A 118,025-nucleotide genomic window follows, 5' to 3' on the forward strand; every position below is an offset into this window, starting at 1 on the left:
AGCCTATTGCACATGTCCTAAATTTAATCTAGTGTGCTTAATATCCTTGCAAAATTGTTTATCCTTTTTGCCGAAAATCGTTGCCAATTTATCCACTCAAATAAAAGAAATGGATGGCAACATTCATTTTGACACATGAAAAAAACATACTGTTATCATCCTTGTGCTATGGTTGGATATCATTAGGTCATCAGCATCTGTGTTCTTATACTGCTTCAAAAATATCAATTTTTAACTGCCATTACTCTCAAATTAGCAGTCATTCATATTATGCTGTATTCAGAAACCAACAAAAGAGCTTAAATACGATTGAAATAACTTTCGGATTTATTGTTGGGTCTATAGTCCAGTCGAGTAAAACTCTGACAGAGTTGAGCTTTGTTTTTAAGAGTTGAGCTTTGTTGTTTTTTTGTGAGTTTAAATGATAACCTTTATGCCATAAATCCACTTCTACAGCTTGGCGACTATGAATAGGAAGAGCAGCAACATGCAGACAATGCAATCTTGTGTTTTTCCATCTGTGTTATTCAACCCTAACCTTGAGGAGGATTATGCACCATTATTACAGGAGCAGACAAGCAGTGTGTGTTTGCTCATGCACGCTCACAAACAGACACACACACACAAACACAAATGCAGGTGCAATATTGTTGACCTTGTCTGTTGCTTTGCAGTAATATTTCTCTTGGCTTACACAAGCAAAAAAGTCCAATTTCACTTCTAATATATTTACTGTCACCCAGCAAAATGTTTATGAATTTTTATTTATGACTGCACACATTTTTGTACACACTAAACAAACAAAAGACCTTTGGAGACTGGTGCTGAGGAGGACGTCCTTCTGATGTGCACAGCGCAGCAGTTCCACTGGCTGCAACACAAGACACGAGCGGGAGTGAGAGGCAGCTCCCATGTCCTGTGTTGCAGCCCCTGGCCCAGCCACAGGTCACCTTCAGCTTCTATGCTCCCTGAGAGAGAGAGAGAGAGAGAGAGAGAGAGAGAGAGAGAGAGAGAGAGAGAGAGAGAGAAACAGAGATGCTATGGACTCCACATTCATCACGTGAACTTAAAATAGCCCTTGTGTTTCACTTTACATCTGAGACGGGCAGCAAAACATCATGGCCCAAATTGCCTGAAAGTGAGGTTAATGACATTTTAAGTCACCTTCTAGCAAAAAGACAAAAAATCTCTTGAGAGCTTAATGCCTGAGAAATCGGTCAACGTTGGTTCAGAATAATTTCTATTTTTATCTCAAGTATTTAAATCCCAAAAGATTGTGGCAGACAAATGGCTATCTTTTAGAAAATCTGAATGACTTCAGAGATGTCCTTGTTTAGTGTTTTCTGATACATCTGAGCATTTTGTCCCTCTGTACAACAATGTGAAGTCTTCCCTACTGTATAATGTATAAGCTGTCTCTTGCACAGTAAGCTAAAAGACATCATCAGTGAGAACTCAAAGCTCCTTGAGTGTTAATGGGTTCAAACTACTTCCAAGGCTCCAGGACCAAGCACGATGCGACACCAGGCAGCCCAAGGACATTGAGGTGAACAGAAAGAGGAGTCGATGTTGATAACTTGCACGCTGACAAAACGGCGAAATCCGGCCTGGGCTCAATCAGATAGCAGGGAAATTAGAGAGCAGTGGATATGGATGTGCTGTTCTGTACAGCTTTGACATTGTCGGACAGAAGGGGGTACGTTTTACATCTGATTTTTGCATTTGTTGCCGATTTTTGCAAGTGACAATAAATCGCAAGTCAACAACACTATTCCAAAACTAGATAAGCTAATCTGTTTTAGGTTTAAACAATATGAGACCAAGAAGAATTCAAACGAGAAGGAAGAGGAACGTCTATAATAGAAGTCGTATTTCAGCTCACATTAGTTTTGTTTAAAAGAAAATTATGAAACCCTTTAATGCACTTATCCTGTTCCTTATCTGAAAAGCTTTTAATTATCAGTTTGACAGCAAAATAGATAAATGAGCTCTCATTGTGCCTTTCTGCTTGGGCTGCAGGCAATTAATGAGACTTGTAATTACAGTATTGATGCAAGGTAATACAGTAAGTAGCCGTTAGACAATCAGGATTACGGGAGGTACGTGACTGGGACTCTGCTTTCAGTAAAAACCTCACTCCTTGACTGACTGATTATAACAAATGCCCATTGTACATACTACAAAGACACAAGAGGCACCAATGCCAACAGAAGTAGCCACAATGAACACTTCCGTAAGTCTTTCCCACCTTAAAGCTGGGGCGGAACATGTGGGCTGTGATGTGGAGGTCGGTATGAGGCTGCTTTGTACTGTGTCCTCTTTGTTCTCCAGACCCACCACAAATAGAGACATAGCTCTGCCTGCCACCAGAACAATGCTGCACACTGTTCCATTAGCCTACTGGTACCCCACTGTCCACAATCCTCAGCCCAGACAACATCCTTCCTCTGTACCAGCAGCAGCCAATCCGCATATTTAGTGCCAGGAGTGGAATCAGACTGTAAGCGTAGGAGTTCTATGCACTTTATGTGCTTTATTCAGAAGGAAAATCTGAGTGCTCAGCATCTGCCATATTTGAGTAACTTTCCTGATTCCTGTTTGATCAGCACTAATCGGATGTAATTTCATAAGAGAAGCTCACTAAGCTGACACAAGCGGATGCACTATAAAATGGAAAATGTCAAGATTGTAAAAAAAAAGAGAGAAGAGAAAAAAAGCTTAAATAGGTTTAAATGAATGATTTAATGATTTAAACTTGGAATTCCTTATGACTTCCAGTCCATATGAAAAGCAAAGCTCTGACTGGGCCTAAATCTTGCATCTAAAGCATATTTTAATCATGAGGTATAAAACAGAAAATGGGGAGGACATAAGCCGTAGTGTCTGTAGAGGGATGTAGTTACACTAACTTCAGTGTAAGTGGCATAAATTTCTTCAGCTACAATTTAAGAAATGACATAAATTAATCTGCTCTTTAGAAATACTTCAAAGTGTACTTTTTTTTCCTCTCCAAAATCAGGTTTATTCACAACCAAAGTGTCCCTTTATTTCATAATTTCTCTATTTCTCATCAAGCCTTGCCTGTGCGTAACTACCAAAGACACTTGAATGTCATTGCGTGTCTCTGAAAGGTGATCTGAGAGGACAAGGATCTGAATCTGAGAGCACTATTTACACTGAATAAAAAAACAGCATATTTAATTTCAGTTTGTGTCTTCAGTTCTCTTTGTCAAGAATAAGTTGTAAGATGAGCTATATATACACTTCAAGGATTTTTCAAGGGCTATTTGTGTACGTTTTTAGCTTTACTATATTAAACCATTAAGGGTTTTACTTATCACAGGGGTTCTCAAATTCACTTCGTGAGAAACCTATAGTGCAGAATGTAAAGCCTTTTCAGATTGCTTACTTCATCTGCTAATTATTAGGTATTTAAAGTAGGTTACATGTGTTTAGGGAAGGGAACTCTGACCTATTTCGTCATACACTGAGGAAAATCAAGTGGACTAGATAAAGTCTGCACTGTTCGTCACGTTCTGTTTCATAAAGTGGTGAACTCCTTGACATTTACATGGATCACAGTAACATGACAGGACTGATTGGCTCATTTTTTACAAATTGGTTTAGAATTTCTGTTATATGTTTCTTATCAAGGACAGAAACACTGATTTTGGCTAATGCAAGGTAGGGACTCTAAAGGACTGTCAAAACACTAACACTTCAAATCAGAAAAAAATGAATGGAGCTGTGCAGAAAGCATTTTGAACTGAAACCCTGTGGGGAAAAGACACTACAGGGAATGAAATAAAAGCTCAGTCTGCAAACTATTAGATAGCAAAGCCCTATTTCACAGCATGCCATTTAAAAAAAGGAGGTTCCTTAGGGGTTCTTTGGATTGTTTCTGGTTCTAGCTGTTTAGAGAGGTTCTATCTGGAACACTTCATGCTGATTTATCTTATAATATAGGACTGTAGGTGGGTAAAGGATAAAGGAGACTAATATGAGAGAGCTTATATATATGGATTCATTTTTAAAGATAAAAGTAAGAGAAATAGCCTGTAGATGAGTACTTATCTTGCAACATGCTTCTATTACCATCGAGTTGGGACAAACAGTAGATTAAAAGTAAAATGTACTAATTAAACTGAATATACACAAAACAAGATATTAAACCATACTTTCTATTGTAGATGGGGTGAGGTGTGTTCACGGGTATACCTTTTCTATGTATATATCTTTTGATTACAAATATACATATATACATATACATATATATAAACAGTATATATGCAGTGGGTCACTTTAGAAAAGTTTTACTCTCAAAGCTGATTAGGGGTTTTAAATCAGGGTCATACTGTAGACCTCCCAAAGGACTGAGAAGCATAGCCAAGGGATCTGCAATTATTATTATTATTATTATTATTATTATTATTAGCAGTAGTAGTATTATACTACACTGATTAAAAATATACTATGAACAAATGTATTATATTAGCTCGGCTTTATTCAATAGAATAATTTATAATGAATAGGTTTAATCCAAACCTTTGAAACCTTGAATACAACACCTTTATAAATAAAGTTAAAATATACCTATTGTGTTCTGTGTGTGGAAAGTTTATTAATTGAAAGGTGTATAACTCCAATGACTAGTCAAAATATTACTGTACACATCTAAATAATACAAATGAAAAAAATCTGCACTGAGCTCAATGGAATTTATTTCACAGATAAAGGGCTCCCTGAATAGTGCAGAATGTTTGAGAGTTACTTAAATCATTTTAAAGGTAGACGATACTTAGTATAAGTATACTATAAGTATACAGTATAAATACATAAGTATGCAGCATATTTTACATTTTTAGGTGAAAGATACATACTGATGGTTATATCATCATTGCAGCAAGGAAATGTAGAGTTTAGTACTATATATCAATTATTATCATTAATAATAATAATAATAATAATAATAATAATAATAATAATAATAATAATAATAATAATAAATCAACATCAGTCGTCGTCATCATCATCATCATCATTATCACATTATCATTATAAGTATTAGAGAACAGGATTAGGGTTCAGAATTATTAGGAGTAATCCAGATGTTGGTTTTTAGTGCACTGCATTTACCTGAAGTGAAGTTGGAGTTGCTCCTCTTGAAGCGCGCTGTGTTTTCATGTCTCTGTGAACCGCAGGATGGTTTTACTAGATCTGATCTGATCTAATCTGAGATGCTGATGCTCTTTCAGCTTCAAGCCTTTCTTAAACAGCACTGATGCTGACCACATACCGTCTCTGCTTCATGATCTGCTCAGGCACGGAAACAACCGCGAATTGCTGCACGCGCCTTTTGCCTCCTCCGTAGAGAGAGAGAGAGTGTGTGTGAATGTGTGTGTGAATGTATGTGACGGTCCAAGCCTTTAAATATCCAGTTTCTCTCTCTCTCTCTCTCTCTCTCTCTCTCACACACACACACACACACACACACACACATATACAGAGGAAAAGTCCGTGCGTTCAGTCTCTTGCCCGTATGTGAGACATGACATAGAGAGAGAGATATAGGCTGTGTTCTCTGACGATGTTAACCGAAAAGGAAGTTATTTCCAGCCTCACAACCCATGTAATTGCGGACAAAACACAATTCTCCAAGCAATCAATCTTCATTGTCCCTGGGCGCATAAAACTTTAACCTTCACTCCATTTTACTGCGTGGAGTAAAATTCCCCACTCACCTCCATAGTCCTCATGCTGCATCTGCTACCTGCAATTTCTCATCCAAACAATATAGCTCTAGTCCTCTTGACCTTGGTGTGCCCTGAAATCACCAGTGTAGTGGGATACAGCCTACTGCAGCATTACATCACAAGGTCCAACTAGTAACTAGGTCTAAGAGGCAATCATGAAGGTCAATGTTTGATAAAATGGATGGATGATGTAGCCGTTTATTGCTGCAGCTACACAGCTTTACAAAAAAAAAAAAATCATTGCTTAATAATAGCATGGAGCTTTGGGCATGGAACACGGTGTGAGGTGGCAGTCAACTCTACATGGGATATAAATCCATTGCTGGCCATGAGAGCAACTGAAGGCAGCCAGTCCACATACAGGCATGTTTCTAAAGAAAACCCATGTAGAAAGGGGAAGAGAATGCAGAATTAACCTGAGCTCAAAATTGAACAAGGGTAATTATGTGTAATAATTATGTGTAATAATAATAATAATAATTATGTGTAATAATAATAATAATAATAATAATAAGAAGAAGAAGAAGAAGAAGAAGAAGAAGAAGAAGAAGAAGAAGGAGAAGAAGAAGGAGAAGATGAGGAAGGAGCTGATTATCCTACACAGGGCCACAGGGAATCTGGAGTCTATCAGGGATCAAGGTGTCCCCATCACAGGGAACAATCACACAATATCCACACACTCGTCCAGTTTAGAAATGCCAATCAGTCTATTTTGGACTTGGGGATGTCCATGTTACTCCATGCTAACAAACAGGGTTGAGGGAGGAATTCAACCCCCAACTTCAGAGGTGAAAAGCAAACGTCATAAGCACAGTCTATACATGAAGTGAACAAGGCATTTTGTGTTTGTTTTTAAATATAAATATACTGCTATACCCAAAGAAACTCCAAAACAAACCCAAAATTTCCAAAATTGAATCAAACTAGCAGCCTAATTTGAACCACCACAACACTGACCATGCAGTTACTCAGAATAAGTAAAGAATAACGTAAGCTTATATTAATAAACATGCTCTATTCATACCGTGAACTTCATATATATGACTGCTCAATCACATCCAGTGGAAAGTAAAAACCTAAACCTTGCACTTTTTGCAACTTTTCTATTGGCCAAAAAACTTAAATAATGTGCTTCTTATTCATATCTGATTATCTGATCAATCCAAAAATATTCATTTATATTCTATATTCTATAAAACCTGTGTTTTCGATAGTCACATATAATAAAGTATTGGTCTGGTACACATTTACAGAGGTTGTGAAAATAACCTTTATTTTATATAATTTTAACAATCTGTCATGTTTGTGTGTCCTATATTGTAACGTACAAAGTGTATGAATGAGCATCGATTTAACTTTACGAAATATACTTTTATTTTGAAGAATCTTCCGGAAATTAACCCGGAAGTAAAATTTGCTGCCTGACAGTAGAAAGCTACGATCCTGATTTTATGGTTTTGTTTCTTCGTTTTTTTATTTTGTGATAAAGTGTTTTTTTTTTTTGCTGTTAGTTTTAAGACGATGGAAAAAGTGGTCCTCAGTAAAGCCCAGGTGTTTTTATCTAAAGCGTCGTTTTTTTATAAGGACATTTGTCCAGAACAGGCGCGTTTCCTCATGTGAGTAGCTTATTATTTGTGTGTCGACATTCAGACCTTTTATGTGTTATTGCAGCGTTTACATTGTTTTTTATTGTTGTATTAAGATTATATTTCGTTAGATGTCAGAGTCAGGATTCCTTCGTGTCCATGTGTATATTCACCTGCACGCGTCCCAAATCGACTACTTATACAACACACTAACCGTTTATACTCTTTTTTTTGTGAATATAAAGTACGTACTTTTGGAGTGTGTAGCGTTAGTATGCGAGTACATGGACATACAATTACGTTTCGGTTTTTTTATTTAATTAATTTGTTTTTATTTGTTTGAAAATTAGGCATTTTGAACTCCTCGTGCAAGGAAAGTAGTAGAACATCCGGGTACCTTTGGGATGCCGAATTTAATTATTATAAAGCGGGTAGAAGTCGAATTGGGACGCAGAATGAGTGTCTTTAGGTAAACATACCGTTAGGGGGCGACAGAGAACAAACGTCAACTTTAACGTTCTCCATACATATTTAAGAAAGCACAATGTCATAAACAAGAGAAATATAGTCACGAACAATAAAATGTTATGTGTAAATAGCATTATAAAATTTGTGAACACAAAATTACTGAGCAGTTTCTAGTTGATAAAAAAATCCATTCACAATCAGTGAAAATCTGAAACTTAGCATTTTAATGACGACTTTAAAAGTGATTTGGGTAAAAAAATAAATAAATGAAATAAAATTCTGTCTGTAATGGTTAAGGACGTGGGTGTTATAGTGTTTTTAATGACAGAATTTGTGTGATCCATTCAGACTCATAGCAGCCATCACATTTCTCTGATAGACAACTATTGTGCCCTGGTGTGCAGGGTTGCCAGATTTTACTAAAAAGCGCCATCACAACTACAATTCAAACCCTCACAATAAAGCCCTATTCGGACGGGACTAGTTTTCCAAACGACGTTTGAGGTAGAATTTTTTTCAGCCGACGTCTGTCATTTCATGTATGGATTCGGACGGGACTAACATTCATTCATTCATTCATCTTCTACCGCTTATCCGAACTACCTCGGGTCACGGGGAGCCTGTGCCTATCTCAGGCGTCATCGGGCATCAAGGCAGGATACACCCTGGACGGAGTGCCAACCCATCGCAGGGCACACACACACACTCTCATTCACTCACGCAATCACACACTAGGGACAATTTTCCAGAGATGCCAATCAACCTACCATGCATGTCTTTGGACCGGGGGAGGAAACCGGAGTACCCGGAGGAAACCCCCGAGGCACGGGGAGAACATGCAAACTCCACACACACAAGGTGGAGGCGGGAATCGAACCCCGACCCTGGAGGTGTGAGGCGAACGTGCTAACCACTAAGCCACCGTGCCCCCCCCCACGGGACTAACATCTCTGTGTTTATTACGGAGGTACAGTAGGAGTGTCTGTGTTTTACATGTAGGCGTTTCCTAAGACCACATGTCCAGGATGCGTGGATTGCGTTTGGTCATATGACCGATCAGTAGTAAAATTGACTATAGAAATGAAAGTACTCTTACCTGAAACTGATATTATAGTAGCCAGTCTTAACAATTTACGTGATTTGGCTCTTCTTGTTGATTTATTTTTTATTTCTTCGCAGGGTAGCAAACACATTAACATCCATTATTGGTGTGCAGAAAGCAGAAACTTGTATACCGGTGCACTAGGGTTAATACGGTAGTTCACGTTGACCAAAACAGACAAGAAAACGCGTTTTGGAAAAAAAACATTTTCGGCAATCACAGACATTCGCATTCAGACGGGATTAGATTTCTCAGAGGAGCGCCGATTTTGCTGAAAAACAGTAGGTAATTTGCTCTGGAATTTTTACACAGGTCGTGTGAGAAAAAGACAGACATGGCAGATTCGGACGGGATTAAAATCACAAAGTACGTCTGTGAAACTGAAATTTCTCTAACGACCCCCTGTAAAACTAGTCCCGTCCGAATAGGGCTTAAGACTTATCTTAGGTGGAACTATTCAATAAAACCCAGGAACATGAAAAAGGGTAACATTCGTTTGGCCTTGAAATGGTGCACACACATCTCTGATTGATTGATTCAGAGCTAGTCCAACTCTGGCAACCCTACTGGCTAGATTTAAGGAGGTGTCTGATTCACACCTCTCATTGAATTAGTCTACTTTATTATGCAGTCTATTGAATATATTGTTCAATACCCAAATGCATTAAATTGAGAGAGTTGTATCGAATATCTTACACTGTATCATTGCATCCCTAACAACTGAGTAATAATTCAGAAATGAAATCAGCTGACTTGTCCATCCCCAGTTACAATACAGGCCTCGTGGCAGTATAAATAATCTAAAATACAGGATTCCTGATTTATTACTGTGGTGCACTTGCACCTCACTGTGCAGAGGAAAAGCAGGCAGCGTTTATCTCTCTGTCAGATGTCCTGAATACAAACTCTTCTCATTTTCAAGAATAATAAGCTTATGGAGCAATCAACACTTTAAACTTTTTTTTTTTTTTTTTAGATTATTTTAGTGCACGGGGGGCACGGTGGCTTAGTGGTCAGCACGTTCGCCTCACACCTCCAGGGTCGGGGTTTGATTCCCGCCTCCACCTTGTGTGTGTGGAGTTTGCATGTTCTCCCCGTGCCCCGGGGGTTTCCTCCGGGTACTCCGGTTTCCTCCCCCGGTCCAAAGACATGCATGGTAGGTTGATTGGCATCTCTGGAAAATTGTCCCTAGTGTGTGATTGCGTGAGTGAATGAGTGTGTGTGCCCTGCGATGGGTTGGCACTCCGTACAGGGTGTATCCTGCCTTGATGCCCAATGACGCCTGAGATAGGCACAGGCTCCCCGTGACCCAAGGTAGTTCAGATAAGCGGTAGAACATGAATGAATGAATGAATTTTAGTGCACCATTCAAAGGATTTCCTGTAATAAACAGCCACTTAGAGAGAGAGAGAGAGAGAGAGAGAGAGAGAGAGAGAGAATAGACTCGATTTTGTTTAGCTTAGTTCATGTGCTTCTTGTCTCATGTGAAATGTCACTGTGTGTCCTGTGACAATGCCATGCATGCTTCGAGTGTTTGTCTTGCTGTGCATATTACATGCGCTATGCGTGTATTCATGTTACTGAGCCGACTGGCATTGGCTTGACTCACACCGGCTGTACGTGTCTCACCGTACGCACCATTTCACAGGCATGTGAGACGACAGCTTTGATGAAATGCTTTACCACAGCTTTTGTTTTACTCCGTGCCTTTCTAATTTTAACCATTTAGCCAGTTTGTTTCTGTTTATCCACGCAGCGACGGCAGCAGTGTCACTGTGACGTGTGCGGAAAACATGTACGCACAGTTTGTGACCGTCGCTGAGCTCGATTCATCTTTTCCCTTTTGATTTTCCTTCATCTCATGTACGTGAAAGTTAGCTGTGAGGCTCGAGCGATCCGGACAAACTTTCTCATCCATAGATTGTATCTGTCGAGAGAGCGCTCGTCATTCCAAGTGCTTTGTTGATAACGTCTCTTACCACCTGGACAGTGCACTTATAAGGAGATGTAGGAGAGGAATTTTAAATAGGCTTTTAGTACAGCGTCCCGTGTCTAAAATTCAGCTTGAAATAGAGACGTAATAAACAGCTTAACAATGTTTTAAGACATCTGGTTTTAAAAGAGATTTCACATCTGTGGTGATCTTTAAAAATCAAATATTGTGTGTGTGTGTGTGTGTGTGTGTGTGTATGTGTGTGTATGTATATGTGTGTGTATGTATATGTGTGTGTGTGTGTGTATGTGTGTGTATGTATGTGTGTGTATGTATGTGTGTGTGTGTGTGTTACTAAACCCGTCTAAAAATCCCAAAACAAATCAATGCTATGGAATGTTTGAGAAGTTTTACACTAAACATCTCCACACACACGCACAGACACCCACATATGAATTCATTGACCACTATTGAGGTCATCTATGTAAAGAAGTGCATGTAAACGTTGTTTATGTTGGAGTTATTTATTATCGTCATTCAATTATTCACCTAAATATAAAGTGCCACAGCCGGATTGCTCAGAAATAACCCCCATCTTTTCCCGTCTTTTCTCTGTTTCAGGCAGAAACAGCAGATGAATGGTGAGTTGTAAACGCAGTGTATTGCGGTGTATTGTAATTCACTCTCACATCCGAAATCCGTGTCGAATAGTGACCTCAAAGCGGCTGTAAAAAATGTAAAGGTCACAGAGGGTCAATAAAAAATGGCAAGCTGACTAAAATGAATTCTGACAGCACTCCATACACACTGAGAGTAATCATCATGTTTACAGCATGTACAGTATGTATAAATGCCATGTGGGAACATTTTCTTTATCAATAAAATCCAGGGTGAAATTAGAGTCAAAAATCTGCCTTTTTATTTGTTAATTATAAAGCATATTTAATATGTTTCAATTTCTTAATTATTATAATAATATGAACTATATTAACAAAATGTATAAAACATTTTGATGCGTTCACATTGTGTACAAATGTCTGAGTAAATATCAAATGATGGGCTAATTACAGGAAAATGTACTTCTTTTTAATTAAAATTTATATATGTATTTGAAATGAAAATATATAAAGACCTGAATGCAGACAGGTTTAACAATCTAACAAGTGAACATCTGCCATTCAAATGAGTAAAATTAGTAAAACGGCAAAACCTTCATCCCATGTGTAAGAAATGTCCGTCTTACAGCATCCCATCATCCGAGTATTTCAGCCTCGGAGGACATTTATAAGCAAGCGCTCAGAAATGAAAGCAGACGAGAGAGAGAATAAAAGCTAATTGAAGATTATTACATTCAATTTAAGCTTGTGTTTAACGGTGTTACTTTAGTATACCTGAGTGTAATGAGAGGTTCCATTTGAAAGATTTCTCAGTTTTAGTTAACATATTAAAACACATTATGACTGTTTGCACGTGGTTGGTTTCAGGCCCTGCACTGCCAGACACGACGCTTTGCCCGTTCTGCTTTCAGTGGCGTCGGCCTGGAGAGTACCGCGTGCGATTACAGCCCAAACCCAGACCTTCGGTGCGGATCAAGAGGCTGCTCAGGAGGGAAAAGTCCCACAAGAGGCTCAGTTCACAGGAAATCAAACTGCTTCAGAGGTTCAGAAGGGCTTCCTCCATTTTGGTAAGGTTTCATGCACAAGATATATTAAATATTCAACTTGAATTCCTCCTGTATATGCAGTGGTCTAGATTTTTAGGAATTGTAAGATCAGGAAACTTTTTACTAGTCCATCTGGGAATTGTGTTCATGTTGTGTTTACTGTCAGTGGATAGCAGAAAGCGGCTGCTCTTCTACCTTGTGGTAATAGAAAAACCCTAGCATATTACAGCGCTTCTTTTTTTAGAGCAGGGAAAGGAAAATTGGCTCTGCACTCGTTACTATGCAACAACGATGTAAGTATGGAAGAGTATTTTGGTTTAATCCACAGTACTTTGCCGCCTGGCTGCACTTTCAGATATTTATATTTGAATACTTGAACTCTTAAGACTTGGTACAGTTTGCATTTAAATCTATTTCATTTAAATTCCTGCAAAAAAAAAAAATGAACAAACAAGAAAAACTTAGATTTTAGATATTGCTTCATCTGATTTAGAGTAAAAGCTTTGGGCTCCGTTGCATCCCAAGGCTATTAAGAGAAGTTATATTTCAAAGGGATCCTTTTCTTTCACTAGCACTCATTTGTGTGCTTGCTTACCCATAATCCCTTGTTGTTATTATTTTGCATGACTTCCTGATTTACTGAATGATTTGCTAAATGACCTGTTGGTTTAATTCCTGATTAATTTAATGACTTCAGGACAGATTTACTGATCAACTAGTTTAATTATTGACTGACTTACTGACATGTTCGCTAAACTATTGACTGACTTCTTTACTGACTGACTGTCTGACCTACTGACTGACTGACAAACTTGTTGCCAGCTGAAACATATTAATCACGGCAAAATGATTGTCACAAACTCTTGCGTTCGTTTGTTTAAATCCGAACAGCAGATTTTTTTTTGGCCAGGCAGTGTATTGTAGTGACTAAGACATGATAGATTTTGTAATCAGAAGAATTAATAATAACTCTTAGTGATGTAGAAGAGCTGCTGCAGTGCTGTGTGATTATACTGAGACACTGGGGTATCTGGGGAAGGTTTAGCTGGAGTATTTAGATGCTGCACATAGTCGTGTGTGTGTGTGCGTGTGTGTGTGCGTGTGTGTGTGTGTGTGTGTGCGTGTGTGCGTGTGTGCGTGTGTGTGTGCGTGTGTGTGTGCGTGTGTGTGTGCGTGTGTGTGTGCGTGTGCGTGTGCGTGTGCGTGTGCGTGTGCGTGTGCGTGTGCGTGTGCGTGTGCGTGCGTGTGCGTGTGCGTGTGCGTGTGCGTGTGCGTGTGCGTGCGTGTGCGTGTGCGTGTGCGTGTGCGTGTGCGTGTGCGTGTGCGTGTGTGTGTGCGTGTGTGTGTGCGTGTGTGTGTGCGTGTGTGTGTGCGTGTGTGTGTGCGTGTGTGTGTGCGTGTGTGTGTGCGTGTGTGTGTGCGTGTGTGTGTGCGTGTGTGTGTGCGTGTGTGTGTGCGTGTGCGTGTGTGTGTGCGTGTGTGTGTGTGTGTGCGTGTGTGTGTGCGTGTGTGTTAATAGCATGGAAGGAATAGCATGTGCCTTGAATATTGAAGTATTTTTTTTTAAATTTATACCATATAGCTGTTAATTGCTCAGAAGGTGTTGCTTCATTTTCCATGACAGCGGCTCTGACAGATGTGCCGTGCAGCTGCACGACGAATCACGGGTTTATTGTAACGCACATATATGCTTCCATATTGTTTTTATAATAGGGTAATTCTTTACACAGGGACCTGAAGGGTGGATAGTCCACATAAACCGGTTCAACATTGTGTTAATTGTGTTGTATACGGTGAAGTTTTCTCTAAGGAGACATTTATTTATTTAGTACTTTCTACTCAAGGGTTAAACATATAGCTGTACTAATTATATTGATCACTTATAAACTAGTACAAAATCTAAAGGTCACAGAGGTAATGCTCGATATTAACAGTGTACTGGTGTGACCATATCACATAATATACAGAATAGAATTTGTCATTATTCCTATAAGGTTGACACTGCATATAAATGTACTTGTTGTGTGCCATTAAAGTATATGTCTAAACCACATTTAGAATGCAGGCGTGCTGATATGTATTTACAGATATTGTTTTGCATGAGACTTTTATTATTTGCCTTGTAGGTCAATAGAGCATCAAATACTAAAAATATCTTGCACGATTGACTATATTTGGGGCAAAAAACTTTTCACGTACCTCTTATAATATCTTGCAAATGCCATACATAATGGGGGGGGACCTGCTCTCTGATTGGCCACCGTTACCCCAAACCATTTGTTTATTGCTTAAGTCTACTCAAAATAGTTGAATCTGGATAATGGGATGATTATGGTCACGACTTGCCCTTGAAAGGTTGAAGCTGATTTATAGGATGTCTGGGGCTGTATTTACTTTCCAGTCTGATTCCAGACCCTGATGTGGGTGACATGCTGTTTGTTTCCGCCAAAAGGCCGAGGGCGACTGGAATGTTTTGCACATGCTCGGACAAAAGGAATCGATCCACAGAGCCATAGAGAGCAGTCAGGTTTCAGTAATGGCTTGGGCACTTGTGTCAGTTTGCCTTTCTGCAGCTGAAACCATAGCACCAAGGTCGAGTGAGGGTATTTTAGGTCCAGGCCTATAATAGATTGATCTACCGGATTGATTTTTAGTGTGGTTTGTTTGTTTGTGTGGGGTGGGGGGTAGAGGTGGGGGGTGTTCAGGAAGTGTGCCAGTGGCTCGGGCTGGAGAGAAACTGGCACCTCATTTTGAAAAGCTCCTTCATGAAACCATTGCTATTCGATCCCATTCACAGTTTTCATGCAAACGTTTCCTCACAATTCGCCGAGCTGCTGAGGCTTGTCATCGTGTTGGAAGTGGTCCGAAATCCCGCCTGAAGAAATCTGTAACGCGTTGTTCAGGTTTCAGGCCAGACTTTGTAATCTGCCCAACGCTAAACTAAATACAGCTGGTCTCGCTTCACTTCCCTCTCTTCGTGTTCACAGCCGCTCACTGAGCTCAAGCAGCTGCTGTTGATTGATTGAATGAGACTCATTAGAGCTGTCAGGTTTTAACTGGTATATGCGTGCATCCTTTAGAGCGTCTACAAATTCCTCCTGACATAATAACAGCAGTGGCATGAATTTCATCCGTGCATGTTTAATAGCACTGGAGAAAATGTGATTATTCTGGTAATGATGAAAACAAGCTTATGGTATCATGACTACTTGTCTGATTCGGTCTGTTTGCATTCTGAGTGAAATGTGCAGCAAAATTGTCCTTGAGAGCTGTTTTTATTAGATCATGCCTTCTCTCACTAACCCACTGCAGAGGTTTCTGTTACAATTCTCCACCTCGCTCGTGCACCCGAGACGCCTCGTCCCCGGTGCTTCTCTGTCACCTGACCTCAAACCAGGTTTTTTTTTGTGCTGAGGTTTACTCATTCCGCAAAAGCTTTTATCCAAAGTGACGTAGGATTAATCTGAACAGATGAAAGTCTTGTTGAAGGACTCGACAGCGGCGGCTCAGCTGTGCCGGACTCTTGAATAGGAAGTAGGAATGTGCAGATAAGTGTTTACACAATGACCTCAAAAATCAGCATTTATATTTAGAACTGTATTCTCACAAGATTAACACTTTATATCCTTAAGTCATCATATAACATCTGTCATCTAAGGGGCAAATCTCCAAACAGTTGCCACAAGTTTATATCAATGTGCCGTTTTAAATGCTTTTTGGTTTCTATAGCAACATCTTATTAACATGTAAAACAGAAACATAACAAGGCTAATAATTAATTGATTAAAAATGTTATTTATGAAAGAAAATGCTTATAATATCTCTGACAGTCTTCAGGACAGGGAGTTTTGCACTTTTTTTCCCTCTGTAACATGACTGCTATTCATTTATTTCTTTTTTTATTTTCATCATAATGAAATCTTGCCTCATCGTGGATGGACGGATGGATGGATGGGTGGATGATGGATAGATAGAGGGATGGATGGATGGATAGATAGAGGGATAGATGAATAGATGGATGGATAGTTAGATGGATGGATAGATAGATGGATGGATAGATAGATGCATAAATTGGTTATAAGAAAGTATGCACAAATATTATATGTATATAAACATTAACATGTGATCCAATAAAATACTATTTAGTTGAAGTAAACGGCTGAGATATTGCACTTAACATATTGTACCTGTACACAGTTCAGTTTATTATAATGTTAACTACAATAAAAGTTAAGTTTGAATAATACCGACGTATTGCACATTCAATGTCTTCTGTAGAGAGTTCGGTTCATATTCCATAATTGTCCTTTGCTCCTACGTGATCTCTCGTCTCCAACACTCATTTTTAAGTTGAGACAAATAAAGGTGTAAATATATTTAAGTACTATATTGTTAGACAGTTAAGTCGTTGTAGACATGTGGTTTTTGTTACTTTACCCTTTTCCTGTGTCTTGCTGCTGGCTGGAGGTGTTTATTATGAGCTGGGACACGGTGTATTTGGAGTTGTTTTATCACTTGATTGTTATCGTGATGGTTAAAGTAGTCTGAGAGCATTTCTGTTTCTGCTATTTATTATAGTTAGAAGCTGAGGTTTGAGGAGCCATTTATAGCCTCATATGGATTCATGCTCATCTTTTTAGGAATAGTTTCCACTGGTAATGTGCTATTGTTGGCTAATGGGTGCTGACAGGATTGTCTTTGATAGCTCTAAGTTATTTATCCTTGCCTACAAACAATGAATAGTACTATTATTTAAAAAAAAGCATTTACTATTCAGTGATATATTATTATTATACAGTTCATACTCAATTTAATCCGGTCTAATCTTAAAAACTGGAAACTAAAACATGTTTTTTTAACAGTAGCTTTGTGTGTGTGTGTTACTTCATCCAGTTATACATTTCACCAAGGGACAGCAGATTACTTGGATTATTTGTTTCATATATAAAGTAAATCAGTCAAACAAGATTATATTATATAGAACAAGTCCTGATGGTAATGTTTAAGTATTCATTAAACATCAGAAGACAAACTGGACACACACACACACACACACACACACACACACACACACATTGAGTAGCTTTGGGGTCTTTTCACCAGAATTATTTTGCTTTTATATGATTCTTTGTAATTGCCACCAAATTGTTAAATAAATACATTTTCTTGCATTCAGACTCCATGAGCTTTTCAAACCTTTACACTCAACTAGACAAAATCATAGCTCGATTTTTTTTTGTACATAGATCACAGACATTTCTCATGCCTGAGAAGTGTTTTACATTGTAGAACATTTATATTTATAAGAAATAAGGTTGTAGTATTAACCAATAGACCCTGGATTAGTCGAACTGTCTCCGCCTAGCTCAGGGTGATTGGCTAGAGTTGTGTCTATATGTGTGTGTGTGTGTGTGTGTGTGTATGTGCACGTGCACACAACTGTGTTTAATAGTAATGTGCAGCGGTGTAAACTCTCAGACAATCCTGTATCACTCTTCAGCTCCACCACCTGTTCCCATCAGCAAACATGGCTAACTTTGTGTCGGTGAGTTTAAACTCTTGTAAAACAAAGCTTTGCTCTGCCAGGGATGAAAACTACTGTTGGATATACGTAAATGGTTCACGCTGCACAGAACAGCTTTCTTTGTCTCTGTAGATGTGAGTGGGTGAGAAAGTGGCAGGCTGTTAAGTCCGGGCTTTGGTGTGTGTTTGGTTTATGAGTTATGTGTGTTAGTAGGACAGCCGAACACATCAATTGTTATTGACGTTATATATGAATAATGCTGTCAAGGAAGTAAGCGCTTTGACAAAACACAATTCATTTGTCATGTTCTTTAAGCATTCTCACAAATCTGTGGGTTTTCTGTAGGTGTTGGAAATATTTTGTTGCATCAGTAATGTAATAAATCATGACACTATAGAAGTTCCTCTGTTCACGTTACTGTATTTCAAGCCATATTGTCACACTATCTAGAGAGAGATTTTTTTAAATCTACAGGAGTCTGAGCACAGAGCTGTTACAGGAGGTGATGGTGATTTTAAACTTTATTTCCAAAATTGTTCAGGAATAAGTGGTGAACCGATGGGATTTTTAGGGTTTTTTGTGATTAGGATCAACTGAGAGGATTTTATTTTTTGTTATCCGACACGACCGCATATCTCTATTATACGAAGCATCCTGTTGCACCTGGAAATTTGTGACTTTTTATATAAAACCCAATCACTGTAAACTATTCAGACATATTGTAGCTAGAGTGTTGTCTTTTTCTAATTGTACAAATGTAGTACACAGACTACAGCTTTGATTGCACCTGTTAAGTTTATTTATTTATTTTTTTATAAATATTAGACGTACCCTATGGAACATTTTACGTTGCATGTATTTTATGTAATAAAATGGCATAAGCATCACATTTAACAGCAAATCTAGCTTTGTTCCCCAGCAGGTCATCACACACAGTTCACGGTTGTTTACGCAGGAGGATTTTTTTTATGACGCACATGTTGAACCCGACTGTAATGACTCACACAATAATAATCAGCGATTTCAGTGTCGCCGTCACTCCACACATATGATTCATTAGTGCTGATCATCACAACCAGGACCGCACACACACTCCTACACTTTTCCCCCTTCTCTTCCTCAGCTTCAAACATACAACCAACGAAAAATTTCCTTTCAGCAAAGAATTCATGTTGTTGCAGTTAATCCTGCTGTGTATGTATTAATGCATGTGTATGTGTACGTTCTGCTGTACTCCAATTTTTCACTGTTATCTGATTATATGATTTGTCTTTGAGTTATTTTTATGTTTTTTTTTTTCTCCAAGATGGCAACCCGTCACATTTGTAATAAGACATCCAGGCAAGTTGGGATGAACAGGGAATTTCTGGGGACTTGTCCAAAGAACACCCCAGTGAGCATGTCAAAATGTAGGACTCCTCAGTCTGCTAACAAGTCGACACCTAAGCCCAACTTCCATGACAAAACGCCAAGCAGAACACCGGTGTAAGTTACTTCACATACTGGTTTCTTCTTCTTCTACCGTCTGCTCCGTGTTCGGGGTCGCCACATTTGGCACAGGCTTTACGCCCGGTGCCGTTCCTGACACAACCATCCCTTTTTATCCAGGCTTAGGACCAGGATCGATCCCTGCCCAGTAATCAAACCACTTCACATGCTGGTTTATTTGAATAAAATAAAATTCATATCTCCACTGAACATCCCCTTATTGCCATGGGAGCAGAAGTGACTATGCTTTCTGAATGGGAGGGGCATACGCTCTCTCCCCTGTCAATCACAGCGACACTAGCCAATCACGAGTATCTGTGAGCTCATGCAGGCAAAAGAGGACAGATACACACTTTGTTTTAAGTGTTCTAGCATGAGCAATAGGCTTCACATGCTTTAGAGGAAGCAAGTGGTAACCTTCACTTCCTCCCTTCACTTTTTGGCAAATGATAGGGGAGAACTGGCTGCTGGGTGGGAAATGGCAGTTTACCAATTTGGGGAAAATCCCAAAAGATATTTTTATTAATGTAATTCATATTAAGATTTTTATTTTAATATTAATATAACATTTGGAGATGAAGATACAAAGACGAAAATGTATTTGAATATCATATATGATATTATATATATATATTTATTATTAACATGGTAACATACACTATTTCACTGTTTTGTTGACAATTGAGGTAGAAGGAACGTTCAGGAAACCGAAAACACTAAATTTCTGCATGGTATAAATCATCCTGTAGGGCGTACAAACTTATGCATTCATCTATAGGTGCATTCTCCATACTGCCAGCTTCAGTCAAATATGTAAAACACAAAATGTATGATAAGTGCCTTAGGGAGCAGATTAATAATTTGATTTCTAATTTCTAATCTGCAGGGCTCGACCATCTGAAGCTTCCAGCTCCTCAAAGTCAGGCAGTGGGAAAAAATCTGCTTTCTCACGTCTTAAGAAACTTCTGATGCTCGACGACAGCCAGAAGAGTAAGAAAGGCGGCCTGAAAGACTTCCTCACGTCTCTTTAAGAACCGTGTGGGCCACAGAACCCAGAGACCCCACACCACCATGGTCTAGCCTGATTTCATTTAGAACAACAGGCTTAAGAGGGAAAAGGAGCTGATGTTTGGCTGTACTCACTTTAGTTCACACTATAGCGACACCTGCTGGATGACTCAGTGATGCCTGCTTTACAAAAGTGAAGTTCTTGTATCTTCCCTGTCTTCCATCACAGTCCCTGTCCTGATGGACGAGGACTAGAAGAGACCCGGCTGCCTTTTTATCAGTACAGTTTTTCCCCAGGCTGTAAATGCTTCATCTACAATAAATAAATGTTATTCATTCCTGTCACTGTTGTGATGACAGGTGTGTGTTTCCCCCATTTTTTTGTTTTGTATATTTCGTCTCAGAGAATTGAAAGATTAATCAGAAAGAGAAAGGGCGGATTGTCATGGTTTTTTTTTATTTTATATATATTATATGAGAGAGAGACATTTTGGAGTTTACACAATTCTCTTAAGTAGATCACTTTTTGTATCTTCTATTCTTTTGTAACAACACTGTTTTTGTATACTTGAGGTTCACATACTGGTCAGTTGTAATGTAGTGTTTAAGGGCTGTTAGTGGTTTCACACTAAAGGTTTACAATTGTTGGACTGACCAAATATGTGTTACTGTAGCCACTTTAAGATTCAATGACAAATGAATGCAACGTGTATGCAGACTTCACTTATTTTCAATAAATCACCTGTTAAACAATTCTCTTCTCCTCTCTTCTATCCTAATAATGTTATATTCCATACAATTTGAGAGATAGATAGATAGATAGATAGATATATAGATAGATAGATAGATAGATAGATAGATAGATAGATAGATAGATAGATATGTAAAATCTACGTTAAATAACTGTTTTATTTATTCTATTATATCCTGGTAATGCTATATTTTATTCATGGGGAAAATATCCTAGTAACATAAACCTATTCTTTTCATTCATTCATTCATTCATCTTCTACCGCTTATCCGAACTACCTCGGGTCACGGGGAGCCTGTGCCTATCTCAGGCGTCATTGGGCATCAAGGCAGGATACACCCTGGACGGAGTGCCAACCCATCACAGGGCACACACACACACACTCTCTCACACGCACTTGGGACAATTTTCCAGAGATGCCAATCAACCTACCATGCATGTCTTTGGACCGGGGGAGGAAACCGGAGTACCCGGAGGAAACCCCCGAGGCACGGGGAGAACATGCAAACTCCACACACACAAGGTGGAGGCGGGAATCGAACCCCCAACCCTGGAGGTGTGAGGCGAACGTGCTAAACACTAAGCCACCGTGCCCCCCTATTCTTTTCCATTTTGATATTTTATACTGTTGGTGGGGTGTGTGGGTGGGTGGTGGTGGTGGTGATGGGGGGGGGGGGGGTTGGTTCCATTCTAATAAATTTATATTATTTCTCTTCCAATACAATTATACTTTATATTATAATTCTCATTCTATATTATTTTATCCAAATAAAATTCTATTGTACACTATTGTGTACTAAAAATACATAGTCAATTAACTCTCTCTCTCTCTCTCGCTCTCTATATATATATATATATATATAGAGAGAGAGAGAGAGAGAGAGAGAGAGAGAGAGAGAGAGAGAGAGAGAGAGAATTGACTATGTATTTTTAGTACACAATAGTGTACAATAGAATTTTATTTGGATAAAATAATATAGAATGAGAATTATAATATAAAGTATAATTGTATATATAGACTGCACAGTCTTATTGTACTCTTATTGTGCTTGGACTTTTATTGTGACAAACAGGTCACCCGGAAGTCGATGAGCAGCCGTTCCGTTACAGTTGCCCTGCTTCTGCTAACATAATGTGACTCTTATGAAGTATTTTGTAACGAGTCGTATATTTAAAGCATTTTTGTAGTGCTACACCGTGTGTAGTGCACAAATATAATCGTCATGTCAGATAGAAAGCGACGGAAAGAAGAGCGAGAAGAAAGACGAAGCACAAAGAGGCTGAAAAACTCAGAAGACGATGAAGAGAAATACAACAAACACTCTGCAAAACTCAGTGAAGACGTGCAGAAACTTAAACATGTGGAGATTTTGTAAGTCCAGTGCACTTACATACTGTATAAAGGTGATAGATAGATAGATAGATAGATAGATAGATAGAGGGACGGATAGATAGATAGATGATAGATAGATAGATAGATAGATAGATAGATAGATAGATAGATAGAGGGGCGGATAGATAGAGGGATAGATAGATAGATAGATAGATAGATAGATAGATAGATAGATAGATAGAGGGACGGATAGATAGATAGATGATAGATAGATAGATAGATAGAGGGGCGGATAGATAGAGGGATAGATAGATAGATAGATAGATAGATAGATAGATAGATAGATAGATAGAGGGGCGGATAGATAGAGGGATAGATAGATAGATAGATAGATAGATAGATAGATAGATAGATAGAGGGGCGGATAGATAGAGGGATAGATAGATAGATAGATAGATAGATAGATAGATAGAGGGACAGACAGACAGACAGATAGATAGATAGATAGATAGATAGATAGATAGATAGAGGGGCGGATAGATAGAGGGATAGATAGATAGATAGATAGATAGATAGATAGATAGATAGATAGAGGGACGGATAGATAGATAGATGATAGATAGATAGATAGATAGATAGAGGGGCGGATAGATAGATAGATAGATAGAGGGACAGACAGACAGATAGATAGATAGATAGATAGATAGATAGATAGATAGATAGATAGAGGGATGGGTAAATAAATAGACAGACAGATAGATAGTTAGATAGATAGATAGACAGAGGGACAGATAGATAGATAGATAGATAGATAGATAGATAGATAGATAGATAGATAGAGGGACAGACAGACAGATATATAGACAGATAGATAGATAGACAGAGGGACAGACAGACAGATAGATAGATAGATAGATAGATAGATAGATTACATACATCTGCAAAACATTAATATAATCTGTTTTAAGTTAGTGTGCAGGTTTAAACAGCCATATTGTTTATTACCTGAAAAACTTTGTTTATGTATTTGTTTTTAAGCAAAGTAATGTAAAGGTCTCGTATTTCTTACTTTCCAGCTATGAGAAACCTCCCCCAGGACTTATAAAGGTTTGCAGAAATTAAAATTAATTTTATTTTTATAATTTTTTTTTTAATAATTATTGTACACTTAACATCATTAATTGCATTAATGATGTTAAGTGTACAATAATATGTGTTTAAGGTAACATGACTGTAAATAATTTGGGAAGTGAAGGTTTTGTATCTTCTATTTAGGAGGAAGAAGTGAAACCAGAGGACTGTATTCCTGATGCCCCTGGGAATGAGAACGCTAGGGACTTTCTGGCTCATGCACCCACTAGAGGCTTGTGGATGCCACTGGGCAGGGAGGTGAAAGTCATGCAATGTGAGTGATCTCTCCTCCTGTGTCTAATAAAGTTTGCTAATCCATATACCCAATGAACAGGAATGTGCAATTTGGGTAACCAGGAGCGTGTTGTTAAGTAACACCCCAGAACGAGAGAGTTTAATGAGTGCAGACGCTAAATAACAAAGTCACTGTTCCAGTGGAAGTAGCGCTGTGCTGCGGTTTGTGTAGAAATGAAAAGATACATGTGGCAGGTTTTCATTTCTGAAGGATTTAAATGTCAAAGATGTTTCTGAGATCCATGTTTCATGATAAATAGGTTAGTGTGACAGTTAAATATTTCAACAAAAATATTTAGGATTATGAATATCTAAAACTGCATTATAATTTCTAGATTTAACACTAAAAAACATTGCTAACAAAAATTGCTAAATCCTTTTTTGCTAAAAATTTTTTAGAATTAATAACTTTTTTTTAATAATAATTAAAGGATGTCACAATATCTCAGTAAATTATTCTGAAGGAATTGACACAGCCATAACTGAGATTAATACTAATTAGGACTTTTTTGTCCTTTTCTGACCCCTTCAGGCCAGTTAATGTCACTTTTGTCTTGTAGCTTTGTCCAGGTTTTTTCATTCCTATAACATTAAGGATGTCATAGATGTCTGAATTGCTCTCTTAATTATCATATAACATATACTCATATTGTGAACCAGACAGAAGCATGCATTAGAGATTCACCCAGAATCCAGCTAGAGGTGTCCTGTGTATATTTCAGGCTGGAGATGCAAGCGTTACGGCCACAGGACCGGGGACAAAGAATGTCCCTTCTTCATCAAAGGCAATCAGAAGCTGGAGCAGTTCAGAGTGGTGAGTTTATCAGAGGCATGACTTATCACTAGACGGTCTTCTAATTACATATCATACCAATCAGCAGCTAATGCTGAAGGATGTGTTTAGGAGCAGAGGTCTGAGTTAATGTTAATGATGCTATTGCAAGAAAACACGATCTCTGATAGGTCCACATTTGAGCTCGCTAATTCTTTTAACCTGGTTTGACTTATATATTTGAAAAAAAATCTTGGCAGATTATTTCGATAAAATAACTTTGAAACACAACCCAGTTGTTTTATATAGCACATATTATATAACTGTACAAATAAATCGATCATTTGCTTGCAGGCACACGAAGACCCGATGTATGACATCATAAGGGAAAACAAGCGCAACGAGAAGGAGACGAGGTACATTTTCCTGCACTGGCCACAAATTTGAGTACTTGAGAGCTATTGAGTACTTAAGCTATGTGTCTTCATCTAGACCTACAGTTGTAATGTGACACTCAGATGCATCACATAACAGAGATTTTATTCTCCTGAAGGTATTTCAACCTGTAATAATGTTTATGAGGAAGAAATGAAATTAGATGCCAGTTAATATAATATTAAATTATTTATCAGAAAAAGGAATCATTCCTGAGCAATAGATTTTAATGATACTGACCACATTGCTCATCAGGAAATGTGCAAAATGAGGAAAGACACGAACCCCATTTTTTCTGAATTGCGGTTAAATGAATCACAGAGTGAGACGGATAAATGTGGAGGCTAAATTTGATTGAGGTCTGTGCTTTGACTGCCTAGCATTGTTGTCCTGCCGGAAGCTGGATTTCCGCTCCAGTCTTATATCTTTTTCAGACTGGAGCAGATTTTCTTCTGTGTTTGACCTACATTGAGCCCCACCAAGCTTGACATCAACCCCTGGCTCGTGTCCCAGTCCTTGGTGAGAAAAAGCAGCTCAATGCTCCCACCACCATGCTTCACTGTGGGGATGTTGTTCACACGGTGATGAGCAGTTTGGGGTTTTTGCCAAATGTACAGCCATGTGAAAAGTTCCTTCCCCCCCCAAGACATTATTTGACTGTTTATTTTTTCTTCTTCACACTACTTTTCCATAAAGCTTTGTGGCGTATATGTCCTATGGTTGTTTTTTGAAGAACTTCTCTAACAAACTCTGTGTCTCTCTGGGAGCAGGTTTATTTATAAATACAATCCCATGGTACTTTAATTTCAGAGGAAACTAGGTTGTCACTGACTGAGAGAAAAAAACAGAGCTGATTAAAGCAGCACTACATGCAAATGAGTCCTACATGTCCTTATTTCATGTCTTTTCGGTTTCAACACATAAAACAGTGCAAACGGCTCACTGGCTGCTTGTTAGTCTTTTGTGTTTTGTCAGTCTGGAGTGACTAGTGGCATCATTGACATTTAACTTTAGAAGGTCACGCAATGTAATTACGATTGTGATACGTTTTTTACCACCGCGTCCAGAGAATAAATCATGCGGTGTAACGCCCAGCTTAAGCGTGACAGAAGTATAAAAGGGATTCGGTGAGTTGTGTACACTTAAATGTCCCTAAGTGGGAAATGTGTCTTTGTCTCTGTAACTAGTGACCAGTAAACAATGTAACCATACAAACATTAAATTACACATGAAATCATGCACACAATCCAGACACACACAAGAAAAACACAGAGAGAGAGAGAGAGAGATAGAGAGAGAGAGAATAATTACAGTTATCTCTGTCCCTGTCACTCAATCCTGATTTCCTAACAGTACATCACACAAATCTCTTACATATCACATACATCACATGCCACAGATAAATGATTGACAGGTCCTGTTTGTCTCATTACACAGTGCCATAACTTCTTAAATCCAACTCATAAAAAACTCATAAAACCCTCATTTATTTCTTGCAAATCTGGCTGAGGTTGGCCCAAATTAATCTTTTAAACCATTTAGCTGACACTGAGCAAGTCTTATTTTGTAACCGATGGAAAATCCGTATTGTGTGAGAAGGATCAGCTCTTATTTTCTGACCGATGGGAAGTTCTGAAATTGTGTATGAGAATGTGAGAAGGATCACCATAAAAAAGAAAATGCATGTGTTTAGTGAGAAGCGCTCTATTAATTGGAATAGCCATCATTTATTATGGTTCATACTTTATTGTCGTACTGTGCAGAGATTAATCAGGCGTTTTTATTACAGAAACTAGCAATGGGGTAAAAAGAAGTTTCCAAGACATTTTCACAATACATGTAAGCATGAGAGAGGGAGAGAGCGAGAGAGAGAGAGCGAGAGAGAGAGAAAGTGAGAGTGAGAAAGGGAGAGAGAGGGAGGGAGGGAGAGAGAAAGCAGGAGAGAAAAATGGAGAGAGAGGGAGGGAGAAAGCAAGAGAGAGAGAGAAAGCAAGAGAGAGGGAGGGAGAAAGCGACAAAAAGAGAGAGAGAGAATGAGTAGCAATGAGACGGTTGCACTTAAAAATACTGAGAAAAACCTTTTTTACATTTTGACTGACTTTTACATTTATATCATCTACTAAGATACATTTTCGACACCGAAATGAAGAAAAAGGAGACAAACCATCCAGTTCAGAAATGTCTATCTCTCAGTGGCACTGAACAGCAACGTGGTCAGAACTTGTGTTAATATAATGGTTAAGACCCTGGGTTGTTGATAGGAGGATTAAGGTTTAAGCCCCAGCACTGCCAAGCTGCCTCTGTTGGGCCCTTGAGCAAGGCCCTTAACCCTCACTGCTCCAGGGGGCGCTGTATTAGGCCGAAATTGGGATATGCGAAGAATGTGCTGTAACGTAGATGTGACAAAATAAGTTTTTTCTTCAGTATGAAGGCCGTGACAGAACCTGGCAGAGTTTAAATGTTTCGGTTCTGCAGTGTTTCTATCAGTGTAAATATCACCATGTACATGATGACGAGTGCTTTGCGATGTCACAATATGTCCTGTTTTTGTGTTTGTTTGTATTTGTTTTATTCCTCCATCAATGGCACAAGAATGCATTTCCCAGTGTGTACAGCCCAAAAACATGACAATTCCATTTTATTTTTAATATAAATGAGCCTTATTATTCTTATCACTTATGTAATTGTTCAGCTCACTGTAATTATCATTATGTACGCAATGGTTCCTGTTTCCACGGGAGCAATTAAACAGTTCGTAAAAAGCGCAGATAAGTTGTGAACAGGAATATCGTGACTGGGTGGAAAGGTTCTTTTGATGCTTTATCATGCGACGTAGGATTGTCATTGTGTGCATATCAAATCAATCAAAAAGGATCCGGGGATAAAACAAACGATTGAGGCCTGTCCTGATGTAAACGTACATGACAGCATGTGTGTGTGTTTTCAAATAATCCTATTCACAGCTATTATGTAACTGCATAGTAATTATCATGATGTATGTGATGACATTGTTTTTTTGTTTTTTTTTACAAAGGGAGTAATTACACTCTGCTGGGGGAGAAACCAAGTGTACACCATGGTGTCAGTTAGCGTCTAAATACTGGTACATAGAACTTTCTGAAGAATAAAGAAGAATTACTTTGCTGTCTTTCAGGATTGGCAGTTGGTTGTAGTAACTTTTTTTGAGAGTTGAGATCAGAAAAAAATTATATATATATATATATATATATAATCATTCAGAATTTTTGTGGTCAGAGCAGCATGAAACTTTATTCTTTCCTCTGTCTTGTTGAAATGTTTCAGTTCAGCAAGAAAAAGGTTTGGCTCGTTTTATTGAAGGTTTGCAGCCGCGTGTCAGAAAACAAAGCATGGATTATTAAAAGCCAGAATTGAAAAACAGTTTCAGCTTGGGGACTGATGCAAGAGTCTGAGCAGCAGGAGAAAAAAAATCAATAGAGAAAAGAGACAGGGGGTCGCCGCTGTGCGGTTCCTAGGGATACAGGCGTCTAGGAGATAATGTGGAAATTCTCAGAAAAAGCCTGAGAAGAAGTGAATTGACTTTCAGTACTGGCTGGAAAAGTTATAATGCCATGCAGTGTAGGAGAGCTACTATAAACCAGGACAGATTTAGTTAGTTCACAGAAATGTTTGTGCACGACCCGGTATACCGAGCCTCAAAGTGTGATGTATGTAAGGTGGTTTTTTTTTTTGTTTGTTTTTTCTTTCATTTTTTTTCAACCCAAGCTTGAACACTATCACACGTATTCTTAGTAGAAAATCGAAATCCTTATGACTTCCTCATTTCCAATGCACTAGATGATATATTGATTCTGTGCCATTTGCTCACCACAGGATTGAGCAGCTGAGGAAGCTACTACAGGATACAACATCCGATTCTGACTCCAGCTCCCCCTCGGACTCCTCGACCTCTCGCCACGGCCGTAAGAATAAGAAGAAAAAAAAGGAAAAGAAGAAGAAAAAGAAGAAGAAGAAACAAAAGAAGAATAAGAAGCACAAGTCAAAGAGTAGTAGTGACAGCTCAGACTGAGAGGAGAGAGTCGTTATTGGTGGCTCTGCTGCGAGATGACAGGGGCAGCTGTAGAGACCTTTAAACCACTGAGTTCTGCTTTCTCTATACCCCCCACCACCATCCCCTTCAAACCGCGGACTCTGCTCTTCCTCCCACCCTGCTGGTTCTGCTTAATAATACATGCAGGTATTTTATTTCCCCCTGTCATCAGAAACGGTTTGCACACGTGAAGTCTCTATCAGTTCTGTCTCTTATTAGACCGCTGTCACGTTTGTGCCTCAGGCCTCGGATGGTCCGTGCATGGAGATGATGTAATGTCAGCTCTGAATGGGTGTGGTGTAGAACATTGCTTGCTGATGTAATGTATTTATTGCTTCTTTCTCTCTTAAGGTGTTAAGTTGAGTGTTGAGTTTTATTTGGAAATGATGCCTCCTTTTTTTTTTTTTTGAAGTAAATAATTCAGAACATTTGTGCCCAAAATGTGAGATATTTCTGTAAACACATGGATGAAGTGAAAAAGATCTTGTTAAATCCTTTATCAGTGTTTTATTTGAATTTGTTTATTCTGCCTCTAAACTAAAATAATACTATAATCACACTGTAATATATGGAGCAAATCATCACAAAATACAAGATTCAATTTAATTTTATTTGTATAGCGCTTCTTGTCATTGACATTGTCTCAAAGCAGCTTTACAGAACATAAGAAACATAATACAAACATTTTAATAAATACAAAGATTAATAAATAAAGATGTTCTGTTATAGAAAAATACTCAAATATAGTATTTACCTTTTTTTTTTTTTTTGGGCATACTCCAGTTTATCAGGAAGCTGGGGTTAAAACAGGGTCAGCCCTGATTAAGGGTCATGTTCAAGAGTCTAAACAGTGTGAGTTTAGAGGTGTCGGGGTTTAAATTCTCTTCTGAGAAGTAATCAACGATCTTAACCATTGCTCCAGGATAAAGGACTCACAGTTTCTAATGTTGTAGGATGTCCATGAAACTAATTAGTTCCTGTTATCACTTACTGGTCATTGTCTTTCTTCCTCTTAGGTTCCATCAATTTTTCGTTCCCTTTAAACAGAAATTTACCTAAGCATTACTTCTGAATATTACAAAGCACTGCCACTTGACACTCCTTCAAAAATCTCACAGAAAGCATACGCTAACCATACAGTATCAATTTAGTTTTCTGATTATGTGGAAAGCCCCTGTGAATGAATAGAATCAAAGCCTTTATTTATTTTATCACGTAATTCTTTCTTCGCATATCCCAATTTTGAAGGTTAGGATCAGTGCACAGAACAGCCATGATACATTGCCCCTGGAGCTCAAGGGCCTAACAAAGGCAGTACTGCGGCTCGAACCCCGATTCTCCGTTCAACACCCCAGAGCCTTGAGCCACCACTGCTTTTGTGTTGTTATTACAGAAACATTACAGAGGCATTAGTATGTGCATTTAAACCTGTGACTTGCCTTGAACCTTTCAGAGGTGCTGATTAAATAGAAAATAAATCAACACATTTTAAACAATCAGAATCAAAAACTCAACAGTGATGTTGCTGTAACAGTAGTTAAGCAGCACTGATATTTGACCGTCAACATGACTGTATGACATGATGTATTCAAAACGCATACACTTTTACCAGAATTGTTATTGTGTCGCATTTTGTGTTATCCATGCAGAAGCAAAGACATTTTAAGCTACATTGACTATACTGTTAACACAAAGCCCTCTGAAAAAGCATCTGAAAGGATGCTTATACAGATGTTGTTTGTGGTGATAGCACATACAACACCGATCCAGTGCATTGATTTCTGGTTGATAAATGGTACAGTATGTAACGTCTTCAAGGGAGAAGAAAAAGAAAATGTTACATCCTTAATCATAAGACTAAGAAAACATGAATTTTTCAGGCGATGTGAGTTTTGTAGTGCATTTTACGCAATATTTCAAATGAATACGTGACTTTAGTAAGAACTATTTTAATATGCGTGACCTGGACAACAAAAAAAAAAAGCAGCAGTCACTAAATTTGATGAGATTCCTATTAACTGTAGCCTTGGGACAGATTTTATTTGCATTTCGAATAATTTGTGAAATCGCTGACCTCAGGAAAGTGTGTGTGTGTGTGTGTTACGGGCCTGTGTGTGTCCGTGTGTGTGTTACGGGCCTGTGTGTGTGTGCTACGGGCCTCCCTTGACACCCCTCTTTTCCATGGTAACTCTATCTGACTATGTGGCCTAAGGCATTAGATAAAAAGCAGCATTAGGACTGTGTCAGCGTGTGTGTGCAGCTTTTATCTCAGTAGAGACATCAGTATCACAGAACAACCTTCATAATGTTCCTTAGCCACAGCACAACCGCATTCTCTTCACTAAATCATCATCTGGATTTGAAACAGATTTTAACTTTTTTTTCTTTTTAAATCCCAGCAGCACAAATAAAGCTGCGTATATAAAAGAGTCTACTGCTTAAACCATGTGTGTTGCCACCCGTGTAACCAAAAAAGTGTCTGAGCAAGCAGAAAATCTGCAAATATAGGCACATCTATTTAGAAAGTAACAGCATAGAGCTCATTTCAGAGCAAAATGTGTTTTCCACTGATACAAAACTGGAAGGAAGAAATTATGATTTACATTTTTAGGGTAAATGTTTCCAAATGTGTATGGCCAATGCACCATTACCTTTAATTTCAGGATGTTTACAATATTACATTTTCTGTAATAGGATTTAAAAAAAAAAAGACATATCATGACTGGGAAATCAGGCCATTTAGAGTCTGGTTCAAATGTTCTGCTAGATGTCAAGTATATTAAATTAACAAAAGCAATTCTTTAATGAAATTTAAGGCACTGGGATTGAATTGTGAAATTTGCCCATTCAAATCCAGATTTAAAATAGGGATCTTCCAGATGTTTGGCTGTTTAAAAATGTTTGCTTTTCCAGAATTCTTGGAAGCATTATAAATTATACAAGTTTTAATTTGAGTTATCGGAAGCTCTGCCACCTCACAGCTCCAGTATTCCTGTTTTAAACTTGAGCTTAGGTTACTGTGTATGTGGAGTTGACTACAGTAAGTGTATGTAGGTGGTGCTCACTGATGTACTGGCCTCCTATTATTGGTATATTATTACCTTGTGCCCAATGTTCCTGGGATCTACCTTGAAAGTGGCAGGATAAAGCGGCTATAGAGGATGAATGAATGAAAAATTAAATTGAAATCAACTTAAGATTTACAATTATAAAATGACTTTAAATGCAGATTTACAACTTTCAGATCCAAATCGGTCACACACACACACACACACATTCCAAATATGAAACCTTCCATGTAAAAATGAATCATTTTTAGATTTTTTTTTTTACACCCTACAGATTATTTTAAATAAAATAAAAAATTTAAATTTAAAACAGATTATTGAGTTTGTAAACAATACAAATAACAATACATACAGATGAAAAAGAAATTAAGTGCAAATTAAATTTACAAACATTTAAGATTTACACAATAACATACAATTGCAAAAATAATAATTAATATTCAGCTTTAGAAAATTTACATATGCATTTATATGCAAATACTATTTGTTTTGCTTGATGGATGTTAAACAATTTCTGCAACATTATTTATTCATGTGTTTTTGTTTTATTATAATGACAGATATTTTAGTATGGCTACATTTCATAAATTTGTCTTGTATTTAAAAAGAAAATAGGAAAAATAAAATGATGCTGAATTTATGTCTAGATGCGTAACACTGTAACGTTTATCGTTCAGGATGAATGAAAGAAGTGGATTACGTCCAAAGCCGCATACTACCGTACTTCACAGTGTGCTACTCCATAGGCAGCTTATGGTTCTTGCATACTTTTCTATATAGTGCTGTAGTAGGGAGCGGCTTGTTGGCCCCGCCCTACTCTTTTTGCTGTGCTTTGATTGGTCAATGGGGCACGCGGCGATAAACCAATCAGCACGCGGAGGAGGAAGGAGGAAGTGAAAGCATCAGCGCTATCTATGTGGAGGAGAGACAGAGAGAAAGACAGGGAGAGCGCACAGACACTACAGCAACAAAACTCTCCGCAGCAGTCCTCCGGCGGAGCAGGGCTCTACTCACCGCTTCTGGTGAGTCACATTCGCGTTAACACACGGGGTTTGGATATAAACAGCAGGACCGGAGCTCGTGCGTGTTTTAGTTAAGCGCTTGGAGTCAAGCGCGCGCTCAGTGAATCTCCTTCTCGTGACCCGCGGCTCGCGCTGTCGCTCGTGTCGTTGAGGAGTCGCACCGGTGCATGAATCAGTTAACGACTCGACACTAAACTTGAGCTTAGTTTTTAGTTCATTTAGAAAATATCACTCGCATTTCACATGCTGTTTTTGTGAGAATGTGATTTTTGTTTATATTGTGATCGGAGGCTGAAACAGTAAGGACTAAATGACAGAGTTTAGAGTAAGGAATTGTTTATTTAAGTTGTATTTGTGCTGAATCGATTCTATTGAATCATGTTTTTTTTAGGTTAGTGCTAATAAATGATGTGTTCAACATTTTATTTAAATTTGAATCGGCTCGTAGAAATTAATCTTAATCCAGCTTTGACAAAGTTTAATGAGCGAATCAATGATTTGATCCAAATTGTAGTTTAATTTGAGTCGTGCTGCATGAATTAATGTTAATTTGTCTTAAAGTTGAGTTAATCAGTGATTTATTCATCAAAGTTTTATTTCAAGTGGTTTTGTTAACTGTGTAACTTTAAACCAGGTTTAAAAGATCAGTAATCCTTAAATCCTTCATCTGGGATTACATCTGATTGTCTGTTATGAATAATTTTCATCTTTTGAGCAAAAAAACAAATATAAAAACTTTCCAATGAGAAACATTTAACATATCCTATCATTGGTTGCACACAACATGTAATGGGTCAAACTGGACACGCTTGGTTGCATATACTTGTGTTTATTATGTATAAATTATTAGATAAATAAATTTAATGTAAGGTCATGTAAAATGTACTTGTGTTGAATTGGACAACTCAAAATGATTCCATAGGCTCAAACTACTAGTGTGATTATGATAAATGTGTTTGATTTAATGCTTTTCAGAAATGAGGAAATTCTACAAGCTAAAGTTTGCATTGAACGAGATTTACATTTACAGCATTTGGCAGACACCGTCTATCATTGGATACATTAATGCTGGTTCACTAGGTTACATACTGAAGCATTGTTCATGTTTTTTATTTATTTATTTATTTTAAGAAGGAAGTGCTAGTTGAACTGTTTCATGAATAAGTAGGTCTTCAACCGTAGTTTGAAAATAGCCAGTGACTCAGCTGTCCGGACCCCAAGGGGAAGTTCATTCCACCACCTCGGTGCCAGAACAGAAAAGAGTCTTGTTTTTATACTTGCCTTTTACCCTGAGAGATGGTGGAAACAGTCGAGCAGTGCTGGTAGCTCTGAGGGTGCGGGGTGCAGTGCGAGGAGTGATGAGGGCTTTGAGGTAAGAGGGAGCTGGTCCGTTTTTGGCTTTGTAAGCAAGCATCAGTGTTTTGAATCTGATGCGTGCAGCTACCGGAAGCCAGTGGAGGGATCTAGATTAGATCTTGATCTAGATTTAGATCATCCAGCCTCTAGAAAGTTCATGAGGCAAAAATATTACAATAGTTTTCTAATACATAATATACATATATAATGTCAGGTTAAAGCTGTCATCACTAGTTCCAAACCATCTAAAATGGTAATCGTAATACTTCAGAAGAGTTTTTTTTTGTTTTTGTTTTGCAATAATGGAATCTTTAACTGTACGGCATAACAGTAGAATTCTTAAATCCGATTGGGCAGAAAGCATTAATGAATTGTCTGTAATAGCAGGTCTGAGAGTTGTTTCAGCTGGAAAACAAATCACAGTTGTTACCATATCATTTCTAAAGTAACTCATTCACAGGGACCTGTATGGTTGATGATCCATACAATCTACACATAAGAATAAACAGTATCATCTGTATGAAAAGTATGGTTTGTTGTGCCATCCAGCCACATTACATCACCCCATCTTTGATTGTTGTCCTACCACAGGTCCACGAAAAAACCCAAATGTTTTAGTGGATCATTTAGCATTTTTCAGCTATCAAAAATGCTACATTCTTGTCATGCTTTATTTTTAAGGGGTTTGTCAGAAGACTGTCTTTTCACAGTGACAGCAGATTCCAGTCATCCTGAATTAGTTGAGTCACTTGTGTGGCTGACAGTCATTTAGACACCAACGCCTTTACTTTACTAGCTCTTCTGATTTTCTGTTGACTATCAGAGAGAGAGAGAGAGATCATGCTCTAGTGTGTATCCACCAACCCAGAAACACACACCGTACACTTTTGGCTGCTAATTAAACCAGTGCAAAGTCATGCATAGTCATTAGGTTAATAACAGTTGATGCTGACATTTACATGTGGTTAGTATGTAAGGCCTAACTGCTTATTTGAAGCCCATATCTGTTATTATGAAAGCAGTTGGGTGCAGCGCAGTGTGTGCTAAGAGCTAGGTTGGGCACCATTCACTCTGTTTGTATAGTCGCTCAATGTTTTCAATAAGCTCTGAGAGAGTCTTTGACATCCTGGCTTGGGAAAAGCAGTTACCGAAGATGAATGAATTAATGAAATATAGTGGTATGAACGTGTGACAGGATGAGTATTGCAGAGTATCATGCACTTGATTCTTGGTGCATTCCTGGTTGTGGCTATCTTATGTGGTTTTCACACTGGGCATGTTTGTTGCAGTTCGAATCTGAGTGTAATTGTTTTCTGGACTGCATTTTATACTCTGGGCATTGGAAATGAATGATCATGAACTAAAACACATGCACAGTTTACTTCAGGAATACAACGCGGCACAGTTCTACTGCAACCGAACTCATCCCACCTTATAGAGAGCGTCTCGGGTTTGGCACCTCGGTGGCACCTCGGCACCACTTCGGTCCATGTGACCTGCAAACCGTGCTCTTTTTCAGACTGCCAGTATGGCAACCCGTTTATGCCCCTTGATCACTTGCATCCCATTCTGACCTTGTTAGATTTGCTCTCTTTAACACTGATGACATTTTAACTTTTTAAGATTGCAGATTAAAACCAGAGCCACACAATTGAATTTACCCCACATGGCTGGAAATTCTCTCACACATTTCCTTTCCTCACTCTCTCTCTTTTTTTTTTTTCCCCACTTTCATTTTACAGCAGTGATCATCTGATCATCTCTTCCTAGCACCCTACCCCCATCTATATCATCCCAACTCACTTCAACAGAGTTGTTACTTTGCAAATTGTTCCCCTGCTGATAGATTCCTCATTGTCATTGTCTGTAGTTAATTCTTTTTGCACAGAACTTGAAGTGTTTTGCCCACCACGCTTTCAGGGACCAGCAGGTATTCTCAGACAGCAGGTACATCATCATTCCTCCTCCTCGTCCTCTGACTATGTCCGTAGTTTCACAGGCACCGATTAATTTGCTGTTTCAGTTGAGATGAGAGTTGCCTTGCATGTAATTACCACCTCTAGATTAATTACAGAAGAAGACAGGTGCAAATGGAGGTGTCAGTGTCACGGTGTTGCAAATGATGTACAAAAGAGGAGGAGCTTTGCTTAAGCACATTTAGTTCTAGCTTTCATTCTGCTCATCAGTGAATGACAAATAAACTGAACTTCTTAGTCAGGGGAGTGAAAAACCTTTGCTCTCAAAAAAGCATTTGCATATCTAGTAAAGCTCCAGGACACCAGGAATAAATCCTTAATTGCTTTCCAAACAAACAATGGTGGTTTTGTAGGTCATTTTGTTTGCCTACAAAAAAAAAAAAAAACATTTCCATTTTAAAAACCTGAGACTATACATTAAGCAAAAGCAACAAAAGAAAGTTTGCCATGAGTTGATTTGAAAAAAAAACCTGATTTGAAAACAATTTCTAACTTAGAGCTGTTTAAATGCCCTTTAGAAGATTGCGGGTGAGTGATATGGCAGAAAAGATCCCATCACAATCCTTGAAACCCTCTTCATAATCCACAATGTCCGGTATTGACATGTTTGTGTATGGTGCTGACATTAAGTGCCATCAAGAGCCATAATAGATTCAGAGAGCGTTGTTCAGTCTTCATTTTCTTTCAGTTTAGTCGTTACATTTGAATAACGCAACTGGTGTAAAATTGCTTTTAACATCCAGTCAGTTACTTCTGATTTAGCGTGAGTAACAGCAAGATCGTAACGACAACAGTGACTATGATGATGATATTGATATCATAGCATCATATTGCCAAACTCTACAGAGGATACAATGCAGGCAGATATGAAGGTTACATTTGGGTGAAAAAGTTCATCTTCAGTAAGCATGTTAATTTTGTTAAGGTCTTGTGGTGAGAATATGTCCTGCATGGAACACTAGTGTGCATGCACAAACACACACACATGTTATTCACACTCTCATTCATATCCAGGGACAAGTGAGAATCAGCAGTTCACCCTCTGGCATGTTTTTGGGGAGTGGGAGAACACGAGAGAAGCACCAGGGACCCTGAAGCTGTGCAGCGACAATGCTGTAAATATTTTATATTGTACTGTTTTATTTTTTTTTTCTTAAACAGGTTTGTTTCCTGTTGTGTCCTGGGGAAATGGAAATATTTACACTTGTCTGTAGGGTTGAACATTCCTGATTCCTCTAGCTTGCGTTATTGTGTTTAGTTTTGCAGCATGTGGGCATCTCAGACAGAGATTTCAGTCATACATGCTCTTTATTTTTGTGGTGATGTCTTCTTGTGATGAAATTTACTGATCTATCTGGTGAATTTAGCCATTGCTTGAGTGAGGTTATTCCATTTATGTTTGTTCTTTCATTAAAATGTTTGATGTTTTTAACTTTGTGTTCTTTGACACTAAATTCCTTGGAACGATAAGCTTATATCTTTGATTCTCAGGAATCTCTGGCCTTGCCGCTACTGGCATCGACTGCTCAGACAGGCAGGAAACGCTGTGCAGATGTTCACTTGCTACATCTGCTTGCTTCAAGTCCATCCAGCTGTGCTTGCCTGGATTGCCTATGGGGTTCCTGTAAAAGTTTCCCTCTCAGATAGTTGGCATATGCGACGGCTCGTGGCCTAGCGTGCAGGAAATAATCAGGCCGTATCCCTGTGGTGACCTACTCTCTCTTGCCTCGTCTGTGCCACCTCTTATCATTACCCCAGTATGCGAGTATCTGTTACGCCACTAATGAACTGGCCTAACGCAGAGCTGCATAAATCCTGCTGGGATCCTGATGGCACGCCATGGATCATGTGGATTTAAAGTGCAGCACTCGTGGCTCAGGTCTCGAACTTGTTTTTCCGAGACTTTCTCTAAAGTCGAGATTTACTGGGTAGGTGCCAGGACCTAGCAGGTGCGTTAAATTTATTGTGCGAGGTGGCACTATTTCACCGGGGTTCTGTCTAAAGTGGGAGGAGTGTGACGAACAGCATGGGACCTTGCCTCGAATGAGCCTGTGCTGATATCGAGTGAATGAGCGTGTGCCAGTGAGAGAGAAAAACTCTTTTCCCTCTTGTAATGCAGGGCATGTCAAACCAAAACTTATCAAGGTGAAGAGAACATTCGGATGACTGCGGCAGTGAAGTGGAAGCGAAAGGTTTTAGCCACGTTCAAAGCACCGCACATTAATTCCTTTGAAAGTCTTGGCTTGGCCTGCTTTGACTTCTAGAAAGTTATAGCAGTCACAAATTTCTTTCTTTTTCAGCTGCATACTGATATCATACTGCTGACCTCAGCTTGTTTGCGTTAAGGGTCTGAATTTGCCTGCATTTTTTTTTTTTTTATTTTGGTTGCATTTTTTTTTTTTGCTGATGAACCACACGCTATTAGATACCTTATACAATGTTTGTTTTGGTGTGTGTCTACTTCTGCATTGCTCTCCTTGAGCAGAAAGGCATGAAAATTGTTAGCTTTTTTGTTTTCACACGAGACACCACCAAGCTTATTTTTGTGCACATCAGCGTAGTATCTGTTACAGTATGAAGAGTGCCGATTGTATTACACTGCCACTGAGTTCTTCATTCACACACTGACCTTGACTTTCCCTGCAGAACGCAGATAAAACCGAATGTTAAATGCTGAAATGCGCTGTTCCGACATGGAAGCTTCATTGACTTTTGCGGGGAAAATGACCCATTTATGACGAGATAAAAATGCACTAGAGCTGCTGCTGCCAATCTCAGTGTAGACAGCAGATCTTTTTTTAATCCCCTTGATGCCCAATCATATATCATAGCAAAGGCAGCACAGTATTAAAGCAGACAAGCTGTCTGTGTGGTTGTGTAATTTTAGTTATTTGTTTGCATGTCACAAATCATTTAAGAGTCTTTTTTAACCCATTCATGACACTTTTATTTACTCCATCTGCCTCATTTGATATTAAATGATAAGACCATGACAGCACAGCAGTAATGAAATTGTGTGTCACACACCTAAAGAACAACGTAACAAATTGTGATGTGCATAACGCCTCCCTCGGCACATACCTACAGGGGATGAATTTGTAATGTCGAAAAGTTGGGAATAGTAGCGAGCTGAGCTGCATTAGAGATGAAACGGTAGAGATTTAATTAGAGACCACGCTAAAACATTTTCAACTCGGAAATTCACAAGGCGTTTTAGTGACCTCGATCTACGCTTTCTTGTGGACGGAAGGCCGAAATACAGTGGAAATTCTGTGGATGATTTTCAGAGATAATTGGGGTGTTTTCTATCTGTTTATTTAGGTCTAAGGCTCAACAATGTTACAGTAGATAATCTCTTCCTGATACTGTAGCCTTCCTAGAACAGTTCTAACTTTATAATTGTCTGCATACTATTTAATGATTTTTCAGGAGGTTTTTTCTTGCCACTGTCGCCTCTGGCTTGCTGCAAGCAGTCTAAGCCCAAATGGTCTTTAGTAGGGTTTTTTTGAGGTATCCTCCACAGTGTGAATGGAGTGTTCACACCTTCCCAAACGAACAGCACCCAGGTTTCAGTTTAAACAGGCTAAATAAAGCTCATGCCATGCTGTTTTCACACCCAGTTCATTTGCTCAAGTCCTCGTCAGGGATTTTGTGTGACACTTGTGAATCTTTTCCATTTCGTTTCATTTGGCTTCAGACAAGAGATTTCCAAGTCAATCATAAGGTTAGTACAGCTGGTGTTCCCTGATTGGTCTGAAATTTTGGGATTTATGGGATTGTTCTCACTGGCACCAGTTTCATTCATAGGTTAAGACCAATAAAAGCACTTTCTCTGGTGTTTCTGCACAGACTTACAAAGCTGGTATCATTTTTCTCTTCTGATTTCCCATGAATGCCAAATATGCCTTATTTGCCGTTTTTTTTAAACATTTAATGTAAATATTTTGTCCTGATCTGCATATACTACAGAACTAAATATATTTTTGTTTATAATACAATCCAAATATTTTCCATGTTTAACACAATGGTGAAAGCATAGTTTTTATTACTGCAGATTGACCCATATAGACTTTAAGAGAGAAAGACATGTCTGCTGAGGGAATGTTTACCGCTGCTATACAGTAAGTGATGACAGGTACACATCATTAAATGTAACTAGAAATGTATCATTCATTAACTATGGATGACTAAAAAGTGTGAATATACCTTTTATGAAAAAAACAAATCTTTCGCAAAATGAAACAACTTGCAATATGCTGCTTTAGTATAATAATCAACATCCTGTTTTGTATTTAAGACTACACCAACTGCAGTATTGACCAAATGCATTATTAATCAGATTTTTTTGAGTGGTCATAAGGATGCGAGCATTTAATCCTGTAATGTATACCACAGTCTATAAAAAGTCCATCTGAAAAGACAGACATTAGGTTTCCAAGTGGTGCGGTGAAATAACGTTCTGACTGATGCTGATGGATGTTATGATGGAAGTTATTACCCCTGTTTAAAATGAATTACAAATAATAAAGATTCATTAGCATTAATCATCAACAATTCAGCAATAAATCACAATTCATCTGATGGAGAAGGTTGAATTTGTTAATGTGACTCAGTCTGACAGCGTTTGACTCATTAACTCGACTGGTTCAAACACATAACTGGTTGTGCTGAGAATCTGGCTGTGGCAAGTGGTCCAAGTCCTCTGAGTGACTTGTTTTTCCTCCCATCATAAATAACAAAGGTGAACATGCCAATGCAGCTGTGTTTAAAAAAAAAAAAACTGCTGTGGCATGAATCTTTCCTCATTTTGTCAGAAACTCTCCTGAGCCTCCTAACGCTGGCGCTGATGCACTGCTGTTTTCTAACAAGCGCTGTGTGAGCCTCCCTGTGCCTCTGACAGCACTGAAACCTCATGAGCAGTGTGTGTACATCTGCAGGCAGTCCTTTTCTCTCTGTGAGGCCTGAAATCACAGAGACGAATTGCTGCGCGGTTTAACAGACTGTGAATCTGTTTTTCTTTTGTACATATGCGAGCTGCTGGAATGCTCTCATGCCACTCTTCTGTTTGAGACATGCTTGACGTGGCGTACCGCTTTTGTCGGGATACATGTCAGGTGGCTTTCTGCTCCTCTGCTGTGCTTTAGTTATGCTCTGTTTGATCTGATTATCACTGTCTATGTTTCTCTCGCGCCAGACGAGGCATCTGTCTACAGTACGCTCCATCACCAGTTTACTCTCTAACTGCATTAACTGCAAAAAAAATTTAATAAAATAAAAAAAAATGAAGCAGTATTGTTTAATGATTTAAACAAACCTTAGTAAGAACACGTCTGTGTCATCATAAATACAAGTACGAAAGTTTGCTCCCTCTCAGAACAAAGACCTTTATTTTATACCAATCAGACATTTAATCTCTCATTATATTTCCTCATTATTTCAACGGACAGTATTTTAAGATAAGTTCACATTTAGCTTTTTCCTGACTGAATATGATATAATTATTGATGACAGTCCAGCTGAATGAAATGGCTGCAAATAAAATGCATCAATTTGAAGTGGGCCTGATTTTTGTTTTTACGTAATATCACATGAATATCAGCACACATTCCTAACAGATGACAGATGAAACATGTGTTGTGAACTGGATGTTCGGAATAAACACATACTTCTCTGTCCAGTCATCTAAACATTTGGATTTTTCACTAGCTATCCTCACGTCTAATCAATCCTGAGAAGGTAAATGAAATACAGCAAAGATTTTGTGAGACCATTTATCAGTATACACAATATGTACAGCATGTGATTGGCCAAAACAAAGGATCTGCTTCAAATGGCTGCTGAACTTTTAAGTCTCAACAGTTTATTCTCGTGCATTGATTGGTTCTGCTGCAGTATTTATTTATTTATTTTTTTAGTGCTTATTTCGATCCTCTAAAAATACTTTGCTGGGTCTGTATCTGTTGCACTGACCACCAGTTTGTGACCCTTGTTGTAGGCCCAACCTTGGAGTTTATTGAAATGGCTTTGGAGACATCTTCAATTAAACCTTTTAGCATTTTGTGCTTTTTAAACTATTTTTATGTTCTAGTTTCTTTTCTCTCCGTGTCCATGTGGGTTACCTCCAGATTCTCAGCTGCTTTTTGTCAGCTTGGATCAGTTCAGTCTAAAATTATCCATAGATATCACATCTTAGATCTATCTAGGAAGGAAAAAAAACATTATGTACACAACTCTGTAAGTGATTGTAGCATGATGGCAAACACATTAAAGAGGGTAATCTCATCACTTGGTGAAATGTGGAACAAATTATTTTTAAAACTGACTTTTTTTTATTATTTATTTGTTATTTACAGTTAATAGTAATTGACTTGTTTTTGGGTTTTCACTTATTTAGGGCTATCCGTGCTGCCTTGTAAATCATTACACACACACACACACACACACACATCCATCCTCTGTGTGTAGAGGAAATATCTGAGAACAGACTCAGGCAACTTCCTGTTATAGTCTGCATTGTGTTCACATTCATTTCCTGCTTTAACATGCACAATTGAATCAGTTATTTCTCTTAACTTTTATTTAAAGTGCATTTATCCTGCCTTTCAGATTTCAGAGTAACATTCACATAATATAAATCAGGTATACAAAGAATGCAAGCTTCCTTTTAAAGCTGGAGTGTTTTTTTTCGTCTTGTTTTTCCTTCCTTGCACTTGCAAAAAAATAAAAAGTGCAAGCCACAATTAAGACATGAAAGGGCAGACAATAATACAGTGGTAGGTCAACATGCCTCTGTTCCTAGCTGAAAATAGACTTACAGAAGTCACATCAAAGCTTATGTTCCAAAAGAAGGAGTTGTAAGATTTAACCACCATAAAGAAAAATAAATAGAGGGCCTCAATGAATGGGTAGGGCAGAGGACAAGGAAAAGTGTGTGTGTGTGTGTGTGTGTGTGTGTGTGTGTGTGTATGTATGTGTGTGTGTGTGGGCACATACTAACAGCAGCCTGGTCTTGTGGGTGTGGTTTAAGGGCGTTCCCACTGGTAGTTCTTGCTTTGGTGGCGATGACTCTTCTGTCTGTCCAGTCAGAGTGTTAAGCCCTGGACCTCTGGGACTCAAGGCTACGAGTGTGTATTAGAAACAGTGAGAGGGTGAAGGAGGGGTAAAGGACAGCTGGGTGGCTTTGAGTGTGTGGGGGGTGTTAAATCACAGTGTTGTCTTTGTTTCCCTCCCTGTGCCAGTCACATAGTGACTCGTTTTAAGACTGCAGCCATTGAGTGTGTGTGAGTGTGTGTGAGTGTGTGTGAGTGTGTGTGAGTGTGTGTGAGTGTGTGTGAGTGTGTGTGAGTGTGTGTGAGTGTGTGTGAGTGTGGGGGGGGGGGTCAGTCTCTGTGGGGGGGGTCAGTGTGTGTGAGTGAGTCAGTGTGTGTGTGTGTGAGAGAGTGGGGGGGTCAGTCTCTGTGTGTGTGTGGGGGGGGTCAGTCTCTGTGTGTGTGGGGGGGTCAGTCTCTGTGTGTGTGGGGGGGGTCAGTCTCTGTGTGTGTGGGGGGGTCAGTCTCTGTGTGTGTGGTGGGGTCAGTCTGTGGGGGGGGGTCAGTCTCTGTGTGTTGGGGGGGGCTCTGTGTGTGGGGGGGTCCAGTCTGTGTGTGTGTGGGGGGCAGTCTATGTGTGTGGTGGGGCAGTCTGTGTGTGGGTCAGTTTGTGTTTGTTGTGGGAGGGGGTGTCAGTTTGTGTTTGTTGTGGGGGGGGGGGGGGGGGGGGAGTTTGTGGGGGGGGTCAGTTTGTGTGTGTGGGGTCAGTCTCTCTCTGTGTGTGTGTGGGGGGGTCAGTTTGTGTGGGGGGAGTCAGTTTGTGTGGGGGGGCAGTTTGTGTGTGGGGGTAAGTCTCTGTGTGTGTGTGTGTGTGTGTGGTTCGGGGGGGCAGTCTGTATCGCGGCTGTGTTCACAGTTCATCAGGCTGAATGGTAACTTGTTAATGTTGTCTAAGGAATTTAGAGCATTCCTTTTTTAAGACGTTCTGTACCTTGCTGTCCCTGTCTGTGCTGAACCATTTTTCTTGAAGTAGGACATATAAAAATAGCAATAAATCAATCATGGAACTTTCAATCTAGGCTAGCAAAACCCGTCGGGGATTTTCTCTGATGTGCTGCTCTGATTAGCAGGAATGCTAACCTTGCCATTTAAAAAGGGTAAAACTGGATTTTTTTAAATGTTCGCGTAGCTTCATCAGACGCAATGTTGTATCATTTGACTTAACATTAAGCAGTCAGTAGAATTTGCTTTTAATTTTTTTTTTCTTATAGTAGTTTTTATTTAATTGTTTTTAGTAGAATCTAGATGTAGAACCTTTTAGAACCTTGACATGCTCACAATGGTCTAGGGGCACAATGACATTAGCTGCTATATATCACAATTGTGGGAAGAAGAGGTCATCATGGCTTTTAAAAGCATGAATATAGGAATGATTATAGATGAGAAAAGTATTTAACTCGTAGATGCATTTCAGTTCTTGCAGAAAAACATCAGATGTTTCCATAAAAATGTGATAAATTTTTATTGACACTCACTTTTTTATATTTTATGTAAGCATTATTTCATTTTTATTATAACAGCCCACTTGTTTTTCTTTGAGTTTTTATGGCTGTTCATTACACTAACAGAAGGATTGAGATATTCTCATGTATTCTGTTTTGTTTAATGGTTTTACGATGTTAGGCAGAAGTCCATATCACTTTTTTGCGTCAGTATTGTGTTGATAAAAGGTAATGGAAATGCATTAGGACTAGTGTTTTTCATGATGGATGAAAATAATATGTTTTGAAAGCACCAAGAGGTCAAGCCAGGAATAAAATCATAATGTAGGCTGTGAAATAAATAAAAAATAATCAATACGAATCAAGGTTCGAGAAAGCACAATATTGCTTCTTTTCAGATGGCCATACTGCAACCTTAAGCGTCGACCCATTATGCTACTGATCCTGTAATTTAACAGCTAAGAGAGACAATCAACACATGACTTACAAAAGACTTCTTTCTAAAAACTCATCACAATTTGAATTTGTGCAAAACTAGATCATTGTGAATAAAATGTAACGAACTTCAGTATAAGTAAGGAATATAACACTACGATGTGCAAGGTCCTGACACTGGAGTCTCTATTAAATAAATGTCCATATCTCCATATAGACACGTATGTTTTTGTTGTTGTTGTTGGTTTTTTTTTTTTTTTTTTTTTTTTTTTTTTTTGTTCTATAGCATTTAATGATAAAAATAATAACTGATATTTTTGCTTAATTAGGTGCCTGTTAGTATAGAAACAATAAATCGAACATCCAATGCCAGTGGAGTTGGTGGGGATCCCACCATCAACATCAGGTCTGGTCCTTCTTGTTAGTGATTTATAAGCCAGAAATAATGACCATAGAAATTTGACCTTGCTATGATCTTGACCTGTTCAAAATTGGATCAATTCCATAATGTAATCAGTTCTAATAGTAATAAGAATATGTTGTGTTTAGTGATTATTTCTATGTAATTCCTACAAATCCTCAAGCCATCATTCTTGAGATGTCGCTCTAATCTCAGACAATCAGGCGACATCTTCTGATCAGTCAGATTCGAATTGTATCAAACATTATATATTTTTTTTTAATCGAAATAAAAATCATAAATAGAGGTGTCATTTATGACCTAATTCATTTTGACTTAATTGCAAAGGTAATTTTGTGATTTTGTCTCAATTTCATTAGCCGACAATTTGAATAACTGCATTTGAGAGCATATAGGAAGCACATGGCATGTGTCAGGCATATGGTCCAATCTTTATTATTGTAGTTCACTTTACAGAAAGGTGAGACGTGACCTTAATTTACAAGCTGTCTGAGAATCTTCCCTTGTACACAGAGTGTAGCGCTAGACACGTTAACAGATCCTTCAGCAAAGAGGCACAGTGTTGTAGTGTGAAAGTGGTCAGGCCTGGGAACCCGCTAGCTAAGTGACAGCCTTCATTAATCTTTAAACTGTGTGATTTATTACGAGCGGTATGTTGGTCCACATAACAGTGGTGTGTTTGTTTTCTAGATTCTCCCTGAATAGCTCGGTCTGTCTGTAAGACTGACCGCAGCTGGAACTGTGACGAGGCTGAACAGAGCCGAGCACTAGCCTCACCTCACGTAGGAATACGCAGAACGGTAGTTTTGCAAACATTTTGGCATGCTGCATTACACAAATATGAATTTGTCTCTGCTTAGCGGAATAGAGGAAAAGAGTTCAGCTGTAGGGTGAATATGCTAAACGGAACATAACGCCTTGTAGTTATGGCAGTGTTTTTGTTTGCTTGTTCCTTTTCTGCAATGGGGAAGGATTATCCTTGTGGTTTTATCAGTAATGAGGGAGGAAGAGTGTTTAGCTCCGGCACTGTGTTTATGTAATTCTGTTGCTCTTTGCTGGCTCCAGCATGCAGGCGTTTCCCCAGAACCCTGTACATGCACCACTAATTTTTATGAATGAAGGTCAAAATTGAGCTACACTGACTATTAAACTTTAAATTATACATTTATTCAGTTCATTATGGCATTTTTGTTTAAAAGGTTTAAAAGTTATTCACATAAAAGTCATCACTGGGAAATGCATTACAATGACTCAAGCACTAAACGTCGGTTTCTTGGATTTTTGATGTGGAGGATGTTTTCTCTATGACATGCAAGTGAATTTAATGTCAAAGTTGGCAAACAAAAAGTGAAGCCAGCTCTCAGCAACACTTTTAATCATCGAAGCCCTGTATTTTCCAAGTTATGTTAAACAGAAAGCTTTGAGTTAATTTGCAGCTTGGGAGGGCTGATCATGAAGTGAAGCAGTAGCTCAGCACCAGCTTGCCTTCAGCTTAAGTATAGGGTACAAGCCAGAAAGTGCTTGGTCCCCTTAATTGCTGCTTGCAACTCTATTTTAACATGGTTTATGGTTGTCTCTTATAGCCAAACATCAGCCAGGATATATGCTGTGACCAGGAAGTATCCAGGCTCTGTTTAGGTGCCGATAGTAAAGATCAGATCAGTATGGCGAGCCGCCGAAGAAATAAACATTTATATGTAGATGTTTTATGCATAGTCGATGAGAGTAATAAAGGGTAAATATACTATAAGACAGGACTGCTGTTGGTCCACTGCAGGGTTATTAAACTAAAATATGTCTTCCATTTATATAAAATGTCTTTTTAAAGATGTCTGGGTAAGTGGCTACCATGACTGAATGTTTTCAACAGTTATCTTTTAATGCATAACCATTAAGCCATAAGTGATCATTTCCATGCTATAAATGAGATGCATCAATTCACAGTAGTTATTTTTGTTTTATGAAAGGCACATAACACTACTCAGTTAGTGCCCTGAACTCTTAACGGATAAGACAACGGATTTCAACTTCTTTTGTCTTTTTAAATATTCCTTTTTCTTCCCTATATATTTTTCTTGTCTTTTTCTTCTCTGTACAATCTCTGTCAACACGTTACCAACCAGAAAAGAGAAAAAATGTATATACGTTTTTCTGAGAATTTTTTTCTGCACCAGAAACTGTGCTGGTTTAAAGTTAGCAAACTGAAGTAACTGAACCGTTTTATTCTTCCATTTGGTGTTTGACTCTGCTAGTGTATGTTACAATGTAATACCGCAGTGAATATGGTTAATACCTGATCAGCAATATTCAACTGTCTTAAAAACTATTAAGCCTTAAAATCATTTTCATTACAGCAGGAAAAAGCTCAGAATATATGAGCACTTATGACTATGTAAGTTATTTACCTGCATTGAATGTTCTCTAAAGTCTCGATGTCTGTTCTTCTGGATATGACCTTGTAAAACTATGGGTGCAATTTCTGTAATTAATGTTATTCTTTGTTTCAGACTGACCATTTGCTTTGCAATTTCCGATGGCACACAGCGTTTTTGTGGAATTGAATCTTTGTTGAATTTTCTTTATTACATTTTGACAATCACTGCTTTAAAGTACTGTTTGACTAATGAGCTTGGGCATGCCCTATTTTTACCTTTAGGGAAATGTGTTGTTCCACTTCCTTTATTCTCTGTGTCTTTTCACAAACAAAGCCAAACCGTAGATCTTTTATGTTCCACTATTGCTTTTCAACTGGAACAACAGAAATGTGTGTATAAAAGTCTTGCATCTTGCATACTGTGCTGCTGTACTATTGCTAGGGAGCCAAGAGCAAAAGAAAAGAACAAGGTGGCTTAATGTTGCCTCACTGTGATTCCCCATGTGCAATTCAGTCATCTCTTTGTGCGCCTGATGTTTAGACCGAAGATTCTCCCTTTATTTTGCTTTGCCGTTGTCTGGGATTTTAATAAGGAACTGGTGTTCTGCGGTTAAACTGATTTTTCTGATATCCTGGTTACCTAATAAACAGTTTATTTCCAGTGTAAGGTGTGTTTCATAACCCACATATCCAGGCCACTTAGTGCTTTTTATAACCCTGAATATTTTTGAAAAAATCTTTTTTTTTTTTTTTTTTTTTTTTTTTTTGACTTTTTTTTTTTTATTATTATTATTTTCACCATACCCAAAACTGCCCACTCCATCCCACTCTGTACAGACTAGTGCTGAGTGCAGCAGTGCCTTCACATTGTGCATTCATAGCTGTTTCAATATTATAGTGCTTTTGCTTTCAGAGCTGCTGAATAAAGGTTTTCTCTTTCTCTGGAGATCTTTACCTCTCCCTCCTCCACTTCTATCTGCCTTTTTATAGGAGGACAATGGGTATGGAGGGGAGGTTCTTCTTTGTCCACCTATTTACCAGGGTTGAGGACAAATGGCTCATGCTGACAGAGGTCAGCTCTGTTTTTGTTCTTATCACGCAGCTGTGGTCGGAAAACATTCACGTAACGAACTTATCGATCGCCACCAAGTTCTTGACCGTGTGCCATGTCGAGTGTCAAATAAATTGCTGCTGCTTTCGTCTGACTTTATTCTTGGAGAATGATAAACCTTCTGAGACTCAAGACATATGAGAGTTTAGCCTTTGCTGTCCTTGCACGGCTCTGCTGGTGGAGAGTGTTATAAAAAATATCCAGACCATGCTGGTGGGACCATTAGCATCCAAGCTCACATTCCTGACACAGTGCTGTTGTTCAGCTGTGAATGACTCCAGTCCAGGGCGTAAGTCCTCAGCTATGTCAATTACCCATTTCAGTAAGCCAAGAGTCATGCTGGTCTTATGGGGATGTAGAGGAAATCTCTAGAATTTCTCTCCTCCCAACTCTTCCTCTGTTATAAGCATAATTAAGTGGAAAAGACCACTGTTCTCTGCCAAAGATTGATTCAAGAGCACAGCAAAGCTTTATTTATTTATAGTGAGAGAGTTCACTATGGTAATTCAGTCAGGTTCCTCCTATTGTATCTTTTTTTTTTTTTCTTTTTCACCTTAACAACATTGGCATAGTGAAGTGAAAGGTGTTCTCTGTGTAGATCTTGAAATGCACTTCCTAAAACAATAAATTCCTAGAGATCATCTGATCTCTCTCCTGTCTGTAGTGAGTGTGTGTTGGGCTCAGTTAGGAGGTACACGATTAGCCTGTTGCCTGCTGAGAACCTGAGCCTGGTAGCAGAAGGTCACACAACGAGAGGTCATTTTTACGCAGGATGAAGCTTTAGCCCTGCTGACCCTTTAGGTTGCTTAGCCTTTGATCTTAACAGATCCCTGATACGCCTTGCCATCGTTTGAGAATGAGGACCAGCCATGACCGATTGAACGCTGCCCAGCTTGTGGGAGAATTTGCATTAAAATGAATAGCAAAGGTTGGTGGTAGTCATATTGGTGTAAAAGGAAATAACTCCATAACAAATAAGGAGTTGGTAATAATCTATATTTATAAATCACCAATTGTTTCAGCACTGTGGCAAACCTAGAAACCTAAATTGTATATTAGCGACCATGTGCCAGTTTCAGTATGTATACTGAAGTATAATAGCTGCAAGTATCAGAAGTAAAACTTCTACCAGTGGCTAGAGAGTCTGATATGTTTTGTCAGAAATGTGGTAAAGACCTGCATACTTTCACAGAAAAAGTTTCTTTGACTGGCAGTTAAAACGACCAAACACAGACTTTTTCCCTCTTAGCTCATCAGCACATCTTGTTTACTAACCACTAACAGTTTCCAACAAAAAACCTCTAAAGACAGTATTCTGGAAATGTTTCAGTTTCGTCCAGTCACTATATGTAACCAAAAAGCTTATTGTGACATGGAAGTGTGATTGCATCCTTCATTATTCTGAAGCTTGTGGCCAGGAAACTGTGGCTCAGACGCTCCACGGGCCATGGAGTGCCTGAGGCTGAGACTAATTGGCACACTACTTAGTTTCGTACTATGCGGCTTAATTATGGGATGTAGCCGAACAAACGAGGCTATGCACCATTTTCATGTCGCTGTATACATATAAATGATGTCTTTGGAATTTAAATGGTCTGTTATTTTTTCCAAACATTGGCTGCGTTTACACTTGGCATTAAATGCGACCTGCATCTGGATGTTGTCCACATACACGTTGAAAAGACAAGTGTAAACACGTTTATGATCGGAATGCAACGTGTCCGGTCCTAAGTATAATGTAAACTCACACCAACCGTCGTGTCTGCATTCACCGAACGACGTCACACAAAACCCTGCCCGCTTCACCCAAGTGTAAACGCCGACATTGCGAGGTTGCTGGGAAATATTGGCTATAGACACTCGAAGACAGTCGGCTTGTTTTGTTCTATAAACACTAAGCCATGTGCCGCCTGGACTTCTTTTCTTCTTTTTTTTTTTTTTTAATTATTTTTCTGAGTCTGATTTTTCTTAGAAGTCACTTTATTGACTGCGACCGGAATATCATAGGAGCTAAACTGCAGCTTTGTGTTCTGCTGCTATTTCTACTCTCCTCTCTTCCTCATCTGGGATAATATTACACTAAGGCACTGTGCTACTAAGAACACTAAAAGATTTCATTTAAAGGCTGCAGATTGTTTTTCTTTTCTTTCTACTTTAAGGCTGATAAAGCTGATAAAGGCGAGTTAAGAGCATACTGCAGCAACATTACATAAGACTGCTGTTTTAGAGGATTTTATGTAGATTATAGGGGATAAATGGATGACATCGGTCAGATGTTTAGACTTCTGTCATCCTTTCCTAGAGACTTACATATTAAGTGGTAAAGCTTAGAGAAAGATAGGCCCGGAGTTCAACCCTTCAGCAAAAAATGCTAATACAGATTATTTGATATTTTAGGTTAATGTAGAATTTTTTTTGCCACAGCATGTTTTCTTCAGAGTCGAACTTGCAGCAGTAATGGTTCAGAATGCCCCATGCTGTGTGTGAATCATTCACACCTTTACTGCAGTCTTGTTGTTCAATCCAGAGCTGCTGGGGAGTTTTTAGCAAGGCAGTGAGGGGGAAGGTCACATTTTTTAAATTTAGCTGCATTTTTTTTTTTTTTCTTCTGGAAAAACAAAATGCCGTTGTTTGCTGCATTGCACACATCTGTCTGACCTCTAATTCATCACATTGCTCACTCGAGGCATGTCTCTACCAAGTTTCTGGAACATTTCTGACAACCAAAAGTCTTCCAAACATATTGGGATTGAGAACATGTTTTTTTAATGAGTAGTTAATAATTAATGGCTTCAACCAGTCACTGAAAACGTAACGGTAAACATCTCGATGAGACAGCATTGAAATTGCCCTGAATAATAAAACGCTACAGAAGAAGGTTAGGTGTTTTTGTGAAGCATAATTTTTGATCAGCCATTGATGTTCGGAACAATAAGCTGTCTCAACCTCAGATGTTCCACCCACAACCCAACACGCTGATGTTTACTGTGCGCTCAATAGCCGCATGCTTAAGAATTCTGATTAACTGTCCAAACTTCTACGCAGACAAAAGTTTATACTTTTAAGAGTCTTTAGTATTATTTCATGAGACTAGCTCTACTACTGTAGTTTCTGGTGGTAGGAGCTACACATCATTTTGATTGCTCTACTCAACTCGGCTCATGTCCCTGGGTGTCATACAGCAGATTTGGCATAAATGGAGACAGCGCTATCATCAGCATAGAAGTGAAATAACATATATTTCTGGATGATCTTGCCCGATGGAAGCATACAGTATGTAATGGACAAAATACCAAAAATTATCTTAATCCTTGGTGTACTTCAAAGCCACCTGATTTACACATATATATATATATAACACATGACTTCATTTAAAGAAGACTTTCATAGTAAATTTAAGCCAAGTTCTATCTCCTTAAGGCCCACCGCAATCTCAAAGCATTCTGTAAGGACCTTGTGAGTGTCATATGTGGCCCTGAGATCTAACAAGATTAGAACTGCGCCGTTACTGGAATCAACTGATCATTTGTTATCTTTAACACAACATGTTCAGCCCTAACATGATCTTCAGACTGAAGAGGTTCAGCATTGTCATTTTTAATGCCTCTTCTACTAGGGGCTGAATTAAGGTTGTCTGTTTGTCTGCCCATGTGTTTTGTGATATCTCAGGAAAGAGTAGTTATATGGATTTATCATTGTAACCAGCAGATGACATGAACAGATCAGAGATGAAGATCCCAGCAAAGTCAATTATCTAAAGTATTTTTTTTCAATAGATTTCTTCCTGTTTGTCATATAGAGCTTTTGTATTGTGTTGTACTTACATATATGATCCTTGTTCAGTAACTCAAGACCCACCAGAACTGACTTCATTTTGGTAATAAGGATATTTGAGGCACAGAATTCAGTAACAAGATGGACTAACAAATGAGGCATTAAGATGTTTACTTCTGCTTTTTAATCTGTTGAACCCACCTCGTCATTGATGCTTTAGAATTCCTGAAAATAAAAACACTTTTTGATATAGATGGATATATATTACTATCTCGATACACATTGTTGTCACTGATCTTTATAGATACAGGGAAAAAAAAGTCTTCACTATGAAACCAGTGTCTGTTTTCAGCTAAGCTTTGGTGGTTTGAATCAGTGATGGCTGTAGCTCATGCTCTTGACTCCTACCTCTTTCCCATCACTCTTGAGCGAGGAAGAGAGCAGAGAGCAGCTAATACTGTTGCCTCAGTATTAACAAGAGCATTCAGTCAGGATTCAGAAGATGTCAGAAATTAAAGAAGCTAGCATGCTGTAATCAGCAGCTCTTGTTCAAGGTCTTCTCTTTGCCCTCGTTCTAATTAGCACACTGTACCCGATGTTTGTGATATTCTGGGACGCAACACTTTTAGTTCTGATATTCAGCGGAGCCATTCTGAGCTATTCTCCTGTCATAAGGCCTTGTAGTTACCTCCAGTTTTGGAAGCGGTTATGTTCTGATAAACTAGTCACAGAGCTAATTTTCTTGTAACGAACCTGCAAGAAAAACCAAGCTGTTTCAAATGTTTGTTTGTTTATTTCCTTCCTCTTGATACTGACAGTTATTTTTCAGTTACATTTGCATCGAATGGCTTGTGCCCGAGTCAGTTTCCTCTCAGTCGCATCAGTTACGTCTTAACTTGAATTTTGGCGCTTTGTTGTTCAAGGTTGCCGTCGGGCCGCTTCCTCTTCCTCTGAAGAACGCCTACTTCCTCCTTCTGTTCATTTCTTTCTTTTTTACTTTTCTTGCTCGCCTTAGCCACATAGAAAGAAAGTTTTATGCTTGGAAGCTGTTTGCTGTTTGGCTGCAGTAGCTTGTGCTGCCTTGGTGTTGATGTATATCTGAGCAGAATCTGCAATTCTGTGTTTCCTGGCACTAATCGGCTTAAAGAAGAAGGAGCGAGCAGCCTGGCGCGAAGGTTTCCGGGTGAGTTTTTCTTTATCTCACAGCAGAGGTTTCAGGGCTTTAGGGTGTTGCCTCTGGCAGATTAGGCACTTCTTATTATTAGTCCTTCATATCCTGCTGTACTTTGCCTGACCTGACCCTACCTCCACTGCATCACACTGGACTTTCTTTTCTTTTTCTTTTTACATTTTTTTATTTTTTTTTTTAAAACCCAGTCTAGCACGTCCACATTTATTCTTCTATTCAGCAGTTTATTTCCGTAACAAGCATCTGTTCTTTTCTTAGTATTATATTTTTTGCTTTGAAGCCCCCACCTTTCTTTTTAAATATCAAGCATCCGCTCTTTATTTATAGTATTTGAGCGAATTCATAAAAATTACATTTAAATAAATCACATTTTATACACTTGAGCACATCTAACAATTCTGCACACACATCTGTGCATCTGAATCAGTCCAGCATGGATTATTTTTAAATGTATGCTAACATAAGCATGAGTAGTTCTGCACGGTAGATTGAATAAAGATTAAAGCTGCAGTTGCTGTGTGGAGATTTGAATTGTAGTAGACTGAAGTGTAAAGTGCTGAGATGGAGAGCCTTGGTGGAGTCATCTGACAGGATATCCTGGTTACTACATAACCGAGCTAGAGCATGTTGGTGAAACAAGGATGCCTGTCGAGGCCCAACTGCAAGAGCCTTCTGTTCTGCCCCTTAACTGTTTATTTATCTTTTGATTAATAGATTTATTTGATTTGTTTTTACAGAAAATGAATACTTAACATTTTTTTTTTTCTTTTTATGCATCCACACAGCCACTACAGGCTATTTAAATCCTTCTTTTCCTCTTGTTTCTCTTCCTATTATAACAAATAAGTTGTAGAGTGGCTTAGACTATCACACGGCTATGACTGGCTTCTCAATGTCCTATGACCTGGCTTCTCAATCTAGTTCTCAATCTGTAGTTAATTGTTTTTCTATAATCTCATGTGTAAAAAGGGATGAATTCCTCAAAAAAAACCCTATATTTATATAATTACAATTAAATTGATTAATATACCTTTTTTTTTTTTTTTTTTTTTTTGACCAAGAAACCATAAAGCCGGAGTTAACAGCACTGTGGTGTAACATTATATGTGTTTAATCAAAGTTTATTGAGGTGACATTGAGGATGAGCATTGAGCATTGAGACCGCATCTTTCTGCTCGTATGAAACGTCGGCGTACCTCAGCGGTTTTAAGTTACGTCGAGCAGTCTCAATAAATTCTTTGGCTTAATCTGGTTTTAATTTTGATCTCTATTTCAGTCATATCATTAAGAAATATTAGAAAACATTTTTGAACACTTCAGCTTAGTATTTTTGTAATAAGACAATTGTATATGCTTATTAAATCTTGTCTTTTAGCCTATTTCTTAGTCTCCAGAGCTTAACATGTTATACTTTTCTTCTTTTTCCACCTTGACCATGTGTTCTGCTGCTTTGGATCATTTAGCCTGTCATGCACAGCTTTGTTTTGTTTTGGTTTGGTTTGTTTGCTGAATGAACAAAATGCACGAAGGCTCCTCCTTTAACCTTGAGAACTTGGACTCACAGACTAAACCGACTCTAGCGCCTGTGTTAATCAAAACAATAGCATATCGAATGTGTTTTCTCGGATGTGTGTTGCAGGTGTGTGAGAGTGAAATGAGAGCAGGATTGAGTAGTAATGAGCCAGTGGCTATATCCTAAGCTTTTGTTTCCCAAGCTGAGATAAAGGTCCCTGGTCTTTTGTAGCAGTGCTCACCATGTTCTCAGTGCACAGCCGGTCTCTTTGTGGAGGTGTCAAATGCATCGCCTAAAGGGGCTTTGAAATCCATATAGGATGTGAGAGATGGCTAACCAACCCCCTTTCCTGTCTTTACACACAGTAAGACATAAATGCTACTCATTAAACCAAGTATGAACATGCTCATATTCTGAAATAACTTTTAATGAACATGTTTATTTATGTCTGCTGTGTGCCATCTTTACATAATTCTAAGATTCCTTCCATCAGATTTAGAGCGCATGCCAGCATGCGTCAATTATTTCTTAAAATCTCCTGTGGAAATGGTAGCTCTATGGAAGTGCTTTAGTGTGTCTAAACTGCCAACATGGTGTGTCCTCAATTCTCCCTGGGGAGAAGGATCGCATGTACTGCCTGCCTGAATTACTGAGCTGAAACTTCACCATAAAATCCTTTCTGCTCACTGAAGAAATTAAATCCCTGTCCCTGACATCAACCAACTTGCTTTCCATCCTTTCCGGTAAAAAGAGTTGCTTCCATCCTTTCCGGTAAAAAGAGTTATTTTAACACTTTGTGAGGTGATAAAGCTGGACGAGGAATTTAATACATTGGTCTCGTTTTCTGAGCCACTGTTGTGCACATTTAGCTTGGCACCAGTGTAACTCAAACTCTCATACAGTTTTAGGTGTTCTCAGCACCGGGGAAATCCTGAACTATAAATTGAAATGGATAACCAGTAGCCCAGATGTAATTTGATGCATATATTCTTGAGATCAAAAGGGTCAGTAAGTCTTTAGATTAGATTTAGTTCAGTGATAAGTAGCTGACTGATGTCCAAAAACTAAAATTTCAGTTCTAGCAATAGTTTATTATGTTGAAACAGTTACACACTTATTGTACTTACTACACTCAGTCAAACTGTATTTTATGACAATAAACAATGCAAACTTAACACCTATTTTGTAGATGGACCCAATAAAATAAATATGTAAATTTGTACAGAATTATTATTTTTTTGTTTATATAAGCTGAATTTTAAGTGAATGTTTTAAATAGCCACTAAAGCTGGTATTGCAATAAAACAACACTCTACTAATTAATTCTGTAACAGTATCACACTCGCAGTCTGTGAATACCTGCGGCCAAATCAGGTCTGTGTCGATATTTACACAATAGCAGCCCTTTTGCATATGTAAGATAAGATAAGATATACCTTTATTCATCCCACAATGGGCAAATTTCCCTGTTACAGCAGCAAAGAGAAAGAAATGCAAATAGATAAAAAAAATAAATAAAGACATAATATAGTATACAGTAAGGATGAGCGAGTACAGCATTATCTGTATCATATGATAACCATAACCATATGTTAACCATATGAATTATCTGTATCCGTATCCGTACTCTGCGTGGGTGGGGCCTAACCCGGAAGTAGGCGGGGCTTGTCTTGAAATGGGCGGGGATTTAACCGGTAATAATTAATTTGTAATATTTATAACACTAGCTTACTACCTTTTATGTTTTTATGAAATACAGCAAAAACGTGTCAGACACACAGTGTCTGGTTACTGGTTAGAGACAGCTGAAGGTTTAAAAAAGAAAAAAAAATCTCCGACAGGCAGAGACGCAATGCGAGTCGCATTCTACCAAGCAAGCACCACGTCTGAACGAACCCACGTTTACCAGAACTCTACTGGTTAGTAAGTACGTATTATTAACATTACAACCCGAAGTAAAAAGCTGAAGAAACCCTAAACGTTAACGGAAAAGACCCGCGAACCTGAGTGACTGAGGGAGAGACAGAGAGCTGTTCTGTGTGTGACTGTGAGTGAGCAGAGCGAGACACAGCAACACAATACATCTGTATGTGTGTAGGGGCTGGGCTCTGTGACTAGCCTATCACAGAACGCTGACACAATCAGCTACCCAATGATGATTTTCATTCAATCCGAGCACAGATATTGACTCGTATTACTCGGATAATACTCGTACTCGGCAGAAGTGCTTTATCCGTACCGGATACTCGTTTCAACTCGTTTCAGAGTATCCGGCTCATCTCTAGTATACAGTATATACACAACACAATGTATAAATACAAAGAAGAAAAAAAGAGACCACGAGTAAGTAGTTACGCTAACAGACATATTGCACACAGGTAATATTGCACGTTTAAAAAAATTTCTGTTATTGCACGTGTTGTTTAAAATACTTTGTTATTCTTATTATTGCAATTAAACAGTAATCCTGTGTATATCACTGGTTCACTGGGAGCAGCTTTGATTGTAAAGTCTAATAACAGCAGGGAGATACTGTTATAGAGCACATACTGATCATCGTTGGAAATAAATATGATGAGATTGTTCACAACATAAAATAAGAATGGGGGTGCACCTTTTCTTCTTTTTAATTAATTATTTAAATAATTTTAAAATTTTATTTATTTTTAGTAAATAAAGTTTGTCAAGTTTTCCATGTACAAGCAGTCAGAAATAAAGCTCATGGGACACTGAACATGAATTTATACATTCTGCTATGTTTAATCATTCATGTCTAAGCATTTTCACATTTTAGTATTTTCTTGGCTCTGAGCTGCTTGAGCCTTGAGTTCATGTCTAGTAATGGGAATTGTAGTGATGCCAGGAAAATGTTTCTTATGGTTATTGATGTACAAAAGCAGACTTTCATAGCTCTTGAGCATTGCAGTAAGCAGTCAGCTCACCTTTTTGGTGTGAATGCTTGCTCTGAGAGCCCAGTGATTAAAGTACAGTACATCTTGTGCCTGCCTGCATATGAGAGCGGCTCTGTCTACAGGTATTCCCGCAATATGACATGCCCTGCATACAGAACATTTTTTTCTTTGTTTCTTTGAGTTATGGTACAACAGGAAATTGTTGACTCGAGTATTTAGACAGAAAGTGAAAACACTTTTAGCAACTGATTAGTAAGGGTCATGGTGGTTTAAATTAGAGTACTATTTTGTTTTTTAATTTAAGAAATAGAATCAACTAAATTTGTTAGAATATTCATCTTGCACAGATATTTAGTTGAGATATGGAGAGATGCAGCTGAGGTTGAGGCACTGACAGAGGCAGAATTCACTGTCCAGTGGTAACATTTCTGAGTTAGTTTTTCGTCATTTCCTGTTTTGGGTAACATAGTTAACATAGTTTTAGGGTTGATGTTTAAAAAAAATCAGAGAGGGAGAGAGAGAGACACACACACAGACACACACAGAGAAACAGAGAGAGAGAGAGACAGACAGAGAGGGAGAGAGACAGAGAGGGAGAGAGACAGAGAGGGAGAGAGACAGACAGAGAGGGAGAGAGACAGACAGACAGACAGACAGAGGGAGAGAGACAGACAGACAGACAGAGGGAGAGGCAGACAGACAGACAGACAGAGGGAGAGGCAGACAGACAGACAGACAGAGGGAGAGGCAGACAGACAGACAGACAGAGGGAGAGGCAGACAGACAGACAGACAGAGGGAGAGGCAGACAGACAGACAGACAGACAGAGGGAGAGGGAGACAGACAGACAGACAGAGGGAGACAGACAGACAGACAGAGGGAGACAGACAGACAGACAGAGGGAGAGGGAGACAGACAGACAGAGGGAGAGGGAGACAGACAGACAGAGGGAGAGGGAGACAGACAGACAGAGGGAGAGGGAGACAGACAGACAGAGGGAGAGGGAGACAGACAGACAGAGGGAGAGGGAGACAGACAGACAGAGGGAGAGGGAGAGAGACAGACAGACAGAGGGAGAGGGAGACAGACAGACAGAGGGAGAGGGAGACAGACAGACAGAGGGAGAGGGAGACAGACAGACAGAGGGAGAGAGACAGACAGAGGGAGAGACCTCAACCATTTTGGGTTTAAATTGAAATACAGATACGATTATTTGAAGAGTTTAAGTCAAGTCAAGTCAAGAAGCTTTTATTGTCATTTCAACCATATATATCTGTTACAGTACACAGTGAAATGAGACAACGTTTCTCCAGGATCAAGGTGCTACATAAAACAAAGACAGGGCTAAAGACTTAGTAAGTTACTCCTAGCCACAGTTTGAGTTCAAACACCAGGTTCTCCAATCTGCCACACCTGGGTCCCTAAGCAAGGCCCTTAACCCTCAATTGCTCAGTTGTATTAATGAGAAAAATGTCGCTCTGGATTAGGGCGTCTGAACATACTTTTTTTTTTTTTTTTTTTTTTTTTTTACAATGTCTGTAATACTTGAACTAGCCTAAAGTTGTGCAATAGAATTAATTTAGTAAGATGGCTATTTTTAGCACATTAAGTATAAAAATTGTTTAAGTAAACCAGGTCCATACACACATCAGGTTACTTTTTTAGATTTTTGCCTGTCAGTCATTGTCTACCTTATGTAGCTTACAAATAGATGTGCTGATTATCTGAAGAGTTAATCAGGCTGTGACCACTGTACATTGCATATAACTAGCTCATAATTATTTTGTGAAAACTACTTATTTAATAAAAGAATATATATAAAAGGGATTATTGTTGTTTTTGTGTTTGTTTTTATATAAAAATGTATGTCTGTTAATACTGCAAATATGAGACATTGCTGCATTCACTTACTCTCTTTTAAAAGCTTGCTGAAAATGTGTTACCTCAGACAGGGCCGTGTGGTCGCTTACCACATCCTTGTATTTTCCTTAGCCGTATTAGCAGCCCATGTGGTAAAAACAAATTTTCCTAGAATGGAGAAGTGACCTCAGGCTTGTTTAGTTTCTTGGCAAAAAAAAGGACCCAGTGCCATAGCCAATTCTACCTTAGGAAATAAATTGTATGAGAGAGAACACAGGGTCTGACCTGTCCATCATTCTTGTCAGGATTTAGCTATGAGCATTTAGCTATGAGAAATGTGATAAGCTCTAACATTAGAAGAGTCTTTCACACTTTTTACAGCATCAGTACACACCAGTTAGCTCAGAAAAACAGAACGGATGTGTTTTCTGAAGCCTTTCTCCCCAAACCCTTTACAACATTACACCATGATCACATGAAGCTTTGTTAGCTTGCAGCTTGCTTAATCTCCTGCTGTCAATACACACACACACACACACACACACACACACACACACACACACACACACACACACACCTCTACCCTCTCTAAACAACAGCTTAAGAGCTTTTCCCAATGTCTGTTTGGGGAGACTCAGACATTCTAGTTCACTGACTCAGCGTCCAGAGAGGGACAATCAATAAACCACAGGGTTTCATGAGCTCATTCTCCTGATGGTGGACCACAAACAAACGCATCCCTGCTTCTCTTAATGACAAATCCTGGACCTTCATCATGAACCAGTGTTTCTGTTTTGCTCCCAACACCAAAGAAAACGGCATGCATCATTTGGTTTGTCACTTTACTGGAGCCTTTAACAATTCTTCATAGAACCAATAGAACAATTCTTTTATTTTTCCTTATAAGAGGATTTTTAACCTTATTGGGAAGCTTTAAAGCCCTTAACTCCAACCTTAACTTTATTAGGAAGCTTTAGAGCGCTTATCTCTAAACTCTAAAACCATAGAAAAATGCATCTAGCATCCTAATTGATTCTTTGGGTTGTCTCTCTAGGGAAACCATATGTAGCATCCTTCAGAAAAGGCTCTGTGAGTAGATCTTCTTTAATAAGCTAAAATGTCTCAAAGGCTTCCTGTTAGGAAGAAACCCTTAAAGGTTCTATGTAAAACGTCTGTAGAGGACAAACATTATCACAAAAGCTATTACTAAAGCCAAGAACAGCCAATCATCAAAAGTCTTGATAAGGAACCCTTTGTTTACATGATTCTATCTAGGATCCTAAGGGTTTAACATGTTTGCTCTTCTGATACCCCTAAATGATCTGGTGTAGAAACCTTGAGTCATACCCACAAAACTGAGCTGAAATCAATATGACTCCTAAACAGAAAAAAGTGCTAAAGCTTCCCATAATGCACCTTAGACTACTTTAGGCACAAACCAATGGCCTTGGAATACTTTATGCAGAGATGATATTCAGCTAGCTTCCAAAAACAATCTGAATCACATTGCAAACAGGCGTCGTGCATAAGCTTGTCATGTGGCAGCTGGACAAATTCTGCAGATGTACATGCTACATGACAAAGCCTGTGATTGGAGCATTCATGCCCGATGGCCGATACAAAACTGCAGAGAATAATTTGTAAAGCTTTCAGAGTTCTTTTTGTCTTCATGCAGCCTTCACAGATGTTGTTTCTGTATTAAGTATGCTAAGCACTTATTCTGTATTTGTGGTACGTTGTAAGCAGTAGTTTGCAAATTGCAATGGTTTCATTTTTGCCACATTTAATCTGTGAAGCAGAAATAAATGGATGCCTTCTCAAAATGAGTTTTACATTCACAGGCCTGAGTGGGTACTAGTATTTTTTCCTACTGTAGGGAACTTCAAACATTCATGCAACTTTCATTACAGCAACAACAAGCTAACCAGTGGACAATAGCATATAGCGTTAGCAACAAGCTAGCTAGCCAACGTTAGTGATGACTAATGTTGATGATGATTTCCTTCTCAAAACATGGTCACTGTTCTAGTTTTAACAAAATAATGTGTTTAATCAAGACACTGGACACAGTTGACATGGCCGTGTTGAATTGATGTCACTCTGTTAACAAAATAAGGAACTAGACCTTGAGAAGCATTCCAGGGAATTTCTTTGGGGTTTTTACTAGTTGTTCATGGGGAATTACACGTTGTAACTTTGTCATAAACACAGTATTACCTCTTCCTTCTTTTATAATGCATTATTTTTTTTGGCTTTATTGAATTGCTACTGTACATCTACTTACATTTGTTTAAGATTTTGAGAACTGTTTTTAATAGATCTTTAAATGTGCTTAATCTGTAAATAATATTACCATATCCTATTGCAGTTATATTATTTGAAGTGTAGGATTTAGCATCAGATTAGCAAGTCTTGTAAATAAATTATATATAAAACTATTCTAGAACCTAATTATTTTTACCAAACTGATTTTTCAAGAATTACAACAGAGTAAATGTCTTAGTGTCTTAATGACGTGAATAGTGATTGAAGCACAATGCAGTGTAAGTAAAGAATATACAGCATTGTGTTGTTCATCAAGTATAACCCCAGCATTATATCATGGCATGATTCTTTATGGTAACTAATCTTATACCATGACACAAGCACATAACACAAGCATGCCACTGAAATTTATCACCTCATTTATTCCAGACTGTTCCCTAGAGCTTTGTACATGTGCGTGAAGAAGGTCAAGGCCCTCCAAGAAGGCTAATGTTATTCTGATCCTACATTCATATAGATCACACACAGAGGCAAGGCGTGAGGGAGAGAAAGGCTCATCTGATGCTGTCCAGGGGGGAAACTGGTGGGGTTGGAGTAGAGAAGAGTTGAGCCGAGTGGTGTTGTGCCAATGGCTATGTGCTTTAAATCACAGTAAGCACTAGATCTGTTCTTCTAGCCACTGGGAGCAAAACAGCCAACGTGAGCTCTGTTTATCTACACACTTTCACAAAGAAACAGTTACCCAGATTACCCAGAAATCCTCCTTGGAATGATGGATGCAACTAATGATGCAACAGCAACCCTGGCAACTGGCCCTCTGAAATGTCTGTGGAGATTATTATGGGATGAGTCATGGTTGGCATATTTGAATAGACCGCATTGATGCCTACTACACTGACTGGAAGCCTTCTTGTTTTGACACAACAAAAATACATTGTAAAAGGGGTGATTCAAAAATGTAAACAGGTTCACACTCATGGAAAAGAGAGGACTGGGTGGAATGATTAACACACTATGTCTGTGTCAATCAGATTTCTTATTTACTGTATAAGCGCATCTGTTAAATGGCATGACATTATGCAATGATGTGCGCTTGTGTACGGAAATTAGAATAGGCAAAAAATGGATGCCAGGCCGAGTTGGTCTGTCCTACTGTAGAGAACTTTAAACAGTACAGCAGCAACAGTAGCCAGCAACATTAGCAACAAGCTAGCCAGCTAACATTAGTGATTACACAAATGTTGATGATTTCCTTTCCAAAAAGCATTTAGCATGGCCAGCGTTCTAGATGTAACAACATAATGTGGTTAACTGAGACGGTGACCTCAGTGGGTGTGGTTGTGTTTTTTTGATGTCACTCTGTAAACAGAGAAGAAACTAGCAGTTGTGAAGTGAATTTTTTAAGTTGTAGCATTACTTCTTCCTCCTTTTACACAGCAGGATTTCTTTTGTCCTGATTGAATGGTTAGTTCTGATTGTATTTCTTTTGAATTTAATAATAACTGAGCACTGATTGGCATCATGTAAAGATGTACGCTTGCATATGGAAATTGCTGTAGATTTTTCACGTGTATGAAAAATTCACTGAACACGGGTAGACGCATTAACGTCTGCATATGTTATTTATGTACACACCAGCTTGGTTTTGCTCTCTGAACAAATATGTACTTCACAAACTTAAGGTCTCTCTCTCTCTCTCTCTCTCTCTCTCTCTCTCTCTCTCTCTCTCTCTCTCTCTCTCTCTCACACAGGTGTGAATGAGCGCTAGGCAGCTGTAAGAGGCATTTAACGCCTTATATTGCAGCCATGCCGCCCCCTGCGGACATCCTGAAAGTGGCCATCGAGTGGCCAGGGGCCTTCCCCAAACTTATGGAAATAGACCAGGTCAGTGTGTGTGCAAAAAAAAAAGAGGAAAGTTTGAGTGCTTCACAGTAACTGAACACATCAAGGTCACTGTGTAAGCCATGGGCACATAGTCAGAGCTAAATAAAATGTCTAGTGAAGTCCTTGATTAATGATTAACGGCATCCCTCATTAAAAATGAGGATGTTGAGGAGATGAGGATGCACATGAAGAATGTTTTCATTCTTTGTCTGGAAAAAAGGTTGGGTGCATCCCTGGTTCTGATCATCTTCTCTGCATTGTCTTTGTTTAAGTTAAATGAAATGTGTAGCTTTAGTAAGCAGCTCTTTGTTATTCAAATGTAATGTGTTTTTCTACATTTTCTACTTCTGTTTTTCCACAGAAAAAACCTCTCTCTGCAATCATTAAAGAAGTCTGTGATGGGTAAGAGATTATTCATTATTAACTTCTACTTTTGGTGGATTGAATTACATTTGGTCTGTTACAGTTCATATCTGCAAATCAGTCAAAGGGCAAATGCATTCAGCTGTACTTCACATCTTCCTTGTTCTAGGTGGCAGCTGCCAAACCCCGAAATCTACGCCTTACAAAACGCAGACTCCACTAATTTCTACATCACTGAAAAGGTGTCATGCTAGCTACAATTACTGAGCAAATATGTGCAATTGTTTTGAAAATGCTCAAACTTTCATCTTCTCTGATCCACAGAACCGCAACAACATAAAAAATGGCTCCATCCTACGCCTGACCACGTCACCTGTAAGTAACTGATAAGCAGTTTCTGAGTTTTGGGTTGTTATTGTTATATTTTTTAGGTGGGGATTCATGAGGACACACTCAGCCTGGGAGACCTGTCTCTATCCCCAGCATGTGGTGGCGGATGGGTTGGACTGCTCAAGCTTGAAGCATCAGTTCAAGAGACTCTTGCATGACGGTTTGAGCTAGAATCAGGGCCCAGCTGCAGCTGTTGTCCCTCAGTTGCTTTACTAGCAGCTGAGTGTTGAAAGCTCTGAGTAGTGTGTACTCGCCACCCATTTACAGGGGTAGCAACTACTTCTTAGAGGTGCTCATGGAAGAAAATGAGGAAAATTTAGAAATTCCATTTTACATATTAAAAGCTGTAAAAAAAAAAAAAAAAAAAAATCAATCAAAAGAAATACCAAATGTTTTCAGCGACTGTGCGTCTTATGTGTTCCGTGTTGGTTCTGTGATCCATTTGGATATCAGACAACATAGTGCACATGATACACTCTAGCCAGCAGTGCAGAATGTCAATATGTAGTATTTGGTTTGGGACATGACCTTGAATTCTCCTTGAGTGTGCAGTAACCATAATATTAGCCCAGCCAGGTTGTTATAGTCAGTTTGTTGGTGTTTGGTTTATTTTTGGTCTAGATACGTTTGGTATATCATGACTGAAAATGTGAAGTAGCATTAATGAGAATGAAACAGCTGTTTTAAACAAGAACTGAGAATTCTTACAATATGTAATCCAATCGTCATCTCAGAGGTGCAAAAGCCTTTGGATGGTTTAACTTCAAAAGATTTATAATCACACTATCCAGTCTTGCCCAGATGAAGTTGGTTTTCATTTTGAGTCTGGCTCTGGCTCCTCTCTAGGTTTCTTCCTCATATTGTATTCCCTAGAATTTCCTTGCTACTGTAATATATCTTGAAAATATAACTTCAGGAGTAAAAAATTAAAATTGATATATATATATATAAAATTGATATATATATAAAATTTATATATATATATATATATATATATATATATATATATATATATATATATATATATATATATATATATATATAGTTTGTCCTGTATTACTACTTTGCTGAGTTGGTATAAATATATTGTATAAATGTGTGTGTGTGTGTAACATGTGCATGTATGTGTCTGCTCTGTTGGCATCACTCCCAGGCCCAGATGGCACAGCAGCTGCACGAGCGCATCCAAAGCGGCAGTCTGGATATGAAACTGGATGCTCTGAAGGACTTGGCTAACTCATCCCGAGACATTACCTTCGCCCAGGAGTTCATCAACCTGGATGGTATCTTGCTGCTCACCCAGATGGTAGAGAGTGGCACAGAGTAAGTGAACCTTCCCTTAAACTTGCTATTCTTGCCTTTTCTTTTTATTTTCAGCTGTGCCCACGCAGCAGAACTGAAGCTTTTGAGTCACGCTGTAAGGCCCACTGACTTGTACTGTTATTTTATGAACGAGTATAGCTTTGGAATCGTTGACTTCGGATCGGCAAAGGCTGTGTGAAAAAAGGTTTTAAGGTCTTGAGACCAGAAGTGAGTTCACAGTAGAGAGGAAGCATTGAGGACATGAAACACGTTCTGCTATTTCAGTTTTCTTTGTTTTCTTAGTAGGAATGTGTGTGCGTTCGAGTGTTTCTGCAGTTGTGTGGTTTGGCCTAGTGGGCTGTCCTAATTCAAGTGTGGCTAGACGGTCTCTGAGGTGGAACTTTGCAGTCCTCGTCTGACAGAGGACCCATGGGGCACCTGCAGTAATCCGACTGCAACATCACCTGCATTGATGAAACATCAAGCGGGGTTTTAAGTTCGAATGAGACGAGTTGTGGAACGAAGAAGAGAAAAGGAGAAAGAGCAGGAACAATTGAAAGCAAAAAGGAAGGGAATGAGGAATAAAATCTAGCAGTCACATATAGTGCAGCCAGTGAATAAGCACATTAGATAAAATGATTATATTTAAATGCTGAAAGGCAAGAAAGGAATTTTCAATGTTATTTTAAGCTCATTATGTCAATTATTTATTTTTTTAATTTATTGCAGGATAGGAATGCTTAAAATAAATTAATGCTGATCATGTTCTCCATATTTTTCATATTTTTCGTAATATTCATGATGGCTGAATCCCAGATTAGTCCTACTCTGTGAATTGAGCATGTTTATATTAAATCCATCAAAAAATGTTTTAATCTCTGGATCTTAGCAACTCACTGGTTTACTACTTTTAGTTCTACGCTATCTAGTGAGCATATAGAGTAGAAGTCAAAATAGAGTAGCAGTCCCTCTGGAACTGATTGACACTATAACTGACCTCCAGTTATCCTTCTGTTGGGTATATAATGAATTCTACCCTATGCAGTGAGCATGTTCAGTGAATAGCAAGCAATCAGGGGTTCAGCCTGGAACTTATCAGAGACTCAAAAGGCGACGTTTGAAATGCTATTGCATGTACAGTACACTCGACCTTTGTATAGACTTTGTACACTCCTTTTTAGAGAGCATAAAAGAATAGGAAGCCATTTGAGATTCGAGAAATCTAAAATGAGTTGAAATGGCAGGTGTTCGTGGGCGTAGCAGAGGAAATGTTGACGTTTATTATCAGATTTTAGTTTCTTTGCTCAATACTTAATTTTGTACGACAGCCCATATGTGTAAAATCCTGGTATTCAATATTCAAATGCATTTTTAAAGCTTTTATATTATAAAAATTCAGAGGGGTGTTTGCAGTGTATTAACAGCCCTTTCTGAGATGTCTGTGGTACTGACACAGGGTGAGATTGTGTGATGATGCATATCTCGACTGATGCACTACAGTGTCTTCATAAAGCTCTTGTGTCTCTAAACGGTTCTAAATGTTAATGATTGTCCTCCGCCAGGCCCGGCTGTATCTCGTTCAGGCGGGTCAGCCTCAGGACAGCATAGAGCCACTCAGCGTGGCCTCTGTGGGGGCGGTATATCACGCTTTTGTTTTCTCTTACACGCTCTCCTAATTATTCCTCCCCCCATCAAGCATTAAAGAGCAGGAGAGCAGGATGAATGTTTTTTTTTTTTTTTTTTCTCCCCCTCTTCAGTCAGGTCTTCCAGGCAGATAGTTTTCTAATTTGATGCTGCTGTGGAGATGGAGAAATGTTTACCTAAGGCAGCTTGTTTATGAGCTCTAATTCAGAGTGTTGGGTGAGGAGATTTTCTTTTAGTTCTTCATGAGAAAGCTTTGCTCCTTTCCATATAGGGAGTGGGACGACTCGTCTGTTTTACCCCTCTGTTTTAACCTCATTTGCTTTCCCTGCCGAAACTATTTCCAAACCACTGTGAATTGGTTTCTATGGGCACGCCATACATAAAGCAGCTCTGTGTCAACATCTCCTGCCCTCAGAGAGTCTCTGTGTGGGTTTCTGTGCAGTCCTTTCATACCAAAAGGCACCACGATGCACTCACACATATACTGTATGTTCATACATTGGCCAGGACTCAACATTCCTGCCACAGATTCCTGCTCTGCACTGACCATGCTGTAATTATTCTTGAGGCTGAGACGTGACTGTGCTCCCGAGGGCACAGAAACCGTGCTGGTGACATCATAAAGCATGCATGTGTGTGAAAGCCTGAGAAAGTTGAGCAATAAGAAGTCTCCCTCTAGTGGTTCTCGGCTTTTATTAAGTAATGTGCATGCCACATGAGCCGAACTGAGAGAACAGTGCAGGACAGTGGGCTAACAATTGTGCTGCCATATGTACGATGTGCTTCTGCTTTAAGAACGGCATGTCACACAGTCACTCACAATCGGTTTTATACGACTAACAGAAAAGCATGTTTTCATTTTCAATTATTACATTATTACATGTATATACTAGGGGTGTAACACAGCACCACTCTCTGTATCTGTTTGGTACTCCATAACTCAGAATTTAATGATGTAAAGCAGTTGTGGCATAAACCTGAACCTTTATTTGAGCTCATTCTTCATTTTCATGTTCAGCTAACTGCTCATTTTTTATTTATTTATTTTTTTTGTTATTTTTTTTTTCTTAGGATTCCAGACCCGATAGATATTTATAGTCTCAGCCACATGCAATATGAACCATTCCCACACACACACATGCACACACACACACACACAGACAAACACACATAATAATCAGTTACATCCCTAGTGTATACTGATGTAAATAAATAAATTATTATTTTTGAATAATAATATTAATAATAATAATGTTTTAATAGTTAAATTAATTTTTATGATATTATTCCAGCTCTGTTTTTGCAGTGCGTATTTGTGTATGTGTACAATTTTAGCTTTATTTTTTTGCACCAATATGTACATGTCTACATAATTTTTTCCTTCAGTATTATAACACTTAGTTTTGCCGGAACATGTGCATTGTATTGTGACTTGTGATTGTGGTGAGCAGTGATCTGCTTTTTCAATTGCTCAGCTTTGCATGCTTAGAAGATCCATGTCTTTATCTTCAACTTTTCAGATTTGATGTAAAAGTTGCATTAATTCTCTTTTTTTTTTTTCATGTTGTTTAAAAAAATGTTTGCACTGTCTAATTTCACATTTTATCAGATGGAGCCCTGTAGATCAGACCATTTTGTTTTTGTTCATTTTGCTGTCTCCCTGATGTCAAAGTTTTTAAATCTTTGCAGACGGTATCAGAAACTACAGAAGATGATGAAGCCCTGGTAAGCCCCCCAACCCTGAGCTGGATAACAAAAACTCTCTCTAACCTCTAATCCGGGGGTGTCCAGTCTTTTCCAGAAAGGGCCGTTCAGGGTGCAGGTTTTCATTCCAACCAAGCAGAAGCCACACCTCGTAATAATTTGAATGGTGGACTCAGGTTTGTCTCTTGCTTGATTGGAATGAAAACTTTTACCCACACCGGTGCTTTGCAGATAAAATTGGACACCCCTCCTCTAATCCTACACATGATCTGCATGATCTGGCTGAAACTGATGGGGAAAATCACGGCACCCTCATCAGCCGCAAGCAGTCTTTAATGTGTTTCATGGTTTTGATTACTTTTTCCACCATATAACTCAATCAGCACGTTTTCTGTTTGCATGTGGTATTGGGCAACTTAGGCTTTTTAAAATGTAGCTACTAACGATCTTTCTCTCACCTGGCACACGTGAACTAGTTGTATTTAACGTTAAGTTTTGGATCATTTTGCACATAATTCTAACTTTTACTTTTAGATGTTGTGTACAGTATGTGATGTCAATTTTATTCTGTTTGATTGTGTTGAAATTCTCCACATCTTAAAATCACTACAGTATTTGACTTTTTTCATGTCAGACAATAACTTAAAGCAGATTTATGAAAAGCTTGTAAAGCCAAGTTGTTCTGTAAAGAACACAAGACAGGTTGTGCTGATCTAGAAACATAATCACAAGTTATCACTGAGGTTATCACTAAAACGGGTCACCCCCGCGATTTACATGATTTTGTTTTATCAACAAAATCATGTAAATCGCGGTGGTGACCCGTTTTAGTTTATCTGCTGGTTACAGTCATTCATTTTTATATAAATCCTACAACATTCAATCAATAGTTTTTGAGATTGCACTAATGTGAATCGCTGGATGGAGTGACACCTAGTGGCAAAGGCAGAAAAGCTGGTAAAGAAGCGCTGAAACTGGAGACTCCTTCTGTAAATTTAGCTTTAATTAAATACAGGAAATAAAAGACTCCAACATATTAAATAACGTGCTTGTAAATTCTTTAGGTGTAAACACTGATTAGTAGAGATTTTTTAATTTTTGCACATTGTTATTCATAGTCTATTTATTCATTCATTCATTCATCTTCTACCGCTTATCCGAACTACCTCGGGTCACGGGGAGTAGTCTATTTAAAGCCCTTAAAATTTTCCAGCCATGTTGTATTGGTTTAAGATTATGGCTGCTGCTCAATTCCAGGTGCAAATGCTTACTTGCATCTAACTTACCACTATTTCATATTAATGTCTCACTTAACAAAATGACTAATTCCAGATTAACCTTGTCTCCATCAACCAGCCTGTCAATCTCTAACCATGTACAGGCTTAGTTTTAATCATTATCTTGTTTTTTATTTATTCATTCATTTATTGATTTATTTATTTTGTAGTGTAGTTTCGTGTTATATGTTGACACTCTTGATTCTGTAAAGTTGAATTTAAAAGCTGTTTTTATATTTATGACCTAAAACTTATTCGGTGATCCTTTGCACGTTAAGATGTGGCAATGGAGATATGATACAAAACACACATAATGTATTATAATGTAATAATATATATATTTTAAGTTTAAGACCGTTCAGAGTTCCTTGTTTTTGTTTAAATCTAAGTACAGAATATTACTGGTTCTGTGCTTTGCTTCAGAGTTTTTCAGAGCTTTTTTTTTTTTAAGATGAAATATGCCCTTCCCCATCAGACTAATAATTTAATGCAATTGCACGAGATTGTGCTGTACAGTCATGTTGCTGAAACGCTGTTGCCTCGCCCCTGCTGACTGTTTCTGCTCTATGGTGTTGTAGAGTAGTTAGAGGCTTTGCTGTCTTTGCCTCCTATTATGCCTCATAGCTCTCTGTGGCTTCTGTCTGTTTATGGCATTTGGCTAATACCTCCTGCAAATTCCCCTTCCCAATTAAGGCTGAGGCTTATTTGTGCTCTAGATCAGATCAAATCAGATCAGTAAGTAGACATGAACCTAGTGGCTGTCATCTTGTTTCTTGCAGCTTCGGAGAGATTCTTTCTTACACGCTGACGGCCTTCGTGGAACTCATGGACCATGGCATCATCTCGTGGGATACGTTTTCGGTGGCCTTCATCAAGAAGGTGTGTTCACTAGGCGTTGGGGGGTGATTGAGCTTATGCAGGTGGTACACTGTATGATTTTAAAACTCATATTAACCCTCAGAATTGAGCTGGATTTCGACAGCTATTGCAAATTTATTTACAGTGCTTTAGTCAACAAATTACGAGTAGCATGTCCAGGTTTTTTTTTTCAAAGAGGTGGAACAACCTCATTATAATGCAATTGTGCGACCAGGGAAATGAGGACATGGGAGACAGTCGAGGCGTAACTCACAAAGGGGTTTAAATGTAAAAAAAAATTCTGCATTTCAGCTTTGTTTCTCAAAATCACACATGCGCACACACACATACCAGACAAGTGCACAGTCCCTAACTCTCTCTCTTTATTTTCTCACCACTGCTCAAGTGCAGCCTCTATTCACAAACCAGAATTTAGCCACGCCCCCGTTTCCTCATTAATATTCATTACTACAAAAAGTGTAAGAGATTTTGCTGTTGCTTTGTGTTTCTTTATGCTCATAAAATTTGGTTAAACCACTTAGTGTGATTTAAACCAACATGATCTGGTATGATTCATTGAGTCAGCATGATGCCTGCATTCTTGAACATTTTGGAATCTGTTAAAAATGCAGCTATTCATTTCTATGGGAAAAGTCCCTCCACCAAAATGCACAAAATTATGCTGGGTGTCTATAAAAGCTCACTGGAGTTGAATTGCTGATTTAAAGTACAATCATAAGGAGGCCATGAGTCATGCAAACAAACATTCTGAGTCAGGCTTCAGTCATTCATGCTGATTTTATGAAGAAGAAGATGATGATGATGATGATGAGAAACTAATTGTTATCAGTTAAAATCCAGAGATGTTTAATCCAGATCTCAGAAACTTTAAAGAAAACTAAGAGGCTCACCTTGAAGCACACTTGGAACAAAACGATCCCCAGCCACAAACACAATATAATATATTCGAATTTAGCTCTTTTTTATTTAATTAATCTCCACCCACATGCACATACAAATACAAACCACCAGCATGTCAATATGTTTTCTAACAAGTGCCAAAATTATAATCAGTTCTAGTGTGGCAAGGCTTATTTGAAGAGTGATGCCATGCTGTGCCACCACCCCCCCTCCAGCATGTGTATCTGGACAGTATTTCTTCATCATCCAACCCTGACAGGCAGGAACAGGAAACATTATTGTGTGGCTCTGACAGATCCACCAAGGCTGAAAGGAAAAAAATATTGGAAACCGTATGAGCACCATGTTGTGGCATTAGACTCACTGTTGTGTGCATCTAAATCCTAGGATTCATCTGTACACACCAAGCTATTCCAACATGAATCAGATTTCTAAAATAATACAGTGGCTTTACACGGCTGCTTCCTTTTGTGTGTGTGTGTGTGTGTGTGTGTGTGTGTGTGTGAGACTCATGACCAAGAATTTAATTCTTTTTTGTTTCCCCTGCAGATTGCATGTTTTGTGTGTAAGTCATCCACAGACTCTGCCGTGCTGCAGAGATCTCTAGCCATCCTGGAGTCTATGGTGCTTAATAGTCAGGACTTGTACCAGAAGGTGGCGCAGGAGATCACTATCGGCCAGCTCATGCCTCATCTTCAAGGGTATGCACAGCAGCTGTCCTACAGAGACCCAGAACTTGTTGGTCCTGCATCAGATATTACGCATCATCATTTAACAATAACACAATTGACAAAGACTGAGTGTTCTGTGCTTCTGTGCCCCTGGGCATTGTGTTTCTCTGTGTGTTCAGGACGGATCAGGACATTCAGACTTACACTATCGCAGTGATTAATGCTCTCTTCCTGAAAGCCCCCGAGGACAAGAGACAGGTACAAACAAAAGCATGCTACTCATATTTTTTCATGATGTCCTTTCTCCTGGTAAATTGCACTAAGGGGAATCAGTATGATGAACAAAACATCTGTGGACAAATTATTTTTAGGTGGCTGTTATATCAGTTTTATTTTGAACACATAATGAGTGTTGTATTTTAGAAAACACTTGTGGTGCCATTACTTTTTGGTATTACACCCATGACCGCAGCACATGTATTTGAATGTTGTGATAAATGTGCCAGGTTTTGTCCTGTATATACGAATCTTTACCTGCTTTTTTTGTGAAGCTTATAGTTGACACACTGTATTGCGGGCCCGAGAAATCGTTAGAATAAATATTCTAAATAAATAATCGCATTATTATTATTTTATTTTATTTATTTATTTTTTATTTTTTGGAAAACTAAATATCTATCATATTCTCACCATTTTATTAAAGCAATAAGCCAGTTGAGGCTGAGTTACAGAGATGTTTATCAGATTCCTTTTGTTTCATGACTTTACCTGTAATAAGAAGACTGCAATGCAAAAGACTTAACCTTTCTCTGATCCTAATTGCACTGTAAAATCAGGGAAATACCATCATTTTTGCATTGCCCTAGCACTGATTACTTCACTAGACATTATATTAAACAGCGTTATTGAACCTTGACATTTATAACATATATGTCAAGGTTATTATAATGTTACAATGTTATAATGTTACAATTACAATGTTATTATATATATATCTATATATATATATATATCTATATACAGTTGAGGCCAAAATTATTAGCCCCCCAGGAATTTTGGAACATTTTCCTAAAGATCTTTCCAATGTTTGCAGCATTGATAAAACTTGATATAATCAAACATTCGCCAGTGCTATTTAGTAGCTTTTGGTACATTTTGGAATATAAAATACATTTTTAGGCTTGCTTTATAATCAAATATAGTGAAAATGGGGTGGTCAAAAATATTAGCCCCTTGTGAATATTTGCTTTCAAAACACACCCAATTAATCAATCAGCTTTCAAAACACACCTAATTAATCAATCAGCTTTCAAACCACACCTGTGCAGTCAATTGGCTTCCTAACAACACCTGGGCATTCAATCAGCATTAAAGGACTCCAAGGAACAGGGCACTTGAACACATTATTGGGAGAGACTACTTTTACTCACCATGCCAAAGACAAAGGAAATCAGTCTTGAGCTCAGAAAGAAGATAGTGGAGGCTCATGATAAGGGGGAAGGCTATACTGCCATTTCCAAGCTTTTCACAGTGTCTAGAACCGCCGTACGTTGCATCATTGCCAAGTACAAGGAGACAAATTCTGTAAGAAACAAACCTGGGCGTGGTCGTAAGCGCAAGATTTCAAGAACCCTGGAGAGAAAAATAGTCAGAGATATCAGCAAGATGCCCCAGACATCTGCCAAGATGATTGTTGCTGACCTGGCCTCTTCTGGAGTTGATGTTTCAAGGAACACAGTTGTGAGGGCTCTTCATCGTGGTGGGCTTCAGGGCCATCGTCCCAGAAGAACCCCTTTACTCAAACAGCGGCACATCACAGCTAGACTGAGGTTTGCCCGTGAACATTTGAAAGGTAAAGATGAGTTTTGGGAGTCTGTGGTCTGATGAGACTAAACTGGAACTGTTTGGGCACATGGATGTTGCTTATGTTTGGCGAAGAAAGGGTGAGGCCTTCAACCCTAAGAACACAGTTCCCACAGTTAAACATGGTGGTGGGAGCATCATGCTGTGGGGCTGTTTTGCAGCTTCAGGCACAGGGAGCCTTGTTCGGGTGCATGGCATCATGAAAAAAGAAAATTATGTTGACATTTTGAGGGATAATATGCAGAAATCTGCTCGTAGTCTAGCCTTAGGTCGTCGCTGGGTCTTCCAACAAGACAATGACCCAAAGCATACATCGAAATTGGTCCAACAGTTCCTGAAGGATACCAAAACAAAGGTCCTGGAGTGGCCCGCACAGAGCCCAGACCTCAATCCTATTGAGAATCTGTGGCGAGTGCTCAAAGTGAATGTCCATGCTCGGAAACCACGTAATTTGGACCAGCTGGAGCAATTTGCAATGGAAGAATGGGCTAAAATCCCTCAGGAAACCTGTGCCAACCTAGTAAAGAACTACTCTAAGAGGTTGTTGTCAGTTGTGGCTCAGAAAGGGTTCACTATTGACTATTAATGACCGGGGGCTAATAATTTTGGACGTTTCATTTTTGCCCTTTCTTGTTTCAACTCACTATTTCAATTAAATATCCTAATCAAACTTAGTGGAGATTTTGTCTTTGTTATTTTGGAAACAAACACACTATAAAACACTTGTTGTTAATGGTCATTTCCATGGAGAAATCAAGAGTTTTGTCTAATTTCATAAGGGGGCTAATAATTTTGGCCTCAACTGTATATATATATCTATATATATATATATATATATATATAGATATAGATATAGATATAGATATATATATAGATATATATATATAGATATAGATATAAAAACATCATTTATATATTTAAATTTTTAGGTCAACTCCTCCAGGATGGGCTTATTCCTTTAATTATATAAATTCTATGTCTGGCTTAAAATACTCGTGTGATCAACTGCTTTCATCATTGTATCCCTCATCATACCGCTCTACATATTGATTGAATCCATTTTACAGAATGCAGGTTGTACTGACATAGCTGTCTCCCTGCTCCCTGCTTTCTGCTTTCTGCACTACTAACAGAATTGCCTTCTTTTCTCACTTTGTTACTCTTATTTCCTTTTTTCCGTGCTGCATTTGTAACGGTAGTATGATCCGAGCATTGTCAACATCCTTGATTGTCCCCTAACCGTAAGTGCATTCAGACTGAGATTTAAAATGCGTTTCTCCAATCCTACTGTTTTATTTAGCATCTTAACTGTAATTTCTGTGTCCTTGTGTGTCTGTGTGTGTTTGTTCGCAGGAGATGGCTCACATCCTGGCACAGAAGGAGTTGCGCAAAATAATACTTTCTGTGAGTGCATTCTTTGTCCCTTTGGCTTTCTTTTTTTACTCTCTCTTTCTTTCTGACTGACACACACACACACACACACTCTGAAGCAACTTCAGGTCAGCATAAATAATGGAGGGGTCACTAACAGAACACACATTAACTGATGCTTGAGTGAGAGTCGCTGTTAGAGATTCTGTTGTAAATAGATCTTTTTAAGGTCTCCCTCATTTCCTGTAACAGGTTTTAATCTTAACACATAATAGCAGAGGCCAGGTTTCAGGTAGGAAGATAACTGAATCACTGTTTGATTCTCTCTCTCTCTCTCTCTCTCTCTCGCTCTCTCTCTCGCTCTCTCTCTCGCTCCACAACTATCCACATTAAAGCTGGTTAAAAGTTTATCTTTGTGCTCTCTCCTTATTTCTCTTCCAGAGTGTAATCAGGAGCCCCAAGCCCATTAATGATGAGATGGCTCACCAGCTTTATATGCTGCAAGTGCTGACCTTTAACCTTTTGGAGGATCGCATGATGACCAAGATGGATCCTCAGGACCAGGTGAATCTCTTCTCTTGGTAATGTGAGATAATGAGTAGATTTTATTTGGCAGTTTTTATGTAAGTATAAATAATCTGATAACTCGAGTAAAAATCAGATTACGGCAGTAAATTGATTCCGTTGTTGTTATACATATATATATATCAGTAATCTGATGAGAAGAAAGCTTTGACATGTTGAGGCTGACATGTTAGTAATTAGTGTGATTTGAGAAGCATGCTTGCCGTTTACATGACCATATGAAAACATATGATGATTATATTGTTAGCGTGCATGTAAAGACTTGTATTCCTCTCTCTTCATGTCTTACACACAGGCTCAGCGAGACATCATCTTTGAGCTGCGTCGGACCGCTTTCGACGTCGAGTGCGATTCCAACAGCGGCAGTATTGAAAAGCGCAAGTCCATGTACACCAGAGACTATAAGAAGCTAGGCTTCATCGTAAGTCTGTTTCATCCTACACTGATATCTCTTCACATTACGAATATTTAAAATGCTCACATTGCGTTATTACTCTCAAAAGTCAGGCTATTTTATGCAGGTGGTGTTATTCACAGGATGCATCCATTTCAGATTCAATGCTCACAATGGATGGGATTTATATGTTAAGCATTTGAGTTAGTTATAGTATCTATTGAGGCTTTTGGGTCAAAACTTTAACTTCTTAACATCATCTAGCATCTGAGATAAGCAGCATTATTAGGCCTGGTGCTATAGCTGCATATTTTCTACTTAGAGGAATTTTTTGGTCTTTTCTGTACATATCACAATTTCCTCATTATGTGTTTGGCTCATTTTCATAAAGACAGAGTGCGAACAAGAGAAGGTGAGTAGATAATGGAGATAGAGAGTTTGTGAGGTCTGAGTAAGTGAGAAAAAACATATTACTCGGGAAGATATAGCTTTCATTTTCTGTGGTTTGTTAAATACCCCACACTCTGCTGTGTGCTGTCCACTGCGACAAATGCGACAAATACGCAGGAACAGAATACTCAGAAATTGTAGGTAGGATGACGGATCAGAACCTCTTGCTTGTTCTCCTCATGTGGCAGGGAGTCATGCAGGGGTTGATTGGATCAGCAGTGTAACGAGCCATATGTTCTCATATGTTGTGGCCCTTAGAAGATCCAGGTCATGCAGATGACTGAAAGTAGCCAGGAGTTTGCGTGTCAAAAACAAATGTCAATATTTGAACACAATTTGAATTTTCATACATATATTTTTTTATTCATGTATTTTCTTATTCAATATTTTAAGTAAAAACCCACTCTTTGCACGTTTTATATACCATGCTCTCATTTTTCTAAAGTATGCATTTCACAAGCTTTGAAGTAAGAAGTGTACTCTGAATAAATGAATTTATTATTTTCTTTGCCTGAATCTCAAACATTGTTAGGTGTTAACATTAACATTGTTAAACATTGTTGTTGTTAGGTGTTATGTTAATGCTGAAACACTTTACACACATTACATTATGCCCTATGTAGTGAGCTTATACATTATACAGTAGGATTTGGCTAAGCTGTCGTAGGCTTAAAATGAAAGGTTTCTAAACATTCAGCAGGTAAATAAATGAAAACAGTGGTCACTTTCCATGATTTAGCAAATGCAAACACATAGTCAAGCACTGATGCTATTGTTTTTGCTCTGCTATTTACTCTCTCTCTCTCTCTCTCTCTCTCTCTCTCTCTCTCTCTCTCTCTTTCTCTCTTTCTCTCAAAACACGGCTTCTCTACCAATTTTGCTAATAGAATAGAATGGTAGCAATTCTATATAATAGAATTGCTACCAATTCTTTTAATATTTCTTTTCAGCTGTATTGATGCTCAAGTCTGTGTGAGTGTGAGATCTTTCCTTTATCTTTAATCAGCTGTTGTGTTGACTCATCTCTTTTGTTGAGGTCCTGCGATCCATCTAAGCATCACCACTTTCATAGAGATAAAGAACAAAGCCTGCAAAAGTTCACATCACAAGAACTGCATTTTTAATTTAATGGAAATTTATTCCAGTAACCGTGATCATGTAACCTGCCTGGTGAGAACAACGGAATCACAAATACTGCCCAGTTAGCACAGTCACTGTTCTGTCTAGAACGTTTTTAGAAAATAACTCTGGCCAGTATTTCAAATTCCAAACGCATAACACAGAAATTAAATCCATTATGCAAATAGTTGATCATGTTGCTCCACCTTTAAGAAAAGCCATTTGCTGTGGAAGGGATGGGTTTATTTAAGGCGCATTACTGAAAATCTGTGCCTTTATTTCCAACATGGAAATTTCCATCTCCAAACATCATTTGTTCCTACAAACAACTTTAGGATTTGGTAACTCACTAATAAGGGAAACACAGGGTTTTTTTGTTCAAAAGTCTCAGAAACATTTTGTGTAGTGATGCTACTGTGATTTCTTAAGAACCTCAAGGTCTCAATTTCTCCTTAAGTCTTGTATTTGATTTCTCCGTGTTGTTTTTTTTTTGCATTTTTATTGATTTATCATGATATTGGTTTTAAAATTATTTAGGATGTAATGTTATTATAATATATAATATGACCTGATGTTATTTTGTTGAATCTAATTTAGGTAGAAACAGCCGAACCATTCCCTTCAATTATTTTCATGTGGTAGGAATTCTTTATAACAGCCATTTCACATTCTCTATTAATATCAGATTGGGTTTGACACACAATGAGAGGAAAAATTAATGTCTTATCTTCTGGGGGCTTAGGGAGCCTTTTTGCGTATCAGTAATATGTGCAATTCATAGAATTATAGTCTTTTGTAATGGGCTGAAGGGAATTTGAACAATGAAAGTAATATGTAAGTCGACAAAATTGCAGTAAAGTCATGCACGTAGTATTATTATGTCTGAGAGCAGTGTATAAGTGTTAAACGTGACTTAAATAGTGATGGGGAAAATAAGAGTGTGTTCCTAATCGTGTGTGTGTTTGTGTCTATAGAATCATGTGAACCCAGCAGTGGATTTCACACAGATTCCTCCAGGGATGTTGGCTCTGGATAATATGCTGTATTTTGCTAAACAACACCAGGATTCCTACATAAGGGTAAAAACATGAGTCTCTCCTCTCTCTCCTCCACTCCCTCACTCCCTCGCTCTCTCCTCCACTCCCTCACTCCCTCGCTCTCTCCTCCACTCCCTCACTCCCTCGCTCTCTCTCTCTCTCTCTCTCTCCCCCTCTCTCCCTCTCGCTCTCTCTTGTTCTTCCCCCTCCCTCTCTCTCTCTCCCACCCTCTCTCTCTCTCTCTCTCTCTTTCTCTCTCTCCTCACTCACTCACTCACTCACTCTGACACAGAGGATATAGGATTTCTCCTAATTATCCAGCTTTGTGTAAACTGCCTCACTACATATAGCTGTTAAACAAGTTAAAATGCAGTGCCATTGCAAAAACTACACTACTGTCTTGTTTCTAGGTAGTTCAAACTTAAACCAGGCTTTAGATTAAAGAGGAACCGCATAAGAGAGACATAAGAGATACTATAGCAACCATGTCTTTTTTTTTTTCATTAATATACTCATTATGCAATTTTAGTTCTGTACAGCATACATTTTTTTATTCATGTTTTTTTAAATTGTTTTATTTTATTTAATTAATTAATTAATTTTTAGATTGTCCTGGAGAACAGCAGCCGTGAAGACAAGCATGAATGTCCTTTCGGCCGCAGCAGTATCGAGCTTACCAAAATGCTGTGCGAGATCCTCAAAGTAGGAGAACTGCGTAAGTGTGTGATGTTTCTCTTTCACATCTGTCTGATACTTTCTCAAGTCTGGGTTTGGACTGTAGAAATGTGTTGTGTATTTTAAACAAAATCCATGACAAAGGATAATTTGCTTTTATTAATGTTTCCAATCATTGTCTAAGCAGTTTCTGGACTTTTTTTTACACACACATTTTGTTTTTTAGGGTTTAGGCTGGTTATTGGCCAGATTATATGATTTAGTCCAGAATGTGTTTTAGTTCAGACTATATGCTTTAGTTCAGATTATATGCCAAGTTGTCAATCAGGACACACGTTTAAAGAGGAGAGGAGAAATAAATACATACAGGGATAAAATGAAAAGGTTGGAGAAGTGAAGTGTGTTTCTTATAAAGAGCTACATGTTTATTTAGGAAACCAAAGGAGATGAGTATATTTTCTGAGCCCTTTCTGCATTTTTAATAGTACATTCACATTTACGGCATTCAGCAGACACCCTTAATCCAGAGTGACTTACAACTGAGCAATTGAGACTTAAGGGCCTTGCTCAAGGGCCCAGCAGTGGCAGCTTGGTCCTGGGGTACGGACCCATGACCTTCTGATCAGTAGTTCAACACCTTAACCACTGAGCTACCACACCCCCGTAATAGTACAAACCTGTCTTAAGAGAAAACGCGTCAGGTATTTTATGCTGTAGTTTGGTGTTGCATTTAAAAAAAAAAACAAGCATTATTTTTCTTGAGGTCTTCTGCATTGATTTTGACTCGCAGTGACAGTCTCCGAACACTCACTGGACTGTGTGATTTTCCTTTTCCCTGTAGATAAATACAAAAAAACAAAAACAAAGCACAAGCAGAATAAATTCTTTGATCTTATTCATTTATGGCACAGTGCGAGATAGAATAACACTTCTTAACGCTTCTGTCTCTGACAGCATTTTATCATGTGAACCTCTATTTGGTAAGGCAGGTAAGCAGGGAGGAGGTAGTTAGGTTCCAGGTTCCTGGAAAGAACCATGGTTGTTATTTTTAAAGCAGCACCTGTGTTTTTTAAAAAATCTCAGCACTAAACTCCAGACGGTGATCTTGCTACCAGGTGAGGGCTGTGACGTGGTTCTGCATAACACTATTTCAACAGAAATAAATCATTTTAATCAGACAGCAGAGGACGCTGAGCTGAATTCTCCATTAATGTGTAATATGTTTCTTTTTAAAGCTTAGTTATACCCCATACTGTTCAGATAAGTCTCATCATACTTATACGCAAATTATTTATGAATGTTTAAAGATAAAAAAGTTAAAGATGGATTATTTAAAGAATATTTAAACATTTTTAGAAGAGGAACAGTGTGTGCTCCTACTGTGATCCTGGTGAGTTTAGCCGATGTTTGATAATTTGGTAATGTTCAAAATAATCTTTTATTGACTTGACCAAAACATGATGGGTCTGCTGGTGAAGGCAATTTCATCCACACCAAACCAAATGACCATAAATCACAAGTGCATACTGAAATATTTAGGTTCAGTCTGTTTATATTTAGCATAAAAAAAGTGATTGTCAGTAAAGGTTTTGTTTCGAACACTGACATTCTTAACAAAAAACTGGTCTATAGAATTTACTGTGTGGGAATGAAGCTCATTTCCTTTTAATGCAAAATGATATATTTATAAACAGCAATCGTTTCCTGTTAACGAAAAATGATCCAATAAAGAATAGAAACAATTAAAGCTTGATTTTTAAAAATTGAGTCATTGGTGTCCCAAACAATATTGAGTCCAGTGATTCCATTCCTTACCCCAACTTGTGTACATGATATTCTAATTCACAAACTGAGGAGCTAGTGAGCTATTTGAGACATACCCAAAGTTTCTATTACAGCCACAGATTCTGCTGTCTCTAATATAAGCTTCATAAACTTGGGTTTGAAGATCATTACTTTTGAACACGTCCAGATTTTTGGTCTCTTTTTAAGATTATATGCTTTCTATGTTCAATATAACTGACCTGGGCAATAAATGGTATTGGAAACAAGAACTCTTCTATACAGTTATGGCATTTTGCTTGTGTGTATGTTTTGATCATGTAATGGCGTGTGGGATTCTGTTGGGCAGAGACTCCTGTGAGCATATGCATCATTTATGAGCTGTCCTGGTGTCCCCACCTCACCTCATCTCTGAGAGCCTTTTCACCCTGAAAGATTTATAGTCCTCCGGGTTTCTTGAGTGAACGCCTTAATGGAATCCAGAGTGGTCTGCACCACACTATGACTTCTTACTCCTTGGTTTAAAAAGTAGATGTAATATTAATCAAGAATTTTGAATATGGATGGAATACGTCTGCTTATTGATTCATGGTGTTGTCAGCACTAAGGTACTAAGGGTACTAAGAAGGTTTCTTTTGTTTTTGGGGATGTGGCTTAGGAGTGAGAAATGAGGTCAGACTTTGGGGGCTCGTTTGAGCCTTTCCTGTCCCTGCTGGTAGTGAGCATGTTCAGACAGCATTAGGAAGACTAATGTCAACAACTGTTATCGTCACCTAACTTCTTTAGGATGAGGGTCCTGAGAATATTTCCCACTGAGACATCGCACACTTTTCAGATTGGCATCATGCCTGGACAAGACTGTGAAAATGCCTCTGGGGCCAAGCTTCCAGGCAGGAAGTCGAGCAAGAGCACTGCTCCATCATCTTTAATTGTTGTCCACATGTCAAGCAAGACGATGTAGTGAGGATGTTTTTTGACACTTTCCTCCCTAAGGCCTTGTTAAGTACAGAGGTATATTTGGTTCAGAGTCTACAGTATATTCCTGCATCCTCAGGATGTTTCCACTGAACCACACTTTTCATTAATATATTGTCAAACTGTACTGTTTACACTTAACCATGACTTCTTCACTTTTGTTGTGCTCACTAATAAGAGCATCTACACCTTCAGCTGCTGGAGTAGAGTGGAGACAGTTCAGGCTGATTTATCTCTCAAAATCAGCTGCGATGCATTTAAACATAGCTACATCACAACATCAAGAACAGACTCCGGGCCAGATCTCCAAGGTGCTTAAAATCTTAAATATGATTTAAAATTTTAAAACTATATTAGCAACTTACACATAGACTTGTGTGGCAAACTCTGTGCATAAACTAATTAAAATGCATAAAATATCGAACCAGTGAAACTGTCTGTAAGGAGACATTTATTTAACATTTAAAAATGGAAGGATTAATCGTCCTCAGGATGGCCTGATTGATTTACTTGTTTCATGAACTTTCCACAATATTCGTCATAAGAAAACATTTTCCTTAGCGCACAAGTTCATATTTCATACGTAAGCACTTCTGCATCAACTGTGTTAAGGTCTGTGCACGACTCTTGCAAATGTTCTCAGAGTCGCACACAGAAGTGCAAATAACCCGATGTGTGTACGCAGGAGATTTAAGTCAGGTTGAGCAAAAAGAAGACACTGAATCCGGTGGTCCGGTGTTCAGGAAGGTGAAGTGATATAGCATAATAACATAAAGAGGTAAATTAACTAAATAGAAATTAGGACCCCTGAGTAGTGAATCAGCTTGTATGCATTCAGGTGTATAATTTGATTCACTACTTAGCTGTCCAAAATTTTATTTTACAAATGCACATGCTGACATAATTTGTCATATACACGATTTAAACATAAATGCACAGTGTTTCCTACAGGTGTGAGTAACATCTAGCGGGTGTACCAGCTGTGAATGAGTTTGTTTTTTTTTTTTTTTTTCTTTTCTTACCTTTAGCTTTGTATTGTAAACCTACTAGATTGCATGCAAATAATTATTAGAGCAGAAGAAGCTTTGCCACATCTGTCAGGTTTTCCTCTTCTTACTTGTTTCTACTACTATGAGACAGCAGACCAGCAATACATATACTCCGGTGTTTTACAAGTAATTTGATGCTCTTGAGTCAAGTAGATAGGAGAGGTGTGATGGGAAAGAGCTGCATGAACAGATTGGCCTCTCCAAGCTCTCCCCAGCTGGATAAAAAATTGCCCCTGAAAAGAAAATGACCCTCACATTTGGCCATGCATTTATCAACCTGTCATGTAGCGCTATATTATAAGATGCCCCTTGCATGTTGTGTTAAGGCCATTGTTCATGCTGCAATCCAAGGCTAATGGATAAAAATAAAGAACATAACCCTCTTGGCCTCCAATTTACTAAAGGTTTCTGTATGTAAAAAGGCATACAATGGATATTTTCATATACGAACAGGCAATTTGGTGAAAATAGGTTAAATTAGCACCTAGAATATTGATTTCCTAAACCTGCATGGCTGAAATGAATAGAGATTGTGTGTGTAAATGGATAAAAGCAAAAAAACAGTTTACTTTCTATTTTAACAGTAATCACATTTAGACAATTAGTTATGTAGTTGTGGTTTAAATCATCTGAAAGTTACTTGGAGATCTTTCATTGTGGCTATCACTGAAATGGGGAAAACACGCATACCCACATATCGTTTCCTACAATGTGACATATTATAAGTCAGGGCCTAGGAATTGTAGGTTCCAAGTGCGACACGAACAGTATTTGATGGACACCGGATTAACTGTTGACTAGTTTAAGGATGTAGCTCAGTCGACTGACAGGAGCAGGTGATTTTTCTTTTCTGGCATGTCCGTGGATGACTGACAGACCTGTAGAGTTTTTCATTAAGTTCAGGACAGCATCTATCACTACACATTTATCATTCTATCTCATCCCTTGTCTTCAAGGTGACTTGCAGACTTAGTCTAGAGTATTCCCTCCTTGCTTTTGTCAAGCAAAATAGTTTGCTCTATTACTATAAATGTATTTATCATGCATCATGTCTGTGTGAAAACACAGATAGGGGAATATCTGATGATAGAGTTTATAAGACATTTACTTAGCTCCTCGTTTTTAAAAAATGTGAAGGGGCCATGATGAGCATGTGGAAGCTTGAACTCGGATGGTTAATAGGGGACTCTTCTGACAGTTAAGACCAATTATTCAAGGCTGTATGCTACTCTATAGTAGACTTTTTCAATCATACCCTGACAGTTTTATATCAGGTTTTGTTCAGATGCTTAAAAAGTGCATATGCTTTTTTTTTTGCAGTTATATTTTGAATACACCAAAAAACATCATTTTTCTAAATAACATTTATCAAATCAACATTTACAGTTTCATAATTTCACATGGATTTCAGTTTCCCATATATATATATATATATATATATATATATATATATATATATATATATATATATATATATATATATATATATATATATATATATATATATACTGTGTGCCTACTGAGCATACTGAGAATATTGCGGATATGTTCTTCTTATGACATTGTCAGTAACATTAGCAGTTATCTTAAGTAATCTGTTTCCTGGGCACTTGTTCAAGTAATAAAAAGGCATATTGGACATACGTTTTACAAGGAACAACTTGATGCCTTAACACTGACTGTATTTTGCACAAAATGAGTGCTATCTTGCTAATTTGGTAACATGAACGCTATATTAATAATAGTTACGTATCTAGTAGGGTTTTGCCGTTACACATTGGGTTTAAATGTTAAGCTCTGGTGCCCTAGAAAAACATGATCCATTTGAAAGCTCTGAATATTTTTCAATAAAATTTTTGTAGACAATTATAAGAGGCTTATTATTTTGACATCCTATATAAACATATGTAGGTGTTAATGAGCTCAGATGCTTCAGATTAGACTGAATATTTAAGTGTGGACTGGACCTGAACTGAACTCAGGCTCCACAAACAACACCAGCCTGATTTTTCATCAGAACATGCTGATGTTTAAGGTTGTTTATAATCGAAATGTTCTCCCCATATTGTGACCTTATATGGTTCTGTCAGTGTTCAGCATTGTATGGTTCTGTCAGTGTTCAGCATTGTATGGTTCTGTCAGTGTTCAGATTGAACGGCATACAAAACTTTATAAAACTAAAGTCACAATATGTTATAGTGCTGTGAGGGGAGATCATACGATTCTTCAGTTCTGCTGTTGAGTCATTTATCCATTATAAGCTTCCTCTCTTCCCTTCAGAAATTCTTTTGAAATTTCACACCATTATAGCATGACGTAACCACCAGGTCATACATTGCTCAAAAAACCCCTCTGGATTACCTCTTTTTTGCTTTTTGAAATCGGACAGTTGAAACTTTATCTTGAATGGTATTAAAAATATGTTTTTGACACTCAGCATTTAGCAAAGCTTGCAAGGAGACATCCGAAGAATCACAAATGTGTCAAGTGTTTTTTTTTTCTGTGGCTTTTCAGTCCGTCACGGATGGAGTGTCCCTGATACGGTATTCAGAGGGTTTATGATGGTTTATGGTAGGTCAGATGGGTTACTGAGCTGCCAGATTAATGTCACACTTTGCTTGATGAAATGTGAAGAAGATAGTAATAGTTTTGGGCTCTTTGAGCTGAGGGGTTTCACTTATTTACATTGGAACTTTGCCTTCCACTTCATAGAGTCTAAGTGTATTGTATTTCCTGACAGCTACTACTAACATCACCAACTTGATTTGTCACCAGTATGTGCTGATGTTCAAGGCCATGTCTGATTTATAGGCATCCTTATTTATTTGTTTCCATTGGGAAATGATGTGATTGTTATGATGAAATATTTAGGGTTTCAAATTGTAGAACTTCTCTTCAGGGAGACGTTGCCCCAGATAAAGGCATTATAACAACACTAGATCATTCAGCATCGATAAAAGCATCTGGAACAAATCCAGATGATTTTTGCAGTCTTCAGTTTCCCAGTTTATGTATTTAAATCTGATTCCTTTTGTTGTTTCCATGTCATGCTTTCTGTTTTCTGTTTACCACAGTAGTAAAAAGTCATTTGAGCGGTTTGGCTTGTCTGGCCAATGTTGTCTCATGGACAATGTTTCTGTTTTTTCGCCAGAATTCATGTATGTAAATGTAAACTCATATAATAGAATTTCAGAAGATCAGCAGCTTTAGAAATGCACAGCCATGACATCTTGGATCACTTGGATCACATTGTTCCCCATTTGTATGTTTGATGTGAACAGTAACTGAAGCCCTTATCTGTAACTGCATGACTGTATGCAATGTGTTGCTGCCACCTGATTGGCTGATAGGATAATTGCATGAATGTTTGGGTGTACAGGTGTTCCTATTAAATTGGCAGGTGAGTGTATTGACCGTTAAAAGGCAGGTTATTGTTGAAAAAAAGGAGTAACACACTTTTGGTAGTGCTGTTATTACACAATAAGCAATTATTCTTTTTTGTGTGGAGCCCAGGATTCTCCTTGCCATATCTCACGATACTCTTGAATTTGTCTTTTGGAAGTAGAAACTACTAGATGGAATCAGCTGCTCTGAATATACTTTTTTTTAAAAAGCTAGAAGGCTTGTTTATAAGGCTGCTTTCTAGCACACTGATGGCACTACTGCATGCTGTTGGCTGGAGCAGCCACATCTCTTCGAATAAGAGATTCTAGTCACCCTAAAGGCATCATTCATTATGCCGTGAAGTTTCAGTTTCTACAGGGCCAATGCAATTACCTGTCTTCTCTGAGATGCCAATGCCTGTTGAGGAGCCTCCAGGGCCACTCTTCAAATGGGACATCGGATTCAAGTTGGTATCATGCCGTGGCATACCAGCAGTGGTCTAGGTTCTGTATTAAACACTATTGCATTCGCTGCAGGGGCTCTGACCGATCACGGACTCCATTTATCTTTCACCTTTAACAATACTGCTTATGACCACACACACACACAATAACTGTGTCTCTGGCTTTTATCACTTAGGCACAACCCCCCCTCCCCTTCATTTTTAATTTCAAAAGAAGATTTATTCTGTGGTCCAGCTATTCAAGCCCTTCTCCGGAGGAAAAGATGGAAGAAAGAATACTTGTTTTTGTTTGTTTTAACTAATTTATATAAGATAAGTAAACATCTCAGCTTCTTGCTAATAGGTTGCTGTAGGTCCCTATTATGCTGAGCCAGACTACAAAATGTGAGATCTTTACCCACACAAGGCAAATCTGGGTTTTGAATAAAGAGCGATCACTGCAGGAATGGAATTGCCTGGAATACTCTTTGGCAATCAGAGTGGCATTATAGCTAGGCATGTGCATTGTCAACGAGTGTGTAGGTGTCTTGAAAGCTGAGCACTAAATCCTCTGGTTTGATCTAGTTTCAGGATGTTTCAGTAAGCTTGCTCTCCAGTCTCAGCTGTGGTGTGAGAAATCATGCATCTCTAAATTCAGCTTAACTGGTCACCTTGTACAGTTTTTCCTCTGTTCTGGTCCTGGTGTGCCACTGCCATGTACATTGTGGTCCTCTGAAATCACCTGACAGCTTTCTGAAATTTGATTCCAGTTAGAGAAGCGAAGACACCCAAATGTACAGGTAGGTGGTACTAGAGGGAAAGGGGTTGGGATACCACAGGACCCAACAGAGATGTTGAAGGGGAATGCAGGCAGATGTTGACAGTTCAGATTGTGTGAGACTGGTCAGACCATATGCAGAAGTGAATGGGATTGATTTGGATTAGTCAGACAGTCTGCAGGAGTAGATGGGATTGGTTGGGATTGCTCAGTCTGTATGCAGAAGTGAAAGGGATCGGTCATTGTCTACAGGAGTGGATGGAATTGGTCGGGATTGGTCACTGTCTACTAGAGTGAATGGGATTGGTTAATCTGTCTGTGGGACTGCTCAAGAGTGTTTACAGGCATAGGTGAGATTAGGCAAGATTGTTTGAATAATTGTGACCATTGCTTATTGGTCTATTAAAAAAATAATACATTTCCGGCCCATTTGACTTTACAATTAACACTTATCCACTTTCTTCACAGCCAGTGAGAATTGCCATGACTTCCACCCCATGTTCTTCACTCATGACCGCTCTTTTGAGGAGTTCTTCTGCATCTGCATCCAGCTGCTTAACAAAACCTGGAAGGAGATGAGAGCCACATCAGAAGACTTTAACAAGGTAAGGACAGAACTGTGAATAAAGATCTCTCGGGCTGCATAGATAAAGGGCTTAATTTCTATTCTCACACTCTGGCTCTCTATCACTAATCCAATTATTTTTGAGAGATTGAATATTCATGTGGCATTAGTAAGTTGTAACTTGTAATTAGCTGTGGATTTCATTTAGGTCGGTGTGGAGCAGAGCCCAGCCTCTCCCTGGAAGTGTGCATGTATGCTACAATGTTATTTGTGTAATTATAGTAATCACTGTGCAAACTTGTCCCTGCAATTGCAAAGCAGTAATATCCATAGTGTTCCAAGCTTTAATATCAGAGCTTAGTGCATATGAATAGGCTTGAAAAGTACTTCTTTGGATCACATCTCTTTGTGATCTATCTTCTTTTGGGTTAAACTGTAGCTTATGAACTTTCAGCCTTGGTGTTTTTTCCCCACTGTGGGGTTTTGTTAAAAATAAATTTGATTCTGATAGACATGACTCATGACAAGGTTCCTGAATAATATGACAGTGTTGACATGACAGTGTTTCTAAAGGGGTAGAGGAATAACCTACAGTCTTGGATCACAGCAGCTCATGTAGGCAAAACCATTAGCCTGAAGTATGCGGTATAGAATTTTTACACTCCGTCACACTGAGGGGGTTGTTAGACCTGCACTCATTAAGAAACACGGCTTGAAGGTGACACTCTAATTGTGAATCAATGCTAATTCAGCAGCCGCTCCCTCTGTTCAGCTAGCAGCAAGAAAAAAAATGCTGGCTTTCTATATTTTGGCACTCATTAAAATCTGCAGCTCCATTGCGGTGATCTGGCAAAAATGAGGGTAAGAAGGCGTGTAACTGATTTTTCTAAAGAGAAACATAGCATAAGTTGTATAAGCATAAATTAAATAAGCTTACATACAGGTATGTGCATTTTGTTTTTTACCACCTCATATCAGAACTTAAACATTGATATTTTTCCTGCAGGTATTTGATTACATGCTGAATTGATGACGGTTACATCACTTTTGCTGTGGCACATAGCTCTCTTGCATTCAGGGTGTGATGAAATCACACCCTAGCAAGGTTTTTTATATCTGTAGACAGAGTGACTGTTTTTAACATCACATTTGTTAAACTGACCCCTTAACCGTCATGGAAACCACAGGAAGTCATTAACAATATTTCCACATAGTCTCAGGAAAATATGTTTATGGCTTATTTAAATATGAAGTGCCAAGTATATTCAAGACAGAAAAGGGAATTATATTTTAGCCACATTTCAGCCACAGTGACATCCAATGGGTTTTCCCCTTAATCGAAATGAAACTCTTAACATATCATTATGAACTTGAGCAGAGATGTACAAAATCCTGTCATCTTACACCGGACTGTTTGAGGTTGGTATTGCTGCATGAAAAGGGTGCACAGTCATAACCACAGAGCTTCATCACTCATGTGTTGAATACAAAGATGAGCCATATCTCAGTGTGTCAAGGAATGTTTAATTAATGACTCCCCTTTCACGATTGCTCTGTAATTAAACTTGCTTTTGGTGTCATTTCTTCTGAGGATGATGTGGGAGACTGATGCCAGGTCAAACATGATGCTATCCCACTACACAATTTATTTATGAGTGGGGTTGTGGTTAGACTAGAGTTTGGGCTGTATTTCTTCCCCATGTCTCCTGTTTTATTTTAGAGTGCAGCTGATGATAATTGCAGTGAGGTCACCTGGGATGTTTTCTCACTAAAATTGCTTTTGTTAACTGATGAGAAGGAAAAATTAGGCAAAATAGCATGTATCCCACCTTTTATTTTTTGCATTGGCAAATACACTATATGGCCAAAGGTATATGGAGACTTGAGCGTAATGCCTGTATGGACTGCTGGACATATCTTCAAAGCCATGCTTCAAAATCTAGTGGAAAGCCTTTACAGCAGAGTAGAGGATATTATTATTATAGCAAATGGGGACTAACACTATACTAATGACCGTTTCTGAAAGGGATTTTTTAAAAAACACATCTGGTTGTGTTGGTCAGGTGTCCATTTGGCCATAAAGTGTACTTGATACTTCTCCAGTACTTTGTCATGACCCAGCCGACTCATTGCAAGCTTTTTTATCCAGAAGATTTAAGGGTGTCATGGTAATATGCTGTAGGACAGTCCTGGGTTTATTGTGTAGTGTTCACTTAATTGATAGGTCAGGTCATCACATAAACATCACACATGTTCATTGTGTAAAAAAGATGCTAATAGTCTAATCATTACTAATTAATCTTTTTTAATTATTACAGAGTGAACAAACCATTCATTGCAATTGTTTGACAATAAAGTCTCATAATTAAACCCTAAAATAAAATGAAATAAAATGCATTTACATTATTAAATGTAATACTGTCCAACTGCACTTCTTTGTTCGGCGTGTTTTTAGAGTGTCATTGCATGACCTCCATTTTGTGTCAAGAAGTGACTGGCTGGTCAGACATACCTTAAAATGATGATCATGAGATGTGTTTATGGATGGCTGCACACGCCCAATCTGATGAACCCTTACATGCATGCACATCTTGTATTTATATGCACACCATACACCTTCTGTTACCCCTCCCCCAGACTATCTCTCTCGCTCCATGGGTTTGCCTGTCACATTGAGTAAATTTTGTGTGTATGTGTGTGCGCGCGTGCGTTGCTGAAGAAAGAGAAGCCAGACTGATGCTCCTGGGGCAAAAATCTGACGGGCAACATTTCGCCTGTTTCCATAGCAACTGTATTCTAATTACTCTTACTCCAGCTCCTCTAGGATGAGATGGAATGCCTATTGTGTGTGAAAGAGAGCTGGGGCAGTAGACACAGGAGACAGAGTGTTTGCTCACGTACAGTTCCCTTTCTCCTCCTCCCTCCTATCAGTGACGTAAGCATCTACGGCACCTGAGTGGAATCTGCCGCCTGGGTGCATCAGAGCGTAGTAGTGATGTAGCAGCTCTGTTTAAGCTAGCAGCTTTGCTTTTATTCCCCCTCCCACTGGGAAAGCCATGTGACTCCTCGCCTGGACTGCCATTGGTCCGATCCATGCCACGTCTGTCCAATTGGGTTGAAAGGCTGGGACGGACATAAACGAAGCTGCTGGGTGATGCTCTCGCTCTTTAGAGAGCTGATGCTGTGGAGAGGAACGAACAGGTTTCTGCATGCGCTTGTCTCCAGCTAACTCAGAGGTTCCATCAGCAGCACGCCCACCCAGTGCCATCCAACAGGCACATCAGAGATCATCCAAAGTGCTTGCTTCTCTGTTCGACTGCTTGCGAGCTGTGCCAGCGTGGAACCGGCTCCCAAATATGGAGGTGACGCCGACATGTGAGTATAACACTCACTCAAGCCGATTACAGATGCAGCACTCACGGTTGACTCACGGCTATTAGACGTAGCTGCTGGAGAACAAGACTGAAAGAGAATAATGGGAATAAGAGGGCTCAGGGTCGGAAGCATGTATGTATCTTCTCCTGGACGTGGACAGATGGGACAGGCTGAGGCTGTGGCTCTCGTACAGGTCGGCTGCAGGCTTTGTAAAAGGTTGCCAGAGTAATCGGGTTAGAGGCAGATTTCAGCTCGTGATTAAATATCCCTCAATCTAAAGCGTCTCTCTGATCTGTACCCTCTCACCCTTACCACGCTGGTATTATGAATGAACTCATTACTTGTGTCTATGTGCCTCCTATTCGCAATCATTCCACTCGCAGGGAATTCATCTATCTGCTTTTTATTTTAAACATATAAGAGTTGTTGCAACTAATATCTATTACATATTAGTATTTTCAGGTTTTAAGATGATAACACTATTGTTATTGTTGATATTTTTCTTTGGTGTAGTTTCAGCTTAGAAATAGCTCTTGATATAGATTTAATCCTCTTTTGTATTTTGTATACTTGATGTTTTGGCTGAGCTGAACATTCAGTCTGTTTCAGTATTCAGACAATTGGCTTCTGTGTATAATCTGAAAAGAAAAACAGAACAGCATTTCTAAAGACTGATTGTCAGCACATGGATTTGGTACATGATTTCTTGCAGCGGATTTTGTCTGTCACCATCTGAATGTGATTGATTGTGATGCTGAGTTTATCAAAGACAGAAATTAGTGCAATCATGAAATTCTATGTCTGTAGTCATACTGCAGGCCTGAGAAAGCAGGTTTTGCACAATTTCTGCATTCTAAATGGCTTTCATTTTACATCTTTTTCCCGCCTTTCCTTCCTTCCTTCCTTTCCTTCCCTTCCTTTCTTTCTTTTCTTTCCCTCCTTCCTTTCCTCTCTTCCTTCCTTCCTTCCTTTCTTTACTGTATTTCTTCCCTTCCTTTCCTTTATTTTTTACATTTATTCCTTTTATGTCTTCCATTTATTCCCTTCATTCCTTCTTTTTATTCCCTTCCTTCCTTCCTAAATCTCTTGCTTTTTTAATTTTGTTTCTGTGCTTGCTTCCTTCATTCCTTCGTTTCTTTCTTCCTTTCTTTTTATTTACTACCCTCCTCTCTAGGCTATTTATACACTTGTGTTTTCCTCACTGTGATGAGGTTTGTGAAGTTGCATTTCCATCCCTGTGTGTGTGTGTGTGTGTGTGTGTGTGTGTGTGTGTGTGTGTGTGTGTGTGTGTCACACTATCAGTGCTGTAGCTCCAGCATCATACCAGACCTGAAACAGCCTTGGCCATAGATATAAAGCTTCTATATTTATTCAAAAGGCATGTGTGGCCTCGGCTTTTTTTCTTTGGCTATATGAGCATAAGTGATGTTGAATTACTCATCTCTGGGACAGAAATGCATTTTAAAGTTCAGTGCTGAGGCTTTCAGGTGCCATTGCATAAATCCATATTTGTGTGTGACAATGCTGGAGCACTTTGCATTACTAAACCCTCAGCAGCTTTTCCTAAAAAGCCCAGATAAATTCATAAGCAGGGTTGTCAGAACAAAACAACCACGGCAATGCAAAAAGAAAAACAATCATGCTTTTTTTTTACTTCCTTCATCTGTAAAGTGTGCATGATTTTGTATGAGACAACTGCAAGATTTCACACCCATGTATCAAATATAAAGGTGCTCTGTCACCTGGGGAATTGGGGGTTTTGGTACTACTGAACAAAAGATCATGAATTTAAGCTGATCTGTTGGGTTCTTTAGAGGACGGCCTTCCTAATATTGCAGCGTATTGAGAGATAATGACCATCCTATTCAACTCTGACTACTTAACAAAGATAAAAAAATTAATTCCAGAATTGATCCTTCCTTTGCGGTTAAAGTAACCTCCATTCATCTAGGAAAGTAAGCTAGATGAAGACAGAGATATTGTCATGTTGGGATATATATGGGGCTGTATCATTAAAGGGAATCTCTAATGCTACAAATGCATCCTATATAGTTATGCATACAAAAACATCCTATACAGTTGGTTGATTCCAAATTTTTAGCAACAGCTTGGGGAAGAATCATATCGGCATGATCGCCAGAGAGAGAGAGACCAAGAGAGAGACAAGCAGAGACCGAGAGAGAGACAAGCAGAGACCGAGAGAGAGACACAAGCAGAGACCGAGAGAGGGAGACAAGCAGAGACCGAGAGAGGGAGACCAGCAGAGTCCGAGAGAGGGGGACCAGCAGAGTCCGAGAGAGGGGGACCAGCAGAGTCCGAGAGAGGGGGACCAGCAGAGTCCGAGAGAGGGGGACCAGCAGAGTCCGAGAGAGGGGGACCAGCAGAGTCCGAGAGAGAGAGACCAGCACAGCCAGAGAGAGCGTGAGAGAGAGAGAGAGAGAGAGAGCCACACAGCCAGAGAGAGAGAGAGAGAGAGAGAGAGAGAGAGAGAGAGAGAGAGAGAGAGAGAGAGAGAGACAACCAGAGAGAGAGAGAGAGAGAGAGACACAGCCAGAGAAAGAGAGACACACAGCCAGAGAGAGAGAGAGAGAGAGACACACACACACAGAGAGAGAGAGAGAGAGAGACACACACAGCCAGAGAGAGAGAGAGAGAGAGAGAGAGACACACACACAGCCAGAGAGAGAGAGAGAGACTGCCAGAGAGAGAGTGTCTTGACCAAACACAGTAGCTGTATCACATCATCCCTATCAATAATCTGGCTAAATGGGAAGTCTGTAGGATTTCACATTCTTCTTCAATGCAAGTTATTCTTTGTGGTAGTAGAATTTTTTTACAAAAAACAGTTATCTGGAGAAAGAAAAAGACAATATAGTAAAAGACCATTATACCTTGGGTACCAGTTAAGTGCAGAGGAGCTGTGCATGATAGAGTCCTAGCTCCCAGTCCCTCCATGGTCTTCATAAATCATCCTAGCACATAATGTAAAGCATGGTTACCCTATTTATTGTACTATGTAGCCAAATATGCACTTTTTGCTGTTAGTTTGTGAAGTTGTAGTAAGAGTTTTGGAGGTCATAGATGTGCAGGGAAGCCTGCTGAGCAGGCAAATGTGTTTTCTGCTTCACCTGCTCCCCTCACTACTAATAGCCTGCCACTACACAGTGCACACACAGCAGGCTTTTCAACCCACCTATGGAGACTTTTAGAACATACATGCTCAAGTGTTTCAAATTCAAATATATTATACAGGTTATGTTGAATTCTTGAATCCCACTGGTTCTAGGTTGGGTATTTTTTTTACTTGTTTGTTTGTTTTGTTTTGTTTTAATAACAGCATCTCTGAGCGTAGTAGACTAAATATTTTAGAATGAGCACACAAATATAAATTATTGTTTATATAGTAACAGCTATTGATGGTGTTGCTACTGAAAAATGAATAAGCATAGATTTTGTGAAGCTTTTATGGAAGTAGCCAAGACAGTAGGAGTTTAACGACGAGAAAGTCTTTCTGGGTTCTTGGTAACAAGAAAACAGAGGCTGGTGAGGGAAAAACTCTTTATAGCTTTTAATAATAGCATGGGCTAGCTTGCTTGGCAAACATTCTGTCAATAAATGTGACAAAATTATTTAAAAAACTGTGACATATCCTGTAATTAATAAAAGTAATTTAATTGTTGATGTGCTGTATTATAAAAGGAATAATGACTGTTCTATTCCTCTAGGGAACATGCTGTTATAGAAAAATTATCAACTTCTAAGAGCATCATACCACCCCATTGTTTTTGTTCTGGAGTGTTTCACTGGTACGGACCTGCCAAATGTGGCAGTTCCCTGCATCTGCTAAATCATTAAGAGCTTTCCTTAAAGTAGTTCACGCTTGATCCTTCGTCCCCCCCAAATAATCACATCTGATTGTGCCTCACAATAGTGCATCATGCTTTGATGTGAAGTGTTATTAAGCAGTACAATAGAATCTAGGATAATAATAACTCAATTACCATGTCAATAGTAAAATGGATAATGTTCCCGTTTCCCTCCGGTTGTCCTACAGTATTCTCAGATTTGCACCAGGTGAATACTTTTCTGAATGAAAAGAGGAGAGGAAAGGAAAAATAGGATGCATTCATGATTCATGTATTGCCAGCTCGCTTAGCAAACGTGTCACGCCACTGACTGGATTGATTCTTTTGTGTGTTTATAGACATGTATCCTGTGAATGTTTGACTCGACTGGATTGAATGTTAGGCTGAGGTCAATGTCACGGTCCAGTAGAAAGCAAGCAAGCTGAAGCACTGTTGATGACTAGATGTGCAGATTTCAGTTTCTATCAAGTGCACAGCAGTCATTGTAATCACTCCCTTGTTGTGGTAATAAATAGTAAATCATCATCTGATTTAGGCTTTGACTATATTGCATAGAGAAAATTTATTTTGTATGGGAAAATTGTTTTGTTTCTCACCAAAGGCAGGAGACTCTTGTCTGTAAGTATGATGGATAACCAGGCAAAGCTGTAAATAAAAATAGAGACAGGAGTGATGAATCTCACAAGCCTTGATTACCAACAAATGAGCATTCTGCTGTCAGGGAAAATCTGACTGGATTACAGAAGCTAGAAAAAGCAAAAGGTCTGCCTGTATGCATGCAAAAGTGCCTGTGGAAATGTGACTTTAAGGCCACATATGGGAATGTTGTACATGCCTTTGATTACATATATGAAAGTCTTTAAATTCTGTAGGAAGAAAGACCTGAAAATTACTGAGAAGTTATGTTTATAATTTTTACTATACATGGTGCTGTGTATCTGTTAACCTAATCAAGCTAACTTATATGGGTTTACCTGGCCATGTTACTGAGATCTAACTTTTGGTACTCATAATCTTCACTACTGTTGATAGCCAGCTAAGTAGCCTAAGTAGAACTTACTATTACCCAGTCAGCAATCGTGAGCTTACAGGGATTCTGAGAGTTTTTTTTTTTTTTTTGTTCCAGTTGTATTCATAAATATGAATAAAGCTTAAAATGAAAAATAACTTGAAGCTATAAATGTTTGTCAGGCTTGACATTTAAAAAAAATGGACTAAAAGCATCCTTAAAGCCCACCAGCCTTTGAAATAATCTTGGCTTTTTTGTGCTTTATGTACCATGAATTCTACATATATTTTTCTTTTTTTCGTCGGTCTGGGTTTGTGTAGGAGCATGACTCACTAAGTTTTTAAATCGCACATAGTGAATATAATGGTGTCTGCAGTTTCAAATGAATAAAAATAGCATTGCAGAATATACTATTGCAAATAGAATTCTTGAACTATATTGCTATGTAATGCACCTGTATTGGTACATCTTTATTTAGATATATTAGCTAAACTAGCTAGTTACATGAACAGGTTGCACTAATGTCTGTGGGAAGAGCTGTATGATTGTAGAAGGCTGTTAATGTTTGGCTGTTTGGATAAGTATTATGTATTTTGTGTAAAACCGTAGCCTAGGTTGCAAACAAGTGTAATTAAAACTATTAGCCAGGTGGGATGATCCTTTCTTGCAATACATTTTCAATAGGTATAAACAAATGAATTATTTGATTGCTACAAGTCTGCTATTAGATTAATCTGGACACTGTTGGGTTTCTGTATGTAGTATTGTGACAGTATTTTGCTAAAATAAACAATTATCCACAATATGACTCGTACATTTATAAAACAGACAGCAAACCAAACAAACGTTTCTTTTCTTTATATAGAAAAACACAGTATACAACTGCCACAGTACAATAACATTCAAATCTAGAAGGTTAGGTGGGAAAAAAATCTTCAAATGCTTAAAGCCCAGAGTGTCTATTTTCATAAGTGAAGTAACTTTTATCCAGAAAAATGCAGATTTATTTTGCCATTTAAATAATTTTTGCTTCTCTTATAAGATTGAACATTTATCTGGCAGTTTGTTTTGGGCTTGACTTCTTTATATTGAAGCTTTTAACAGCATGATATAATTCCTTGGTTGTGGGTTTCTGTTTAAGATTCTGTTGGTAGTCTTTCAATATCACAAATATGTCAGATATATAAATATAAAAATATAAATCTGTGTCTCTTAGAAAGTGATACAGGGATTAGTGTTTGTTTAAGATTTGGGAATGGCAGTGTGACTTTCAGTGACGCCATTATGTTGGAACAAAAGGGACTGTAAAAATATCGAGAAATGATTTCATGAATTAAAGAAACCATTAAAGGAAATGAATTAAAGTGTTTGTCTCTAGCAAGCACATTTTTTTGCACAAGTGAAGATGCATCCTCTCCTCCCCCTTCATGTTGCTCTGCATTATCTGGGAGTTGACGCACTGTGGTTGAACGTGTTCCCTACATATCAATACTGGACGTAGTCGAGAAAGAGCAGGAAAGGGCGGTCAGTGGATGAACGCTGCAGTAGTCTTAGTGAAGCACAGATCGTCAGTACTCACCTGATAAATAAAGAAAGAAGCAAAAAGAAAAATAGTTGCTTTTTTTTAATACATAAATACCACCACCCACCCTTTCAGCAATAACAGCCCTGTCCTCCTCCACCTCTCTGTCGCTCCACAGGAAATCACACTTCCATTTCTAAGGAAACCTACTGCCAGATCCAATGTTATTTTTTTACAGGCTTTGAAGAAAACAAATTTAAAGAAATACACATTTTTTAACCAATCCCCATCCACCGCAGTGGTAGATATGTGTTTGTACTATGGACAATAATTGATACCTTTTCCTTAACTGTGAAGACAAATTTACTAAAACTATTCTTGTGTAGTTTTTTCTAATTAATTTCTATCCGACACTGAAGTAAGACATTATCAAAATCAATTTTGGTTACTTTATATATATATCCATACACACAAAAACAAAATCCCTCTCCTTAAAAAGGTTTGTCAGTCTTCTAAAGAAAGAATTATAGCTTTATTTATCTTTTATGAAGAATTTTCTAATGTCTTATAAGATAAGATAAACTTTATTGATCCCACAGTGGGGAAATTCAATAAATTATATATAAATATTTATTGATGTCTCAGCAAGTGTCCTTAGACTTTCATTACAGTGTACATATGTAGTGAAAGGCTTTGTTCGACTCTCCTAAAAATAGCCAATATTATTGAATATAAAATATAATCAGAAATATTATAATCCGAGAAAGAAAATCTAGTGTAATCAAACATGTAGCGGTAGTGTGGTGCAGTGATGTGCATGAGTATGGACATAAAGGGAACAGTATATGGACATATGTAAATGTTAAAGTGCAGATTTGTGTGTAGTAATAACACATACTCTGCAGATGGGGTAGACTGCTACTATGTTGAACAGCACTGTATTCCTTTAACCCTTTAAAACAGCATTGGAGAAACTTTCATCAATCTTAAAGTGTACTGTTGGAGGATTATCTCCATTTAACTGTTACTCAGCCTCTTTCAAAGCACAGTGACCGATCAGGGCAGTGCTTTGAGAGGAAACTCTCACACTACGCTCGTTTTATCACTAATTAAAAACTCATCTAATCCCAGTGCTGTTTAAGCTGCAGTACGTGGAAACAGCAGCTGGACTCGAATCCAGAGCAGCTGTTCAGCGAGTCAGGACACATTGTGTTCATGGTCCAGTCTCTCGTTGCTCTGCACTATAATTGATCAAAATGTACCAGTAACAGTCTGAAAGTAAAGGCCAGACATTATGTATGCTGATTCAGTGCTGTGATTGCTGTGATAGATAGGCCAGTATTATATTTGAGCACTAATATTAAAAAGGACTATAATAACAGTAATACAAATGATGGGTAGATAAATATATAAAATAATAGTTGCTAATCTTTTTCTGTTGTTCTTAAGAGAATTGTGTAAGCGATATTAACAAGAGTAAACAGAACTAGCTTTCACTTCACTTTTACGCATTCAAAGCATTTCATTTGATTTTATTTAATTTTGAGACAAGGTGGCTCTACAATCTTTGGAGTGATTATTCTGTTCAAACTTGTGTTGACGTTGTCAGGAAAGAAATTGTATCACCAGTCACTACTCAATTTATCTTTACTTGAAATGAATACAAACAGTCATAGCCTCTGATGTTGTAGTCTATTTATCTTAATGGTTGTGGTGATCACCACTTCCACTTAATCACTGCACTAGTAATGTCTAATTAATCATTAATCACTGGAAAGCACAAAGTGTCTATCTGAGACAATATCTGGGATTAATCTGTGCTTGTGTGTGTGTGTTATACTGTAGGTGATGCAGGTGGTGAGGGAACAGATCACTCGTGCTCTGACGAACAAGCCTAACTCTCTGGATCAGTTTAAGACCCGCCTGCAAAACCTGAGCTACACTGAAATCCTCAAGATCAGACAGTCAGAGAGAATGAACCAGGAGGACTTCCAGTCTCGGCCCATTCTGTGAGTCACACACGCATACGTGCACACACACCATTTACATGGTCTACTCTCTATACATGGTGTGTGTGTGTGTGTGTGTGTGTGTGTGTGTGTGTGTGTGTGTGTGTGTGTATGTATGTATATATATGTATATATATGTATGTGTGTATGTATATATATATATATATATATATATATATATATATATATATATATATATATATATATATATATATATATATATATATATATATATGGAGGAAATTGCAGATTCATATGAATATAAAAATGAACAAAAAATTATGTTAACAAAATCAAAAATATTTATTTATCTATTTATTATTTTTCATTTTTTTAAATTCGAAATTTTGTTTTATTTGGTCTTGTCTGGTACATCATAGCTTGCAAGCACATTAAAAGGACATTTCCACACAAATGGCACATTGTGTTGTGGGGCAGTGTAGATCTCATTAGACTAAGAGGACGCTCAATTAAAGATTTTTTGTAGCTGACGGCACATCATTTGTGCTGCAGTGTTCGGTTTCAGAGAACATGCCGTCAGGACTTCACGCACCATTTAAACTCTTACAGTTCTGCTCTTTACATTTTTTTTGCTCTATAAATTGTGCTCTTTAAAACTTTTCAGTTCTGTTTGAACAACTTTTTTTTTTTTTTTTTTTTTTTAACCCTGTTAGCCTTTTTAAATTCTATACACTTGCTGGTGCCTTTGTTTTTGCTCCACATTGTAGGTGCAGCAAGTCTATAGCTCAAGCTTGTGTTAATCATTCCCTAACTATAGATCAGTTTCAGTTCACAGCAGCATATTTCAGCAGACTGTCTCAACCTTGCTAACACAAACAATTTTGTCTACAAATTTTCCTTTTGACTTGTGAAACAACTAATTTCGACAGGTCCTCAATTTGACAGGTCTTTCACAATTTGTAAGCAGATAAAAAGAGTGATGCTACTGGAGAGTCAGCGAGCTTCTTCTATTCTTCAGTGCAAACACACTACCACTCTCCTCTCCAAGGCATGCATAATTTAGTTTAATAGCTGCTTTATGCATGCCAGGCAGAATGCACACCTCCTTCAGGGGAACATGAAGAGAATGAATGAGTGTGCTTTATGCAGCTCTCACCTTTAGATCTGCATATTGAAAGATTTCTTTTAGAAAAGCAGATGGCAACATTTGGCTGTCTGTCGCCTTTTTTGATATACACTACTGTTTGTTGAATGCGTGTGCGTGTGTGTGGGTTCGCTTTTTACAGGGAGCTGAGGGAGAAGATCCAGCCTGAAATCATGGAGTTGATCAAACAGCAGCGTCTTAACCGCTTGTGTGAAGGCACCTGCTTCAGGAAGATCAGCAGCCGCAGGAGGCAGGGTAAATCTCTAACACACACTTGCCCATGTGCTTTGATATATGCTCTACATGTACATATTATCAGGTGGTAATTTTCCATGAGTATTTCCCAGCCATTGACCAGAAGCACTGGAATTGATTGCAGTAATGCAGGAATTGGTTAACTCAATTTAACACAATGGAATTACTTAATTTAATTCTTCTGCTTCTAAAGGAGGTCTAGCTGACCACCAAGCTTCCGACTGATTATAGAGTTAACGGGAAATCCACTGGTCAATTACAGAGAAGGCTGAAATATTCTTCTTAACTTAACAAGATCCTCTCACCTAACCTTTACTCAGGACACAAAAGGTGTACAGTGGAATTCTGACCAAATTTCCGATATCTGTAGGCTTTTCATGATCAGTTTTGTAAAATCCTTATTATTCAAATGTATATTTATTTATTTATTTATTTGGTTAGTTATGTATTCTTTGTGCAGGAAAAGGAACAATTGTAAATAATTTAAGCTTAATCATCCTTTTAAATTGATGAAAATGATTATTTTAATGATGTCTGTATTGAGAGGCGTGAGAGGTCATTTAAGATGACCACCTTTGAGTGATGGCTGTTGTGTATTTGTCTTGGAAAAAGTTCTGGAAGTTGCTGGAAATAATTTCATAAGAAGACTGATGAACCTAAATCAATGGCTCTGTTGTCAATAAACGGTTGCTGTTATTGTCGAGGTGAATTGTTGCAGATGTCAGAGTAAGCAAAAAGAGAATAAACGATAACAGCTAGCTCCTGTTTTAAAAGAAGTGTTGTAGCTTTTACAGTGTTGAGTGGAGAGCAGTTAATACTGGCTTTCACATAGGTTTGCACATGATTGGGGCTGTCTGCTCAGACAGAGGGTGGCTTTATCAGTAGGCCTGGATAATTTAACACTTTTCACACTACATGAATAGATCACTGTGAGAGTGGACACCTTGTTTCTGTCCTCTTGGTCTCCATTTCACACTTTCCTACATGTTGTCTGTCAGCTTTAGCCCTTTTACTTCATTCTGATCTTTACTCTGACCTTCACTCTGATTGGAATGAGAGCTCCCACTAGGTAGAGTTTTAGAAGAAAGCCATATTTTACTTCATCCACTTTTAAATGGAACAGCTACATTTGCTCACTTTTATGTGGCGGAGCAGGATCAGTTAGTCGTATTAAACATAGCTCTATGCAACATAACCTTCCTCCCTGCAGAATTCAGATAAATCTCAGGATAATCCTCAGGATTTTTTTACCTCCTCAGTCGATGTTAGTGTAAATAATGCCTTGTGTCTTACACAATAAACCATAAAAGTCTTGCTGGACTTTTTCAGATGTCGGAAATGTTGTGTAATCTGTAATGAACGTGATCGATTTACAAAGGATAATATTTTTCTGTAAAAATGAAGGTGCAGACACGTCCACGTCCACCATTTATACAGAAAAATCTTATCCTTTGTTTATTATTTATTATGTAAATTATCCTACATTTATTATGGGCCCCATTCCAATTCAGTTATTTTTATTTATAGAGCCCATAATAAATTTTATACATGTTCCTATAAGAAGTATAAACATCAGCTGTTATTATAATACTTTATTAAAGACCTCCAAAACCTCCAATATCATCTTACATGTTTTGACCTAAACCTTTCATAAATCTTTTTATAAAAATCTTTCTCAGATGCTTTTCCATGTATTTTAAAAGCACTGTGTAGTTAACAGTTAATTCTAAAAGAAAATCTATTGCCTCTAGACTTGGCAACTACAAAGGATCTTTCATTAGTCATCTGAAGTTTTTATTCACAGAGAAATTGACATTATTTTTTACAGGTACTTTTAGTAAATAAAAGATGGCATAATCTTTTATCTTTTAATCATAAACATTTCCTCTGTGAATATTATTTATCAGACCAATTCGGACATAATGAAATGATGAGAGAGATCTTTATGATTATTACTTTGCCCTAGATCCCTATATTATATTATACTTGCCCTGTTTGACTAGGTCTCACTTTTAAAATCTGGAACATTAGCACTGAATTTCAGACTTTATGTTTCTGTAAATTTGATTGGAACTGTTTGTGTTTGTTAATTTCATGGCATGTGAACCCACACATTACTTTATTTTCCCTGTCTGTTCTTTCCTCATGTCTTTGTGTGTAATGGATGTTGAATAGAAGATCATATACAAAAATCACTTTTACTTGCATAAGAGTGCTATTATACTAAATGTCTGGTTACTCTTAAGCTTTTCCATGCCACTGCTGCCTCATTAGTTATCTCAGTTAGCGTATAAATTTCTATAAAGCTGCTTTATGATTGCGATATGGTTAAAAGCACCATACAAATTAAATTGAATTTTAAGACTTTGCGCTGTGCACCACCTATCTATGCATAAAGAAGTCTCCTTTTCTCATTCAGACTCTCCCTGTTCATTTTTTTGTCCTTAAAATCCCTCTGCCAACATTTTTACTTGAAGAGCTCCACTCGAACCCCATCTGCCCATCAAATATTCATCAAGCTGCTCTTAAATGTAAATGACTTTGCTCACTCTCACTTTGTCTTTCTGTTCTCTCTCAGTTAACAAAGAAATCTCTTAAATTGCAGCCAGGGTCCCTACATAGGAAGCCTCAGCTGTAAAGCCTTGTTTTATTTGTTTACACCTCGAAAGTGATCAGCACACTTGATTTCTTCTGACATCTTGTATGCACACACAGATGGTTGACAGTTCTGCCGTCTGGCTCCGCACAGCCACTCAGTTTGTGTCTATAGATAAGCTTAAGTCGGGTGGGTATGTTTGTTAGGCAGGCGATGTTAGAGAAAGAGAGTAATGAGCAGTCTGTTTGTATTCAATCCTGTCCTCGTCTCATGCCATGTGAGAGCCTGAGCGGGCTGCAAAGTGCCACTGTGCACAATTCTTCACAGCACGGCAAATCCCAGACTCTCCACTCTTTGCCACATTGCCAGGATGCTATTCTCAGCAATTAGGCTTTGGAAAGAGGCACCAGAACAAGTGCCAGCCGTAAGCCTATGTGTAAGCAGCACTGACAATTTGTGCCAGCCTTCTGTCCGGTGCAGGAAGTGCCAGCCAGGGGTTGGAGCGCCTTCATACAAGTTTAGTCAGTCAGCAGGCCAATAGCACCTCCTGAAGTCTTGTCTGTACATGGACATGTACTATAGCTTAAACCTAATGTTTTTTTTTTTTTATTGTTAATTTTTTTTTTAATGGCCTGGTCTCCTCAGCAGAGCTGGATGACTATGGTAATATGGTACTTTTATGGTAAAACATTTGTGCTGATATCGTGGGAAACCTGTCTGCCTCAGTAACGCTGATTACACAGTCACAATTTCAGTATCAGTAATTGTTTATTTCTTTGTAAATATCATAGAAGTATAAAAGGTATGTCTGAAATTATTCAATTTCCAATTACAAACACAATCATGCAGTTTGTCTTTCATGAGTGCAGTATTTAATCCTAAAAAAGCTCATTTGTTCAGTGTTAATGAACATTAGGAATCATATTTTTATAACAGCTGTTTTTCTAATTTGTCAGAAAAAAAGATCCTATTTACTGTATTTAACAAATTTTCTATTGCTTTTAAGTTCGGGGATTAAAAACTACACATTACGGGCAGCTGTTTGTCAATGATTCATTAAAATATTAAATTGCTGTTGATAACAAATTATTCATAATATAGAGAACATTAGTGAATTAGAAATCCTCTCTCTCTCTCTCTCTCTCTCTCACTCACTCTCTCTCAGATAAGTTCTGGTATTGTCGATTGTCACCCAATCATAAAGTACTCCACTATGGGGACCTGGAGGAGAGTCCTCAGGGAGAGGTGCCTCATGATTCTCTACAGGACAAATGTAAGTACAGCTGACGATTGCTCCTGAAGCCTGGAGCAGACTGGATCCATAGCTCACTGCTCCTCTTCCTTCTCGACAGTGCCCGTGGCCGATATTAAAGCTGTTGTCACCGGTAAGGACTGCCCACATATGAAGGAGAAGGGAGCCCTGAAGCAGAACAAGGTGAGTGTGTGTGTGCTGGAGGACATGGTTACATTTGTGACTTTGCTCTTCACAAACATTTGTTGGGGTATCAACAACTCTCAGCTTCAGGGTCCTTGGTTTGACCCCAGAGCTTTGGTTCTCTCTCAGATTGCTAGACTGGCTTAACTGTATTACAGTTAACTGGGTGTGTATCATTGTATAGACATATGTGTGCATGATGATAGTCCCATCCTGGGTGTTGTCTCATATCATGCTAGAGTCTCTCAGGGATGGACTTCAGATCCACCACGACTCTGAATAGGACAAACTGGTTACTGTAGATGCATGAGTAAATGAACGGACTCCAGCTTCTACTAAAGCTTTTACTAAATCCTAGAGACTCCAAAATCTGCCTTGCTTTCTAATATTAGACCTCGCAAACTGTGTTATTTTGCTTTAAATTAGAGAGAACTCTGTGTACTCAGGTGAATTTAGCTGCCTCAGGCTTTCCCCCCGAGTCCTGCAGGCTGACTCATAAAAGACAAATTTAGCATGAAAAACAAAGCCGCATTGTGCCACACTGTCAACTATGTTTATGGTTTTTATCACTGAGGATGCAGCCGGATGAATGTCTGAGGGGCACAAAGAGCTCCATGGTGCACTACTGCCTCTTTTCAGTGAGACATAACCCAAACCCATCCCAGATAGTATCACTCATTCTGAGCAATAAAATAGTCCAGTCAGATGGCAGGTCTTATACACAGTAAGACTGCATCCTAGAGAATTCGTAAGGAATAACACTTAACATACAATGCTGTTATTTAAAAAAAACCGTATGACATATGGGGTGAAATGTGGTACAACACACAAGCTGTGTGTAATGTGAGAAGCGTTACTGAAATTGTCCAAAATCTGAGCAGACGCGTTAATAGAATATTTATATTTACTTTCAGAAAGAAAATATTGATGTTTTCCTGATATCATTTTGAGTTGTCATTCATTCATTCATTCATTCATTTTCAGGAACCTCTTTAGCCACTAACGTTTGCTACCCATTTTTAGTCATTTTCCTACCATTAATATCGGAGCATACACTTTTAAGCCATTTAACATTTAGACTCCTATGAGAAACAGCAAACACAGAAAATCAATTTATATTCCACCTCAAGCAGTCTCAAATCCTGCAACTGCTGAACCCATTGAATAAAGGATTTGTGACATAAATTGTTTGACATGAGACATGAGTTTTGTGTTCTGTAACATTTGCCTGGTGATAGCAGGTTTCTCTGACAGCGATCCCAAAAAACATTTGTCTTGTGCAATCTGTCAGGAGCTGAGGAGAATCTCGCTACAGTAAAGCACTGAAACACTCCCTGTGCTCGCTGCTCACTTGTTCCCAGCAGAAGTTGAGGCATGCACACTCACACTGTGACAGGATAAGCCATCTGCTGTAGTATATGAGGAGGAGACGTGTAAACGGCTAAGAAACATCAACTGATTCTTTTCTTTTTCTTTTTTCTGATTTTTTTTTCTTCTCATTCTTAGGAATTGTTGGAGCTGGCCTTTTCTATCCTCTATGAGTCTGATGAGTATTTAAACTTCATTGCGCCTGACAGGCATGAGGTAATCAGTGTCACAGGATGAAAATAAACCACTGTTTTATCTCCTGTTCTTTTTAAAAGCTTCACAGATTCAATAACAATGTCGACGTGTAAAGCTTAGTGTTTTATAATAGCAGATATAAAGATAAATTCATTACAATTCAAATGCTACTCATTTACCAGTTCCTATTATATATGATTATTTCTTTATATTGATCAAACCTGCACATGTGCACACTAAACATAGTTAAGTGCAAAAGTTTGCATCCCTCGTGGTTTTTAAATAGAGAAATGGAAAATAAATGCCTTTTTTATCATTTGTCTGCCAAAAATAGAATTCCATAATGACAGGCTACAACACACAGCAGTCTAGTCTTAAAAAAGACAGTCATAAAGTACATCTGGCAAAGTAATAACATGGGTGTGTACTGTGGCCTATATGGGGCTGATTATGACTAAGTGACTCCAAAAGCTACTTAAATGATTATAAAGGGAACTGGTAGACATGATTTTATGGGACTTTTTTTCACCATTCTTGTTACAAGAAAGATTAGTAAAACCAACACACAAAATGTCCAGTTGCTAAAAAAAATTGTAATGTTGTAACTATTGCTTTTTATTTTAGCTTAATTTCTAATGTGTGTTTGTGTTGCAGTACTGTGTGTGGACAGATGGGCTGAACGCTCTTTTGGGAAAGGAGATGACCAGTGAATTCACTCGCTCTGACTTAGACACACTTCTGAACATGGAGATGAAGCTCCGCCTCTTGGACCTGGAGAACATCCAGATCCCTGAGGCCCCGCCCCCTATCCCGAAAGAACCCAGTAATTATGACTTTGTCTATGACTGCAACTAAATCCCTCCACTGGACCAAGTTATTTTTTTTACATGCAGACTGGAAGAAAAAACTTTTAGGAAACAAACAATGGATCAATTTTTATTTCTTCCTTTTGCTTAATTCTCTTTTTTTATTATTATTGCATAAATTCCCAGTGAGTTTATTAAACTCCCAGCTTGCTTTTTTTGGGTGTATGAACACGTCCCATATGGTTGGATCCTCAGGTTCAGAACCAACACCTCATAAAAATTACAGCTAAGTTTGCAGTAACTACACACACACACGCCTTGAACCTGGTTTTTCTCTGGCTAACACTCTGTCACAATACCACTCAGTCCTTTACGTTTTTATTTCCATCCATCTTGTTTGAGGTGAGTGCCCCGGTGCTGAGTGTGTGCAGAGCCTGGGGACTTTGGCTTTTAGCACTTCCTGCAGCAGACATCTGACTCACACAGGCGGCAGCTAACAGCACAGAAAATACAGTGCAAGTGACAATAGCTAAGAGCCCGAGTCCATTGCCATCAGCGCACCCTGCTTCATAAACGATAGACTGTTATCTCCTATCTCATATTAGCCCTGATCTGAGTCTGTCCTTCCCTCAGTTGTCTAGCCAGCCTGTGGGACTGTAACCTGAAAATACAAAATCCAACGCTTGCTTCTAATTTATACCCACCGGACTTGTGGTAGACTGCTGTAACATTCCAAAGCAATATATTGAGCTTCTGTTTTCGTAACATGGTGTAAACTTTAGTGATATTTGTGCTGCCAAGTAGTCAGTATTCTGTTTGATTTGTGTCAGTTAAGAGTTTTTTTTTTAGGAACATAAGATACATTTTGATCACTGTTAATTTAAGTTAAATGATATAAATCATCTCACTGTTTTATCCTCATGAATTATTTTTTTATCCCTTCAAATGTTATGTGTTTTAGAGCCCTACACCATGCTGTTTACATTAAAGATCAATTCCAATTCAGCTTTCTGATTGCATTTCTTTTCCATAACACTTGAGATATCCAGCCGGTTTTTATGCAGCTCTACCGAAACAACAAGCTGCCATGTGTAATTGCAATTTCTAACACTTTAGCTTTGCATTAGTCACCTTGTTCAAGTTCACAGTGAGAGCAGTCGGTTGTTATCAGCTGGGATCAAACCCCTTACCCTCTTTACAGATCATGGCATTGTACTTCTGTGAACAATAGGACTTATTACTAGTGTTTGGAAAGTAAGATAATTCAAGAAAGTAAACTTGCATGTAAAAGTTTGCATCCCCCTCATGGTTTCTGGTAAGGGTAGAACATAATGCATCTGTATCTGTTTAGCGCTTCATAGATTCTTATCTGTATTCAGATTTAAACCAGAAGTGAGTGTGACCTCATCCCAAAGGATGTGTGTGAGGGGGCGTCTGTGTGAGGGGGCGTCTGTGTGAGGGGGCGTCTGTGTGAGGAGCACCTGTGTGAGGGGGCGCTCGTGTGAATGTGCACAAGTCAGCGAACTGTGCAGCAACTCACGCTGTTCATCACATTAAACATGTGATCTTTCTGTGAATGTGGACTGAACACACCCACAAAACTGTGTGGAATCTCCATTTTACAGTGTATGTGAAAAAACCGAAATCCGTGATATTCATTATGTTTTCTGATCGAAAACTGGCTAGAATTTTGCATTAATATTTTTTATATTTATATTTATCTTTTATATTTTATATTTTATATTATATTTGCTCCATAACATGTTTTATTAATGAAATTCTTAAAAAGATCAGCTTTGTTGTTAACTATGTTAAGTCTGATTTAAGGCATGAAAAGTACAAACCAGCTCAAAAGTTCAGTGGAAGCAGGAACACAGTCATCACCTGTCTTCAGACAGAAATCCTGACATTTCACAGAACTGGAGAAGGACATGAAAAAATATCAGAAAACTCTGATCATAACGAGCACAATTCAGTAACAGAAAAGCATGAGTACAAAAACATAATCCAGAGTGTAACTGCTAGATTCATAAACACAAAGACAACCTGGACGAGACACGAAAAGGTGATTAGGACTGTTTTTATATCCCTACTGGACATAAATGTTAAAAAAAAATTGCTAAGAAAATATTTGTTAGTGCTGAGGTACAAGTGTTATTCTGACATGTAAAGCATATCTCTATTCTGTGTTTTTGGTCATTACCTGAACAACAGAAGAAAGAATGACATTTTGCTAAATAACCAAATCTTTTCATTTGGTTAATTAAATTACATTTGATTTGAAATCAAAACATAATGAATTCTTTGTACAACAGCAATAAGAGAATCATTACTAAATATGAATTTTATCTTCCGCTAAAGAAAATGTCACTGATTCTGTTCACAGTGAAACAGAAACACAGCACTGAGGAACTGACTAAAGGATTTGATTAATCGAAAACTGATTATTTTGCAGTTCCTTAATAATAATAATAATAATAATAATAATAACAATAATAATAATAGTACAATGACCTTGCTTGAAGGAAAACCATGTAGAAAGATGGCTGCTAACCACTTCCCTGCATCATGAGCATGGATATTGTAGATTTCCCCAGTGCTTTTGAAGCCTAGCTTTTGCTGCAGCCTCCTTGATCTTTTTTAGCTGTCAGTCTTACCGAGAATATTTTACCTTACAAATGTCAAAAATAACATTCTGTGCTGGCATAAAAAATTGCCTCTAGTCCTATGTTCCCATTTCCTGTGAGTACACTATAAGAAAGAAAGTGCTTTTTTCTCTCACATTTTCCTGCATTAAAAGATCGCTTCACTATATTAAACCTCATACCAATTTGTTGTTTCGTATTCATTATAATCACAAAGAAATCAATTATAATTTCCGGTATCTTTGGTGCTGTGCAATTTAACTATTCGTCTGAAATTTCCCATGCCACACATCAATGGAGTTACGTAATTACAAATCATGCTATCTAAAAGGTTCTTTTAGTACACTGCAGTATTAATGGTACATTGGGTGAAAATACTGAATTCTTGACTACAAATGTATTTTTTTTTTGCACTTGCCAAAAACAATTTATTGGGTGTTTAAAGGTTAATTGAATAATTAAGAACTGGTAGCCTTGTTAAAAATTCAGACCTTGCTGTTATTACTTATTATTCCAGACGAAACAGCTATCAACGATGCATTTACTGTAGACACCTCAAACACAATGTATTTTTCTGCTTTTCTATACATCATCTTTAACTCTGTCAGTACTACAAACTCCATCATGTGTCTGTTGCATGCTCCAAATATTTTCTGTCCTAATAATATAATGAATAGTCTATGTATATCACACATACAGTTGTTGTTCTGTTTATTAAACCCCATGCTATACACCCACTACCTAAACGTGAACAATACTAAGTATGATATACTATTAATTATAATTATTATTATATTATATTTTATTATTATTATTATTATTATTATATACTAATTAATACGATTATTTTCTAGAATACTTTCCAGTATTTGAAATGTAAGTTACTGGACTTTTACTGCAGGAGGTTTGGCAGATTGTCACCTTTTGATCAGTAATCAGTGATCTGTGAGCTGAACAATTATTATTTCTATGCAAAAGCTGCCTATAGAAACTACCATCTAAAAAAAAGAAAACAAGCCCTTTCCATTCCTGAAGCACAGCATGCATCTGATCTTTTTATGAGTCCATAATTCCATGTGATGGAGCTAGAATTAAAGTCTTTATGATCATTTATTGACTGTTTTTTTCCCTCACAGCTTAGAATCATGAGGCTTATCCCAAATGAACACATTTTTGACCTTGTCTTTTGCTTTACTTTTTAAAGTCATTTGAAAGACAAGTTTGTCCATCTATAGGTAAAACTTTTTTAGCCATGTTAAAATCTAAGAGTCTTAAAAATAGAAATATACTGCAAATTAAATATATCAGGTGAAACCTTTTCACTGGCAAATCACAATGAAGCTGGTCAGGCAGCTCAGAAACCCTTTCGGAGTGTGACTTTTAAAAGGCTCAGTCTCATATAAAGTGTCTTTCTCACTCTCAGAAGACATTTCAAGCTGTTAGTAAAGAGAGAGTTATAGCATAGCAGGGCACAGGCTTAGACATGCCCTTACAAAGAAAGAGCATCAATTACAGACTCAGTAGCCAGGACACAATACATCCTTCATCAATTATTACAGGAATATTCCAGTTTGTTAAATTTAATCATTATCTACTCCATCTGTAGCAGATTTGTGATCCCAAATTTTGAAATACCATTAAAATGGAAGTGAAAGGACAAATGTTGCAATGTCAAGACGTTTATATATATAACACATTTTGGAGAAGGACATTTTGGAGAAGGCCTTCATGAATACCTCAAAGATGAAATGGAAAATGAATCTCCACTTCTGTATGAATTTATCCCTTGAGATGAGGTTGCTTTTTTGCAGCAGATTCAATAAGTAGGCAGAAAATTATATTCACAACCCAGATTTTTAGGAAAGCCTGTACAGCTGCTCATCAATCAAACATGTGGCAGTAACACAAAGCAAAAAATCATGATGATACACGAGCTTCAGTTAACGTTGACGTCATTCATCAGTGACTGACTGGGATTTTAACAGGGATTTTCACTAACACCAGTCACTATAGAGTTTGGCACACACCGAATGGTGCAAAAAAAAAAAAAAACATCCAGCGAGTGAAAGCTCTGTAGGAGAAATTATGTATCTATAATTTTATCCATTGTGCTGCTGTCATGATGGGATAAGTTACATTTACAGGTTTATATTAAAATGGCTACTGTGTGTACATAAGACAGATTACATCCATTCATTTGTGTCTAAACCCTATCGTTATACTGTAGCTGTTATTGTTGAGAATTTGCCTTAGAAACTATGTAAATATATTTTACATTTACATTTGACAGATGCCCTTATCCAGAGTGGCTCATATTTATCTCATTTAAACAACTGAGCAGTTGAGGATTAAGGCTCTTATTATATTACGTGGAAAAAAATTATATATTTTAAATGTGATTCACATCAAATAGAGACTACACTGAAAAAACCCCTAATTGAATAACAGAAGCTTGTAGACATATTTGTTTAGTTGTTTGAATAATGCTGTTTTTTTTTTTTTTTTAAGGGAATTGTATAATGTACGTTCTGATGTTCTCGTTTACTTTCTCTTTGAATTTCATTTGCAAAATTCAGTCATGTTCAACCAGATAACATTACTGAGAAAACAGGCCACATGCCATAATGTGTTTTTCTTTTCAGTAGTAAATGCCAGGTGAAGGTTGAACTCTTTGTTTAGATCTAGTGAACATCAGAGACCAATTATTTATCACAGCCGTAGACAGATTTAGTGGGGGAAAGCCTGGAATTAATAATTCACAGTACGTCAGTCCCCCTGAGTCTCTTTTCCAGCTTGCATCGGAGTGAAGTTATGATGCTGACTTTGTTCAGCTCTGAATACTGTGAAGCTCAACACATTGGGGAGCAGCTGCTCCTCTCTGCCAGCCAGCCAGACATGCTAATCTGATCTGATTACAGATGGCAGTGATTGGATGGCTTGTACTCAAGCTTCATGTCAACAGCCAGCCTTCACTCTGTGTTTTTACTTCTGAACAGCACAGTAAGAGATAAATGTCGAAATGCCTTTCATCATAAATACACAATCCTCACAGCACTGAGCCGTCTATTAGCATGACTTGTGCAGGTCAACAAGCACCTGTCTCTTTGTTGTTCAAAAAACCCAGCAGTCTTACCCATGGAGATTGAGGACAGTTGGACAAAAGTAACAAGTGAGTTTTTGCAAGCAAAATCATTTCACAAGGGTGTCCGATTGTTGTTTAAATGTCTGTCAGGAGGATCCGTAGTTTTGTCACAATGGTTTTTAAGTGAAAATACCCAAACACTTCACACCCTGAAAAGAGATCATGAGTAGTTCCAGAGAGACATGAAAAGTGGGGAAATAAATACAGTGATGTTAACTGAGTGATATGCAGTTCTTGTCTACAGTTTTTTTAAGCTCGAACACATTTGTAGGTTTTATTTCAGAACAACGAACTAAAAACGTTCTCCATTCACTTTTAAGGCAGGAAATCAATTCAAGAAGTGAGCACCAGCCAAAATATGACTAATAGTAGATGGGGAAGGGGCAAAGCTTCCAGGGAGTGTCACTTAACAGCAGAGAATTTACGCTACACTGTCATTCCAGATTCAAACGATGATTGGCACATTTGTTGTTTTTAATGGAAAGGAAGAAGAAATATTTTGAGCGATAACTCATACCACTATGCACTCCAAAGCAATAAAACAAGTGATAAGCCCTTTCTGCAGCTAAAGAAGAAGCAACCTTTATTCATCACATATACATTACAGCACAATTAAATTCTTTTCTGTGCAAATCCCAGCTTAGGAAGTTGGGGTGAGAGCACAGTGTCTGCCTGGAGCAGAGAGGGTTAAGGGCTTTGCTCATGAGCTCAGCAGTGGCAGCTTGACCGTGCTGGTGCTTGAACCCAGACCTTCCGGTCCACGACCATTTGATTCACCACAGCCACAAAGTTAATGTTCATATCAATGAATGATATTTTCTTCAATGACCATTTCTTCAGTTTTCCCACATGCATGGATCACTAAAGTGTTTTTAAGGATGTTTTATCTACTTCAGCTCCACTTTTTCTTTTAATGTGTGCATTGCTCCCACTCATGATGATGCAAGTCAAGTCAAGTCAAGTCAAGTCAAGAAGCTTTTATTGTCATTTCAACCATATATAGCTGTTACAGTACACAGTGAAATGAGACAACGTTTCTCCAGGATCAAGGTGCTACATAAAACAAAGACTTGTAAGTAGTCTTAGCCACATAAAGTGCAACTGTGCAACCTGGTGCAAACAGTGCAGGACAAGACAAACAAGACAGACAAGACAGTGCAGGACAAAAGACAGTGCAGGACAAAAGACAGTGCAGACACAAAGTTACAAGACAATACAAAAAGTACAAAAAATGCAATACACAAAAGACAATAAACAGTAACAGAAACAGCGCCAACTGACCAGTGTATATACTGTATGTGAATACTGAATGTTCAAACAATATTTCGTGCAGTAACATTAGAATGAACATAGTTTCTTAGCAGCAGGTCCTTGGGATAATATATAGAATTGTGCAAAAAACAGCAAATGACTGAAATATTGTATAGTATGTGCGAAATGGCTGAGATATTGTACAATATGTACAAAAACGGCTGAAATGTTGGGACAGTTTGTGCAAAAACAGCAGAAAAAGTGTGCAAAACAGCATGTAAACAGTTTGCTGAAAAATATTAATATTAATATTGAAAACTAAAAAAAAAACAAACAATAATTTATTTATTTAATGCAGAATTAAATAAATAAATGTATTGACTCATTTAACAATATAATTCAACACCAACAAGCTTGTCCTTGACTTTCTGTGATTAGTGAGTGTGCAGATGGCAGATCAGGGGTTTTGTGTGTGTGTGTGTGTGTGTGTGTGTGTGTGTGTGTGTGTGTGTGTGTGTGTGTGTGTGTGTGTGTGTGTGTGTGTGTGTGTGTGTGTGTGTGTGTGTGTGTGTGTGTGTGTGTGTGTGTGTGTGTGTGTGTGTGTGTGTGTGTGAGAGAGAGAGACTTGCCTAAGAGCAAAATTAACAGGGCAAAATGATTTCATTATGTAAGATCCAGCTCAGACTGACTGAAACGTCATCTTAATCATGAACGGTAGATAACAGATGACACTTGAATTCTCTACAGCAACAATTAATTTCCTTCTTTTCAAAGCACATTGCAACTATATTGAATAAACCAATTTCTAAACAAAAAACAGTTCCACCTCACAGGCTCTATGTTGACT

The 118,025-nt window shown here is 38.3% G+C and overlaps 3 protein-coding genes across 6 annotated transcripts; all 3 read left to right on the forward strand.

Moving 5' to 3' along the window:
• The first annotated feature begins 7,166 nt into the window (after positions 1 to 7,166).
• c21h18orf21 (chromosome 21 C18orf21 homolog) lies at positions 7,167 to 21,279 on the forward strand. Of its 2 annotated transcripts, none has more exons than XM_060857273.1 (5): positions 7,167 to 7,369; positions 11,464 to 11,483; positions 12,327 to 12,526; positions 19,336 to 19,514; positions 20,404 to 21,279. In XM_060857273.1, the coding sequence occupies exons 1-5, from the start codon at positions 7,275 to 7,277 to the stop codon at positions 20,546 to 20,548; spliced, it is 639 nt and encodes a 212-aa protein (XP_060713256.1). In that variant the 5' UTR covers positions 7,167 to 7,274; the 3' UTR covers positions 20,549 to 21,279. The 2 variants fall into 2 exon arrangements, with proteins under 2 accessions (XP_060713256.1, XP_060713257.1); XM_060857274.1 differs by having other exon boundaries at positions 7,254 to 7,369; positions 11,468 to 11,483.
• A 1,070-nt stretch (positions 21,280 to 22,349) lies between these two features.
• rp9 (RP9 pre-mRNA splicing factor) lies at positions 22,350 to 30,046 on the forward strand. Its single transcript, XM_060857210.1, has 6 exons — positions 22,350 to 22,648; positions 23,686 to 23,716; positions 23,885 to 24,014; positions 24,757 to 24,848; positions 25,161 to 25,222; positions 29,094 to 30,046. The coding sequence occupies exons 1-6, from the start codon at positions 22,500 to 22,502 to the stop codon at positions 29,287 to 29,289; spliced, it is 660 nt and encodes a 219-aa protein (XP_060713193.1). The 5' UTR covers positions 22,350 to 22,499; the 3' UTR covers positions 29,290 to 30,046.
• A 3,204-nt stretch (positions 30,047 to 33,250) lies between these two features.
• elmo1 (engulfment and cell motility 1 (ced-12 homolog, C. elegans)) lies at positions 33,251 to 111,145 on the forward strand. Of its 3 annotated transcripts, none has more exons than XM_060896900.1 (22): positions 33,251 to 33,400; positions 64,868 to 65,000; positions 65,362 to 65,402; positions 65,533 to 65,605; positions 65,688 to 65,738; positions 66,907 to 67,076; positions 70,389 to 70,424; positions 72,460 to 72,559; positions 74,009 to 74,160; positions 74,310 to 74,388; positions 77,347 to 77,397; positions 77,806 to 77,928; positions 78,245 to 78,370; positions 80,887 to 80,991; positions 81,556 to 81,664; positions 90,503 to 90,639; positions 102,217 to 102,380; positions 103,628 to 103,740; positions 107,502 to 107,609; positions 107,689 to 107,771; positions 109,278 to 109,355; positions 109,989 to 111,145. In XM_060896900.1, exons 2-22 carry the CDS (start codon positions 64,923 to 64,925, stop codon positions 110,187 to 110,189), a joined length of 2,178 nt encoding a protein of 725 aa, XP_060752883.1. In that variant the 5' UTR covers positions 33,251 to 33,400; positions 64,868 to 64,922; the 3' UTR covers positions 110,190 to 111,145. The 3 variants fall into 3 exon arrangements, with proteins under 3 accessions (XP_060752883.1, XP_060752884.1, XP_060752882.1); XM_060896899.1 differs by lacking the exon at positions 33,251 to 33,400 and adding an exon at positions 54,340 to 54,560; XM_060896901.1 differs by lacking the exons at positions 33,251 to 33,400; positions 70,389 to 70,424 and adding an exon at positions 54,339 to 54,560.
• Positions 111,146 to 118,025: the final 6,880 nt, after the last annotated feature.

This window comes from Tachysurus vachellii, chromosome 21, assembly GCF_030014155.1.
Source record: "Tachysurus vachellii isolate PV-2020 chromosome 21, HZAU_Pvac_v1, whole genome shotgun sequence".
In the NCBI taxonomy this organism is placed as follows: Eukaryota; Metazoa; Chordata; class Actinopteri; order Siluriformes; family Bagridae; genus Tachysurus; species Tachysurus vachellii.

Excerpts from the sequence above, each read along its gene's own strand:
- c21h18orf21 (XM_060857273.1), top strand. The coding sequence starts at position 7,275 with ATGGAAAAAGTGGTCCTCAGTAAAGCCCAGGTGTTTTTATCTAAAGCG. Across the intron at positions 11,484-12,326 it reads GCAGAAACAGCAGATGAATG|GCCCTGCACTGCCAGACACG; the intron begins GTGAGTTGTAAA and ends GGTTGGTTTCAG. Across the intron at positions 19,515-20,403 it reads ACGCCAAGCAGAACACCGGT|GGCTCGACCATCTGAAGCTT; the intron begins GTAAGTTACTTC and ends TCTAATCTGCAG.
- rp9 (XM_060857210.1), top strand. The coding sequence starts at position 22,500 with ATGTCAGATAGAAAGCGACGGAAAGAAGAGCGAGAAGAAAGACGAAGC. Across the intron at positions 24,015-24,756 it reads GGAGGTGAAAGTCATGCAAT|GCTGGAGATGCAAGCGTTAC; the intron begins GTGAGTGATCTC and ends TGTATATTTCAG. Across the intron at positions 25,223-29,093 it reads CGCAACGAGAAGGAGACGAG|GATTGAGCAGCTGAGGAAGC; the intron begins GTACATTTTCCT and ends TGCTCACCACAG.
- elmo1 (XM_060896900.1), top strand. The coding sequence starts at position 64,923 with ATGCCGCCCCCTGCGGACATCCTGAAAGTGGCCATCGAGTGGCCAGGG. Across the intron at positions 74,161-74,309 it reads CTCATGCCTCATCTTCAAGG|GACGGATCAGGACATTCAGA; the intron begins GTATGCACAGCA and ends CTGTGTGTTCAG. Across the intron at positions 77,929-78,244 it reads AGATGGATCCTCAGGACCAG|GCTCAGCGAGACATCATCTT; the intron begins GTGAATCTCTTC and ends TCTTACACACAG.